At 44.2% G+C, this 144,179-nt stretch overlaps 2 long non-coding RNA genes across 2 annotated transcripts; one reads left to right on the plus strand and one right to left on the minus strand.

Moving 5' to 3' along the window:
• Nucleotides 1–6,654: 6,654 nt before the first annotated feature.
• Nucleotides 6,655–75,018, plus strand: LOC146867210 (uncharacterized). Its single transcript, XR_014961111.1, has 5 exons — nucleotides 6,655–6,830; nucleotides 24,337–24,408; nucleotides 68,901–68,992; nucleotides 69,091–69,147; nucleotides 74,326–75,018. It is a non-coding gene; the product is annotated as an uncharacterized LOC146867210 (long non-coding RNA).
• LOC146867211 (uncharacterized) lies at nucleotides 24,250–24,903 on the minus strand. The gene is made up of 2 exons (XR_014961109.1): nucleotides 24,691–24,903; nucleotides 24,250–24,386 (listed from the first exon to the last, which is right to left on the minus strand). It is a non-coding gene; the product is annotated as an uncharacterized LOC146867211 (long non-coding RNA).
• Nucleotides 75,019–144,179: the final 69,161 nt, after the last annotated feature.

The raw sequence follows: 144,179 nt of genomic DNA on the forward strand, positions 1-144,179 counted from the left end.
GCACTTTTAAGATGTGTTCTATTAAAACCGGCCTGAAATTACATGATTGCTACAAAAAATGCAAAACACAGAAAGGCTGTACATTTCATAGGTGTTAGCTATACAAATAGTGAAGGATGTGGCAGAAGAGAACCAGATGTTTTACAATTATTTTTAGCCGCTGACATTCGTTGAAAAATATCGCAGGTAAGTAACACGCGTCAGAATAATCTGCAGATCTGCTACCACACCGGCGCTACTGCTCAACAGCGAAAGCACATGTCGTATAGGGTGCTGAAAATAAGACACTCTGTGGTGTTTCGGGGAAGTAATACCACTGTACATACCACTGCAGAATTTTGCATTTTACATTTAAAACCTTAACTTCAGAAATAGATGATACAGCCGCAGGCAACTTTTTAATACTGTGCACATGTTAAGTGTACTTTATAAACGCATACACTGTCAGCATCTCCGCCAAGAGTGGATTATGAGTGGATCTCTCCAAGTGTATCCATCTCTGAGGTGGGCGGGTTAGAAGGGAGAAGCATCATTGGGCACACTCACCGTAAACCATGGCCCCTCCCTTCTCGTGCAAGAAGCGAAAGCGATGGTTTTTGAAGAGCCATATGGTGAGGATGGTTAGAAGCAGGCTCGGTTCTAGTGGGTGGGCCGGGTGGGCCAGGCCCACCCAAACATGAGCCTGGCCCACCCAAACATGATCCTTGGCCCACGCAGTGAGGACATGAAGGCCAATAGACAATGGGCACTATAATTAAAACGTTCCTTCGAACGTTATCTTTCTTCCTGTTCTGGGAGTTATGTGATTGGGGATGGCTGTGAGGAAAAGCCCAGACCCAATAACGTAACTCCTTTTAGAAAGGTGGGTTATGTCCTGCAGATACAATAGGGGCATGGCAAGGGGATCCATTCTTTATTTGGCACAGAGTAACGTTTGCCTAACATCCTGCTGTGTGGATATTTCCTTTTCTATTTCAACACTGGAGAAAAGAAGTTTGTTTATTCTGATTCACCTTTCCTGACCCCTGCAGCTGCTTGTCAGATCAGGATGTGACACAAAGTTTGACTATCAGAGTAAGTAAGAGAATGCATTACTATTTGGTCTTATTTTTCAACTCTGCACAGGCCCAGCAAGGGACATACTTTGGTATGCTTCTGTGAAATAGTTTTTATCAGGGATGCAAGACAACAATAAAAGTGTCCAGATAGCTGGTGATTAATGATCCTGCTGGATAGCAATCCTTTGTTGGTAGTTTTGAAATGCAGATAAACTGTATTTTATGTGGATAGCTCAGTGGGTTACTGCCTTTGTCACATAGATTCTTGTTACTTGCAGTCCAGAAGATATACTCCGAACATAGGACAGTGACCTATGAACTGTCATCAAAGAGCTGCGTACAAACATGATTGGTATAGTTAGAATTTCACTTTGTTTTGTGTTGCTATATAGTTAGTACTTCCCTGATCTTTTACTATTTTAATTTTGCTAAAAAGAGTTTGGGCAGATATACATTTGTATTAGTAAAGCCAACCCCCCAACCACTGGGGTATCCTTTAAATCCTGAGTTTGTGCTTCCCCAGCCCACACCCTCTTAAAATATACTGCCTACCATTATGGATGACGTGATTCCTACACCTTGTAATCCTCATTGGTTTATGTGTCATTCCCTATAGACTGATTTACATACTTGTATGATTCACTGTCTCTGTATAATGTGTCTGTGATGGAAAGTACTGTGACACCCTACACTGATATGGGTAGCGCTATACAAACAAGCATTTGCAATGCAATAGGTCTCGCATTTACGAGAGTTTGAGCTATTGGCATTGTAAATGACAATAGCTTAAATCCTCGCAAATGCGAGACCAATTGCATTGCAAATCTTTTTTGTTGTTTACAAGCGCCCCATGCCAATTTTTCATATTAATAGAGGCCATGCCCCCTTCTTTAGACGAACTGCGTCTAAAGAAATTGGCATGCCCACCATGAAAGTGAAAGTGCGGCATGAAGCGCTTTTACAAAAAAAGCATTTGCCAACTTAACAAACATTTTTTTTAAATTTTTTTTTTTTTAAAACCACCGCATGCGGCAGTTTCACTTTAATGGTGCCACACCCCTTTCTTCAGATGCGGCTCGTCTAAAGAAAGGGACGCAGTCCCTATTAATGTGAAAGCGTTGCATGGGGCACTTATAAACAACAACAACAAAAAATGCATTCTTTACAAACGCCATCAAAATGCTTTGGGTTTAAAACAACATTTTTTATCAAGTGTAATTTCCACTCGAAAACGTGGTCAGAATGATTATTTCCGTAGGTATGTGGGTTGCAGCTGGTGCTATTTCTTTGAAAACATAATAGTCTGCTTCTGTAATGTATTTTCTCTTTTCAGAAATGTGACTTCTTTCTTGTTTAAAGGATAAGATTTAATTGCACCTAAAGGAGTGAGACATGCATTTAGGTGTTAAGGGCCAGTTTTGTAGAGAACTTGTTTGTAATTGTACATATTTGCTGGATAAGGGAACAGAGGCATGGGTGATAAGGTAATGGAAGCTGTAGGTAAAATGCAGAGTTTCTGATTCTACGTATGCTCAAGAAAGAACATCGAGTTGACAGGGGACGATAAAATGAGAAAAGGCTGTGAGTGAGCAAGAGAACACACAGCTGAGGCGAGAAAGAGAAAAGTGTTGAGAAATTCCCCCGTGGAGTAGAAGAAGAGGGATGTTAGAGTGTGAGAGGTCCGATGAAAACAAGTCAGATGGAGAAAAACATGGTTTCCAAAAGACAAACGGATTATATGAAAGGGAGATGTGTGTGTAAGCGTGAGTGTTTTAGAGAAATTATGTATAAGGATCATGTGTGCAGTTGTGTATGGGAGGTGAGTGTCTTTAAACGGGATAAAGAGATAGGGAGAACTGTGCTTGTGTTTAAGAGCGGTGTACACCTAAGGGATGTGCACATGTAAGGGACATGTTTGCTGTTGAAGCAATGTGTGCTTGCTAGTGAAATGTGCATGCATGTGTATGTTTGTGTGTGTCTGTTGTGTAAGGATGTTATGTGGTAAGGAGATGCGTGTTTACTTGCGATCTGAGTGCAACGGGGATCTGTGCAAGTGAGTTATGTGTTTAAATGTATTGTGAGCCTCTAAGGGCTACACATCTTCATGGATACTATGTAAGAGAACATTGTGTCGAAAATAGATTTATGTGTATGTTTTGTGGATATACAATGTATGGTAGGAATGTGTAAAGAAAGTATGTGGCCGGGGAAGCTGTTTGTAAATGGAGTGGGGTAGAGGTGCCTATGGCGGAGTGACCCATAAGTGCATTTTAAGGGATGTGTTTCTTAGGGCAAGACTTGACATACACTTGTAAGGGAGATCTGTACGTGTGTTTAGGGGGCGTGTTGGTGTAGCTGTGATAGGTGGGTGTTTAAAGAGATGTACGAGCGTTAAAGAATGACGTAGGATAGAAGTTGAGGGGCGCCAGAGGGGAGGGGTGTATTTGTGAGATAGAGGAAAGTGACCAGAAGAAGAAGTTGTGAAGAATAAGCAAAGTGAAGCACATCAATGAAAATGGAAAGGAAGAGGAACAGAAATAGAGAGACGATAGAGTAAAGGGTAAATGTGAGGAAGACCGAAGATGTCAGCAAAAGGAGAACAAGAGCTGGCAGCCCCAGCCAGGGCCGTTGCTTCCAATTTAAATTCCCATTTCTTACTCTATTTTGAGGCACTCTCTGGGATTTCAGGAATGTTGAGACGTGCTGGCGGCGAAAGAGCCTTGAATGTAAAACGTTCACGCATGACTGAAAGGAGGCTCGCACTAATGGAAACAAATCGCTTGTCAACGAGGCGGCCTTCAAACATTTGTACAAAAGCACAAAAGGGTCATGGAAAAGGTGGGTTTGTTGACCGGAATTGGCTGGATCATTCGGTTCTTTCATCTAAACGTTCAACTACAGGAATAGTTCGCCTCAACAATGTTGAGTAGCATTTGTGGGAAGAAGCGCAATGTTTTTTTTGTTTTTTTTTTTTATAAGAGTAGGGACTTTTATGACGGCAGTAGAAGAAAATCGCTGTTCAAAGAAAGAAAATATAGGAGCTGGCGACAATTGCAGCATTTCGCTTTTTTAGTGAACATTTTAAGCTAGCAAATATCAGTATTACGCAATTCAACAGAGAGAATGTGGTGGGGGAGGGACAGTTGTGAGAGGCGCCATGAGGAAACAATCTCTCGGCATGCTGTGGCGGGGGCGGGGAAGCGCATGCCAGGCGGGGGAGCGGACCCTTTAAAGTATGATGCCGAGGCTGTGGCTACACGTGCACGCGCCAGTGGGCTGAAGCGCTTCCCCAAACGGATTGCATGGCGGCACGATGCACGTGATTGTGCACGTGCTCGCCATGCAATCCACTTTTGGGAACACTTTGAAATGCCCCTCTTACTAGAGTCTCGCATAGCGATTGCGTAAACGCAATAGCTAGGCGAGACCTAAAAATGAAATGGATATGAGAGAAGGGCTACGGAGAGATGAAGGGCACTGTTGGAGGGTGGTAGCAATGGTATCTGCGGAGAAAGAGGTAATTTGTGAGGCACCAAAAAAGACTTTCGTACTAGTGCTAAAGCCGGACCCGTCATGGCCTTTCTGTTTTTATTTAATTAGCAGTCAGGTAATTAGGGCAACTGTGGAATATATTTTACAGTGTGTGCTAATTATATTTACTGCTATATTCAATGTTTTAAGTTTGAAGGTGATATTACTAATGTTTTTTACGGGAATAATGAAAGTGGAGCTGGATGGTGGCTGATATGGAGCTGGGGCCCAAAGTCAGCTGTGAGACACGCAGAATCGACCTGTTGTATCATGGCATCTGTTTGCAAGTTTGATGTAATCTAGGGCTTGTAGGCTACCACAAGAAGCGAAAATTGGGCCTGCAGTGGCCCACTCAAATGCACCCTTGGCCCACCCAAATAAAAATTCCTGGAGCCGGGCCTGGTTAGAAGATACACAGTTGTACACTTGTATGCTGGGAAATGTAGTCCAGCCAACAAGCATGCCGGGACGTCGTTGTGACAGGGTATGCAGGCTCCTAGGGGCACCAGGCCTCGCAGGGTGGGTTCCCCTGCCCCAGGCTACACACCAGAACCTGCTCAGTGCCCAGCATAATTGGTGAAAAAATACAGCCATTTTGCAGTAAGCACACTGCATTTACCAGAATGCAATGTGGTAAATGTGCTGAGATGAGAGGCAGTGTGCTCCCTCCCCCCTTGTGTTTAAAAGGCTCCCTTGAGCCAACGAGTTCACCTGGGATGCACCTGTGGAGTGAGGACTTGGGCAGAGTGACTCCCCCTCCCCTTGTGTATAAAACTGTCCCAACATAATGCCTGCTCCCCTCAAAATAAAATTCATGGTTTAGATAAGAATTGATTTTATTATGACGAATTTGCAATGTTTTCAGGAAATTGGAATGACCTTTGCGACAGTGTTGTTTGTTTCTGTAAATGTGATTTTTATTTTACATTGTTGTAGTTCAGTAAAATGTCTGGAAATCTGATCTGGCATTTTTTTTTATATATCCTTGGGAGGTTGTCATCAAAACTGAATATAGATGAAGCGTGTGCACCGGATGTGCGTGGCAGAATCAGAACACCGTGAAGGTGCACTGAATTATAGAGCCATGAAGCTTCAGGATGCCTGGTGGGCACTGTGTCGATAACACCAACACGCCACACCTGCACCAAACCAGATGAACTATTACTGGACATGGAAGGATGAAAACTTTTTTAACAAGTTAGAATGGGTTCGGGTAGACGTCACTGTCCTGCAAAGGGCGTGGGCTCTGACCAGCGGTGGACAGACCCTTAAAAGAAGAGAACCACGGCTCAGGCATGTGGGGCACTGGCGCTTTAAACCATAACCCCCGACCCCGTATGGGCACAGGAGCGGCAGAAACATGCGCCCCAAATCCCGGAGTCTGCCACGCAATTCAACCCAGTGGGGATGCTGCCAGGCGCCCACTGGTCACCATGGCGGACTCCGTCATGCTCTGCCCTCCTGATGCAGTTTCATATGGCACTAATTCAACCCGAAGGTATCAGAGCGCTTTACATGAGCACCAGGTACATTCAAGAGAGACACGTTCATTTTTCAGGCAAAGGGGAGATTACGTGATTTGCCCAGAATTACAGGATGTTTGAGACTCCCGCCAAGACTCGGACCTGGTTCCCCAGCTTCAAAGTCAGTCACTCTGGCCGTTACGCCACATCCTCCCCCCAACAGCTGGCCCAATGCGGCCAATTTTTCCAATCTAGAGAGGGCAATTTTATAAATAACTAATCTAAGCTTCATTAGTTAAATCGGTTTGCCTTCAAGCAAATTAAAATTACGACTCCCACAATGCAGTAGGCTCTTAAGAAAGTCCAGAGCAGTGAAGCCAGCGTTTCTTTTAGAGGAAGTGAGGTGTGGGGCACAAGGTCACTGCTCTGAGACTTGATGCCAAACCTCTACGTCAAAGCTGCCTCCTCGCCGCCTGCTGGCAGCACCGAGGGGGCTTCCGTCCGTGAGCCGCGCGCCCACCCCGAGCTGGGCACCGTGCCCTCCCCTCCAATAGCATAAGAGAAAGGCTCTCATTTTGTTTTGCATAGGGGACAAGGAGCGGTGCAAGAAAAAAAAGATGTTTCAGGCAACTGAAACCCAGCCTCCTGGCCAACTCCCCCACACTAATCCTGCCCCCACCCCGCCCTAATCTCCCTCGTCCATGCCATCTACGGCCTCCGAGTTTAATGGACATCAAGAGGAGCACAAAGCGCGCAGCATCCGTGGGCGCATGGTGGGGTAAGAAGATGAGAAGAGGGAAAGGAGGGCAACAAAGAGGAGGAGCATGACCCGACATGAAAAGAGTAGAGGAAAGGAGTCGGCAACTATTAAAAGCGAGAATGAGGGCAGGAAAGCAGGAGGCAAAATAAAAACAAAGAAATAAACTTTTTTTAAAGTGCTTTGAGGAGACCGAAAGCGAAAGAGGATCGCGCCAGAGCATGGGGATCTCGTATCTTTATGGGGCCATGTGTTTAAACACCAATGGGAATGAGGGGCGGGGCTTAAAGCCCTCTTCTGAAAATCCTCTCCTACAAAATCTCTCGCGGAGGTGGAGCAGGGCTCTGCCCTGCAACGCACGCGAGACCTAAAAAAGGTACTCTGGCTTAAACATGCCCCCCTCCTCACTACCACCACCACCACCCGGTAGAAGAAAAATCTGGGTAGGGAAGGGGAAAGAGGCTTAGTTGCCGTTCCAGTCAAAGGCTCATGCAAATGTAAATATGTTTGATCACTTAAAATCTTTACAATAAAAAAAATGAAAGGGCAGCATTAATACTAATCGTTTAAAATGTCAACAAAAGTGTGTGATTAAAGTAATCAGCAATGAGCTCCTTTTTTTGTACATCAATAAGAAGACAAGATAGTAAAATTAGTTGGTCAAAAATGCATTGGAGAATGGCGAGGTGAACAAGGTGAAGGGCACTTTGTTGGCACTGTCCAAGGAGGTGTCTATTTCCTCAATCAGGAAGCGGTTGTCAGTCTGTTGTTAGGTCAGGTTGGGATATTAGCACCTGGCGATGTTTTTCTGCCTTATGAGTGCCTTTTCCGCACGATGAATGTACTTAACTGTTCTAGCAATGCTTAACTATTCCAGCAATGGAACTCACGTCTGATAAATTGAAGCAGGTTAGGATAGCTTCCCCGCAAGTGCGCACCCCTTGCTGCTCCCGATGGGGGCGCAAAAGTTTCCAGAAAATTCCTAGTGTGGTTGGACAGAGACAGATGGTGTGGACCAGGTTTTCGACTGCCAAGCCACATAGCCTGCACATCGTGTCTCTTTCTGCCCTCCTCTAGGGCTTGATAAATGATAGCGACGGGAATCCACTCAGTCGGCAAGGCAAGAATTGTATTTTGGGGGATTTAGTGCTTCTGCAAGGTACCTCTGAGGTCTCAGGGATGTGTAGCTGTCAGTACGACCCAGGCGTACTGGCGTTTCCCAAGAGTTGCACTATCCTCTAATGATGCTAATATTTTAGATGATTTTGATGACACCTTTTTGAATTGGTCTTGACTTGCTGAGCTCAGCCACAAATCCTTAAGGCCTCGCAGATCGATGGTATTGAAATATTTGTGAAACGGCGAGCATGTTTTTTTTGCAATTCCCTCCGAAACATAGTAATTGATGGAATTAGGCTCTGCGTTTTTTAGCCTATATTAGAGAGCAGCAATGGCTGCTCCTCTTGCGTGAGACTGCTTTACTAGCCCAAACTCAAGTTAGATTTGTGCTGGTGAAGTGCATTGGGGGAGATGAAAGATTCGCCTGTATATGGAATTAAGATTTTATCCAGGACCATGGTGTCTCTGCCTCTCAACGCTTCACACCCATGAGCTAGTGTTGCCATTATTTTTGCTTTGGTGGTTTCAGGAATCGGGGTATAGGAGGGCCCATTTAGGTGCCTGAATAGACCTGTCAGGCTTGCTGAGTGGTCCATTCCTTTCGATCTCCTCTTTACGAGACTTGAAAATGCTGTTGCTGTCAAAGTTGAGACCAATATATTTGTAACTGTCTGTTTCAGATATTCTGCTCCCCCTAAAGTACCTACTCATAGTATTAAATACGTTAGCTCAAAATCAAAAATATGAACAGTAAAAAAACAATACCCAAACAAATATTTATATCCTTCTATTTAAGTTTTAATAAACATTGTCAATTCCATTTTTAGCAAAAATAATAACCTCATTGGTCATAATTAATAGAAGGTTGCTCCAGACGGAACGTGCATAAGAAAAAGTGCTCAAGTGAAAAGAGAAGTGAAAAGCTACAAAGTAGTGACATAGGACAGATATATTTAATTAATTTGCGCAGTTGGATAGGTTGAAATTCACCTAATTATCCGGACTGACCATATATACAATGAAATACAAATGATTTGCGTTTTTTAAATTGCACAGAAGTATATTCTTGCGTAGCACGCTTCAAAATATTAACGTATGGTCCAGTCTAAATTATAGGGATGTCGACGTTTCGACCCGTCTTAGGGCCTCGAGGGAAATTCAAACCTCGGCCATGCGGATCTTCCTCAGGACAGACTAGGGCAACCAACTGTGGTATGGGGCTTATTCAAAAAATCCACTCCAATTTTGTACGATGTCAATAGTGTGAGCTCCAACGTCAATTCCTCAATAATTATACGTCAGATATTTACAGAATGCACGGCTGAATACTCATGAAAATTGTGAACTAAACCAACAATGATATTGATTTATGTCTCTACAAATAAGGTCTAGGACCATTGTTTTTTGTATTACGTTCACCCAGGTCCACGACCACATTAGGGTTACCCCATTTTTGCAATGGCCCCCTAAAGTACCAGCTGGTCTTCCCTTAGAGGACCTTTTTCCCTATATAATTTTTTTTTGTTTTTTTACCATCTATTTTCATCCCGTTGGTCTCAGCGAATTCCTCTGTGGCTTTCATAAGGAGGTGCATTCCGACTCGTGTTCTGCTTAGTATCACTAGATCATCGGCATAAAGTATGTCAGATAACTGAGCAGACCCTAGAAAGACTCATGTGATTTTACCAGCTGGAATTACTAGCTGGAAAAATTGTGTCTAGTCTTTCCACACCCAGAATAACCGGGTGTGAGAACACCAGCCCAGTCGGGATTAGGCAGAGTGGGAACCCATGACTGAGACCACCCGTCTTACTTGTAATAAGGTTCCAGATCATCAATGTAAGTGTATGTATGAAATAAAACATGTACTATTCTAACTCCATATCTACTCATCTTGATGATCTGTTGGTATTCACTACTGTGGATTTGATATATGTGCAGGTTGAGGTTACAATTTTGTGTCTTCTCACTGTTGTGGTTTTGTCATGAGTAGTTGAGAAGGGGTGTTGGTAAAATTTTAGATACTTGTTTAAGGGCTATTTTTTGTCAGATACACATATTAAAGCAGTTCTCACTCTGGTTAGGACTCTTGACCGCTGGGAGATTTGGTGTATTTCTAATACAAAAGGCATCATAATGTTCTTTAGTAGTATCCTGATCAAATGAACTACTATCTTCGGAAATCATACACTTCAGGCAAATAAATACAACAGTGCCAGCCAACCACCAACATTACAGCTTGTTGTCTGCTTGTAACCAAACTTATTTTTAGGTGTTGTCTACTTGCAAGATGTATAGTTAGTCTACAGTTGTTCGCCCATTGCTTACTATTGGTTGACTTCATTGTCCCTCTCCGCCCAATTCTTTCTATTAATTGGCTTAATTGTCCCTCTCGTTTGCTTGCTTCCTACTCATCAGATTGTTTGGGCATTCCTTCCTCTTCTTGTGATTGTCCATCTCCTGGAGCATGGGCATATTACTTGTGTCCTTCCACTGCTCAGGCACTATATTTTTATTTTTGTTTAAGCACTCTACGATAATGCATGTGTTTTCCAGATGTCTCCTTAGTGTGCTTTTCTTCCCCATCCACACTCCATGCTGCTCTGTTTCTTTGGTCCGTGTGCTTCTCCAACACCAGTTCCTGTTGTTCTTGCCTGCTTAATTTTGCTCCACACTTCACATTACTTTCCCTCACTTTGCTTCCCCTTCAATGCTGTTCATGCTGTTTCCCTCCACGTCCCCGTGTTGCATCAAACTCGCCTTCTCTGTAGCTCCCCCCTCTCTTCTGTTGCTTACCTCGGACCCGTCCTCCATAACGCCACTTTCTCTCCATATTGTATGCGCCCCCCAGTGTACTCCACATTGCTGTCTCACGGCTGTGTTTCCCTTTTTGTGCTTGCCCCCCAAACAACCTGAGGCTATTCGGATCAGGGACGAAAGTGAGCAAACAACCACCACAACTTTTGGATCAATTTTGCCAGGGAACAAATACTTCAGTTTCCATTCTTAAAGGGCGTAGTTTCACCAAGATACCTGTGATCTACAATCGCTGCCTGGGTTGTCACAATGAAGAGATCAGGCCCTCAGCTTTCTTTCACTGAAGTGCCTAACTCCCCTCTCTAAAGCCAAACACCACCACTCAGAGATGCTGCAGAGTGAGTACCACAGAGGACCAAAGTGCTGGCTCCCTCTCTCTACTCCACAAGTTTAAGTTTTGATTTTAACTACTTCACAATTTTACATCACAATTTGTAGGCCTCGCCTGTAAGACAGCTTTTGGTGCTTTAAGTGGGATGAAAACGATACAGGGGTTTTTAAAAGGGGTATGGCCTAAGTAATTAAGGATATAAATTAAAACATGTGGACTACAGTTCAGTTCTTTACACAACATCCCGTCCAACCAGCATTTAGGACCCTCTTTGTGAGTTTTCTGCTATTGGATCCAGACATAGCAACAACAAACATGCCTAAAATAAACTGGAACTATTGGCTTTGTGAGGGCCTGTTAGCAGTTTGATAGAAGTGATTAACAACATTGATTTATTTTGTAAATACTTAGTACTAGTAATTACAAATGGTACATATGTGAACCATCACTATGGGCGTTCTGGAGAGAGGCCAAGGATTGGATGAGCATGTAATATGAACACTGTAATGGCCCACTGACTCACACTACCTTCAGCCTCATCTCCAGAGCTCTCAATTGTGCTTCATTACCAAAACCCTATGGCAACCAGAACTCACTTGGACACTTTCATGTGTCTCAGCTCACATATACCATATAAGCATTGGAAAACCTTATAGGTCAGCTTTTTAGAACAAATACCTCTTGGCTTTCCAATACTTAGTAAAGTCAATTCCAATTCCAATAAAAATTGCACCCAAACAAAGACCGTTTTCAAATGTTAACAAATGTAAAGTCTTGACTTATGTAAATTATCCAATATATATATACAGTGCCATTTTGATAAAACAATTGGCAAAGCCAATAGGTCCAAAAGTCATGACCTAGCGTCGTACCCAATGCTTGTTCAACATTCACATTATGCAGTAGATGCAAGACAGTCTTAAAGATGGCTGAGAAACCAACACCTAAAACTCATCATCAAATGTCCTTTCTGGAAGGAAAATGATCAGTTGCATATTCCAGGCAGCCCATAGTTCTACCAGGATTAATAAAGGGAACTGGGTGATATAAACATACTTATACTCCAAGAGTAAAACACCCTCGAGGAAGCGTTATACTTGTGGGGATTGTGTTACATGTGCTACATGTTTATCTTTGAGATATAATTATAGTTTCACTGTATCCCGGGGTGATTCTAGAATGCCTCAAGAAATTGTGGTTCCAGTGGGCCAGCTTCCATGCAGACTTGTTGTGCTGAGCTGCAAGAATAAAGAAGATTTGTTCCATAGTTTTGCATCGGATCTTTACAAATGGCGGCAAGTTGAAGAGGTATCGGCTACATTCACAGCATAGGAGTGATACCATCTTCATTTGGACCCCAGAAATGCTCTGTATGTTTTTTCTGCTCCAGGATACTTTCATTAGAAGGTAATTTACTACAGAGCATTTACCTTCTTGTTCCTAAAGTTCTTGGATGCTGGATGCCCCTTTTGTGCAATTTGAAGGAATTTGCAAGATTTTGGAGGTTTAACGGTCGTCGGGGCGGGCTCCTCCTCGTGGGAGAGTGCGAGGGCCATGCCAGCAAAAATCATGCTTATGTCAGTGTTATGAGGAGCCAGAACATGCTATTGCTTCTGTGCCGCGCACCGCTAGGCTAGTGTTCCTAAGTAACAGTGAAGCCTGCAAGAGAGTGAGTGCATTCGTCAAACATGTCGAGGAGCGCATTCGCCAAACATGTCGATGAGCGCATTCGCCAAACATGTTGATGAGCGCATTCGCCAAACATGTTGATGAGCGCATTCGCCAAACATGTCGATGACCGCATTCGCCAAACATGTCGATGAGGGCATTCATCAACACGTCAAGTGACATGTGTTGCTGCGTGTGTTGAGTGGTTGCCAGTTCCCAGTATGTCGGTTTGGCTACGTGCAGCGTTACGCTCCCAATTCGTACTTTCACCATATTTTCAACAGTTTAAGACTTGGCCCTGTAGATATGCACCACGTTAGGATTACATTCAACCAGCGGTAAACGGTGCATAAGTACTGTTTTGTGGCATTTGCATAATTTCCCTACCGTTAGTAACACTTCTTCCTGTTAGTGTTAACAGTAGGGAGGTTGTTTTCTCTTAGCCACAGAACATTTTTCTGGTGTTTCGTTTTCTCAAAGGAAATACATAAATTAATAAATACATAAAAAAGAAGGAAAGTTCATCCCAGATGACCGGCTACTCTTGGGTAAAAGTGAAATTTATAAGCAACTTGTGGATTATGGTATCTCAAGGCCATAGATGGGGAAAGAATGGCTGCGGGGAGAAAGAAGAATGTTCTCCCACATTGTTTAGGTTCAGAGAGTCAAGTGGTCTTCAGGACTTTACCACCTATGGAAGACCATGTTAATGCTGAAAGTGTCCATGAGGAAAATCAGACCGTGGGGAACAACCTTTACAACGCAACTTTTACAACGCACTACCATTACAACGCATTTTTTACAACGCATAATCCATTACAACGCATGATATTACAACGCAAGACACTACAACGCATTTTTAAAAACTACCTTTACAACACATTCCATTACAACGCATACTACCATTACAACGCATACCATTACAACGCATAATATTACACTATACTATCCAACACTTACCCTACTGATGCACCCCCTGGAGTTAGAATAGTAATTTTTACCCCTATACTATCCAACACTTACCCTACTGATGCACCCCCTGGAGTTAGAATAGTAATTTTTACCCCTATACTATCCAACACTTACCCTACTGATGCACCCCCTGGAGTTAGAATAGTAATTTTTACCCCTATACTATCCAACACTTACCCTACTGATGCACCCCCTGGAGTTAGAATAGTAATTTTTACCCCTATACTATCCAACACTTACCCTACTGATGCACCCCCTGGAGTTAGAATAGTAATTTTTACCCCTATACTATCCAACACTTACCCTACTGATGCACCCCCTGGAGTTAGAATAGTAATTTTTACCCCTATACTATCCAACACTTACCCTACTGATGCACCCCCTGGAGTTAGAATAGTAATTTTTACCCCTATACTATCCAACACTTTCCCTACTGATGCACCCCCTGGAGTTAGAATAGTAATTTTTACCCCTATACTATCCAACACTTACCCTACTGATGCACCCCCTGGAGTTAGAATAGTAAATTTTACCCCTATACTATCCAACACTTACCCTACTATTGCACCCCCTGGAGTTAGAATAGTAATTTTTACCCCTACACTATCCAACACTTACCCTACTGTTGCACCCCCTGGAGTTAGAATAGTAATTTTTACCCCTACACTATCCAACACTTACCCTACTGTTGCACCCCCTGGAGTTAGAATAGTCATTTTTACCCCTATACTATCTAATACTTACCTTAAATGTAATTTAATATTATGCGTTGTAATGGTATGCGTTGTAAAGGTAGTATGCGTTGTAATGGTAGTGCGTTGTAAAGGTATTTTTTAAAAATGCGTTGTAGTGTCATGCGTTGTAATGTCATGCGTTGTAATGGATTATGCGTTGTAAAAAATGCGTTGTAAGTGCATGCGTTGTAATAGTGTGCGTTGTAACGTCATACATCCTCAGACCGTTAATGCTGGTGGTGCCCAAGGGAGTGGTCAGTTATACAAAAGAAACTACTGGAGTTTCCATTTTTTTTTTTAGGTGTGGAAGCACCAGTCAATCAATCAATCAAAGTAAGCTTAATTTGATTGTTAGAAAGCAATCATAAAAAGCACAATCAAATGCAATTACAGGAGCAATTCATAATTAAAACGAGTTCATAGCAGTACATTTACTCGGAATGTATACATTTTCCATAAAATAAAACTTTGCTAAAACTGACAGAACCCCCTTTTGCCAAAAAATACAAGCTAAAACAGATTCAAATCAGTTATAAAATAAATTCAAAAAACGATTGTGAATATAAAGAATTAATACCCATATCACATATCATAGGTCACCATTCACCCCCTCTGCTCCTTACTATCCCAACACATTGTTTTCCTGATTCGGAGCACTCTTTTAATGTATAAAACAATCCTCCAGGCAATATGTGCATTTTCTAGGCATTGCAAACGAAATAGCGCTATGCGACACTGTCTTAAACCATACGCATTTAAAACGGGTACAAGCAATGCTTTTCTTTGTGTCACATAAAATTTACATCACGTGTAATCTTGTCTGAGTTGATTGGGAGTCACACGGGCAAGCTGATAAATTATGCGACCAGTCATTCATTGTAGGAAATGACAAGAGTCTGTGAATGGATCCTAACCTCAATCTAAAAAGCAGCATTCTGTCAAACCCACTGGATACAAAGGACAGGTATGGCTCCATCCCTCCATTTGTAAGTGTTAACTGATGTTTCAACACACAGGGTTTCAAAAGCTCACCTAATGCTCTCTCTTCAGCTAGGTACACAAGGCCCCTAGATTTTAACACCTTTCTAGAGATACCAATCATTGAGCTGGGGTTTGAGTAAAACTCTGATTTGCCTAATAGTGATAAAAAGGACTCGACATACTTCATCCAGGGGATCATACGAACCCCAGCAAGTGTAATTTCATCTGACATAATAGTTTTGTTCAGTACCGTCTGTTCCTTTGTCCATATCCTGTGCCAGAGGAGTATGGGTTCTAATTTAATAAGATCCGATACATAAGCAAGACCCAATTCTTCGTGGCAGGCAAAGGTAGACGTGCTTTGTGCTACCGACAAAATAAAGCGCAGAAAGGCGTTTTCCACCAATTGTATCGGAAGAGTGTAGCACCAGTCATATAGTGTCATCTCCTCAATGCCTAGCTGGAGGTAAAGAATGTAGCAAGTGTGAGGCATTTTGCATGTGTGTGTAGGGATTTCAGGAAAGCAGGTTATGCCACCAACGCTAAAGGGAAAGTATTGTGTGCAAGTGATTAGGGCAATTATCATGAAGATGGTGACTGCCGCCTGGGAATGATAGTTCTCATTAATGGTACTGGTGAGGGCTTGAAGGAGGGAGAAATGAGCCCACCTAAGGGTGTTGTTTGCATATTACATTTTGAACTGGAGTTGATGGACAATTCCGGTTCCCCCAGGACTATCATTACGAAGGAATATTGTTTGCAAAGGTTCGGTGATAAAGGGTGTTTGGACTTTCTTATGGAGTCAGAGATTATTGCTGAGACTTTTGATGGCTCAAGGATAGATATTGAGGGGTACCAGGTGGTGGAGGTTGAATTCAAGGGGAGGGCTGCTCAGATCATGTTGTATGTGGCTACAAAAGGTGTCAATGTGTTGGGATGAAGGATCAATTGAAGTTAAGCATTTATCTCAACCTGAGATGTGGCGACCCAGTGTTGGTCGTTGAGGATGTGATGGATAAAGAGTGTGTGATCCTATGATTTCCCAAGGTTTTTGCTAAAAGATTGGGAAAGCTAAAATGCTTTAGTCATAAAATCAAAGTGAGATAAAATGTTATTCTTGTGAAGCAGAAATTAAGAGGTGTACCGGTGAATGTCAGGAAAGAATGAAAACCATGTTGGATGACATGGTTGAAGATAGAATAGTTAAAAGATGGAATTCTCTGAATGGGTATCCCCCATTGTTCTTACCCGCAAGGCTGACAAACATCTTAGGTTGTGTGTGGACTTGAAACCTCTGAATGCCAATCTGATGGTAGATTGTCATCCGCTGCCAAACATTAATAAAGTGGTATGTATGCTGGAAGGAGCCGCAGTGTTTCCTACTTTAGATCTTTGTTACGCATACCACTAGATTGCGTTAACAGAAGACTTGAGGCATTTTACTCAATTTCTTACTCCACAAGGCCTCTTCCAATTCATCAGTATGCCTTTTGGCCTGGCTTCTGCGGTATCTGTTTTTCAGAGAGCAATGTATCGTATTTTCAGAAACCTGGACAAGTTTGCAAATGTTCCAACCTTAACAACAAGGAGAATTTATGCTTAGCAGGGCTGTGTGAGTATTACATCAAATTTACAATGGTGTTAGCAACCAAAATGGAACTGCTCAGGAAACTAATGAGGAATAAAGGTGATTTCATTTGGATGGAAAGGCAACTGGCAGCTTTCCAGCTTATCAAGGAAGAAATTGTGCATGTTCCTACTCTTAAATAAAAGTCTGCATTGTTATGGTAGATGCCAGCTTTTATGGAATTGGTGGAGGTTTTGTTCAAAAGAGAGGTAAAATGAGTGGTGTGTAGCATTTGCTTCCAGGACGCTCAATGAAACCGAGAGAAGGTATGCAGTTATTGAAAAAGAAATGTTAGCTTGTGTGTAGGCCGTAGAACATTTCTGGAACTATGTGTTGGGTAGTAGGTTCATTTTGAGGACTGACCATAAGCCCCTGGTGGGAATTTTAGCACCAGGGATGGATGGAATGCCATTGCCTGCATGGCAAAGCTTACATTGAAATTACAGGAAAACAATTCCAGTGTTGAATATGTGACTGGAAAATGCAATGTCACTGTGGATTGTCTTTCCAGACAGCCGTGCCTGGATGACAGGAGTGAAAATCACAATGAGATGTAAATGGTTGCAGCAGTTAGTGATTTTGTGAGTGTGGAATTTAAGGGTTTGTCAGAGGAGGCATGGAAAAGAGAGACAGGTACGGATGTAGTGTGGCAGCTGATCAAGAAATATATGATGGAAGGATGGCCTAAGGAGAAAGGTATGAGTGTTTAGGTGCAGCCTTTCTTTAAAGTTTTGAGTGAGTTGGAAATAGAGGGTAATTTAATCTTTAAAGGAGGGAAGTATGCTCGTCCGCGGGCCATGCAAGGAAAGATTTTGGAGTTGCCACATGAAGGGCACCAAGGAATGTCATCCATGGAAAGGCTTGTCAGCGCTAATTTCTGGTGGCAAGGTATGGATGTTATGATGTCCGGGTGGTGAGGGAGTGTACAGTGTTAGTGTACAGTGACTTAAAGCTTAAAACATACCCTGCTCCTCTCAAACCCATGTTGTGGTCAAATTCACAGTGGGAGATAGTGGCTCTTGATGTTTCTGATCCGTTTAACTGTTTGCCCAGCAAGCCAGATTTGCATTGGTGATGATTGCCTATCACTCAAAGTGGCCTGAGTTCAATTTGTTGCACATGCCACGTCTTCTGTTGTGATTGAATTCTTTAGAGAAATGTTTGCTTTTGAAGGGTGTCCGGATGTCCATCATAAACTTGTCTAATAATACCCTCACTAAATCTGAAAAAAACATTTTTAGCAATGGGTCTTTCTTTCTTCCCGACAGCCCCCGAACACCTTCAATGTCAAAATGGAGTTACAGCAATTTTTCATAAAAATATGGCTCAAATATTTCTTTGTTAAGAATCCCTCGCCAGTATCACAAATGGCAGACACTAATTTTAGACCCCCTTCCACATGTACAGCATATCTAATGACACAAAAAATCTTGGCCTATGAACAATTAGTTCTTAAAGAAGTCATGGATTTGCTTGAAGACAGAAAATACATCAAGTACAATATCACCAAAATGGAGAGCCAAGGGTTGGAGACATTGAGAAACAACTGAGAGATTGTAGTAAAAGCTGCTGACAAGGGTGGAGCTGTGGTCGTACAGAACACCTTTGACTACGCAAAATTGATGAATAGACAACTAGAAGCCCAAGAGCGTTATTCTAATATCACTAAGGATCCAACACAAGATGTTGTGAAATTGATTCACACTCTAACTAAAAAGAGGCTGGATGAAGGTTACTTAACTGAACTTGAATTTAGTTTCCTCAATAAGAAAAACCCTTGTATACCAACCATATATACCCTCCCTATAGTTCACAAGGACCTTGAACATTCGCCAGTTAGACCAATTGCCTCTGGATGCAGTTCCATTTTGGAGCTATTAAATAAATGAATATATTGCACATTTTTTAGCCCATGGGTGGAAAAGACTAAATCATATCTTAGAGATACCATGAAAGTCATACAAGTAGTGGAGAACCAACCGTTTGACAGTAGGACGCAGTTTTTAGTCACTCTGAATGTGGCTTCTTTATACACTAGCATTCCCCATGATGAAGCCCTAGAGGTGGTCCACGAGGTTCTTAACAAAAGGGACAAACTATGCTGGGTCCACACAGACTTTATAGTACAACTGCTTGATAAAGCCATGAGTAGGAACTACTTAATTTTTTCAAAATGAATAATTTTTTCAATGTAAAGAAGCAGCCATGGGGGCTGGCTTTGCGCCAACTTGGCAAATTTGTTTGTGGTTAAATATGAAGAAAAACACATTTACAATATGGAGAATCTTTTCCTAGACAATGTCTCGATGTGGAAACGTTACATCAATGATGTTTTAATGATTTGTACCAGAGATTAATTGAGCCTGATTAACTTCACGTCGTGGTTGAACCGTAGATCTTCTGACATTAAGTTCACCATGGCGTATGACAGAGACTATTCGTTTTTTGAGTCTATCACTCAAGATAGAAGATTCTAAGATATACACCACTCTTTTCAGAAAGCCAACTGAACAAAACATACTTTTGAGATATAATACCCACCATCCCAGGAATCTTCACGATAATCTCCCTTATGGCCAATTCTTAAAGTTGAGACGTAATTGCACATATAGAGCAGATTTGAATTCAGGAAACTGATGTACTTATGACTCAACTGAGGGAAACAGCATACCCCGACGCTCTTCTCAAAAGGGCTAGAAAAAGAGCTTGGTACTGCCCATGCGATACCATGCTTGAGGTCAAAACTGAGGACACCATCACCAATACGCTAGTCTGTGTCACCACATTCAACACCAGGAGTAATGACATTAAGAAAGTGATCAATAAATATTGGAGCCTCATTGACACCAAGATTGACATGCCTGACAAACCACGGTTTGCCTTCAAAAGAGGCAAAAATGTAAGGGACTTCATAGTGAGTTGCTTTCTGAAAATGAACAACACCAAAAACATTAGATCTCAATTGAATCTTCCCCCACTGGTGGGTCACTTCAAATGGGGTCGCTGTTAAGCTTGGAGCCTTACAGCAGAGAGAAAGGAATTCATGCATAATGATCGCTTGTATACACTAAGACACCTCACCAACTGTTAAACCACTGGGGTGATATCTGCAATTGAATACTATGTGGCAAAATGTATGTTGGCCAAACTACACAGACGGCCAAGATGAGGATCCTACAATACTGCAGTAGGATTAGATGTAAGACATTAGGGGCTCCACTGGTAGAACACTTCGAAACTTCCGACCATGGTGTGGAAAGTCTGAAGTGGTTGATATTGGAAAAAAATAACACTCAATGCTAGAGGAGGTGACATCCAATCCAGGCTAAATATCTGTGAGTGCAGATGGATACACACACTTGATACAGTAGCTCGGGCCTCAATAAACCTGAGGATATCAATAGACAAATTGCTTTGCTGTAAGGTTTATCTTTCGCTTCCTGAATTTGATCAACTGTGTTATGTCATATAGACTAATGTATGTATACTGCTATTGGAATGACAGAGATATTGCCACTAAATATAAATTAACCAGGTTCTGTGTACAAATGCCAAATGTGTAATAATTATGTTCGGTGCACAGATGCTATTGTAATCCTATTAGAGGCAATGTGACTACCAAATTATTTGAAACAGGGTTCTTTGTAGCTGAATCTGATCAACTGTCTTATGTGATGATTCATTGTTTGCAGCATGTTGCATGTACCTCCAAGACTAATCTAACTGTCGCCCCCATTACCCGTACATTGTACAGACAGGCACGTCATAGACATGTTTTGTTGCAGACCTTCTGATGAGCCCAACAAGTTTCTTACATAAAGCCTTAAACTTTCACGTTACTATCATAATCACAGGTTGAACGTCAACGACGTCATCTGTCAGGCACTCCAAGGATTTTGTTGAGACACGGACGCCTACACGGCCGCCACCTCTTTGCCTCTTGAATTCTGACATGAACAGGCTGTACGTCATTGACGTTGCCTGTCAAGCATACCTGGGATTCCTCAGAGACATGCACACTTACGTGGTTGCCGTCTCTCCCTTTTTAAGACTGACTTGCCGGCAGCTCAGGCTCCGCCGGTTCATCTCCTGCATTCATTGTTCGACAGTGAGAGGGTGAGTTAGCTACCGATGCGCTGCTACTTTTATCTAGGACTGATAGTTGGTGTTAAGTACTCACTCTTGCATTCCTCATCAGTTTACTTGCATGCTAAATTAATTAACAACAGACGCTTTTCGTATTGAATACGGGTTCTGCAAACTTACATGCCCCATTATTGTCCACATTTGATTTTCTGCATGGGTGAGGTTTCTCCACAGTCCCCCTTTTTTAAAGATTCACTTGCCGCCAGCTCAGGCTATGCTGGTTCGTCGATTACATACAATACTAGACAGGAAAGAGTTAGATCTCCACGTGCTCCTGCTAATGGTCTGCAAAGATCACGCAATGGTTTAAATTTACCTATATCCATATCCCTCACTAGGCTACGTACATGCTAATTCATTTCGCATTGGACCCATTGCTGCTTGGAATTATTGCATTACATGGGTTCACTTCAGGTTAGTGCTTGCTGGAATTGACCTACTGGATGGGTGAGTTAACTCCTTCTGTTGGCTCCTCATAAGTGGTATCTTTAAGGTAATTTATGGTCTAACTAAAGCCTAAATTCAATATATTCCCTCAGATTTGTAAACTGAGAATAATCGTTTATGAATTCGTACTGACCAAGGACCCAACTGACTAATTGTTTTCGGACTCCATCATAGACCCAGAGGAGTTCCTTGTTTGCTTTGGTGAGTTGTCTCATTGGGCCATCCCAGTTACAAATTATTGGTTTTATACACCACACTTATTCACACTTGCCCCTCTTCTTTACGTTGGCAGTTTATATGGCTCAACGCAAGCCCTGAGCAAGACCCACTGTGATGTTTTCATGATAACACATGCATCCTAGGTCGAAAAATCGATGCAAAGTTATTTCACGTCTTGAGTCACTCCACCTTTTAAGCCAGTGCTCATAAAAATAATATAGAATTGAACTACATTGATTTGGAATAGGACAGAATTCCATACATTTTGTCTATATGGTGTTATATTTGTAAATCGTGATTTAATTTTTGTAAGTTCTGTGTTGAATATTGTTACAATTTATGTCATGTTGTCTGTTTGTTAACTTTCTTTTGTTAATTTGATTGCGTAGCAGCCATATATAACACGATACATTCAAATGATATATAAATGTGATATTAGGTACAGTATGTGTGTGGTGTTCTTTTAATTTATCCTTCAATTTTGAATTACTGATGGGATTTATTATGAATCCTTATCATTTAAACCAAGCAATTAAATGAGCCAACAGAACACATTGTAGTACTTATCATCATCTGTTTATATGCGTAAACTGTCAGTGTATATTTATATATAATGGGTCTTGGGATTGCGGAAAGCTTTACACAGAACTTCATTTAGATTTTTATTTACTTTGATATTCATGCACATACCATGAATAAGATCTGAAGAGACATTTGCACATAGGGCCTGCAGGGAAAAAGGAATGGCACTTTAAGATGGCACAAGTACCAAAATAGGTTTCAGTTTCTGCATATTAGCTAAGACAATTACTTTTCTCAAGTGGCATGCTTGTAGAATTTTTGTATTTGGCACTTTGAGTGGCACTTTATTACAACAGGAGCAAATGGCTTACTACTAATTTCAGAAATGACTCCGTTTGTTGTTTAATTTAATTACTGAATTCTGGGAGGCTGATTGCCTAGAACATGTCTGGTAGTAGCTTGTTTTAGAAATCCTACCAGTGCTTTGCACCACTCCTGCCACTCTCCGTGGTCTTGCTGTCTCTTCTCAGCGCCCACCTCATTGCAAGTCTCAGGGGCAACAGGGGTTCTTTGCTAAACGTTTTAAACTATGCACTTTAATTGATACACTTTCAATTCCGTATATCAAGCAAGCATGCATTCCTGAATCAGACTGCATAACCCCTGTATTGTAATTGTATAGCTATTCAATCCCTAGCGGCACAGCACCCAGGATAATGTGCTGCATGGCTAAACACTTATAAGGTCTCAAGGGCGAGACCTCTTGGCTATGCCAGTGCTTGTTTGATAGTTACCTTCACCACTGCATATTCTTTTTGGTCCTGGTGTACACATCTTATTTTAATTGCTTCTGCTGAAAGAACAGTATGCGAAGCCACATATTCTGGCTGAATAATCATTGCTTGCATCAAGTAATGCTCCAACTTTTGGTATATTTCATTTATGGGACAGTTACATTTAAAGGGTAGCTTTCCTGTACAAGAAATAGATTTCGGATGGCCTCAATCTGTCTAAATTCCTCTCCTCATTTTTTTGGACAAAATCACGCTATATGTTCCTGTCACCATAATCGAAATATTGTGGATCTTGCTACAACATTGGCTTCCCTTTAGCTATTGTCTTGGCCGTATTCTTCCACTTTTGTCACAGTGGGCCTTTTACCCATTTACAACGTGCCATCGATCTTTCCCTTTGAGAATGTTCTTCCATACAAACTGTCTGTACTTAAAGTGAGATTTCTATGTTGTTTCATCAATCTTTGCACCTGGGGCTAAGGGCCCCTCAGCTACATATTTCTTTGTAATATTTCCTCTTTTGAGGCAGTCTTTGGCTTTAGCCATTTGTATGCTTAATCTTTGATTCAGTAATATAAAGCACGTGTAGATTCCCCTGATCTCTCTCTTTCATGTCTAAATTTACCCCGAAATGTTTCATCATCAACACCTAACCCCCTCAAGAATGCTCTTCTTATCTTCTTCCTAAGGGATGGCTGGCTAAGCATGCCACTTGTAAATCCTCTATTAATAATGGAACACAATATTGTCCCCTTTTCTCTGGCAGCCATGCAACACTTTGGGCTAAATGTTCAAAATGTGTAAGAAGTAACCAGGGTCATCCCCTGCAGTATGTTTCTTTAGTACCACAGAAGGTAAAGCAGCCTGTCTTCTCTGTTGCCTGACTAGTTTGTGGAATTTGCCCTTGCAAGGTTTAGTCCATTGATTCTTTCTTCAACTGGGAGATGGAAATGGCCCATGCAAGTTTCTGCTGACCCTCCGCTAGTTTGTGAGTTATGACATTCATCATGTGTGATATATATTGCAATGGGCAGGGACCCAGAAAGAACTTCTACAGCGTGAATCAGTTGTTATGCTCCTTTATTTTAATAAAGAAAAAATATGTCAAACAGTCTTTCGTTTGTATTGATTTTTATCTCCTTCTTTTCAGGATCTTCTTGTAGCAGTTTCCTGGTTGACGTCTTCCTGGCCAACAGTCTCCTTCAAAGAAAGAAAGACCCAGGTAAGTAACGCTGAATTATTCTTATCGGCTAATAGGGGAGGGCGTGAGGGGACCACCAGTGCCAGCCCAAAAGAAAGAAAAAAAAATAACTAAATAGTCAAAGTGACAGGGGTGGGAGTAGTGAACGTATCCAGATTGGAGGGTGTCAGCACGTAGAAAAAGATAGGCACTCCTTTCATTAGCGTCTTCACTTCATAGCATACGTCTATACCCTTGTCCCCCTCATCCCTCCCGACCCTTATCTAATTCTCCCCGTAAATAGCCTCGAAGGCGCCCACGCACCTGTGAGAGCCACGGCCCTCCAGGGCCATGGCGGGGTTCTTCCATTCTGCTCGGGGATGGCTGGGCTCCTCTCTCCGCTTCACCCGCCGAAGCACTCGCTCTCCTCTCGCCGTCTTCTTCTTCTGTCGGAAACTCCTTCACTTCAGGAAACATCTCTCTGTAGTCTTTCCGACTCGTCGGCGTCCCTCTCTCCACCTCCCGGGCTCTCTCTCTTCTTTCTTCCACCAATGACGGCACTCCCATGTGACCTCCCACGTAGGTTGCATCAAGACCGGTTTTAAAGGGCCCACAGTCGTTTCCTCTTCCTTTGCACTAATGGCAGATAATGCATTCCAATCGGGCTGTAAGTAAAGGAGGGGGGAGATTTAAGATGGAATGTAGTCTTTATCTTCCGTCTCTGGTATTTGTTGGTTAGCGACTCCCTGACATCATGTCACAGCAATCCTACGTCTGACATAACTATGTGGAGGGATGGGATGTTAGACATATATTAGCAAGGTCATTTATGGTCATTAAGTCCTTGTTATATGACTTACAGTTATATGGAGTGAATAATTACTCAGGCAAACAAAATAAATCAAAGCAAACACAAGGAGATGATGGGCGGAGTGCTGAAACTTTTCAGACACTCACCCCCAGTCATAGATCTGAGTTGAATCCATCATCGTTCTTTAGCTCACTTCGCCACCCCAGTTTGGACCCAGACATATGCAAATCAGCCTTGACCCTGTGCCTCATGGGAACAGTCCCTCCTAAACTGCCAGGCCAGGTCCTCCCTGGACCCAACCCAGTTTGGACCCAGCCATATGCAAATCGGTCTTGACCCTGTGTCTCATGGGAACAGTCCAGCCCGAACTACCAGGCCAGGTCCTCCCTGGACCCGAAACAAGCATCCTGGGACCGGTTTCAGGGTGTTAACAAAAAAATCTTCAGAAATGTGTCTCTATCTTACTTTTCACAGGTGATAAGCAGTGTTTCTTCTCTCATTCCTCAACTTGGGTGTAATCATCCTGGAATGTGGTGGGCTTATCCAGTTCAACCGTACCTGGAGGCAATCGCTCCTCCTCGGGTCACACTTCAGGATCACCGCCTTCTTCTTCCTTGTCTAGTGACTCCTCCTGCCAAATCCATGTTGATGGTCTCTGTGATCAACTTTGGCTTCCTCATTCTTTCCGCCTTCGATTTCCTCTCAGCCTTGTTTCTAGCTCCTGTATCTTGCTCTGACTTACTCGCATCTTCGGGTTCTTTACCTCCTCCTCCTCCCATCACGACTTCTGCTCCCAGTTCGGCGTCTTCCCTTTCTGCCCAGCGAGAGCCCATTACTTTAGTCCATCCTCACTTTTATATCCATCTGCTTCACTCTTTCACTTTCACTTTTTCTTAGCTGCCTATCCTACTCTTACTGTGTTGTCCTTCTCTTTCTAGCCCCTCACGGGAACAGCACCAGAATCTTCTGGTCGTGGATCTATGGTATCAGATAAGTATCTCCTCTTGCAATGATCCATGGAAAGGCCCCATAAGTTGAATGGCTACCAAGTGAATTTTATAGCAATTACCTTAATTTATTCTAAACTATGTTGCATCAGATCGTGGGGGGGTGTATTTTTTAAAAGTTACTCAATTCCTTGGAAGGTGAGCTGGAAAGTTTGCATGGGCAGCTAAGTGTGTACCACCTAGTTCTTCAGAACCAGCATTCACAAACACTGCGCCCCTCTTCAACTGCAAATGCTACTGGGCACATTTTCAGCATCCATACCTAAATGAGGGTTTCCATATCATTACTTGTAGGATTACTACTAAACTGAAGTTCAATTTGAATGGCTCTTCAATAGTTTTAGCAGGGTGCACAATGAAAACTCAATAGGTAACTATTGGAAAACCTTTGGGTATACAAGCAATGGCTGAAGATCTAGTTGTAAGACTGATGTGAAATAAATCCTCTGACATTTGATGATTGTTAGAGACCCATTGGGACAACTTCCCTTTTGGTATTTATGATAGGAGGCCTCGGGGGGAGTAGACAGTGGTCAATAAATTCCCAGTTGACACAGGTGGCTATTGGTAGGTTAATAGTTTGAAGAGTGTCTCGTAAGTATGTCTTTGTTTCTTCCGCAATGGGTTTACGGAAATGATCGACATATTTACATAGGGTCTCTAGCATAGACCCACATCCTGACACAATGGGCCTACCGGGAGGGTTCGACATATTTTTATGTATCTTAGGCAATGTATATAGAGTTGGAAGCAGGGGATCTTTAATGAAATTCATGCTCGGTTAGGAAACCCTGTTCTAAGCCATCCTTTGTTATTGTCAACATTTCTAGTGCCAGGTCTTTTGAAGGATCTGCAATAACTAACACCATCTTGTAACTGATTCAAAATGTCCAATTTGTATTTGTCAAGATCCTGAACAACAATTGCCCCACCCTTGTCGACGGGTTTAATGACAATATCTTTATTGTCCCGTAATGACATCAAGGCCTCTTTCTCCATTCTGGTCACATTCACGGTGGTATGTTTGCATGTTGCCAGTATTTTAGAAACTTCTTTAAGCACAGTATTTTCATATGCCAATATATGGGTCATGGAGTTGGCTGGAGGTACAAAAGTCGAAGGGACACGTAGTCCTGTTGGGATGTTCTAAGTGGTGCATTTGAATGCTTGAATAAATATCACAGGCGGATTTTGCGAAAAAATCTCAGTAGTTCTGTCTTCAATGCAAAACGATTGGGGTATGTTGTTGGTACAAATGATAAGCCTTTACTAAGGATCTTCTCTTCACTGTCCTTCAAGGCATAGGATGAGATGTTCACAACAGGTCTCTGTTGTCTAGTTACCACCTGTAGACTTTCCGTCGGGTTGCTCTTTCCCCGTGGCCCTCTGGTGGAAAGCGTACCTGTTTCTGGGCTCTGCCTCTGCCTCTCTCCCAATTCGTGCCTGCTTGAAAATTGGCCCCTTGGAGGTCCTCCAAGGGGCCCGGTACGCCTCGAATTACCATATACCAGGTATAACACTGTCGGTGTTTTCCGTTTTCATTTGTACGATCCTTGTAGTTTTATTTGGTTTGTGACTCCGTTTTTAACCTTTTTCAGAATTGGAAACTGGATGGTTCCTAGCCGACGAATTTGGGCAGGAATTTGATTAATAATATGGTTAAGATTTGGAAGGGAGACGCTGGAAGCTTTCCGCGTTGTGCGTGAGTTCTTTCAATTTTTGAACTACTGCCCTTCTGCTAATTTAATTCAACTAATCTACTTGCCCATAACTGCGCATTTGGGCTTATACATCACACCTTATTTTTCCAGGTGTTGATGCCGCTCTCTAGCCTTTGGAGCCAGTGCGCCCGATTCCTTTACTTCATAGTCCTCATTGGAGGACTCATTATGGTAAATCAATGAACCATTCTTTGGCCTTTATATTAATTAGGATATTTTTTGCTTTTAAACTTGTTTCATAATTAGTGTCTCGTTTTAATTTTAGGTGCCCTTTCCCTTATTACAGTCCTGAGGAAGACCACCGTGTAAAGTGTTAAACGACCTACATTGTACCTTGGGGTCGAAACGTCGACACTTTTTCCCTTGCGCTAGCCTTTTGGAATAACAGAAACTCTGTGACTGTGTTTCCTTTGGATGGTCTAGCCACTGAATTATATGAACATTATATGTATTTTTGGCGAAATAATTAGGCCATAATTGATTATCTTGGTCACTTGAACTTGGCATTATTTGCGGACACGATTTCCTTTACACTCTTTTATCCTCACGAAAATTACCCACCTCCTTTCCTTTTCTTTTCCCTGTCCTTCTGGGCACGTAACATGTATGAAATTAAACATTATTAATGTATTTTTTGAATGAAGCAGTGTGATTAAATAACACTTGCTGTCTATCATTGTCATACATTGTTGTTAATTTTGTGTGGCTATAACGTTTTATGTGTTGTCTAAATATTGTTTGCTGGGACCACTCTATATTGTACTCTTATTAATAGCCAGCAGGACCCCATTAAAACTTTTCAAACCTGTCTAGTAAACATTGTACAATTAATGATCACAAATTCCTTTAAACTAAACAGGCATAAAACCAAACTTCTCTGTTGCTCTGCAAATAAAATCCCGATGCCACTACCCCCGAACTTCTGGCAATTATGGATGGAGTCTGATATGTGCCCCTCTGAGGCAGCACATAACCTTGGCGTCATCTTTGATGATCACCTCACTTTAGAGAAACTTGGCCAATAAAGTAGCAGGGGTTTGTTTCACACTTCTTCTGGACCTCTGAAAGCTGTTTCCAGTGCTACCTACAAGTGTTAAGGCTATAATCACAAAGAGTGTTATACTGAGTAGACTGGACTATTGTAATGCTCTCCTATTAGGGGCACCGGACTACCTGATTAAGAGACTGCACAGAATCCAGATTGCTGCAGCAAAAGTGACACTGAATAAATCACGTAGATCATCTGCATCCACTGCTCTTAGGGATCTCCATTGGCTCCTGGTGGAGCAGAGGATCCTGTTCAAATCAATGTGTATCATGTGTAAAGCACTTCACAAGAAGGGCCCTGTACTGCTGCAAGGGAAACTGAAAAGATATGCCCAGAGGAAGGCTCTTCGGTTAGCTGCTACTAATCTTGTACAGGAACACTAGTTTTGAAAGGTCCTACAAGACGGACGTGCCTATTCAGTTAAGGGTGCTCAGTATTGGAACAGGCTGCGGCCTAACCTAAGAGCACTGACAGACCTACTGAAATTTAGAAAGGCCTTGAAGACCTGGTTGTTCCCTAAATAATGGATGCCTGTAATTACGTACTGCCATTCTTCATCTTTTTCCCCTTAAGCAATTGCTGCTCCCAGCACTAGGATACCAGTCTGGTCACAGTGCGCTCTACAAATCACATAAATTATAAATAAATAAACATCCGGTGCTTGTACCTTAAGGATGTGAAACAGCCTGGTAGTGTCGCTTAGGGGAATTACACCAATGAAGGAGAGCTTCAGCAGTCAATCAATCAATACACTTTATTAAATCACTTAAAAGCAGTCATAAATGATACATATATAAAACACCAAAAATACAGTGAAAAACCCAGAAATACAGGAACTACCATAAAAGTTGTTTTCATTTAACTGCACATACCCCTCTTCGTGCTAGAATTGCCACTCCTGCCCCGTAGTGGTTGCCCGTGTTATATTAACTAACTCATAACCCAGAGTTTCAAGTAGACTCCTTATAGACCACTCAATGTGTATTTCTTGTATACACACAATGTCTGGACTTAGCCTTCTCAGCCCCACTGCTACTTTGACCCTTTTGGACCTATTGCTTAGTCCACAAACATTAACAGTACATATACAAATTTTCCTTAGGCATCCCATCATACGCAGAATACCATCATACTTCCCACGTTCATATGAGCCCTTCTCCTTTCGCCATAAGTCTTTAGTAGGGCATGCCCCATTAATAGGTATTCTTCCACCTTAACATGCTTTGCATCTTTCAAGTTGCTTCCTTTTTCTAGCTCTACCCCACCGCCTTGCCCCCCTTCCCCTTCCCCAACTCCAGACCTCTCACTGCAACTCCTCCTCCCCATACCCTGCCTCCCTCTACCCATCCTCCTGCCATTTGAAGGAATCAGACCAAAACTGGCCTGAATGATGGTTTGTGAGCTCCCATCCTGCCAGAGCCAATCTTGTCAAACCTAAGGCATCTCCTGAGAGGCAGGAAAAAAAAGAATATATGATTCCAAGTGAAGAAAAAATACCAAACAACTGAAAATCATTATAAAAAGATAGCAACCCCGATACCATAAATCTTGGCTTGCAATTGACACCATTGTATGTTTGTACTATGTGTTCCCCATACCCTGCTAGGGCACCATTACAGTAGGCCATTTAGTTCCGATCAGTTCATGTTCAGGTCAGGTCAGATACTGTCCAAATATTCTTTAGCCTTAATCTCTAGCCTTGCTGGGTTAATCAGATACACCTCTGTCCCTTCACCCTGACATGGCTTAATTAATAAATGTAGCCTCCATCGTCGCTCCACAGTCACATGACAAAAGTACGGTTTAGCAAAGACAGACTGACCTTCTAAACTTTATTTGAAGTCTGGATGCACCATCCCATATACTGCCTGTCTTAAAAGAAAGTTGTCAAAAAAGACCGATGTCGCCCTTGGTTTTGTACCACCGGTCGCTGCTTCCTAGTCTGTTAGTTTTAATCTTAGAAGAAAACTGTGGGCCTTCTTGATCTCATGGTCCCAATTCCACCCTTCTAATTCTGGAAAGGCTTTTTGAAACAGCCTTTCCATACTAGAATGTTCTGGTACTGTTGCCTTAAACACCCTCCTTGATCCCAGAATCTTCAGGTTATTATGCATATGCCAGTTCTCAAACTCCTCCAGCTTTAACTGTGTTTCCTGTGCTGCAGACTGAGATTTTACTGTGGCCAGCTCTGCTTCAAGAGCGGCAATTTGGTTTTCTACTGAAGTCATTCTTTCTACAATCTCAGACCATGTCTTAGATACTCTCCTGACTGGTCCTTGGAGTTCTCTAGTTCCCACTCTGGCTCGCTGATTATCAGATCATCTCTCCTGCCGGTGGAGCATAAGGCCACGATATATAGCCTCAATAGCCAGTGGCTTGTTCTGCTTCTGTTCTGCCAGCTCCGGTTTTTCACGAGAGAGACCTTCAAATACTGGTTGTGTGGCAGAATAGTCCCATGTTACTTCCACAGTGTCTGGTCTGGATGACCTCCTTTGTTGAGATGATTGTGCACAACCGACCATGCAAGCTGACCTCCCACTCCATCCTCATCCGCCCCACTACTCAGGGAGTTCTACTCCTCCTCTGGACCTGTATCTCTTGACTGTAGAGTCCGCCCAGGCTCTTCTGATAAGGGAGGAAGCCTTTGCCGAAAGGCCCAGGATCTCCCAACGTCCCCTGTAATCCTCCAACCCATGAGCTGGAGAGTCCCTCCTGAACCAGTTGGTGCAAGTTGCCATGCGAGTCCATCAGAAGATGAGGTGTCAGGGGAAGTTGGATTGGAAAACCCATAGAAAGTTCCAGAAGGACTGGATACCAAAACTTGTGACTTCCAAATCAGCATCACCAATATCACTACCACCTTCAGATGCTGGATCACTGCTGTTGGCTAACATGGAGAACGGGGGAAACATATAACCCTGAAGTCGACTGAAATCCTGCAGGAAGGCATCTATCACTTCCGAGAGGGAATCGGGGTGCCAGCTGAAAAAACTAGGAAGCTGGTGATTGAGGCGAGAAGCAAAAAGATTGACTTGACACAGACCCCAACGAACTATCTGGTTCTGAAATAGAGAGGGGTCTGACATCTAGGCACTGAGGTCCTGTAGGTGCCTAGATTGCCAATCCGCCATCTGATTGATATATCTCCCAGCGGAGATGTTGTCCATCTTCAGCAAGATGGCGCAGAAGACCTTCTTGGCCACCAGACTCCGAACCGTGAAGGATCGGGCCAGTAGTTCCAGGCAATTGATGTGTAGAGACTACTCTTGCTCTGACCACTGACAGCCTGTGGTAGAATCCGCTCAACGGGCGGCCCAATCCAGAGGACTGGTGTCTGATTAGGTCACCAGGTCTGGGGTTAATCCGAAGATGGCCCTCTCATTCTAGGCCCGCATGTGCTCGAGCCACTAGCAAAGCTCCGTGCGTGCTTCTGGGAAAAGAAAAATCTCCTGCATATACGACAGGCCTGCCAAAATGCTGCACCTTCAGGCATTGAAAGGCCCAGTAGTGTAATGGACCCGCACAGATTGCTTGGATCGAAGTTGTCACAATTGAAATGTATAATTGCCATATTACTCGTATTTTACTTGGTATTATGTTAGCATTTATTTAGCTATTTTATAATACATTCTTGCTTGATACATACGCAATTAACAAGGGTAAATGTTATGAAAGTTATGTTGATATCTGTGCCACTATTTTCTCTGCCTAGACGCCATTTTGTATTACAATCGAAACTGTTAATGTATCATTTACGAGAAATAGTCCTTGTTTATTTTCGTTTCTCAGCTGTTAAATTTTGCTCATTAACGCACGATTTTCTCTCTGTGTAGAGGCCCTCTCCCACCTGCCTAGTAGGGAGGATAAGCCAGACGACCTTGAGCAGTAGATAGCTTGTACCAGGCTGTGGAATCGAAACTTATGTTCTGCACCCCCATTGTATTACGACATCTACCAGTGTTTTGCCATAGTAGGCGGGTCTTTGTGGGCTCCGCAAGATTCATAATGTAACTTTATGCTTGTTAGAGTTAGTCCCTTCTTAGCCATCATAAGAGGCTGGTCAAAGTGGACTCAACTGCAGTGTACTTTGTGAATAAACTAGTTTTGCTTGCATTTCTCTACTGCGTCATAGACTCTTCATTTCTTGGAAGGCTAGAGGAGGTCGAGAGTGACCCGGGTGGCCCTAGTTGGGTCACTTCCTTCAGTTGGCACCCGAACAGGGACTCCACCAGGTGACCCATCCCGCCCGTAATCGGGCTGTGGGGTCGGGGTCGCATCCGGTTGGATAGGCGCATCAGGGATCCCCATATGATAGAGTCTGGTTCTCGCGGCTGCCCCGCCTGACTGATCAGGCGGCTCCTTGTCTAGTGGTCATCTCGGCTGGGGTCCTGAAAACGCAAAACCCTCGGAATTGACTGTTTGGTCTGAAGAGTCGGCAGTTGAGAATATTCTTGTTTGACCTGTGTGCACCAGGTGAGTTCATCTTGATTTGTGATATATGCGGCGCCATCTTGATTAACTTGGTGGGTCTGTGGACCCTTGTGATACAAAGAGCTTTCTGCCGGCTTATTCCTGAAAAGGCCTGGGGCGAGAGCCTATCTTGTCTTGGTGCAGTCTGAGGACTGACTTGTCTTGGCGCAGTCTGAGGACTGACTTGTCTGGGCGCAGTCTAAGGACTGCTTTTGAGAGCTCTTTGTGTGTGTGTGTCTTTATTGCGTGTGCGTGTGTGGGTTGATTGAGTGGATGTGAATGTGTTTTATGCTAGGATGCCTTGTTGGAGTAAAGTGTGGTGCCGTTGTTGTTCTGTTGAGGATCGGCTGGAGGAAAGGCAGCCTGCACCTCCAGAAGGCACTCTGAGTTTTGAGATGTATGTGAAGCATGGTATTGGCCCTATTATGTTTCGTACATTATGGCACAAGTATACGAGGGACAATATTGAGCTTCAGTGCCCACTGGATGGTACATTTGGCGAACAAAAATGGAATTATTTACAGGAACATTTTTTGGGAGAAGTTGGCAGTCAATGTTTGATACTTTACAGGTATGGCAGAAGGAAGCTAAGAAGAGGCCAATAAGAGCTGAGAAGGAGTCTAGGAAGAAGGCAATGCAGACAGTGGTCCAGAAAGCTGTAGCTTATGATAGAGAACAAACTGAAAAGGGAATTGAGTGTGCAGATAGGAAGTTTCAATTACAACGTAATAAGTCCTATGTTGTTCAGGAGGATGAGGATCCTTTTGTGGAGGATCTGCTGGAAACCCGTCCCCCACCTTCTCATGCCCCACAGAGAATATATCCTGCTGTTCCGTCGTCTCAGTCCTCCATTATTCCTCCGCCTTCCTCTGGTCTCTCTACAGACTCAACAGCTTCGGCTCCAGTCTTGTCTGTCTCCCCTCCGGTTTCGCAACCTGCGAGTGTGGTGACTGCAGGCACCCCTGCAGTGTCTGCTGTTTCCGCTTATGTTTCTCCTCCTTCTTTTACACCTACAACCCAGCCATTGCTGACCCTGTCACCTGCGTCTTTACCTCTTGTGTCTCCCCCAGACATTTCATCCTCAGTGTTGTGTAGTGTTGGGACACCGGTGCGTGGGTCGGATGGGGGGAATTGGGTGGCAGCACAGGAGCGAATGGAACAGGTATTGATTCGATCTGATGTGGGTAAAGAGGAGAAAAGGATGGTTGCAAATCAGCCAGTGCAATTGGCTTGGAGTCCGATTTATAGTGTGGAGGATAGATGGAGTGTGATGAAAAATTTCAATTCGTTTGTGCAACAGCATGCCCTTCAGTATATGTCAGCTACATTGATTGGTTTGTTTGAACAGTGTATTGGTGGTACAGCTCCTCAAATTATCTATGATATCCAAGACCGTGTACATGCAGCTGGCATGGCCCCTGCGGAAGTTCTCAATAATGTTGAGACACTTCTCGGTTATCGAAAAAGATTACATCACCAAACTCCGATTAATGTGTCTCAAATTCCGATGAGGGACGTACATCCTATTTTTCATCCTGAGATCCCAGAGCAGCTTAACCAGAAAGGTGAAGTGGTTCAACAACGAGTAGCGGCTCATTTTCAAGCGCAGTGGGTCTATACCCCATGGAAGAGAAGTGAGGTGCTAGTCCTTAAGAGTCAGTTACAGCATCCTAGGAAAAACCCTACGGCACATTATAAAGAGTTAACAGAGGCCGCCTCCTCATCAGTTATGACCTTAACAGATATTGAGATGTTTTTCGGGCTGTTGGTGCTGGTGGATATATGGAGGCAGGGGCATATGCAGGATCACAGGGTGGAATTGGGTGGCACATGGGACGAGATTAAGGCATGGGATAAAGAGCATAAGCCCAGTGAAAAACCTAGGGCTGAGACCTTGGCTTTGCCAAGTCGTGTCATCACCTATATGCATTCTCTTATCCCACCCCGATGAGTAGATTGGGAAAGCTGATGGCATGTGGTCAAAAGAAAGAGGAGAGAGTGTCTGATATTTTTAATCGGTTTGAAGGGGTGTTTTGGGATTTCAGTGGGCAGGATTTGTCAGTTGAAGGTGGTGTTCATTTGTTTGTCAACAGGTTTGTTACGAATTTGCTTCTGGAAATTGAGGCTCGGTTGCAAGCTTCGGAGAGCACTTGGACTACCTCCTCCCCTTTGGTGACACTGAATATGGCTCAGTACTATGAGCATAAAGAAAATGAGGAAAAGGACAATGTGAAAAAGAAGAGTAAGGATTTGAAGACGAGGGTGTTGATGCAGCAGGTTGCAAGATGGTCCGGAAGGGGACATGGCACTGGTCCGGCTCAGAGGCTGCGGGTGCCGGTAGAGGTGATGCACCCTCAGGGCTGAATCAGTGTGCTTATTGCAAAAAGGAGGGACATTGGCGAAGTGTGTGTACAGATTTTTACAGAAAATTGCAGTACCTAGAGGGTGGGGTTGAGGTGGAAGGGGTCATGGTGAGGTTGGTTGGGACGAGGTTCAAGCTGGTGCATCCTCATAGGGTCGTTTTGATCAGAACTATTTTGATGACCCCCGTGGAAGGCAGTACTATCATGATGATTATGATATGGATGAAGCTGCAGGGATGTCCTATGGCTAGGATAGCCAGGGACAGGGAAGGGGACCAGTCCGAATTCCTGTAGATCAGCGTGGTCCTTACGTCTCAGCAGATTTGCATGGTTTGGCGCAAACTTTTTGATGGATACAGGTGCAATGAATAGCTCTGTTTCTCGTACACTGGTCTCCGGGGCAGCCCTGTCTGGTCATAATAATGTTTTGGTAGGTTTTTCAGGCATACCCGTTGTGAGCCCCATTTCCCGACCTCTAGCCTTGACTGTTGGTCCTTTCACTGTGGACTCCTCATTTCTGTTGGCGTCGAATTGTGGGGAAAATTTATTAGGATTGGATTTATTGAAGAAGTTTCATGCTACCGTTTATTGTTTCCCACGATGTTGTATATATCACTCTTGGAACTAATGTGGTTAGTGCAAAACAGTGTTTGGCGAAAGATGAGCTGCTTCCTGTTGAATTTAAAGATGTGCCGTCCTCATTGTGGGCCACAGGGGACACAGATGTAGGGTTGTTGCAGATACCACCAGTTTCTATCAAACTTAAGGATCATGCTGCGCTCCCTCGTGTTCCCCAGTACAAAATATCACAGGCTGGGGAACAGGCTTTGATGCAGATTATAAAAGACCTGATCAAATCAGGGGTGGTTGAAGAGACAGTAGCGAATGTATGCAATAGTCCCATTCTTCCTATTCTTAAGAAGGCACCTTTAGATTCCCCTGATGCACATCCTGATGTCTATCGCTTTATGATTGATCTGCGGGAGGTCAATAAGATAGCTGTTCCCCAGTTTCTGGTAGCCCCGGATATCACTGTTCTCTTGATGATGATTCCTTCCACAGCCAAATTGTTTTCTGTGATTGATTAAAAAAAGGTTTTCTTTAGTATTTCTATTCATCCTGACAGTAGGTATCTTTTTGGATTTGCTCTGGCCGGTAGGAGGTTCCAATTCTGTCGAGCTCCTCAGGGGTATACTGAAAATCCCAGTATCTATAGCCGGGCTTTGAAAAGTCAATTGGACTCTCTCTCTCTTCCCACAGGTAATGTATTATTGCAGTATGTAGATGACATTTTTGATAGCATCCAATATTGAAGAGGGTTGTCAGGATGACACGGTTAAATTATTAAAGCATTGGCTAACAAAGGACATAAAGTGTCCCTTTCCAAATTCCAATATTGTCAACAGCAGGCCACCTATTTTGGTCACCTACTGTCGAAGGAGGGTCGGAGGCTCACACCTGAACGAGTTGATGCCATTGTTAAGATGCCTGTCCCTGTGACTCAGAGGGATGTGCATGCTTTCATAGGCATCACCTCATATTGTCGACACTGGATACCCGTTTACTCTTTATTAATACAGCCTTTGCTTCGTCTAATAACTAAAGATGTGCATGAACCCTTGCCTCGAATGTCAGCATGCTTTTGAGCAATTAAAAGTTGCGCTGTTCTCTGCATCTGTGCTTGGTACGCCTGATTATAAGAAGCCTTTCGTGCTGTACATACACGAAACAACTGGGTGTGCGCTTTCAGTGTTAACACAAGCTTTTGGAGGTAAGCAGAGGCCGTGTGCTTATTTTTCTGCTACGTTTGACCCTGTCGCCAGAGTCCTCCCGAGTTGTTTAAGGGCCGCGGTGGTTGCGGCGGTCTCTATTCGACAATCGGCAGGGCTCGTTCTTTATCATGATCTCACAGTAATGGTACCTCCTGCTGTGGATGTACTTTTAAACAAGACAAAGACGCAGCACCTCACAAGTGCTTGTCTGACTGGTTATGAATTGACACTATTTGCACCTCATATTACTATCAAAAGATGTGCCATTCTGAATCCAGTCATGTTACTACTCCTCCCTTCGGAAGATAAGGACACAGATGTTCATGATTGTTTGTTCCGCACAGAAGAAGAGCCAAAGGGACTGGTAGACTTGACTGATGTTACCTTATCGGACCCACAAGGGGAATTATATGTTGATGGCTCTTGTTTCAAATTGTTGGACAGCACTACTACAGCGGCATATGCTATTACCACGCTGCGCACTGTAGTTGAAGCGTTAGGTGTTCTTTACTAATCGGCGCAGGCTGCGAAGCTGATAGCTCTTTTGCGAGCATGTGAAGTAAGTGAAGGACTGACTGTCAATATTTATACTGACAGTCAGTATGCCTTTGGGGTGGCTCATAATTTTGGGCGCCTCTGGGCAGAGAGAGGATTCTTGACTTTACATGGGACTAAGATTCAGCATAGACCAAAAATAGAGAGGCTTTTGACAACTCTGACCCTTCCTAAACGATTGGCAATAGTGAAGTGTAGTGCTCATAAAGCACTTACAGATGATGCGGGGTGGGGAAATGCGTTTGCAGATCAGATAGTAAAAGAGACAGACCGGTCAAAAATGACGAAAATGTTTGTGGCAGGTCCTGCCAGATGGGTACCAGATGCTACTATGTTTGAAAATTTGTTACAAAGTGTTAGAGAGATACAGAGTGAGGCAACAGTTGAGGAGTTGGCAGTGTGGCAGGAGAGTACAGGACGTTTAGATGACGAAGGGTGCTGGACTGATAAATCCGAAAAGCAGAACTGGATGTTACCCGATGCATATGTATTTCCTGTAGTTACAATGGCACATGGTCCGGCTCATATTAGCGCAAGGGGAATTTGTAGGTTATTAGATCCTGTGTGGCAGAATGACAATATCCCAAAAGTCGCTGCACATTTGGTGAAACACAGTATGATTTGTTTGAAGCAGAATCCTGAGAAAGGTACCCCTACACCTTCTGGTAATTTTGAGCCACCTTCCCTCCCTTTTGAGGTACTCCAGATGGATTACATTGAGATGCAACGAGTTAATAATTTGAAATATGTGCTAGTGGTTGTTTGTGCATTCAGTAAATAGATTGAGGCCTACCCAATGAAAGAAAACACAGACACGGCGACGGCAAAGGCTCTTATTAAGGAATTTTTCCCTTGCTATGGTTTGCCCTGTTTGATTTGGAGTGACAACGGAAGTCACTTCAATGCAAAGGTGATCCAGTTGGTATGCGATGATCTGCACATCAAGCAAAAATTTCATTCAGCAAATCATCCTCAGTCAGCAGGTTTAGTTGAGAAGTACAATGGTACTCTCAAATTAAAATTGGCAAAGATTAAGGAAAGTACTGGGTTGCAGTGGCCAGAGGCATTACCCCTTGCTCTATTGTCCATCAGAATGACAGCCCATTCTAGAACAGGATTATCGCTCTATGAAGTGGTTTTTGGCCGTCCCGTAAATGTGTGGGGCGTCACTAGACCGAAAAAGTTTTCTGAAATTGATTATCCTCTGCTTGTCGATTATTTATATGATCTCACTAAAAGCTTACGTTCTGTTCATCAACAGATACATGAAGCTTTGCCTCCAGCACCCGAGGGGCCCGGTACAGCCTGGTGATTATATTGTAATCAAGAGACGAGGCGGTTTGGAGCCTTGATGGAAAGGACCATACTTGGTTCTCATCTTGACAAGAACGGCAATGAGAGTGGATGGTCGAAAGAACTGGATCCACTCGTCTCATTGTCGACGAATCCCGCTTCATCTCCCCTACGATAGCTGGGTTTGTGATGGAATAGGGGATCACGAGACGGAGAAGGTACCTTGTTTTGTCCCTTTTTCAGACGCTCAGCTGACTTGGGCGCAGATGGAGGAAGAGAATGAGGTTGCTCTGAATGCGGCAGTCTCCCCCGAAATAAGGGCTGCCCAGGTCTCCTCTTCATCTGATTCACAGGAGCCTGAGTCCCAGCCCCCAACCTCTCCTGAGTTTCAGATTCTTCTCCTTGACGAGACAGTGCCTGGAGTAGCAAGGTACAATTTGCATCCTCGACAGAAGGTTAGTGCTCCAAAAAAAAGGGAGTGTAGCAGGGATGGACTTCATGTATAACATTTGTGAAAATGCCCCTTGTTTCTGCTTCTTCCTATTAGACCAGGGATCAGAAATTAGTGCACTGCCTGTGGCGCAGGACAGGATACGCTGAGGGTATTTTCCCAAGGAGGGAGAGTGCCCTATCCTGGGAACAGGGAACATTGGCAGATGGGCCGCAACTTTGTGGCTCCACCATGAAAGTGCTCAATAGCACCACCGAGGATTGGACAATAGAAGCCTGTCAGGGAGGCTTGTGACGGACCCTGATCTTTTTGATGTTTTTTGTGTGCCCTTTCCATCGTTGGCTCCACCACATGACTTTTTTTCCCCTTTCTCTTCTCTGGTGGTTCTATTTGTAATTCCATAGTAAAAATGCATCTGTTTGGTCGTCCCATTGCAGAAGATGAAGAGCCCTTTGTTGCCCTGTGACCGGGGATAATCAGTCTTGGTTGGTTGTTTAGAAAGAAGGTGTTCTGTGCTGTTTTTATATTGCTGTTCCTATTGGTGGGAGGGGGAATGTTATGGATACTGGAGTGTTCCGGTGATATCTCATCATGTGTTTTATACCAGATTGTCTCTTCAGATCATAGTGAATGAGCTATGCAAAGTAATGTTTTCTTGGATACGCACAGGAAATGTTTTGGAGAGAACACAGCTTGTTATCCCACTGATTCTGTTACAAACTTATGGACTGCTTATCCATTATCACTGGTGAACTACACATATGTTCGTCCTCCCCACTTTGTAGAGGTAAAGAGTGAATTTAGTATTGGATATCCTGGCCTCTGTTTGTATTATAGAAAACCATGAGGAACAGGGTACCCAGGTTGTATTCCTGATATGTATAGTCATAACCTATATATGAATAAACCAAACATCACTCTGACAGGTTGGCATTATCAAGATTTGACAGTCACTAAAGAGGCAGGTTACTATCCTGCGTGCTGCCCAATAATAAATAGTACTGACGCTTACTTATATCTAAATTGTTCCGGATCAATATTGTACAAAATATATTCCGTTTAGGAAGAAAGGATGATTCCAGTATGAAGGGGATGAATACCAGATATGCTCCGGTAGATTATCAAGGTCCGCTTTATGCATATCCAGGTTTTTATTTCCTATCGAATGGTACATATTCCAATACATATAATGGCATAGAAGATGTAGCTTTGGGAATGGTGTTACCTCTTGGAGTACCTTGCAAGTATAGTAAAGCAAATACGAGATGGGTAAAAAGAACATTGACCAAGGAATTTTGTGAGGGTGTCACCGATTTGGAAGTCAACAATTACAGTAACAGTATTGCTTTTGTATATATAATTTTCTCTATTATTACATTTGGCGGTACTGCCATGGCCTGAGGTGAACAAGCTAGAGAGTATTTTGGGTGTAAACTGCAAATTATGTCTAGTTCTAAAGTGTCATCTTTACGTGACATCACTTCACAGTTGAAATGCATGTGCATAAACTCTGACCAAACGAGATATGCGGAGAGGTGTGGCTCACTGGTTAGAGGCGGCAGATCCGTAAGCAGCGAATCGGCCAGGGACCAGGGTTCAATTCCCGACGCGGCAGGGTCGTGGACCAGGGTCAAAACGGACTCGATAATTCTCGCCTCGGTACCTACTCTAACCAGGAACACACTCGGCAACTCTGGGCATTAGCTTGCCTCATCTCCACAACGGCCCCCCACATTCGCCGGGGATGCCTGGTTTCACCTTGGAGATACCCTGGAGGGACCATCTCACAGGGATAGCCAGGACACCTCAGGGCAGCAGTGCGCTTTACAAGACACATACATTTACATTTACATTTACATTTTATTTTAGCTAAAAGTGGTGGTGCATGCGCAATAATAGGAGAGCAGTGTGTAGTTGGTATCACAAATATGGAAAGGAATATCACTCAGCATATTGTAGACATCCTGGCAAATGTTCGAGGAATGGAGAGCGGTAACTTGAGCTGGTCTTTGTTCGGTAGCTGGGGTTGGATTTTTGAGAAAGGGATATATTTAATTGTTCTCTTAATTTGTTGCTGTTTCCTGATTCAGTGCCTTCCTTTCTGCTGCTCATATACTGCTTCTTATCTCTCTTCCAAAAGGATTTCAGTTCATGATGCTAATGCAACGATAATGGTTCAAAAGGAGCTCGATACTATTATGCAAATCCTTGAGGGTGTTTTTGGTTCAACTGCTTCTCTTGCAGGTTCTGTTCCTAATGTTACTTGTACTGCTAACGTTTAGTGTTATTTTCTTCCATGTGTTTGATATTTTGATATATATATATATATATATATATATATATTATCTACTGGCGGTCGCCAGTAGATAGTTATAGTTAGGACCGTGTTTCCATAGGAAATCCGCAACATTCTATTTGGAATAACTTTGGCGCCGGTTGACGAATCCTCGCGAAATTTTCAAAATAGGTGGGGCGCTCCGCTCCGCTCCTACCCTTTCCATAGGGACCTTTAGTCCAAGGTACAGCCCAAACGGCTGAACAGAATTACTTGAAATTTGGCAGAGAGGTAGTCCTCAGCTCAGGGAAGTGCCTTTTGCAGGTCTGGTGTCAATCTGTTCAGTAGTTCCTGAGAAAATCAAAAGTAAAATCATATATATATGTGGGCGGAGCCTAACCACATATCTCATCCTGAGATCTGAATCGCTGTCAGCACTTCATCCAAGAAGTGTTGGCAGCCATCTTGGGACCAATATACATGATAGCACCTCATTAAAAAGCATTGCAGTTAATAGAAGGTTTTAAGACTTTAGTTACATTATAAATCATTTGTTGATGGTACCATACTCATTTTAGGAATTGTGGTATGTTCTAAGGTGATTTCACCATGTGAAAAAGCTTTCTGCTGGGATATCATGATTGAGAGAAAAATATTTTCTCATGCTTTTCCCACAGAGGTTTGGAAGGTGATCTATAAGCTAAACTGAGAGCTTATTTTCTGTATATTCACATTATCTTTCTCAGTCATGTGAGAATGAAGTCTGACATTCTCAGTAAAACATGTACATCCAACAAGGGCAGAGACTGTCAGTTGATTCCTTTGTGTTCTACTGCAGCTTCCCAGAGTGTTCCAAAGAACAACTAGAGTGCTAACAGTCCTACTTCTGATAAACGTATGGCACACCTGAAGCCATCTTGCTTGGATTAAAGTGGTAACTCTTAAAACATTTAATTTAAAAAGGAACAAAATGAGGGGGTTCATTTTTCCATAAAAAGTATGATTAGTGCTGCAGAAAGAAAAATTAGGGCACATTTTGAGTGACTTCTCAAATCCTCTTCTATTTCATTAAAAAATTCTGACATGCAGACTGAAACATGCACTTTCAATACCAGCAGCAGTTTTCCCTGGTGAGCAGTAGCTTTACTACAGTGATCTAATGAGCAAAAAGAGTGCTAACATTCTGAATTTATGGCAAATGTGTGACACATCTGAATGCCTTCTTGATGGAATCAAAGTAAAAAACTGAAAGTATTTCCTACTGAGGAGACTGCAGTAAATGAGGAAATTAGGAAACTTCATAACAAATAAGTCTCCCAAGATGGCCACCAGAGACAAAAGAGCCCAAATGTAGCCCAAATATCACCCAGATGTAGCCCAAGTGTAGCCCAATGACAGAATGTCCCAGAGTGTTCTTAAAAACAACTAGAGCGCATTATGACAAAAGTATGGCACACCAGAAGCCATCTTGATTGGAATAAACTGGTAACACTTAAAACATTTAATTTAAAAAGGAACACAATGAGTGGGGGTCATTTTGCCATAGAAATTATGATTAATGCTGAAGAAAGAAAATGAGGGCACATTTTGAGTGACTTCTCAAATCCTCTTCTATTTCATTAAAAAATTCTGACATGCAGACTGAAACATGCACTTTTAATACCAGGAGCAGACTTCCATGGTGAACAGTAGTTTTACTACAGTGATCTAATGAGCAACTAGAGTGCTAACTTTCAGAATTTATGGCAAATGTGTGACATATCTGAATACCTTCATGATGGAATCAAAGTAAAAAACTGAAAGCATTTCCTACTGAGGAGACTGCAGTACATGAGGAAATTAGGAAACTTCATAACAAATAAATCTCCCAAGATGGCCACCGGAGACAAAAGAGCCCAAATGTAGCCCAAAATCACCCAGATGTAGCAGTGTTATATAGTGCAGACTTGTCAGGTATTGGAGTGCTTTACATGAGCATTGGTTACATCACACAAGAACAAATTCATTTTGGTTGTAGACATGGGGAGACTAAGTGATTTGACCAGAATCACAGAATGTCGAGCTGAAGCAGATACTCCAACCTGGTTCCCCAGTTGCAAAGTCTGCAGTTCTGAAAGTAACACCACATCCTCTCCCCTAAGTGCAACATTTAATCAAGTGGTCAACTGGATAAAAAAACATAAAGATAACAAATAATTTAAAAGTGCTTTGTTGCTATTTGAAAACTCAGAAAATATGTCCTTATTTTAGTCTTTTAGAGCACTAACCATAATTTTGATGCCAATAAGACCCTCTCATATATGTAATTTCTAAAGGAAATGCTCTAGGTATTACAGTTTTGATTACATCAAGATGACGTCTGGCGTTCCACACTTTTGTAATAAATATAGAATGTTAGCAATCTAGTTGTTCATTAGGATACTGTTGAGAGGCAGAGGCCAGGGGCACGGACTCTGAAAATTGAAGGCAGGTAGGAGGGTGCAAAGGCAACAATTTAACCACACTGAGCAGGCAGGAAGGGCCATGGCAGCACAACAGACTATGGAGGGCAGTGGAAAGGGGGGCAGGGGCAACAAACCAACAATACAGGACTTGCAAGAGAGGCTGTGGCAATGTAATAGACCATTGTGGGCAGAAGGAAGAGGCAATGGTAGTACAACCATACATGCCAACAGACCCGATTAAGCCAGGAAACGTCCAACGTTTTTAAGCTCAAATGGGCTTTATTTGATCTGTCTCCTGTCTACAATCTCCTCTTATTCAATGTAACTCAAAGGGGAAAATCAATACCCCAGTTTTTTTTTCAAAATCTCCCTCTTACCAAGCTCAAAATGTTCGCAAGTATGGTACATTGGCTCATGGAAGGAAATGGGGTAGGGACATGGACTTGGATAACAGAGGACAGGAGGGACATGGAGAGGTGCACCAAACTGACCCTGCAGGGTAGGCATCAGGGTTTGCAGCAGCACAATACACCACACAGGGCATGCAGGACGGGAGTGCAGCACAACAATCCATAGAAAGCAAGAGGGAGGGGACAGGACCATGCACATGGACAACAGAGAACAGAGGGGCAAGAGGCAATGGTAGCTAGCTGACCATAATGGACAGACAGGAGAGAAAGTTGCAGCATAACAGACCATAAAGGGCAGGAGGGACGGATCAGGGGCATTACAATGGAACAGACAAGCCAGGAGGGAGGGAGTAGGGGTCTGCACATGTAAACAGAGGGCTGGGGGAAAGGGGGCAGGGCAGGAGCAGCAAGATAGCCATGGAGGTCAGGCAGGATGGGCACTAGAAGCAAGACACACCATGAAGAGCAGCAGTGAGACTGTGATGGCATACACACAGACCATGGAGGGAAGGTGGGAGGGGGTCAGGGGCAGCTAACTGACCACACAGGGAAGGTGGGAGGGGCCATGGCAGCCCAGAAGACCATGCATGGCAAGTGGGAGGGTTAGTGGCAGCACAATGGCTATGATGGGCGGCAAGAAGGAGGGTGCAGGGGCATGCACAAAGGACGATGGAGGATAGAAGGGAGGGTCAGGACCTGTGCACAGACAAGAAAGTTCAGGGGAAGGGGCCTCACAACAGACCGCACGGGGCAGGCAGGAGGAGCAGTTGCATCACAACAGACCAGGGAGGGCAGAAGGGTGTGGCAGTACAATGGACCATGTAGGACAGGAGGAAGAGGATAGGGGCATGGCATGTGGACAGGCAGGGTGGAGGTGACAGGGACTGGTTACAGTCATCTGACAATGCTAGGCAGGTGGGAGGGGAGTGGCAGCTCAACAGAACACTCAGAGTAGATAGGAGTGCCAGGTCCATGGAACATGGTGGGCAAAAAGGATGGAGCAGGGGCATGCACAAAGACATCGGAGGGCAGGGGGAAGGAGAATAGGGGCAGCAAGCTAAGCACAGAGTTTAAGCAGGAGGTCAATGATGGGGCATAGAATTGGGCAATGGAGGGCAGGAGGAGTGGACTGGTACATCATACTAAATTGAGGGCAGTGGCAGCACATCAGACCATGCATGGCAGGAGGGAGGAGGCTAGTCCATGGATTCACACAACAGAGGATAGGGAGGAGGGGGATGGGGCAGCAAGCTAACTGTTCAGAGAAGGCGGGTATTAGGAACTTTATTGTTTTTAAAACGTGTGTCTGTGCGAACTACTTAAAATATGAACAAGTATGCAGCATAATCTCACTTTTATTCAGGAAGAAGAGGACGTTTGTGACTGTGACTCCGGGCTCACTTGGCAGAAACACCCCCTGACCCTCCACCCCCTATCGCAAAATGTAATGCCCGTGAAAAGGGTAGGTGAACACAGTGTTATATAGAACATAGTCCTGAGAGCACGATTGAAAATGAAAACTAGATATAGTGTATGGTATAAACTATGCACCAAAAAGTGTGATATAAGATGAACCGGGCGTGAAATATAATATGCAATACATTGTGCGCAATGACAGATTCATTGGAGAGCGCGAGATAGCACAGTCACTAGCGCGTGCTATGCGATATGCGCCTTGGAGTGTAATATGCACAGGGCAGTGTTGTGTAACCTAACTAGTCTCTAAAGTTGTAATATAAAATATGTGCTGGGGAGTGTAACGTTGCATATGCACTGTGACAAAGATATGGATCCCAGATTGTAATATGTATGGCATAGCACTGTGCGTTATAACATAGGCATCGAGGAAGGCACGTTAGATGGGGCAATATAACCCGTGCGAAGACAAGTGTTGCACGACATATTCACGGGGTGGTGTTACAGTGCACATGGGCTAGAGAGTGTCATAGCATATGCACTAGCTGGTGGAATACAACACAGAGGTGTGTGGCACTAGGCAGGCAATGGTGGGTGTAACACAGCATTGGGCTCTGCCAGGAGCGCGCTGTGACTCTCAAGTGATGTTCGTCCCCTTTCCAGAGAGTAAAATAAAAAGTATTACACATCCGGCAGTGGATGTGTGTTTTATTAACCGTGAGGGGGGTTTCTCGCATAGTTTTGGTCGAATTTTTGTCGAATCCCCTTTGAATGGCTTGGTGTGCATGTGTATTAAATGTGCCCGTCAATAGCTACCCATGTTTGTATAAATAAACAACAAGGGTGTCTACCGGGATTAGGCACGGTAGGGCATCAGACATGTCAGAGCTTCACTAGTGGTGTAAATGCATTCCACGTGGATTCATTGTATGCATAGTCACCTTTTAATGAATATCACGCAAATCGTCATGGTGATAGGTACGTACGGTTTGTCCAGCATGTCCTAGGTGTGTCTATAAATATATATTTTTTAAAAAATAATAAAAAACAGTGGCCGGCCCTGGGGATTGGGGTCAAAAAAATATAATTAGGAGACAGGCCCTGGGGGATGGGGTCATCAGGGCCAATAAATTAGAATAAGAAGGGGAACCACACAGCCCCCCTTCTTAAAAAATGAAAATAAATAAAAGACTGGCATCGTGCCGGAGGCCACGCCCCCTACTTGCAGCACTCTGCAAACGCACCCCCTGGCGAGTTGTAAGTTGGGGAATTAATTCCTCTTCAATACTGAGGGTCCCTGAGGGCCAACTAGCCCAACAGGCATCTCCAGTATGCGCCAGGGAGCTGCGCTGCAGACAGGTGTTCTGAGGCCAAGCCCCTTTTTACACCTCTCGGCAACGCAGCTCTGTGGCGCTTACTGGAGGTACCTAGTGGTCTAGTTTAACCCTAGGGACCCTTAGGATTCAAGGGGACTTAATCTCTTAACTTAGAACAGCCACAGGGCGCGTTTACACAGTGGTGAAGGGAGGGGACGGGGCCTGAGGTGACGTGTGCAAACACGCACTATGGCACGTTTTAAATTGGGGATATAATTTCCCTTCAATACTGAGGGCCCCTGGGGGCCAACTAGCCCACCAAGTGCTTCCAGTAAGCACCACTGAGCTGCATTGCAGAGAGGTGGTCCAGGCCGTGCCACTTTTTACACCTCTCTGCAACGCAGCTCTGTGGCACTTACTGGAGGTACCTAGTGGGCTAGTTGGACCCTAGGGACCCTCAGGATTCAAATGAACTTAATCTCCCAACTAAAAACGGACACAGGGCGTGTTTACACAGGGGTCAAGGGAGGGGACGGGGCCTGAGTTAACGTGTGCAAAAACGCCCTGTGGCCTGTTTTAAGAGGTAGTTTTAACCCCCCTGCCCTATTATATACTAGGGGCTTACAAAGGAGGTCATACTAATCACAGGGGGACCCCAACGCATAATGTTCCCTAGTGTATGTAGGTGTTTTCACTGTATTCTAAGTGTCTTTTAACATAGCACTGGCTCTAGGACTGGTTAGTCAGACTCAGTTACCACCAGTATCCGTCTGAAAAAGTTGAGGGTACAGGATGATTTTGCAACAAGGCTTCTTTCTGTTCTTCTTTTTGTTCTTTCTGCACGTTATCCTTCTTCCTGCACTTTTCTTCGTCTTTGAGGACTTCTGTTGCTTCTTTCTGCACTTCTTTTTCTTCTTTCTGTGCATTTTTTCTTCTTTCTTCACATGTCCTATCTCTGTAGGCATAGTTAGAAATTAGCATTTAAAAAACCTTTGAAATTCACGGAAAAAACCATAGGTTTCAGGCACGTTATAGTTAGGAATTAGCATTTAAAAAACCTCAGAAATTCACTGAAAAAACCATAGGTTTCAGGGGTGTTATAGTTTTTTTTTTTTTTTTAAGTTTTTATTGAAATTAGACAAATCAAATAATACAGATTTTGCGGCTGTGCGATACACAAATGACCAATCAGTAGCACCATTGTGACATTTCCGGTCCTGAAATAAACAATACCACATCATGAATGCAACCGACAACAAGACCCCATCTACCAATCCATCATCAACACCTGCCCGAACCTGAACCAGGGGGATCCCTGACCCGTGAGCTGTCTCCAGGGTACTAAAGACGTCCCCCTCCCCTGCCCTCATTTCTAACATGGGAAAACGCCACTCGGTGTACAGTACCCGACCCCAGGAGCTTAATATCCCCGCGTCGACACCCCGGCAGGACCCCTACATCTTCGTAATAGTGGGTTGGTACGACCTACCCCACTCCAGTGGGAGCTATTCCGGGATTCGGGGATGGCGGGGTCGAGCCAGGCAAGCCTGCAATGTATGTTTTATAAGGGCCCCAGATGTCCCTAGGACGCGCTATCATTGGGAGGAGACTAGAGTAGAGCTCGCTATTCGTGCTGCAGAAAGCCATGGCTGTAAGCCATGTCTTGGACGTGGGAGCTGTCATCCTCCCCCAGTGCTTTGCTATCTCCCGCTTGGCCAGAAGAAGCCCTAGAGAGGCCAGTTTACGGACATTCTTTGGGAAATTGACCGTATAACCCAACAGTGCGATCTCAGGAGTGGGAATGAGTGTAAGCCCTAGCATCTCTTCTAGGATCTTGTGAACCTGAGCCCAGAATGTCTGCAGTCTCGGACACGTCCAGGCCATGTGTGCAAAATCGGCATGTGGTGCAGCGCATTTCCAGCAGGCGTGCGGCCGCGCGGGATCAATGGCGTGGAGTCTAACCGGGGTCATATACCAACGGCGTAGGAATTTATAATGTAGGAGTTTGTGACGGCTATTCAATGACACTGTGTCGGTGACCTTGCAACATGCCGTCCATTGTTCGTCCGTGATAGGCCTACCAAGGTCTGTCCCCCACTCCTCCCGCGCACGATCATCCGCACAGGGGACCCGCGCCGCGCACGCCCTGTACAGCTTGGAAACAATATGTGCCCCCGTATCGGCGTCAATCAGGATGGTGAGAGGTTCAAGGGAGGCCGGCTCGAGGGGGAATCCCTGAATCTCCGCCCGGGCGGCGCAATAGAGCCGGCGAAGAACGAACCGGTCCATGAATGTAGCGTCACTTAATCGCGCGTCCTCTGACGCCGAGAAAATGTGCCCACCCGGGTACAAGTCCCCGATCCTGGTGAGGTCAAATTTCGTCAACGTTCGTCGCACTAGTGCTTCATCCGTGCCAGGTAACAGCCCAGGGTTGGGTATCGGGAGGGAAGACGAATACAGCAGAGGCTGAGCCAAATAGCGCGAGAGCCTGTTCCATGCCCAGCTGGTGGTAGATACGGTTTGAATGTCCTTTGGGTCCCTGGGGACACCTTTGGGCAACACCGTCGACAGGCGACCCGGGAGGACAAAGTCCGCCTCTGGGCGAAGGAATGGGATCCGAGCATCAGGGTGATACCAGGCATAGGCATGTGCACACTGAGCGACTAGATAGTATAAATATAAATCCGGCACTCCAAGGCCGCCACGATCTTGTGGGAGTGTGAGGGTCGCCCAGCGGATCCGGGGGTGTTTCCCGCCCCAGACCAGCCTAATCATGAGGGACCGCAGTGTGGAGAAGAAGGCCCGGGTCAGAGGGATAGGGATGTTATTGAAAAGATACAAGAATTTGGGGAGCACCATCATTTTAAGAATAGCTATCCTGTCGGACATAGAGAGCGGGAGCCGCAACCACCCATCCACCTGAGTCTCCAGCCGCGCAATCGCGCGGCCATAGTTGAGGCGGATGATTTCGTCCGTGTTCAAATGTATTTGTATGCCCAAGTATCGCACCGAGTCTGAGCACCACTCAAGAGGGAACTCACATTGCCATGGGGAGGTGCCGATAGTCAGTGGGAAGATGATGGACTTATGCCAGTTTATGCCCAGGCCCGAATGGCTACCGAAACGAAGGATCTCATGTATCAAGGGGGCCAGGTTGGCCTGCGGCTCCCTGACATACAGGATTGTGTCATCGGCATAAAGAGAGGCCAGCAATGGGCCCGTCCGAAACTGGAGACCCCTGTGGGGGTGCCGCTCTTGGAAATGCCGAATCAGGGGGTCCATAGCCAAAATGAACAGGAGCGGTGAAAGCGGGCAACCCTGCCGCGTACCGCGCGTGAGTGAGAATGGGCGAGATAGCGTGCCGTTGAGACGCAAACGGGCCGTAGGGCGACTATAAAGGAGTCTGACGGTCGCCAGGAAGTTCATGGGCATGCCCATGCGCTCCATGACGGAAAGAAAGAAAGGCCACTCCAAAGAATCGAACGCTTTTTCGGTGTCTAGGAGGATCGCTGCAGCCGGAGTGGTCGGGTTAATTCTGTGCAGAACCGTGAAGAGCGTTCGCAAATTAAGCGACGTAGAGCGGCGGGGGACAAAGCCGGACTGTGCGGGCGATATAATGAATTCCATCAGCTGGGAAAGCCTGTTGGCCACTATTTTGGCCAAGATCTTATAGTCAGTGTTTAAGAGGGAGAGGGGCCTGTACGACCCACACAATGTAGGGTCCTTATTCGGCTTCGGGAGCAGCACAATGACCGCCTCACTAAGAGTTGACGGGAGGGAGCCACGTTCCAAGGCCTCCGCATACACCTCTATTAGCTTGGGCGCCAGCAGATCCGAAAAGGCCTTGTAGAAGTCAGCGGAGAAGCCATCAAGGCCCGGGGCAGAAGAGCCCCGGAGCACTTTGATCGCCCCCCGCACCTCCGCAACCGTTATAGGTTCCGCCATAAACTCCTGCATGCCCTTATCCAGGAACACAAGAGCGATTTCCGATAAATAGGCCGCACGTGCGGCCGCGGAGTCACCCAACTTGGTGGTGTATAGATCTGTGTAGTAGGCCAGGAACTCGTCCCGGATCTCAGCGGGCGTTGTGCGGAGCTCCCCGTCCGTGCCCCGCACCTCGGCGATCAGGGACTTGCTGTATGGTGGTCGCAAGGCCTGCGCTAGCGTGCGCCCTGGTCTGTCCCCCTCTCCATACCTACGCGCAACCTGGTATTTCCCCAGATACAGGATCTCCCTGTCCGCGGCCTCCCGGAAGTCAGATAACAGTCGTAAGCGCCTGGTAAATACCTCGTCCGCGGGTGCCTGCTGCGCCTCAGTGTCTAGCGCGTCTAGCTGTGTCTCCAGTTGTGTTATTGTGGCGCGCAATACTTTCAGGACCCCCGCGTGCTTGGCAATGCAGACCCCTCTGATGTATGCCTTGAACCCATCCCAGAGCACTGCCCACGAGTCCACCGAGCCAGTATTTATGGTGAAGTAGTCCTCTATCGCCTCGGAAACCTCGTGCACAAAAAGGTCATCCAGCAGCGCCCTCCCAGGGAAGCGCCACTGCCGCTCAAACCCCTCAGGTCGAGGAACGTCTAAGCCAAGCAGGACTGGAGAGTGGTCCGAGTACGTTCTCGGGAACGTCCTCAACGCGCGGAACCAAGGGGACAGGCCCGGGGAGAGGAGCCAGTAGTCAATTCTGGTCCAAGTGTTGTGCTGCCCTGAAAAGTGTGTGTAGTCAGTAGTGTTTGGGTGTCGCCTGCGCCATATATCCGTCAACAAGAATCGACGGCAAAGGTCCTGGAATGCGCGCCTTGCCCTAGGCTTAGAGTCTGTGGCCCCAGAGGTGCTATCCAGCCCCACATCCAGCAACATGTTTAGGTCGCCGCCCAGCAAAACGCCAGCCGGAGCCAGGGTTACCAGTTGGGCCGCAAGCGCATTGAAAAAATCCGGGGAATCAGTGTTGGGGGCATACACACAGACAAGAGTAACAACATGGCCCATCAAGACCCCCCGCACAATACAGTAGCGCCCCTCCCTGTCCCCTAGAAACGTTTGCCATTGAAACGGGACCCTCTTATGGATCAGCACCGCAGTGCCTCTGGCGTAATTACTATAATTAGCGAAGTATCGGTGAGCGCCCCAGGAAGCCGCAAAGCGGGAGGGCATGGGGCCATGCAGATGAGTCTCCTGGAGAAAAGCAATGTCCACCTGATGCCGATTTAAGTAATGCAGTACTTGTTTGCATTTACTCCGGTTGTTCAGGCCCCGGACATTCCAAGTCATTAACGATAGATTGAGAGGAGCTTCATTCAAACCTATGTGAGCCATTGATGCCAGTCAGCAAGTGATGGGAGCAGCAAAATCGGAATGTCACTGTGTATCAATAAAGTTCGTTCACACATAGCCGTAGTAGTAGAATCAAAATTGCTTACCCCAACCCCCCTCCCCCCGCCCAGCCAAACCACGCAAACGTGAGGCAATCCCAATTCTGGAAAAAAAGAAGAACATAGCTCTAGGCAGGAATACCCAGTGTAACCAAACAACAAAAAGTAGAGCATCGTAACAGAAAATGATCCCAGCGGTTTCAACCAAAGGGGGGTGACAACGATCCGCAATCAACCCAGCGCTGCAGCACCTATATACTCCAAATGTTAATACGTCCTCAAATAACCAAAGTCAAAACAGTGCAAAGTTCAGTAACGGGCGCAGTCTCAGCCGACACCGGAGGATGAGAACAGGTCCTGGCTGCCCGCAGACCCACTACCAGGGGGAGACCGTCCACCCTCCTCTCCCCCCGGCGGGCCCCCGCGCGGCTTGTAGGTACGGCAAAACTCCTGCACCGCAGCGGGATTGTCAAATAGCCGAGCTCGGCCATCAACCTCGACCCGGAGCCGGGCCGGATAGAGCATGCCATATTTAAGGCCCAGGTTCCGGAGCGCCGCCTTCACCCCCGCATACTTACGCCTGGCCTCCTGGACCATGGCAGTGAAGTCTGGGTAGAATGAGAGTCTTGCACCTTGCCAAGTAATCTCGCCCTTCTCTCTGGCAAGCCGCAAGGCCGTGTCACGGTCTCGGAAGTTCATAATGCGGGCAATCAGGGGGCGAGGCGGGAGCCCCGGGTTAGGCCTCGGCCCCAGGGAGCGGTGGGCACGCTCCACCACGAAGCCAGGAGTGAAGGAGTCTCTCCCAAAGATATCAGCCAACAGTTGTTCCACGAAAACATCCAGCCGGCCCGTGGCCGTGGACTCCGGAACCCCAATAATCCGTACATTGTTTCGCCGACTGCGCGATTCCAAATCTTCGTTTTTGCTGGCCACTTCCTTCAGTATGCGCTCCAATCTGTCCACCCTTTTGATCTCCTGTACCGATTTATCCTCCACTGCCGAGATCCGGGCCTCAGCCTCTCCCAAACGCTTGTCATGGGCCTGGATTTTGGCCCCCATAGTTTCCAGCGTCTTATTGAGGGCGTCAAAGCGACCATCCAGGGCCCTGAAGCCGGCACGCATCTCCTGTAGCCAGTCCGGGGCCGGAGCCTGGGTCGTCGAGCCGCCGGTCGCCCCACCAGCCGGGTCCGGCATGTCAGGGGGGTTATCCGTGGGCTGCTCAGACAGTTTCTCGAATTGCAGCGTTTTCTGTTTGGGGTCCTTGCGGCCCATTCTCACAACCGCCAGACGTGTGGAGCGCAAGGGAGGCGATGGTGCGATGGAGCGTCCGGCTAATCCTTAGCCAATCTGGTCAGGAGCCCTGATGATGGTGGGCCCAGATCACGTCCTCACTGCGCAGCAGGCAAGAGCCACGACTCCGTGTAGCCAGCAGGGCCCCAATGGAACTTCAAGTGCGCCATCGCGATGTGTTCAGCAGCCACGATTCGGCGCCGCCGGGAGGGGCAAGGGAGGAACGCAACAACCAGCCGCGGAGCACATGGCAAAACCCGAGAGGGCCCAAGTGACGAGGCAGAGACAACCCGGGCGTCGGGCCCAGCGCAGGGCCCCAACCGCCCCCCCCCCCACCGCCAGCAGGCCGTCCCGCCACCCCTCCCAGGCTCCCCGACCGGATTAGTCCAGGGCCCCAGGGAGGAGACAACGAGCGAGGCCGCGGCCGGAGCGCAGGGCCAGAGCCGTGCGCCCGGTCGTCCTCCGGTGCGCAACGGCGTAGGGAGAAGGAAGCGGGTCCCCGCCAGCCAGCACCCCGGTGCTCAATGCCCCCCCCTCCGAGCCCCCCGGTTACCTGTCTCTCGGCCGGCCGCCCTCCTCGCACTCGAGTCCCCCGCTCCCGGAACAGCCCGCCATCTTGGGCCTCAGGATGGTGTGCTCATCTCCGGGCGCCCCCGTGGCCCGGGAGGTCCGCTCTGCATCCCAGCGCACTCCGGGGTCTTAGTTGGGTCAGCGGCAGCGTCTGGCGTCCCGCGCCCGCATCAGGAGGGCGAGGAAAGCAGGGTTTGTGCCGGGTCGATGGCGGAGCTTCAACGCCGTGCGGCCATCTTAGCCCGCGGCTTGGCCACGCCCCCCAGGGGTGTTATAGTTAGCTGGACTTTTCACTTGTACAAAACCATTGAAATTCCCCCGTTATAGTTAGTTCAGCTAACTATAACTCGCGCGCCCGCAATGCACTGCTGATGACGTCACATATTAAATCACTCATGACATGGTCAGTGACATCACTCATGACATCACTGATGACATCTCAAATGACATCACTCATGACATCACTGATGACATCATCCTTGTGATAGAGTGGCAGACCTCCTCTCACCCTAATATTACCTTTGATACACACATTCAAAAATAGAGACTAAAATTTTCAAAACAATGGACATACCAATACCAGTTACAACAACCTCTTCAGTAATTCTAAGATCCACATACACATCCAATCATTCACCAACAGTCCTATACAGTCACTCATACATGTACTCACTCATCATATGTACTCATACACCTATAAATCCTGTTACACAATGCCACTCATCCATAGAGTTACTCACACACATAGTCACTCATGCTAATAAAGAATCAAACATACATTTACTTGCATATACAGTTATACACACAGCACCACACTTACTTCTACGGAAACTTACACATACTTAGTCTTTTAAACAATCACTTATAGAAACACATACTTATTCATACAGGAACTCTTTCAATCTCTCACTCTCACATATACTCACTTATATACACCAATAGTCACATATACTAGTTTAAAACATATGTAGTTACTCATAAAGACACTATTGAGACAGTCATTCACTCAGTAACACACCCATACACACACTCATCCACCCATACAGTCCTGCACACATGCTGTCTTCAACACATACAAACAGTGAGTCACTCATTCATGCACCTATGCACTACGTAATACCCCTCACCGAACCATGCAGACACTCAGACTGATACTCAAAAAAACAAATAATAACCTATATAGACACCCATGTAGCTACTCACCAACCCATGCAGCCACTTATACACAAAGTGAGAGACTGATACAGATATTTACATATTTAAACATTACTCACTAAGCCTTGTATTCACTATGATACACTTAATCAGTCAGTTACACAATCAATTTTTCAAAAACAAATCATCCATTTAGACACTTATATACCCATTTATTCTTCCATCATTGTTTAGATATACATATATAAAACATATTTAATTTTCAGAAAAACAGACATTCACTGGATGATGTCATCAGTGATGTCATCAGTGATGTCATTTGAGATGTCATCAGTGATGTCACTGACCATGTCATGAGTGATGTAATATGTGACATCATCAGCAGTGCATTGCGGGCGCGCGAGTTATAGTTAGCTGAACTAACTATAACAGGGAATTTCAATGGTTTTGTACAAGTGAAAAGTCCAGCTAAATATAACACCCCTGAAACCTATGTTTTTTTCAGTGAATATATATATTCCGTCCTTCTCTGTTCGCCGTGAAAAGGAAGTACGAGAAGTTTTGGAGCATATATATATATATATATATATATCCGTACTTGACATGTTATTGCCTGCATTTCTAAATTGTCTCTTGTTCTAGAATTGTAAAGACCCTTACCTGATAGCAAGAATAAAGTCGTTTTAGCTAAACAATGCTAAAAGGAGGGTCTGTTAGAATTGAAACGTAAAATTGCCATATTACTCGTATTTTACTTGGTATTATGTTAGCATTCATTTAGCTATTTTATAATACATTCTTGCATGATGCATACGCAATTAACAAGGGTAAATATTATGAAAGTTAGGTTGACATCTGTGCCACCATTTTCTCTGCCTAGACTCCATTTTGTATTACAATCGAACCTGTTACTGTATCATTTACGAGAAATAGTTCTTGGTGAGTTTCGTTTCTCAGATGTTGAATCTTGCTCATTAACGTATGCCTTTCTCTCTGCGTTGAGGCCCTCTCCCACCTGCCTAGTAGGGAGGATGAGTCAGACAACCTTGGGCAGTAGATAGCTTGTACCAGGCTGTGGAATCAAAACTTATGTTCTGTACCCCCATAGTGTTACGACATCTACCTTTGTGGGCTCCGCAACATACATAATGTAACTTTATGCTTGTTAGAGTTAGTCCTCATCAGCGATCATAGGTGGCTGGTCAGACTGGACTTCACTGCTGTGTTCTTTGTGAATAAACTAGTTTTGCTTACATTTCTCTACTGCGTCATTGACTCTTCATTTCTTGGAAGGCTAGAAGAGGTTGAGAGTGACCCGGGTGGCCCTAGTTGGGTCCCTTCCTTCAAAGTCAATAGAAGGCCCACAATCCGAACCAAGTGTCATAGGGAAAATTTCTCCCTTGCCAAAGTTCTGCGCAACTCCCTGTAAATTAAAAGTATATTCTTTTGGGGTAACTTGAGGCATTGGTGTACCGTGATAACCTTGAACCCCAGAAAAGCCATTTGCTGTAACGGTACAAAGTCCGACTTCAGATCGTTCAGAAAAAAACCCTGGTCTTGTAGCAGGTCTTGAGTCATCTGTAGTTGTGAGAGTAAGATCAATTTCTCCTGGTGCATCAAAAGGATGTCATCCAGTTACACTATAAGTCGTACACCCCTTGCTCAGAGTCATTCCATGACGGGCTTCAGCACCTTGGTGAAGCACCAAGGCACTGAGGACAGCCCAAACGGTAGGCAAGCGAATTCATAGACCTGATCGTCCTACTGAAACTGAAGAAACCTCCTGTCGGCAGGGTATATCGGAACGGTGAGGTAGGTATCCTTTAGGTAGAGCAGTACCAACCAGTCATCGGGCAACAAGATGTCTCTTAGAAGGTGAATGCCTTTCATTATGAAATGGCGGTATACCACCGATTGATTGAAATCCTGCAGAATGTATTACTGGTCTGAACCCTTAGTCCTTTTCTTCGACAAGAAATATATTGCTCAGAAATCCCCCAGGGTGGAGAATCAATTGAATGATGGTCCCTTTCAGTAGTAGGTTCCCTGTGTACCATCTGTGTCCCTTCTCGTGAGAAGACTAACGAATGAGGTCAGGAAATTCGTCGTGGGTCCCATGGAATTCTATGTGAAACCCTTTCACTGTTTGGAACACCCATGTGTCCCCTGTAATGGACTCCCACTTGTGGCTGAACCATTGCAGTCTTCTCCCACCCCTGATGGGAAAAAATAGGTATTTGTTACAGGTGGTTCCACCTGGTGCATTACTGGCTCCGCTGAAGTTTCCTTTTCCACTGCATCCTCTGCCACACCCTCTCAAGGGGTGGAACCCTCCAAAGTTCTTATGATCTTGCCCCTGAAGAGAATTCTTCATCTGGAGCTTATAGAGATTGGAGTTGTATGAGCAACCAAAAAGTGCTACCTACCTCTTCCGGCCCCCCTCACAATTTTGCTGACTAAAGACCTTTTTGATGGATCGCGGCTGAGGGCAAACATCGATGCAGTTGCTACCCTGACCATGCGCACCTCTAGGAGGACTGGACATTCGGTGCCTTAATTCAATGAATCTCTGAGAGCCAGCAAATGCAAATGCAAATGCCTGGAAAGAAAGTGGTGTAGGCAATTTCTTTCAGAGGACAGGAAAATGTATAAGACAGCTCCCAAATCACACTACAAATCGGCAAAAATGGCCAAAATGAACCATCTGGAGAGTAGGATTACAAAAACCAACAACAGGAGCAAGGAAATTTTCAATATCATAAAATAGTTTACGGATCCTAAGGCAGTGAACAAAGAAGCACCGATATCAGCAGATTGGACGAACCAGGTGGCCCGTTCCTTTCATGAAAAGATAATGATGATCCAGCAGTCATTCTCCACGGAGGCAGGGGAGGATATCCCCTCTCCTCACACCCAAGTGAGTAGCATCACTCAACTCCTCTTCTCCACGGCACTCTAACATTGGCCACCACTGTTACAGATCCCTGCCATCGAACTTGAGGACTCACTCACATTTCTCTCGGTCCTCAAGTCGGGCTCACTAACAGATGCGTGCCCAGCTAAACTGATACCGGCTCTTGCAGCCACATTAAACGCACCTTTCAATAAGGTACTCCACTAATCGCTTGAAATTGGCATTGTGCCACCACTCTGGAAGCAGGCTAAAATTCTTCCTCTCCTGAAAAAAACAAATGCGTACCCCAACATTCCCACGAACTACAGACGCAGCTCCCTCCTCCCAGCCTTCTCCTAATTATTGGAGAAACATGTTAACAAAGTGCTCATGGAGTATTCGGAGAATCATACTCTCCTGCACCCCACACAAACCAGCTTCAGGGCCCATTACAGCACAGAGTCGACCCTGCTGGAAGTGATGGAGCATCTTAGTGACAAGCTGGACCATGAGGGCAGAGCGATGCTTATTTTACTCGATCTATTGATGGCATTTGACACGGTGCCCCACGGGATGCTCCTAAACAGATTGAGGAATTCGGGCATTGAAGGGAGTGCATTAGCCTGGATTACATCCTTCTTGGAGGACAGAGAACAGGTCATCTGGACCCCCCCGTTTTCAGACTCTATACCCAGCATGCAGGTTGGAGTCCCGCAGGGCTCCTCATTAAGTCCAACTCTGTTTAATCTGTACTTCTCACCTCTAGCATCATTGGCAGAGGCACAGGGTGCCAAAATAATCGTCTATGCTGATGGTACAGAGCAGAATTTTACATGGAACAAAGGCGCAGACTTCAATGGGGATGTAATTAGATCCTGCCTCACTAAGGTTTATAGATGGCTGAAGGAGAACCAGTTTAAATGCAATCCCAACAAAACTGAGATTGTCTTTCTCGGCCAATCCGCTGAGAGCAATTGGAGCCAGTGGTGGCCCGCAGATCTCTCCCCTCCAAGTATTGCCCAATCTAAAGTCAAAAACCTGGGTATCTACATCGATAATAAGCTCTTGATCCGGTCCCAGGTTTAGGCTCTAGTGGGAACCTGTTTTGGCTTACTGCGAATGCTGAATAAATTCCTGCAGCATCTCCCCCTGGATTCCAGGAAGACAGTGGTGCAGGCGCTGATCACGTCCAGATTGGACTATGCCAATGTCCTCTATCTGGAACTACCAGACTACCTTCTCCAACTCCTTCAGGTAGTGCAACATTCAGCAGCAAGGGCGATTCTTAAGCTGAAACCTCAGGTCGCATATGACTTCCCCCATCTTACACTGGCTCCCAGTGAGGGAACTGATACAATTCAAGGCCTTGGATATTTTCTTCAAAGCCTTCCGCGGCATGGGCACCACCTGCCTTAGAAAAAGAGCTAGCCGATACACACCTACTAGAGCACTCGTCCTCCGCCAATCTGGCCTGCATCCCCAAAACAGGTCTGGTACGCAGAGGTGGTATGTCCTTCGGCTTCTTAGGAGTCCACGCTTGGAACAAACTGCCGGCAGCTCTGAGAGCGTCAACAGTTCACTGCCACTTCAAAAAACAGTTGAAAACATGGCTTTTTAAGAACTAAGCCCCTTAGTAGGGCAGCCATATGTGAAGTGTTAGCGGCGGGACACTCCAGCTGGAGTAGCTGTGCGCTCTATAAGTACTGGTCATTCATTCATTGTTGGGCCTTGTCCAGCAATGAGAGTGTGTTAACGAAACGTGACAACTCCTTTATGTATGACTCACCAATGAGACCCCCGTTTGCCATGAGACCAGCTTCGCTGGTGGCCAGTTTCCCTAGTCTGGGCTCTATTTTAATCAACAAGGAATGCCTATGTTCTTTTGACAATGTGCAGTTCGTATTCCCTAGGAAACATAGGGCCACCTGAGCCCATCCCAACAGTACTGTGGGATCAATCATGTGGCCTGACTCTCTGGCATCTTCCACCATGTCTATGATTTTGGTCAGTGGGCCAAGAACATCCAAGACTTTATCTTGGCAGGACCACCAAGAGCCTTCCAAACCCTTCTTAGGGTCTTTAATGAATTTGGCTATGAATGTCACCATTCATGCATTAATTTCTGGAGGGCCGGGGATATTCCGCTTTCAGGCGACCTTGAACCTCCTGGTCACTGGGTTTCCTGATACGGCTGGCCACATAGCGCACCACATTTGGCGCCAGAATCCAGTCCACAGAGCTGAGATGATAAATATCCTCCGGACTGAGCATGCCCAATCTATCTGTGGAGTCTTGGTCTTGAGGAACTTCAAGCTGGGGTTTTTTGGCACCACCTTCCAGTTTGCAAATGTCGGACACACCTGACGCACGCCAAGGAATGCCAAGAATGCAAGGGAGGGGTGAGGGCCGGAGTGCGCTATAAACATAGGTATCAACCCTCTCCGTGCCTCTTGGCCACACAGTGCCTAACCCTACAATGCAAGGAACAGTACATGTATTATGTACAGTCTAAGCACCACACAACGGCCAAATACAGCACTATTGCTATGATTGCCACAAAGGCCTATATAGACAACATTAAAGAAAAGCACTTATCTGGCTGCTGAGCAGTGAAGAAAGAGGAAGTGCTGTTCCTTGATGTTGTTTATATGGGACTGACTCTATGCTTATTTGTTATTGTCACAAAGACTCATGGCATATGTAGTCTTTTCCATAAAAATATGTAGTTTACATCCCCAAGGTGTATCATAGTACCTCCAAGCGCCAATCAGCGTACAAATTGATTACACGATGGTACAATACCCCACTCGCTTACATCGGATGTTTCCGAACTCTCCTTTGCTTTGCTGGAGATGCCAGAATGCCGAGGGGGACTTCCTACACATCTGGTGGTCCTGCCCGGTCCTTGCACTGTTTTGGAAGGAGGTCCTCAGCCACATTAAAGATGTAGTGGGGTTCCCGATCCCTTCTGTCCCGTAATTAACAATATTGAGCATTAAACCAGGCATGCTTAAGGCCATGGCCACAAAGGAATGGCACCTGATCCTCCACTTATTGGGGGCAGCGAGACAGTTCATTGCAGCCAGCTGGAAGAAGCCCCACCCCCTTCCATAGCGGCCTGGTTCTTGCGATTGTGGGATGTCCTAGCTCTTGAACTACTCACGGCACGTCTTAACCACACAGACATCCGATTTGACCGTATTTGGCAACCACTTGTACGACACTTCACCAAAACGGAGCACTCCCGCCTGATTCCCCCCAGGTTTCGAGCCCTACAGCTCTTTGAGGACTCCCTGGAACCCTTTTCTCGGGGTCGGAGGCCGGAACCTCCGAGCTGTGCTACCTAACTCAATGGATGGATTCCCCTACTCTTGAGCCCACTGCCCCCACTCTGGTTACCGTCTCCCCTTAATGCACCTGGCAGTGACTCCCTTCTCCCCCTAGCCCTCTCCCCTCCCCCCTTGACAAGGGGGCTCTTCTCTCCCTCTGTTGAATCCTTTTTCTTTTCTATTTTTATCCGTCTCTTCTTCTCTTTACTGTCTCTGTCTTCCTTTGGTTGGTTATCTTTGTTTGTATTATATGAAGGACAGATTGTCTTTTTTAATGCTGCAATGTAATGTAGCTACTCTCTGAATGGGGATAACACCCAGGATGTAGGAGTTCTAGTCACTTCACCTTTATTGCATGCTCAGTCACGTTTCTGTGTCACCTTTTTACTGGTCGTTCAGACTCTGTATGGGCAGCCTTACTTGGATCCTACTCACAAGCCCTCCTCAGACTCAGGCTCTTCTGCCTTGTGGCTTATGCCCTGGGAGGACTCTATATCATGCTCTAAGTTAACCCATCCTGTTTGATGGGAGGGGACTGTTTCGCTGGGTAGAGCTATGCTCCTCTAGTATGTTTTCCACCCTAATCTGTGATGTTTCTTTATTGTTATCATTGCAGCGATATGTAAGTACGCTTTGCTTGACTTCAAAAAACAGAATTTCAATAAAACAATATGTTATTTAAGGCTGCTGAGCGGAAACAAATGGAAGAGATAAGCATAATCTGAGCCTCCGATCCTGACATAGAATCGTGTGATTTGACCAATATGTTTTACAATATGTTGCAAAATAATTTGATACTCACTCTAGTGGTAAGTCTTGTTGCCCGTATTTAGATGATCTTTATAATAGTTACTATTCATATTGAATAGACTAGGATAGGATTTTGATTATAAAAATAAATCTTTGAAATAAATCCCTTCTTTTCAAGTGTTCTTGAGGGTTTCCTTCCATGATGAAAGAGGGTTTGAGTTTCATTATTTGTTCCAGTGACATCTCAAAGGATTTGTCACTACCTAAACCACATCTCACTCAAATAGAGCTCAGTGGGTTGTGGGGATGGGCGCAGAGCAACTGGATTTCTGTCTTGGGTTGACACATTAGAAAAGTCCTTAGTGCCAGGTGGTCTAGAAAGCTTATATTTGGGTCATGTTCTGGCGGATCCATACAAAGTATCAACTTCATTCTATCTTTTTTGTCCGATATGGATGTCACACATCAATACATACTGTTATACTTCTTTATTTAACTCTTCCACTAAAAACGACTTAAAAAAATTCCTCGGTTTTACTCATACCAAATGACCAGCAAAATAGGTAATCATAGGTTTAACCTGTTATGGTTATTCACCAGTATCATCAAGGTACATATATGTAGAGTTAAGTATAGGAAAACTTTGAATAACCATAGAAACGTACCTTCACGATATTCTTGTCCTCGATATTCTTGACACAATATTTTGTTCACACAATAATTTTGACTTGATATTTTGGCCAAACACCGAGTTGATTCGTTAATGATGCATCTGTTTTTCCAGTTTGACATCCCAGTGTAAAGGTACTGACAAAATGTACTCTGCAAAAATATAAAAACCAACTCAATTGTTGTGCAGGTATAAATACATTAGCAGACTTGAGGAAGTAAGATTTTGAGATGTGGTTATTAAAAGATAATGCGCTCATTCCTCAAATCATGTTTCAATAGCTAAGAGTTTTTTTATCTGAAACTATGTAATTTATTTCTGCAGGTGTTAGGTTTCTTGAATAATTGGCAACAGAATGTAACTGACTTCTCTCCCGGATGCATTTGGGACCGAATTACTCCATGGGTGACATTTAAGGACTCTGCTTCTAAATATTATGTTGATGGAAATCTGGATGATGCAGTATGGGTGCTCTAGTGAAATGCATCTTAAATGTTTAAACAGCTTTGTTTCTTCTTCAGACCATTGGAAAAGAATCCCCTTATTTGGCAGTCTGGTGAAAAGAGTGATTATCTTGGAAAACAAAGACATGAAGTGACAGTAGAAATGAGCAAATCCTAAGCATTTAATATCTCGCACCTCTTGAGAAGTTTACCATTCCTGGATTACCTTAACTTTATTGTTGTCCATTTGGAGCCTTTTGAAAAAATGATATTCCTAAAAATTCCACAGTTGTACAATGGAAGGAACAATTTTCTGTTCTGGCATACAATTGGTTCTCTCTCAATCTTTGTTGTGCTAGAAAACATGATAGCTGTGATCTGGTTAATTTTTAGAGAAGAGATTTGGATGTCATTAATGGTCAGAATTGTAAAAAATATATGTGCACTCATGAAGGATCTCATAAATGAAACATTGCAATGCAGCTGGAGCATTGCACAATCTGATTTGTATAACTTGACACTCAAATGGCCCAAGTTTAGTATGGAAAGTTGTCTTCCATTTGCCTCCTTACCTTATACAAATAAGAAGGCACACACCTCTGAGGAGGGTACGATCTTAAAAAGACAGGTTTTAAGTTGTTTTTGAAAGCACAGTTCATTGTCCGTGGATCGGATGGCCAATAGGAGGGAATTCCAGATTTTGGCCGCATTAAGGCAAAAAGCCTGTCCTCCACTTCTGGCTCTCTTGATGGTAGGGACGGTAGCCAGGTGGGAGTTGGTGGATCTAAGTTGCCTTTTGGGGATGTAGGGATAATAAGCTGGCATAGGATAGGAGGACCACATGTAGGGCTTAATGTGTGATGCACAAGGCTTGGAATTTAATTCTTTAGGCAACTAAGCCATGGAGATCCACCAGACCATGTCTTGCTGACTCAGATCTTGAGATCCCTAACAGCATGCATGCAGCAGCATTCTGTATGACCTATAATTTTCGAATGACTGCCTGGAGGGCCCCTACGTAGTGTGAGGTGCTGTAGTCCAGGTGAGAAAGAATCAATACCTGGATTACCAGCCTCTTCGAGGACAGGGGAAGAGGAGGCAGAATCTGGTGCAACATGCACAAGATTCCAAAGAAGCAGGTCAATAGTATGGTAGCCTGGATTTCTATGGACAAGGATTTATACAACCTAACCCCCAAACTTTTTATTGCTGTTTTGGGGGCAGGGAGGAGGCTGAGACATACTAGCCAGCTAGGGGTCCGTTGAGGAGAGGGATAGTTCCTGAGAATCATAGACTCAGTTTTAGCTCCGTTCAGGTTAAGACAGGATTTATTCATCCAGCTGACTACTAGCTCCAGACATGGTCCCAGGGTGAGAGCTAAGGGGTCTATGCCAGGAATGAGTGAGAAAACCAGCTGGGTGTCATCCACATAGAAGACTATGGAAATCCCAAATGGATTTACGATATCGACCAGGGGTTGCAGATAAGTGTTAAACAATGTGGGGGTAAGGAATGAACCTTGCGGAACTCCAAAAGTAACAGGAAAAATCTCAGAAGAGCAGGCACTGTCAAAAACATGAAAGGATCTATCCTTCAGGAAAGAGCTTAGCAGCTCAGGGCTTTCCCTTCAACAGTGGCCTTACAGATCTTATACAGAGAATAGTATGGTCAATGGTATCAAAGGCCATACTGCGATCCAGAAGTATAATAGCAACTGTACCTCCTTGATCAAGACTCCTATTAGCATCCTCCACTGCTGATAAAAGAGTGGTTTTGGTACTGTGTTTGGGCCGAAAACTAGTTTGAGTGTGGTGCAGGAAGGAGTTGGCCTCAATAAATTCAGAGAGCTCTTTATTGACATATGGTTCTGCTACTCTACTTATGTCTGGAAGCAGGGAATTGAGCAAAAATTCCCCAAGCATGATATGTCAAGATTAGGCTTTTTAAGGCTGGCTTTAACCATGACGTGTTTCCATAGCTGAGGAACCAATCCTTTCTCCAAAGAGAGGTTGACCGTCTTGAGCATGGTGGAGAAAATGATTTCTGCTCCTAGTGCAAGACTTCTGGTGGGGGCAGGATCGAGTGGGGATCTGGATTTGATTTTGCTAGAAAGTGCAGTAAAAGTTTCCAAGGTAAGGGGGAATTCTGAGAGGGGGATAGGGTAGTCTCCGTACTGTTGCTAAAAGGAGTGGAATTGGGTGTTTCCTCCACCTTTTAAAAGGAGAGGCATATTTCTGATATTTTGTCTTCAAAATAGGTGGCCAGGACATTACACTTGTCGTTAGAGGGTTTAGAGGGTGATCTGTTGGGAGTGGGTTCCAGCAGTGCTTCAGTAATTTTAAACATCTCCTTAAGGGAGTTAACAGTGTCATTATTTTTTGTCTCATAATAAGTGGCTTGGGCAAATCTAATTCCAATATAGTAGGCCCTGACTATTTCCCAAAGTGTAACCATATTCTTTGGGATAATTTTATCTAGGAAGTGGTCTATCCATTCCAAGAATTTACTATTCACAGCTTGTGGATCAAAGCCCAGAGAGGGTGTAAAATTACTGTGAGTGTGTATCCAATGTACACGGTTTAAGTGAGACCAGTTCTGGTCTTTGCGGACAGATGGTGTGGGGGGTATATTCAGACCGGGCATTATAAGGACGATAGGAATCAAAAAGTGGCCAGTCCTTAAGATGGCTAAAGGATCAAGGACCTGTAGCAAGCGATTATTAGTAAAAGTGGCATCTAGCAGATGCCCGTTTGCATGGGTGGGACCCTGTACTTTTTTACCCAATTGACATAAAGCCGGTAGCTACAATATCAGTGGACTCGTCAAAGTGTAGATTTAGGTCTCCCAGAACCGTAAAGTGGGTTTTCTTGATTGTCAAAATGGCAAGGTCCTCTGGTACTGTCTGGGAGTATGAGCCTGCCGGGCCGGGGGATGGTAAATTAGGACTCCAGATAATTTATGTGTATGGGACAGGGAAATGGAAATGTAAGACTTTCACAATTAGCGAGTGAAGGGTATTGGTTAGGCAAGTAAGAGTTGACTTTAATATAATAGTGAGCCCACCACTCCTCCTGTATTCTCTATCTCTACATACAATGTAATAGTCAGGGGTAGGGCATGGACAATATCTGGTCTTGACTCCTCCGGGAGCCAGGTTTCCATAAGGAAGACCACATCAGGTTTTACTTCTACCAAAAATGGAAATAAATCCAACTTATGGCATGAGAAGGATCTTCAAATTAGGAGGAACATTGCCCAACCAGCCTTATCCGGGGACACATTTCTCGGAGGAAGGGGAAGTGGAGGGGTATAAGCGCAGTACTTACATTTCAAGTTGCCTCTAGTTAAGTAAATAAAACGGGAGCACTTATCGTTGTGGGTCCCTCTTAGCCCAAGCAATTGCTATCTGGAATAAACCTCGGTATGAGGGTAAAGAGGGGGAGGGTTCCTGGCTTCTGCATATATTTGCATATATTTAGTACAGCTGCTCCTTGTTTCAAATCATTTGATAATTGAGGGGGAAGATAAAGTAGTTGTGTTTCCACCTTCTTTATACGAAACACATCTGAATATTTAGATGTAGAAATGCTGGTGGTTCAATATTTTCGTTAGATGCTGCAGCTAGAACTAAACACCTCTCCAGGGCAGCCAGTTCTTCATCATTCTTTCGCAACATTGCACAACATTGAGAATGATATTCTGAGGAAATCAATTGTACAGTACAGGGTCCCCAGTGAATGAATGGGGTATGTGTGGTGAGTCAAGGAAAATCAGTTAGATGTGCGGGGCATCAAACAAATATGTATTTTTTCTTGTGAGATTGGAACCAGATTATGATTAAATCTGTGTTTCAATATATGATGGGTCCTGATGTGAGCCTGTTACTTCAGGCCTGTTACTTCAGGTTCTATTTTCTGATGTATAGGCACACCTAACATTTAGCATACTTCCAATCAATTCAATTCCCTTTGTTTCCCACTTCAACTAAGGCACATCATCAATGTGTATACTTTGATGACCCTGCAAAATTACATCTAATATAGGGTGAATTAATTGTACTCAATACCAACTCGTCTGGGGTCAAGGGTAGAAAGATACTCAGAGGTAAGACCCTCAGCACTTCAAAGATGTGTTGTTTCACTGGTCCTGCCACTTGCTTTTCTGGGTACAACTCTTTATAAAATGTGTGTCGGACACATATTACAGAGAAATGTAGACCTGCAATGTTCTTTTTTTCTTTTGATGATTGTTGGCATATTGTTCCAATCTGCATGGGCTCTGGGGATAAACCTTTATTTTCTCTCATGGCAAATGAAGAAGAGGACTATTCCAAATTCTATGCCTCAATTCATGTCTCCCTTTTTCACTTTTATGTTCAGTCAATCTGTGATCCATTTGGAATGCTAAATCCACTAATTTATCACAGTTGTTAGGTTTATTCGATACCTGAGCTAGCATATGCTGCAAATCATCACTAATGGCCTAATTAATATAGCGGATTTATATTCTCCAAACCCCGCAGCGCTGTCCATACTTACCCTTGGTGTCCCCTCACGGTGACTCCTTTTTAGATATTTTTAGATACATTTGCCGCCAATTTTTTTGTGTTTTCTCTTCACTTGTGTGGGTCCTTTGATGTTTGTACCTTAATTGGTTTAGGTACATCTCCAAACTAGGTTGTGGGAATTGTAATTTATTTTTTTACCCCCCCAGCTTTGGTTACGTTTGAACCACTGCCCATTGTGATTCATCATATACCGATAAGAATATTGCCATCAATAGCACCGGTTTTTCAAGATTGAATGGTGAGTAATACACCATCTTGCTTTGACCAGTAGGCCCCAATTGAGACCCCATACAGATGTGCAATCTCCTCTTGTTCCGTCTTTCTGTTTTGTTTTAGGAGCCGTTCGGGCCCACTCCACAAATAGTCCAGCATGAGTTTTCCTTGCTGTTGCTGGTAAATATTGTCTTATTTCTACCTAATGATAATTAATGATCCCATAGACACACCGTATTAATACTACTCCTTATCCCTAGGTGTAAGTCCATCTTCCCTACCCCCCGCTGGTCCTGAATAAGACCCCGCTTCCAAGATTTCCTAATTGCTGGTTCGATTAGGGGTCGAAACGTCGACGAATTTTCCCTTTGTTCAATACACGAGACTGACAGTGATTTTACAACTGCTTTTCTTGCTAATGTTATTGCATTTGTGTTATTGCCATTCAAGTGGCAGGTTAGGTCTTCAAATTCATTTTGGATGTTCTTAAACACACGACCTTCCCCTTCACTTCGTCTGCATTTATCCCGATTTATGTTGCACTTTTCACTTCACTTACACCCTTAGTAATTGAAAATGATGATTTTGACATGCATTTGTCTATTTAATAGGTTGACATGTTGACCTTTTTCTATGCTCAATACGATTAAATGAAGTCATTTGTGTATCTCAATAAGGTGTTGTCATAACTCAATTTAAGTTTATATTCACATACTTGTGTTTTAATTAAGATAAATTGTTCCACTGTGACTGTTTTTTCATATACTAATTTATACACCCGAGTCCAGTGGTCTATCGGGTCACCCCATTGAAACATAACATATCCTAGTGCAGGTTTTTCCTGCGAGGGTCTTTGCTTTTAGCCCATTTAATTTACTTTCTCACATTATGACGGCAAGTGAAACTTTATCATATACTGAGGAGTACATCGCCAATCTCATTCAGGACCCCACTAACCTCTTCATAACCTCCAACACTCCCAACATAGATGTGTCTCTCAACGAAAAGATAAACAAATTGGAAAGACTGGAGAAAAAGCTAATCCGTACAAGATTACACGGACACGTCCTGACCAAATACCTACAGGCCAATGTCATCCCGGTAGGATTACAAGTTAAGAACGAACCTGCGATCTTTGTGGACCAGCCCAAGTTCAAGGAGGGCTTCAGTTTTGTTGCCAACAACTGCTCGCGGCACTGGATGGTGCTGGGGGTAGAAACAGCCCTTGAACAGGTCGAGAAACTTATGAAAGAAATCGCAGATCTTAAATGCGATATCTCTACTGACAACGCTTTAACGAACGCCAAAGAAGCCTTGGAACGCCTTGAGAAAACAATCAAAGAATTTGACATTAATACTCAAGCAAAGAAGCTTGACAAACTCTCCAAAGACGTGCGTGTCTATGACAAGAAGTTGACCTACCCATATTTACACGACGACTACTACAAACAGGATCAGCAAGGTCGTTTTTTCAATAGAGGAAGGGGTGGATTCAGAGGTACCCGTAGATTCACAACCTTTTCTGAATCAACAGGATCCACTGGAAGCGACAGTGAACAAGCAGGTAGTAGTCTTAACTACCAAGGCCAGGACACGGCATATTACCCACCATCTGGTCCTTCTTTTTTAGAGGACAGACAATGGCGACCACCAAGAGGAAGGAATACGAACTGGAACTGGAACAGAGGCCGGGGACGCGGCCACCTTCAACAAGGATGGGGCCGAGGCCAACCCCAGGGCATGACCCCTGCCCAGAAGCAAGTACATTTCCCCCAGGAACAGCATGGGGAAATTCAAACGAGACGCCGGGTCTATCGCTGGTGAGCACCATCAAGGACCCTATTATGAATTTGTCCAATCATGTATTGACTAATGATGAACATAAGGTTCTCAGTAAAGGGCTATCGTACGTCCCCACCGCATACCCTAATAAATTTAATCTGCAAACTGAATTACACCGTTTCTTTCGCAAGATGAGGTTACGCTATTTCTTCCGTCAGTCCCCAAGTCAATCTACGACATCTTGTACTGGACTCCGGACTCCATCCTCCTTTACTCCAACCTCACAAATGGTTTCACATCGGCTGCTAACTTATGAGAGTATTGTGCTCAAGGAGGCCCTCAACACGTGTTCCATCAAGAAATATGTAACTCATAACGTTACTAGTGGCGAAAGGAAAGCCCTTGAGAACCTAAAAAACAATCGCTCCATTGTCATCAAACCTGCGGATAAGGGTGGTGCCATTGTGCTTCAGAATGTGGAGGATTACAAGGACGAGATTTACTCTCAACTGAATGACGGTGTTAGTTACACCAGATTAAATTCCAATCCCTCCAAGAAAATCAGCAGCATGATTTTGCGGACAACTCAAGATGGCCTTGCCCAAGGTTTCCTTTCGAATTTGGAATTTGCCTACCTGAACCAGACTCATCCACGCATTCCAACGATTTACACCTTACCTAAAGTTCATAAGAATCAACAACGACCGCCTGGGCGCCCCATAGTTTCTGGATGTGGGTCTATTCTTGAACCATTGTGTAAATACGTGGACTTCTTTCTAAAACCTTTGGCTGAACAAACCAGGTCATATGTACGAGACACGATGCAGGTCATCAATTTAATTGATGGTATGTCTTTCAATCCAGATACCCAGATTCTTGTCACGCTGGATATTGTGTCACTGTATACCAGCATACCACAGCAACATGCTCTAGATGTGATGTCAAAATATTTGGACACAAGAACACAACCCACACATGTTCCATCCGAGTTCATAATTCAGTTGCTCACTATAGCGATGACACAAAACTTTTTCCTCTTCCAGAATGAGTATTTTATGCAGACTAAAGGTGTTGCGATGGGGGCCAGCTTTGCACCGGACCTGGCGATCCTGTACATGGACGATTTTGAGCAGACCTTTGTGAACAACATTACAAATCCATTTAATAGGCAAGTTGCGTACTGGAAGCGGTACATCGATGATGTCCTCATGATTTGGACAGGCAGTGATTCAGAACTCAACAATTTTTTCAAATGGCTCAATGAGAGAACAGGCGACATCCAGTTTACAATTCACAAAGACAAGTCCACCATTGACTTTCTGGACATCTCTATCAAAACTGCGGACGAGTGCCTATATACGACCCTTTATCGAAAGCCTACTGAGAGAAACACGCTACTCAGATATGGGAGTCACCACCCAAGAGGCCTGCGGGATAATCTACCCTTTGGCCAGTTCCTGAGGATCAGGAGAAATTGTACACGGAAGGAGGATTTCTTCAATGAATCTGATGATCTGATTGTTAGACTAATTGAATGTGGCTACCCCAGACGGTTGGTTAAGAGAGCCCGCAAGAGAGCGTGGTTCAACCATAGGGACATGCTTTTAACTCCAAAGAATCGTACTGAGGACCTCAACAGGCTAATATGCGTTACCACCTTCAGCACCAGGAGCAACGAAATTCGGCAGATCATAAACAAACACTGGCATTTGGTATCATCGGAACTACATCTTCCCGAACCACCCATGCACTCCTTCAAGAAAGGCAGAAATGTCCGTGATCAAGTGGTAAAGTCCTTTTTGGACACACCTCCTAAGCCAACAATCGAATCAATGTGGCAACTACCGGCACCAGTAGGCCATGTCAAATGTGGACAATGTAAAGCTTGCAGTCTCACTATTGAAACTAAAGTGTTTCAATTCAACAATTGCACGGTGCCCCTAAAAACATTGACAAACTGTAACACTAAAAATGTCATTTACGCCATTGTCTGTCCCTGCAACAAGATATACGTGGGTCAGACCACTCAGAGGATCAAGTGCCGTATCCTACAACATTGTAGCAGAATAAGATGCAATACCACGGGGGCCCCCATGGTTGAACATTTTTCAGCATTTAACCACCCCCCTGAATCGATGAAATGGCTAGTTCTTGAGGCCATCACTTTGGGTATCAGGGGAGGCGACCTGGGAGCAATCCTCAACACCCGTGAATGTAAATGGATGGACAGGTTTGATTCTGTCCTTAATGGCCTTAACGAACTTGACGCTACATATGCACAACTATCCTTGTTGAATAACACCTAGCCTTTAAATTTGGGGTAATCTTGACCATTTATAACCATTTGCTGCATGACACACTATCTCCGCCCTTTGGCCTACTATTGCCTTGATTCCCTTTCAAAATCTGAACTACACTCTATCTAGATATTTATTGTTAACTCGTTGAGGGCAGTTTATCTCTGCTTCAGAATGTAAGCTGCGTTTGCAGTCAGGTCATTACCTCTGTGCATATATTTTAAACAGGATACTTTAAAGCTTGCCTCCATTTTATATGCTGCACTATGATTTGGTTCTCATGTTTATGGTTTTCAAGCTGACGTATATTTGACTAAGTGGCTTTACCTATTTTTGCATTCACGCACATTGCTGAAATTATTATGCCTCAATGTTGTAAACAAGAAACTTAGAGTGTAAGCTGTTATACAGCAGTTTCAATTGACACATTCAAGTGCCCTTCGCGCGCCACAGAACGTTGTCTGCCGCTCGTGGGATAACACTTTCAGTTTTGCAGCATCTGAGTTTTCAGCTGCGTTGATACAGACACACCCCCTGCCCCTGTCCAATGAGCGCGTCACGTGCCTTTCGCTGACGTACTTGCTTTCGTCAGCTACTTAACGAGCGACTTGACACTTCCCAGGGTTAGCTGTCAGATTTTGTCGACGCTGCCTGGGAGGTATGTCACACCGCGGAGCAAGCGCGCGTTTTCCAAGAGATTGCATCTCACCGCGCTTCTCACTTTCTTTTTGCTCCACCAAGAGATTAAATGCTGCCCCTCTTCACCTCTCCATTTGGTAATCTCCCGTTGCTAGCCACATCTGGGTTGGGTTTAGTTATAATAACCGCCATATTTAACTAGATTCCATGCTATAGAGCCGTTAGGCGGTTTTATATTTTGATTTTGTAAAACGCTGCGAGACAAATCTCCTATCTTTGGGTTCTTGATGTTAACGCCGCCTCATGGGTTCTCGCCCGTCTCATGGGCTTTCGCCTGCCTCATATTAACTGTCCGGGCTTTTAGAGGCTGAGGCTTGTTACTTGTTAAGTCTGTAACACGCTGGGTGTTTTTCTTAATATAGCGGATTTATATTCTCCAAACCCCGCAGCGCTGTCCATACTTACCCTTGGTGTCCCCTCACGGTGACTCCTTTTTAGATATTTTTAGATACATTTGCCGCCAATTTTTTTGTGTTTTCTCTTCACTTGTGTGGGTCCTTTGATGTTTGTACCTTAATTGGTTTAGGTACATCTCCAAACTAGGTTGTGGGAATTGTAATTTATTTTTTTACCCCCCCAGCTTTGGTTACGTTTGAACCACTGCCCATTGTGATTCATCATATACCGATAAGAATATTGCCATCAATAGCACCGGTTTTTCAAGATTGAATGGTGAGTAATACACCATCTTGCTTTGACCAGTAGGCCCCAATTGAGACCCCATACAGATGTGCAATCTCCTCTTGTTCCGTCTTTCTGTTTTGTTTTAGGAGCCGTTCGGGCCCACTCCACAAATAGTCCAGCATGAGTTTTCCTTGCTGTTGCTGGTAAATATTGTCTTATTTCTACCTAATGATAATTAATGATCCCATAGACACACCGTATTAATACTACTCCTTATCCCTAGGTGTAAGTCCATCTTCCCTACCCCCCGCTGGTCCTGAAGAAGACCCCGCTTCCAAGATTTCCTAATTGCTGGTTCGATTAGGGGTCGAAACGTCGACGACTTTTCCCTTTGTTCAATACACGAGACTGACAGTGATTTTACAACTGCTTTTCTTGCTAATGTTATTGCATTTGTGTTATTGCCATTCAAGTGGCAGGTTAGGTCTTCAAATTCATTTTGGATGTTCTTAAACACACGACCTTCCCCTTCACTTCGTCTGCACTTATCCCGATTTATGTTGCACTTTTCACTTCACTTACACCCTTAGTAATTGAAAATGATGATTTTGACATGCATTTGTCTATTTAATAGGTTGACATGTTGACCTTTTTCTATGCTCAATACGATTAAATGAAGTCATTTGTGTATCTCAATAAGGTGTTGTCATAACTCAATTTAAGTTTATATTCACATACTTGTGTTTTAATTAAGTTAAATTGTTCCACTGTGACTGTTTTTTCATATACTAACTAATTAGGATGGCGGTCTGTCTGCCACCGACAGGCTGCCGGTGGTGGTCTGACCACCGTCCAGCATAGAGGTCCTCATTAGGATTCGGTTGGTTTGACCGCTGCATCCAGAGGGACCAACCAACTCCTCCAACAGGCTCAAGGAGCCCGTCGGGTCATTGGTCAGATCATAATCCCTACAATAGGGGCAATGCCTGCGCAGACACCTTCGTGGGACTACAATGTGCCTTCCATGGCAGTCCGACGGACATGGAAAGGTTGTTGAAAAGGGACTTTGGGGCCAAACATCCATGCCCCGTGTGCCAGGCCCACAGGGCATGGATGTTTCAAACATCCCCTTGTCCACTGTGGCTTGTGCTGCAGTACCTTTCCAGGTCGCAGCATAAGCCGCAATGGAATAGGGGATGTTTCCGACTGCCTACACGGCAGTCACAACTTAATTTGGCAGGTGGAACTGCTGACTATATGTCGGTTAATTTTCAACCCTCTGCAATGGAAGTCAGATGCACATTCGACCGCCATCATAATTAGGCCCGAAATCCTTTGTAAAAAAAATATAGCTTTTTTTTTAAAGCATTTAAAATGTGCTAAATAACTAAGAAAACCTTTTTTACCCTGTTTTATTTCAACTATTCTAAATCTATGGACTGGACTGCCAACCGCCTACCAAAAATGTTGTGAAGTTGCGCCTTAAAACATTACACATCATATAGTAAAGACCTTTAAATAAACCGTACTTAATGACTAAGCCTCTATGCCGCTTTTGTGGACTTGAGAGCTGCCTTCGATCTAGTGCCTCGCCTTTGGCTGTGGGCAGTGTTAGAAAAACTCGGTCTCCCCATAGAAATTCTGACCCTGGTAATGAGGCTACACAAGTCTAATTTTGCCAGGATTCAGTGGGGTGGGCCTGGCGACGTCACTCCCGAGTTCCCGGTGGAGCGTGGTGTGCGCCAAGGTTGTACCATGGCACCCACGCTCTTTTCACTGTATATTAATGGGATAGTTGACCATATGCTTTGTGTTAACACTGATGCCCCAAGGTTGGCTGGAGTCACCATCCCAATATTGATGTTTGCAGATGACACGCTTATTGTATCTAAAACTCTGAGCGGCTTGCAAAGAGCTCTGCGTGTGTTCGATGACTTTTGTTTTGGCCATGGCCTGGAGGTAAATGTGGCTAAAACGAAATTTATGGCTTTCAACCCTCACCCTAGCTATCGAGGGAAAAAGCTACTTATGAATGGCCAGCCACTAGAGATGGTTAACAAGTTTACGTACCAAATGATAACAAATGGCACAAGCATATAGAAATGGCTACCCTGAGATTTAAGCAACTATCAGGAGCCCTAAGTAGGGAGCACAAAAAATCTTTCACAAAACCAATACATCCTGTGCTCCAAGTTTATGAGGCCAAGGCCTTAAGCTCCGTGCTTTATGGGGCAGAGCTATGGGGCTTTGACCAGCTAGCTTCTCTAACCAGTGTGGAAAATAAGTTTTTTCGAAGTATAACTGGCCATCCCCAGAGTACTCCTTTGGTACCTTTAAGATATGAACTAGGTAGGAAGGCCATTTCGGATATAGCAAAACTTCGACCGGTTCTATACTGGCGGAGACTTTGGACCACTCCTGAGCTTTCCCATTATGCTAAAGGTCTCATGGACATCATAAAACTAGATGTGTATCACAAAATTGGATGGTTGAAGAACCTCCACGAGGCATTGAAAGATATGGGCATGGAGGGGTTATGGAGCGACCGGGGGGCTGCCCTGTTCCCCACAAAGAGATCCCTTAAAATGGCATACTGGGAAAGAGTTGAGTACCAGGTATGGAGTAGAGCATCTGGGATGTCTGTTTGTTATCTGGAGGCAAAAATCACACCCGCTCTAGAACCATATTGGGATCTGGTTGCCAAACCTGGAGACAGGAAACTCTATTTCCAGTTCAGAGCTGGTTCTTTGCCTCTTAGGTCTTTGACTGGAAGGTGGACCAGGACGCACGAGGAACTATGCCCTGCTTGTGGGGTACAAGTAGAAACAATTGCCCATTTTTTGTTTGCTTGTCCGGCATTTGCTATTCCAAGGCGAGTTTGGCTGTCCCCTATGTGTAAGACTCTAGGTACTAGGAGTAGTGCTGTGGCATTAAGAATCTTGCTTACAAGCACCTTACCAATTATTTCTATAGCCTTAGCCAAATACCTGGGGTGGGCGTGGTCTTTACGGTATAAAGCCATTAAGCAAACCCTAGAAGTCCCTTAATAAAAAAATCGGGGCTCGGGTTTCTTTTTCTGCATCACGATATGTTTCTTTCTCTTTTAATCATTATAGTAACTTATACATTGTAGTAGTCCATGTTGTCTTTTTTAACTATGTATATTTATTCTCCAGTCCTTTGATCTGTTTAATGCCTTTTTAAAAATGTATTTATTGATGGTTTCTCTTCTGGACACAAAATGTCAAGTTCTTTGTTTCATGTTTGTGTCTTTTATGATTTTTTTAAATCGAATAAAGACTAATGATGGACTAAGTCATAGCATCCACAGTTAAGTAGGATAAAATAAACAGCACTCTGGATACTGGGATAAGCACTGCCAGCCAGCACAAAAGATGCAAACTGCATTGAGTTATAAATTACCTTAGGCGTTTAGTTTACCCAGTAAAGCTTTAAGGAGTTGCTGATTGTATTTAGGTTGGATACAACTCTGTTGATGTAACTCTGGTGTTCATATGAGAAATCTGAAAGAAATTAGTCGACACTGAAGTAGAGGTCTCAGACTGTGACAAAAATGTATTGGGAAAACTAACTTCCTCTTTTGGTAAAGGAATCTTAACTGCTTGTAATCTATGTAATTGGTGAAAAAGTCTGTATCCCCTGACATATAGTTTGATTTTCAGTTCACACCTAAGTCATATTGTTTTGTAGGGCACTGATAGCTAGCCCTATTTCACTCAAGGGGTAAGCATTGGGATCCATGCCACCCAGACAGTGAGTTAACATGTGCTGCTCAATCTGTTGGACTCACAGTTCTACTGTGAGAATGTCAGGACATCGATGCTGCTCAGTCTCACCCTCCCTGTTTTCCAAGATGGCTAAAAAGCCACTTTGCAGAACACAGGGACATAGGAGAATTGGGTAGCAAACCCACTTCAAATACGCCCATTCATAAGCAAGGTTCTTCAGGGTAAGCCCCTTGATATACTAGAGTTCCCAGATGGCCACCACTTTATAGTTCAGGTTTGTTCTTTTTTTAAATGGGAAAGATACACCAGACACTCACCATTTCACCTTACATTTTAGAAGAAGAATATGTCACTTAAATCTGTTTTCAATATGAAATATGTAAAATCAGTTTCACAATATTGTGTTCTAAATGGCTAAATGTAGGAAACCATAAAAGGCAGTAATGCCTAGGTCCATCTGCATTGATTGGCCCTTGTGACACATCCTCTCCTGCTCTGACCAAATGTGGGGCACACAGTGTTGTTCCTGGGATCAATACCAAATGAATTTACGCCTCCTTTGTGCAATTAGTTTATGGTTACTTTCTGCGAGATAGAGTGATTATTATAACCATTTGACAATAAAACCTAGACAAAAGAAAAGCACATCTTATTTGCAGTTCATTTCTTGTTGCACTCAGTATAACCCTATGAATGTTACCTCATGGTCCACAGACGTAGTTCAATATGACATGAGTTCTGATAATAAAAAAATATTAATGTATTTTTGCACTAAGTACAATAGTTACAAAAATTAATATAATAATTCTCCAGCATTCATCCCCTTGTAGTCAAACTTCAACCACCAAAACAGAACCCACAACTAGCATCCCGGATTCCAATTGACTTATACATTCTTTTTGAGTTTACAAGTTCAAAATATAATTATTTTTATTGCGTTATCTTGAGATTGCAAAGTATGCAATAATGAACTTGAACTTTTCATCATGGGCAAAAAAGGAAAACTCAGATTAGGAGGTTTTGTTTCAGCCAGTTTAGCGTCCCCAGGATTTACTAAGTGCAGTTAAGACCTCACCCCCTATTCGGGCCATTCATAGTCAGAGCCTCACTGACACTATGACAAACTCCTTCATCACATTTGTTAATACACAGATACCTCTGCAATATCATTTTCATGAGAATGGAAGCAATACACTGAGGTCACAAACATTACATCGCACTATATTTACAACGCAGTTATCACATCGCAACATCCTTTACAAAGCATGTCACTACAACGCATCCATTACATTGCATGTCACTACAATGCATGACACTACAACGCATGTCACTACAACGCATACCATTACAATGCATAGTACCCCTACACTATCCAACACTTACCCTACTGTTGCACCTCCTGGAATTGGAATAGTAATTTTTACCCCTACATTATCCAACACTTACCCTACTGTTGCACCCCCTGGAGTTAGAATAGTAATTTTTACCCCTACACTATCCAGCACTTACCTTACTGTTGCACCCCCTGGAGTTAGAATAGTAATTTTTACCCCTACACTATCCAACACTTACTCTAAATGCAATGTAATGATATGCGTTGTAAAGGTATGATGCGATGTAATGGAATGCATTGTAAATGTAGTTTATAAAAATTCATTGTAGTGGTATGCGATGTAAATGTATGCATTGTAAAGGATATTACAATGTAAAAACTGCGTTGCAAAGGCATGCGTTGTAAATGTATGTGGTGTAACATCATACATTCGGTCAATGGGAGTACATCAGGGCCAACTTACTGAAATCCTTCAGAAATAAATAGAACATATGATATATAGCAAGTAGACTAGCCCACTGTTGCAGATATGTACACTGATCAAAGATAACTCTTAAAAATAAATCTTGTGTACAGTATGTCTTTATGCAATTGGAGGCAGTTTTGATGGGGTGGACAACTAGTGAGGGACAGAAAGTACACGATATGCTTGCTTGAAACAGCAGATGCGGCAAAAAGCATAGTCAATGATAAAATGAAGCTAAAAGAGTTTCCTATTCCTTATTTTATCAGAACTATGTTGTATTTCTGAGGACTAATTAGTATTTTACATTTATTCAACCATCTTCATTGTAGTAAGGCGTGCCATTAGAGATGCACACAGCGCTGGTTTCACTTAGCAAGACAAATTGCTCTTCAGCAGTCTGATAAATCTAAATAATGAACACTTCAAAATTATATGAGACATGATCTAGCAAAGGGAGGTTTTGAAATACTGTGGCTGCAACGTATAAACGTCATAATCAGAAAAGCCAGAGAAGTTACTGGATGTTGGGCCATATGTATCAAGCCTTTTTCCCATTCGCAAACGGGCGGATTCTCAGAATCTGCCTGTTTGCGATTGGGAAAAAGCCTTTTGGGATATATCATCCGAAAAGGCCATTGCAAAATAGAGAATCGCAAAATTTAAGGAATTTCAAATTGCGATTCCTTAAATGCAATTCTGGAAGCGCCAGAAATGTGCTATTTGGTCTTAGGGATTCACAAATTACCACCAACTTCAAGTTGGTGGCAATTTGCAATTTTCTTTAAAAAAGCTCTTGTTTGCTTTTTTCAAAGTGCCATTTGGCGCACATACATGCCTTAAGGGCATGTATGTGCGCCAAATGGCACTTGGAAAAAAGCAAACAAGTGCTTTTTTACAGAAAATGTGCACACATGCATATTTCAGGTGTGCAACAGGGTGTCCTTTTGGCACCCTTGCAAGCTTTAAATTGCATTCTCAATTTGTGATTCTCTAATTGGTAATTGCAAATTGAGAATGTCTTCCCATTCATTCCCAAGGGCCTCCTAACTCATAGGAATGAATAGGAAGATATTCCTTATTAGCGAATCTCAATTTGCGATTCACAAATAAGGAATATGTAGGATTCGCAAAATTTATATCAAATCCTACATACATTGCATTTTGCGATTCTCTAATTCCGATTCGCTAAAAATAGCAATTTTCGAATCGCAAAACTCTGTTTTGATACATATGGCCAGTTGTCACTTATAAGTCTACTGGGCAAAGAGGCACACGGTTGTGAAAACTAAGTAGGCACTTTGTGATGATAAAGGTACAGATAAAGGTGATTAATTGAATTTTATGCCAGAGGAAATAGAAAATAGTACTTGTTTTCATTAATAGTCACTATAGTCAGTGACGCTTACTGCGATCAACAAACTTATGTATCACCCACCAACCCTTGAAAAGGCCCCGGGAGGAGCGCCCTGGGTCTGTAAAAATGGAAGAGAAGTCTGAAAGCTCTGGTGCCTTTAGTAGCCACTGTCTAACTTGCACACAGAGCTGAGATCGGAGATTTAAAACAAAAAATGTGTGTCTTTATTTAGCTAGCTGCACATTAGACCATTATCCGCAGTGCCCCACAACTAGACCTGGGAGAAATTTTATGAAGCTCAGGATTCCATGAAATTCAGAATTCTCCAAGTACTGCATAGTGCTATGAGCACGAACACAGACCTGCCATTGTTGCCCAATAGTGATCTTCTCCAAAATCTTTCCCCAAGTCCTCGGGAACAGCAGTTCCAACCTCCTGGTCCAGCCCATGAGGAGCAGTGGGCATGGGAGTCTCTCAGGGTCATCCATCAGATGCTTCTTGTGAGATACTTTTGTAAGACTGGAGGCAACATTTTGAATTAGTCTCCAAATCCAATGAAATTCAGAAAAGAATAAGTCCTTTCTATAATCTTAATGACATTTCAAATGGAAGGCACCTTTTTCCCTCCTCCAGTCTATATACTTCACAATGGTCCTCCTTGCCTATCATTCACCTCCTCTTCATACAACATTTAAATGTATTTCTTGAAGGTGCGCTCCATAGCGTTATATTCATAATTAGGAGTTAAGAGTGATGACATGACCTTATTCCTACTTACAGTCAGAGAACTCCTTGGTGGCTGCAATATCTTCATAATTGAGCTTCAGAAACACATCTTTGGAGGCCTCAGGTAAATTTCGACATACCATCTCCTTCAGTACGGGGATAGGTTGGACCCCAAATTTCACTTTAGTACAATGCCTCTCTCCAAGGTTTTTGCCTCATAAATGGTTCACATGTGGGCAATTATCTTTCTCAAAAAAAGGCACCATACCTAACAATTGAATCCTTATTTTGTGTCATGTGCAGACACATTGTGTTATTGCTTGTGTCCCACCTCAGATCCTGCGTATATATAAAACCTTGATGAGGAAAACTTTATGTTCATTGACACAGCTTTTCCCCAGTAGTAATATGCCTGACAAACTGTGGCCACAACCCTTATTACAATTGAATACCATGCCATGATGTGTGATTCCCTGTTAATCTAGAAAGAGTTACAAAATTGACTAGGGTCTGTTTTCAGATAACTTGCCAGAAGACTGGCAGGTTATCAAAAACCTGCTGAGAGAAAGTGTTAGAAGAGGGCACATGAACATTTAGATTTTGTTGCAAATTGAAAAGAAATCTTGGGTCATCTCGCCATAGATGTCGTATGTATAGGCAACAGTAGGCCCACATTGAATCCTTCTTGTAATCATTAGAAGCAATCGACCAACACCAATTATTACCACAATTATGGAAATCTACGCTTTAAGAGGCACTATGTAAATCCATAATGGCCAAGCAGAGTGCCTGGCTTTACCATTACATATTGTGCTGCATTTAGGTTAAAGTTTGAACATTGCTCATGGTGACAACGCCCAAGGTTAGTCCCAATTGTATAAGTGACAGGACAACAACTAAACCTGTTTCAGGCCTCGATATAGTCAATGGGAGAAATACATTGTCCCATTAGTTTTCTAAAATCTCCCAATTTCCTCTTTTAAAATGTTGGCGTGTATGAACCTAGAAACAGAGGCTGGGTTTGCACAATGGGCCACTTCCATGGTTCTGCCCATCTCATGAGCAGCACTGGACTATCTTAACATAAGAAATGTTGATACAGACTGCGGTCTTATTTTTCTCTTTCTTCTCTCTAATCATTTTATCAAGATGTGCATGGAATTTGCTTGCTCTAGGAACAATAAACAATGTGTCATGGTAGTATTTTATTAAAATTAGCATTATATTGGTCAAATGGCTGTGAGGGTGTGACGTAGGAATAATGATAACTTTTCCTTGATTTATGGTAGCTGATGTTCAAATTCTCTATAAGAGCGTAGAAGTTTGTATCAGCCATGGCATAAATACTTTTGTTTGTATGTTTTAAATTTGTATGGTGTCAAGTCATTTATCAAACGATATGTGTATATCTCGAACTCCTAATGTAGAAGAAAATATAGGCATACAAATGTAAAATGTGCATTAAGAAATAGGTATTGCACTCATTTATTAGGTAATGCAATTGTGTTAAGATTTGTACAGCCCTGAAGTAGAAGCAACACATGGTGAAACAATGTTGGCTGTGAGGACAGTGATTTATGAATGAATACAGCCCTGGAATAAGAAGGTTCCATTAAAACTAATATCACGGCTTGTGTCTGATGATTTCAGATTTTTTAATCAATTTATGGATTGAGCATTTATAATTACCTAAGCAAGGAGACCAAATTGACAATTGCAATGTGGAAGGTCTTAAACTCCATTTTGTTTAGTTGGAGGGTGTGCTGCAACAACAGATATCTGAAAAACTGGGATCGGTGAAGCAGAAATTCCTCTGCAAGTTCCTCTCATGACTGAACATATCTACCCACTAAAATATCATCTAGTGTTGAAATGCCAAAAGGGTCCTAGGTTCTGAATCCCAGTAGGTCACTAGAAGACTCCACCATCCATATGCCATTCCATAGGGGTGTCATTGGAGTCAATGTGCCATCTCAGACACCCAACGCAAGGTCTTACACCAGCAATATAGAGTAGCCCTTGTGATGGGGATAAGGAAGCTGGGATCGGGGAGCAATGCATTAGTGCCATTAGGGGAGAGTCTGCAAACATGTTGATCTCTAGACAATGAGCAGGATCTTCCCTGGAGCATCAAAGCCAATCTTTCACCATTTGCAGCTGGGTAGCACAAATATATAAACAAATATCTACCATATAGAGACCGCTCTCTTATACCAGTGAGTGTATTTGATCCTGGAAATCATGTATTGTTTACCTTCCCACAAGAACTTTTGGGAAAGGACCCTCGCCATGCTGAAGAGGCTCTCTTGAAGTCTGAGGTAGCCTTGAGGAACGTAAAGGAGAGTGGTCAATGCAAACATTGTGTACAAAACTACTCTCCTCCCTATGTGGAAATGTGGATTTTCCTGATCAGTTATGTCCCCTATCTTGGACCCCAACGATTCTATGTGCATGTCACAAGTACATGTATGTTCCCTCCAGTTCCAGTTTCCAAGACGCAAACATATGTGTGTCTACCGTCGACATGTTCTCTGTCAGATCCGCCATCAATGGGCTGGATATTCAATTCCTAAGTATGAAAAGCCACCGACTTTATATGGCTAAGGTACTCCATTTTTACAGTTCAGGCAAGTAGGCCCGATTCTTTCCTCAAAGCCTTTCCCTGCTCTCTGTCTCTGACAGTTTCAGCTTGAGCTCGCATCTGTATCCATGAACTTTGTCCTACTCCCTGTGCAGCTAACGGTGCCTGCCTCGGCCAGTTTTCGCCTGCCTGCCAAGAAGCTGTATTTCACCTTCGAATTATCTATTTTGCTCTTCAGCCGATGCATTCCTGTCTAGTGATTTAGGTAAACATTTCCTTTAGCTCACAAGCAAAGGACTCAGCCTTTCCGTCCTCCTGCAAGTGATTCATAGCCCTGTTGCCATGGAAAGTTTTCTGCCCCTCGCTTCTCATATAGACACTTAGACGCTTGTACACGCACATACAGTTAGTATAGAATAGATTCTGTCCGAGAGTCCTTCCTTGTGGATAACATAGTTCTCTAAACATAGGATGTTAGATATGATTTGGGATTAGGTTGACATGACCCCCTAGACTTCTCGTCTCCACATGTAGAGCTAAATGTCAAGTCCCCTTCACCCCCTAGTTGCACGTCAATCACACGTCATGCTGCTGCGCACGCATCCATGTTAAGTATTATCGTATAGATCCACCTATGTAAGATAATGAGAGCCAATCATGTTTCTTTTTGCTCCTTATTACGCCTAGTTTCAATTACGTATCACTATGTTAATTTATCTTATCAATTGTTACGCCTTTTTGCACTTGTTTCATTGTAAATGTATGACCTATAAAAGTTACTTCTTGTCAATAAAGTATTGTACTTCACTTCCTGAACCCTCGTGGTGACGGAACCTGAAGGCCGCGACTCGAGTCGGCCATTTTGGATGGAATAAAGCCCATTTAGAAACCTCTTATACCACGGATTTCTGCCTCTTGTTATTCTGAGCTATTTTACTTTATTTTAAGGATTCCGTATGAAATTCAGTTTCGGTAAAAAGAATATTTACCACATAATGGCGCCCGAACAGGGACACTTTCTCATCTCACGCGCCGGCGGTGCGTTGCAGGCCCGGTCTCCTGCCACAGCTGGACGGACCATAAACGCGTACCAGCAGGATTTCCTGTAAGCTCCCTCCGGTCAAGCGGGGGCGACTGAGGCTGCGATCAACCCAGACGAGGCGGTGAGAAGTGCGAAGTATCCCGACCAGAGCCTAGCTGAGAGAGCAAGATCCGAGGTATACAGAAGCCCACCAGGTTTTTCGAAATCCCGATGTCCAGAGGGTCCGCTATCCGCAGTTATCGAGTCCTGTCCATTCTCTGAGGCCTTCCGTTTCAAGGAGCTACTCGGTGAGTACCATCGCCGAGGAGGCGTGTTGACGCGCACATAGGTTGTGCCGGTCAAGACGGATTTGGGTACACAAATCCGGTCGGCACTGTTTAGCAGTGTATATGTACTGTTTAGCAGTATATCAAGTATTCCGAAGTATTCAGTTATTGTCAAGAATTCAGCGTGGTGATTAGTTAGGCAGACTGTCATCATTGTCGGTTATTGTTAAAATGTTTAATGTTTAATGTTTAAAGTGTTCAAATGTCTTGCATATTGTGGTATGAATGATTGTTCTTTGTTCGCTGTTCATTATTGTGTTTTTCGTATTAAGTGAATTCAAGAGTAAGTATCAGATCAGTTGTCAATATGCCGCTCTTCTCGAAGTTAAGACAGATTACTACCAGAAAAGGGGTGCTTGAAGAAGCAGTTCCTATTCCTCCTAGGGACACTCCAGGGCATTTTATGTACCACAAGCATGGCTTAGATGCCATATTGTTTCTTGATCTATGGGTAGATTATACCAAGGGATTGCCGGAAAGTCAAAGGTGGCCCGCAGCGGGAACCTGGGATGCAGAGTGCATCATGAAAGTGGAGGAAGAGTTATGGAAAAGAAAGGTCAGACAGTCACAGAAAGACGCTGTTGAGTTATGGCGTAAAGAATCTCATAGACGTACAGAAAAAGCACGTAGACAAGAAGAGAGGAGTAAAGAAAGTTCAAATAAAGTTCAAGAAGATCTATTAATTGAGGAAGGTATCCGAGTGAAGTCAGAACAAGTAAATAGACAAAGAAATGCTCTTATGAATGGTATGTATCCCCTTCTAACCGAAGGACTACCAAAGGCTGTTCCAGGGATGCCAAAAGACTTGCCACCCCCGTTATTTCCAATTAAGGTACATCAAAAAGGGCATCCCAGAACCGCAGAAGATGTTTTTCTTTCCTCATATCTAGACGACACAGCTCCCGAGTATACTAACGCCACACTACATAGACCGTCTGGCGGAGGGGTTCAACGTCAGGATCAGGTATCCGACCCCGTGCAACAGCAAGTCCCGATACAAGCTTCGGCAAGCACATCTGTCCCCGCAGTCGATTCTACAGTGGTATCGACACCCATAGTTGCTGTGTCACGTTCAACGAACCCATTCACACCCGATGCCCCAGATGGGGCCACGGGAGGTGCTAGCAATACCTTTACACCACCCAGAATAAATAAACTTGTCTTTCAAGAATCAGCGCATTCACGTACACCTAAATTCGTAAGTGAACGTACGCTTAAGGAACTCCTTGTAAATTGTAGATATGACCCGGTGGTTGGTAAAGAGGACGAAATGGTCCTGGCATCATTACGCATCAGGCGAGCCGCAGAGTATTTAGCAAGGTTACCAGGAATGACTACGCATCTAGATAACATATACCATTTTGTTCAAACAGGACGAGATCCAGGATGTATTAACAGAGCTATGGAATTCCAGAAAGTAGAGATACAGGGGGAACTGTTACGTTTCCTCATAAACTGTGTGATCAGAAATCAAGACCGTCCGGGGGTAGACCCGAATGCAATGCTTATTCTTACAAGATGGAGCCAGAATATATCAGAAGGGAGACACGATAAGCAAAATTGTATAATAGCCATGTGCCGAAAAATCCGTAGAGAAATAGAGCGTATTCATGAAGAAAGATTGGGAACAGACGAGTTCGAGCAAGATGAAGTGTCCGAATCAGGGAATTCCGCAAGACAGTCAGAGACCATAGCCTATGTAGGCAGAGGAAGATCCTGTGATAATGCTAGATGTTTTTCTGATCCCATACACTCTGTATGCCCAAATAATAGCAGAACGTATCCGACGCCTGTAATAAATCTGAAGTCTCCTGAACATTTGTTTCAAGCCGCAGATAAAATACTACGAGAACGAAGGGGTTACCACCTCCTCGATTCCATGGATGAGCAAGAATTAGCCAGATCAGCTGTTCACTGGATTGACAGTCCTGAAATATACGGTGATGAGACCGTAGCACACACGTTTTTTAATCTCAGTGCAGATGAACAACGTTTAGCTGGAATCTATATGATTCAGCAACTCCTTATATTATATAAGAGCCAACATGCTGACCCTGGTCCTTTACCTGATATATTAACGGAACTACTCACGAACAGATGGAGAGGTTCTGGTAACAAGCTAATTAAAGAGATATTAGTGTCACGTAAACAGTATGTCCTTTTTGTAAATCCGGATTCTCTCTCGCTGCCCCACAGAGAAAGAACGCCGTACTATATGGATAGACAAAATCCTTTACGAGAAGTGCACCCAATAAAAGGCGAAGACAATGAGTTTCACCGTGTATTTGTTTACACACCCATATCAAAAATGGAATTATTAGAAATGAAGAAAGTAGTACCTAGTCATGACAAAGACCCAGCGGGTTTCCACCGAGAAATTAAAGACATGTTACTAATGGGAGAGTACACCTTTCCTGATATTATGACGATATTAAAGGTGCTTTTGCCTGCTGGCATCTATGAAAAACTGAAAGAAAAAGAGTGGGAAGTGGGAGACCAAAAGATAGACTGGACAGCATTAGCAGAGGAAGAAAGGGCCCGAACTGCAGGTTCAGGGCTCGGGGATAAAGTTAAACTGTTACCAGGTTTACTAGTACAGGTACTGCCACGTCTATTAACTACAAAAAAGGAAGATTGGGGTGCAATCACAGCCTGCAAACAAAAGCAAGATGAAGACACAAGCGATTATTATGCTCGATTTGAAAAATGTTTTGGTATAAACAGTGGTATAAAAGCAAGTAGTGACTCATATCCACATTTATTTGGGACAAAATTAGTGGAAAATGCATTGCCTCCAGTGAAGAATAGAATATTGAAATTCGAGAGTACCTGGCAAAGTAACACTCCGTCACAAATGCTACAAATGTTACAGTATCATCACAATAGAATTAGGGATGAACAAGAACACGAGCATAGACGCATGAAGGATACAAAAATGAAAATGCTAGTTTCTCAGACAGTACCAGCAGAGGGTCACAAAAAGGGTGTGACACATTCTGGTGATTCTGCAGCTCCTGTAAAAGGAACCTGCAATTACTGTAAGCAACTAGGCCATTATGTACATGATTGTCCAGTCCTGAAACGTAATATAGCTACAGGTATTGCAAAAGAGAGACCACGATTAGTTAGACAAGATCAGAATGAACAAGGAGCTATGCAGCATGGACAGTCCATGCCAGTTCAGCAACAGTCCATGCCAGCCTCACAGCAGCCCATACAGTTTGTGCCAGCTGCACCACCGTTGCCTGCTACTGCCACACAAACCACAACACGACAAATGTATCAGACTGCACAATATGAATATCCTGAGTATCAGCGTTACGCATGAACAAGCCTAGAGAGGGAAGTTGACTTACCGCTCATCGAGATTCCTGTAGATCAAGAAGGACCGTATGTACATAGTGAATTGTTAGGTCAAGATAGAAAATTCTTACTCGATACAGGGGCAAGTCGAACAACTATAAAACGTAGTGAAGTTCCAGGGGCACCCCTCTCAGGCTCTCAAAATGTTTCCCTTGGTTTTTCAGGAAAACCTATTGTTAATGAAGTATCACAGCCTCTCCCACTTACGATAGGACCTTTGACACGAACTACAGATTTATTGCTTACTAAATCATGCCCAGAAAATCTGTTAGGAATTAAAACTCTGAAAGCACTAGGAGCCATAATATGTTGTTCTCCGGAAGGAGTAAGGTTGTTTCTACGTGATTTTAAAGGTCACTATGTGTCTAGGGACATGGATCCCCGACTACAGACTTTACCAGTACATCTATGGGCACAAGGCCCTACGGATGTTGGCTGCATGAACATTACACCATACCGAGTCACATTGAAAGCAGGAGTGGTACTACCACGAATGCGACAATACAAGTTACCACATGATGCTGTAGTGGCTTTGCTGAAAATCATTGATGAGCTAATTGCCCAGGGAGTAGTTGTAGAAACAGACTCCAATGTATGTAATTCACCGATAATTCCGATTCTTAAACGAACTGATCCTACTGCCCCACCAGTATACCGATTGGTTATTGATTTGCGTGAACTAAACAAGTGCATTGTACCACAATTTCCTGTGGTCCCTGATATATCATCATTATTGACAGCAATTGATTCCGAAGCAACATTCTTTACTGTAATTGATCTCAAGAATGCCTTTTTCAGCGTCCCAATAGATCCGGAAAGCCAATATTTGTTCGGATTCAGTTTAAATGGGCGCAGCTTTAAATTCTCACGCGCTCCCCAAGGATTCACAGAAAGCCCCAGCATCTACAGCCAAGCACTGAAACGAGAACTTGACAGTATCCACATGCCAGTCAATACTGCACTGCTTCAATATGTCGACGATCTGCTGATCACCGCGAGAAGCGAACCTGAATGTGAAAAGGCTTCTCTGACAGTTTTACATTTTCTAGCCGACAAGGGGCACAAGGTGTCTCCTTCTAAGCTGCAATTCTGTGTCCAGCGAGTTATTTATCTTGGTCACTCGCTGTCCAAGGAGGGAAGGCAGCTTACACCAGATCGCATCCAGTTAATTGCTAACATGTCAATACCCCAGACACAAAAGGAAGTGCGGGCTTTTATAGGCCTCACTTCATATTGTAGGCAGTGGATCCCTCAGTACGCATTTCTAGCAAAACCACTCATTCAGCTAACCACACAGGAGGCAGCCACATCGACTGTTCTCCCTTGGACTCAGGAACATACACAAGCTTTTGAAAGCCTAAAGGAAGCTTTATGTCAAGCACCTGTTTTAGCAACACCATGTTATAGCAAACATTTTACACTTTTTGTTACAGAACGTGAAGGTACTGCCTTGTCAGTACTCACTCAGGATCAAGCAGGATCACGCAAGCCATGTGCTTATTTTTCCAGTACATTAGATCCCGTAGCTCAGGCTTTGCCTGCATGCCTGAAATCAGTGGCGGCGACAGCTTTAGCAATCAGACAAAGCGATGCCATAGTATTAGGACATCCATTGACAGTACAAGTACCACATGCAGTAGAGGTTCTTGTGAACCGAACACAAACACAACACTTGACCATAGCAAGACTTACCGGTTATGAACTGACATTGTTTCAACCACACATAGAGATCCGACGGTGTAATACATTGAATCCTGCTACACTATTACCTGTAATTGGAACAGACCCACTAGCTCATGATTGTGTTGAAATCATTGAAATAAAGACGAAACCTAGACAAGACTTGACAGACGTTCCATTGTTAGATCCAGACCTGACGTTGTATGTAGACGGATCGTGCATGAGAACAAGTACAGGAGATTTAGTGGCCGCGTATGCAGTCACAACAGACACTGAAGTTATTGAGACAAATTGTATAGATACTTTGTCAGCCCAAGCAGCAGAACTTATTGCTCTAACACAAGCCTGTATTCAAGCCACAAATAAGAAAGTTAATGTATACACTGACTCACGTTATGCATTCGGAGTTGTACACGACTTCGGCGTACTGTGGCGAGAGAGAGGTTATTTAACCTCCCATGGTGCCCACATTCAGCACGGACCCCTCATTCATGCCTTGTTAGACGCAATACATCTACCCACTGCTATATCGATTATGAAATGTAAAGCACACACGAAGGTTACTGATATCATTTCTCAAGGCAATGATTTAGCTGACAGAACAGCTAAACAGACTGCTCAGAATCGCACATTAGACATGACAAAGCCAATAGTTCAGACACCAACACAGTGTATGACAATTAAGGATCCCGCACTTGACGTAATTGACATACAGACACATGCTACTGCAGAAGAATTAAAGAAATGGACTGAACTAGGAGGGATCCAGACAGATCAGGGATGGATGACGAAGGAGAAATCTGTATGGTTTCTTCCTGACTCTATGGTCCAAGCCATTATAGCTACAATTCACAGCCCGGCGCATTTAGGAGAAAAAGCTATGCTAGATAGCATTCAACACATTTGGTTCAATAAACATTTACGAGCAGCAGCTAAACAAAAGGTCCGTACCTGTATGATATGTTGTCAGTTCAACCCGGGAAAAAGTGTTCCCGTAGAACAGGGTGGATTCCAGACTCCTGATCATCCTTTTGAAGTGCTCCAAATGGATTATATCCAGATGGAACGATGTCGAGGATTCAAATATGTTCTTGTAGTTGTCTGCGCTCTCTCCCGATGGACTGAGGCGTACCCAGTATCAGATTACACGGCCCCGACTACTGCCAAACAGTTAGTTCGAGAATTCTTCCCACGGTACGGGCTACCACGTGTTGTATATTCAGATAACGGCCAGCCTTTCTCATCCGAATTAATGAAACATGTCTCACTTTTGTTGGGATATCAGTGGAAGTTCCACTGTGTCCGACACCCCGAGGCAGCAGGTCTCGTGGAACGACATAATCAAATTTTGAAAATCAGATTGTCTAAAATATGTAAGGAGAAAGGTGTTGACTGGATAGTAGCCTTACCAGTTGCACTATTTTACATAAGAATGGTAGCACACTCTCGAACAGGGCTATCCCCGTATGAGGTGATCTTCGGAAGGCCACCAAATATGTGGGGGACGCCTGTACCACGTAAAATAACTGATGTTAATTGTAATATGCTGACAGATTACCTGGCTTCCTTGATGTCTGCACTACAATCTTGTCGTTCACAGGTAGCTGCAGCTTTTCCTGACAACACTGAGGTGAAACCCCATGACGTTGCTCCGGGGGATCTGGTGTTTGTGAGGAATTTCGATCGGAAAACCCAATTGGAGCCCAGGTGGAAAACACCGAAGCTAGTCCTGCTGACCACAAGAACAGCCGTGAAAGTGGAGGGCCGCAAAGGATGGATACATTCCAGTCACGTTAAGAAATTTCATGGACTATCCTCGGATATAGACACTGTGCCCTGCACTCCCTCACAGACTGATTCAAAACTTCCCTTTGTTGAAAGGAATGACTCTCAGAACTATAAATTAAAACTTAGGCCCAAACAGTCGAGCAATTTGATTGTTTAAGTCCTCTCCAAGGTGAAGCGGTTGAATTGTCTCTGACATGTATCCCTTGGACCTGAGTAGAGAAAATACCAGAGAAATGTTGAAACGACAGGCGTATTGTAAATCACTGCGTAGCTACTGTGTGAGGACATTATTAATTCTGTTTTTATTGAGTGTTTTAATAATCATTACGAGTGTGATTTTGCACATATATCATCCTATTTCTAGACATGTTTATAATATTACTGCTGAACATTCTTTTAGTGACCTACCGCCACATGAATTATCTTATAGACTTGCGCTGCGCAATAACACCTTCATTAGTATGTTACATCATTCCCATCAGACTAGTAATGCCACCAATTGTTGGGTGTGTGGCCGACTCCCTCCCTATCAGAATAACAAAGGAGTTCTGCCTTTCTTTCCACATCCGTTCACACACAATGGCTCCTGTGGAGCATGGTTTAGTTTACTAAATTCCATAGACCCAGACACAGCAGTTTATCAACAACATTGGATATGGGGAAATCTGAATCTAGTTTTATTCAAAGTCTGTCACCCTAATAAGGAGGGTCACCCCAGTAGAACAGGAACTGATTTAGAAAATGAAGTGTATAAATTAGGTAATTTTACGCCTAACCTCATGATTTTGAACGTCAAATGCGAAGTTGAATTAATTCTGCCCACTATGTCAGTATTTCCAGTTAAGGGTGAATTATGTGTGAGAAAAGTTGGTTCCATACACATGGGCCATAGCAAATGCGTTACTACAGTAGAATATAGTGATCAAGGGAAATCTTCATTTAGAGCTTCTCGCCATTCTTACTTTATATGTGGTCAGACGGCATATATGCGTCTGCCTCTAGATTGGGATGGTACCTGTTACATAGCATTCCTTTTGCCACCTGTTTTCCTAGCTCCCCCTGATTATTATCGAAATGTTCATTTAGTACACAAAAGAGAGCGTAGAGATCTCCCAGTTGTCGATTATACTGAGACGGCATGGGACAAGTATGTAGATTTCAATAAAGGTATCTTTCCCTATATAGGTACAATATCAAATAGTAAGCTGATACGCAGACTCACCAAGACTCTTGAAGCTGTAGTAAACGAGACTATAACCGCCCTAGGCAATCTGACAGAGGAACAATCAGTGATGAGAATTGTTGTTCTCCAGAATCGTCTTGTCCTTGACGTCATCCTGGCCGATAGGGGCGGAGCTTGCAGGGTCATCGGATCCAGCTGCTGCATATTCATACCAGAAAATTCGCCATCTGTATATAAAGCTATAACACGCCTTCATAAGATTGTAAGCCAGATACACGAGAATCCAGGCACTTGGACGTGGTCCGGGTGGTTTTGGAGTGTGATATCAGCCTGGGGATGGAGAGTTCTATCCTTCCTAGGTATTGGCCTTCTTATGCTCTTCAGTTGTTGTTTATGCCTGCAATGTGGACCAGCGATTTGTGGTCTGTGTGCCACATCATGCATTCCATATCAAAGTTCTCGTTCAAAAAGAAGGAAGAAGAAATGATGCTCCATGAGCAAATCGATGGAATAATGAAGATTGATATCTCTTGAAGGGCAAGTAGGGGACAAGGAGGGAATGTGGAAATGTGGATTTTCCTGATCAGTTATGTCCCCTATCTTGGACCCCAACGATTCTATGTGCATGTCACAAGTACATGTATGTTCCCTCCAGTTCCAGTTTCCAAGACGCAAACATATGTGTGTCTACCGTCGACATGTTCTCTGTCAGATCCGCCATCAATGGGCTGGATATTCAATTCCTAAGTATGAAAAGCCACCGACTTTATATGGCTAAGGTACTCCATTTTTACAGTTCAGGCAAGTAGGCCCGATTCTTTCCTCAAAGCCTTTCCCTGCTCTCTGTCTCTGACAGTTTCAGCTTGAGCTCGCATCTGTATCCATGAGCTTTGTCCTACTCCCTGTGCAGCTAACGGTGCCTGCCTCGGCCAGTTTTCGCCTGCCTGCCAAGAAGCTGTATTTCACCTTCGAATTATCTATTTTGCTCTTCAGCCGATGCATTCCTGTCTAGTGATTTAGGTAAACATTTCCTTTAGCTCACAAGCAAAGGACTCAGCCTTTCCGTCCTCCTGCAAGTGATTCATAGCCCTGTTGCCATGGAAAGTTTTCTGCCCCTCGCTTCTCATATAGACACTTAGACGCTTGTACACGCACATACAGTTAGTATAGAATAGATTCTGTCCGAGAGTCCTTCCTTGTGGATAACATAGTTCTCTAAACATAGGATGTTAGATATGATTTGGGATTAGGTTGACATGACCCCCTAGACTTCTCGTCTCCACATGTAGAGCTAAATGTCAAGTCCCCTTCACCCCCTAGTTGCACGTCAATCACACGTCATGCTGCTGCGCACGCATCCATGTTAAGTATTATCGTATAGATCCACCTATGTAAGATAATGAGAGCCAATCATGTTTCTTTTTGCTCCTTATTACGCCTAGTTTCAATTACGTATCACTATGTTAATTTATCTTATCAATTGTTACGCCTTTTTGCACTTGTTTCATTGTAAATGTATGACCTATAAAAGTTACTTCTTGTCAATAAAGTATTGTACTTCACTTCCTGAACCCTCGTGGTGACGGAACCTGAAGGCCGCGACTCGAGTCGGCCATTTTGGATGGAATAAAGCCCATTTAGAAACCTCTTATACCACGGATTTCTGCCTCTTGTTATTCTGAGCTATTTTACTTTATTTTAAGGATTCCGTATGAAATTCAGTTTCGGTAAAAAGAATATTTACCACACCTATACAAAAGGAGGGGCTGTCCCAGCCCTGGAGTTCCCTACAAAAGGCATCCAGAAGAGATATTCATTCCTAGGTACCCAAGACTATGGTGTTGCACATTCAACTGGTACTGCGACTTTGCAGCAGAATCCCCTCCCTACGCAGAAAGAATCACAGGTAACCACTACACCAGGCCTCACCGTATAATTCAGTAGCTGCTTCAGTCTCTGGCTTGTCTATCTGGGATAATGGCAACATAGAGGCATGTCATCCACTTTGATGGTACTGGAGCACCTGCACCAGGCCATCTTACATTATCCAAGAAGCTAAATGTTCAATTGCTAGAGTGAAAATTAGTTGGTAGAGAAAGCATCTGTATATGTTTCGTATTTCAGGGAGGCAATTTCTCTGAAAAGGTAACTGAATAGGACCTGCGCCCAAGGATTCCTGTATAGGATCCTGGACATGGGCTTAACCTGTCCACCGGGATACAAAGCATTCCACAAGCCTAGATCTAGTGGCAGAGGTGGGGGGGGGGGGGGTTGGGATTATTTTCAAGGAGATATGGGATATCTCACCAATGGACATTGATGAGGTGGCAGGCATTGAATTGCTGGGCTTTTCTCTAAAAGACCATAATGGACATACGTTGACTGGTATGGTGTGTTACAGGCCCCCTGGGGCAGTAAGTCTTCAACATCAGCAGGATTTGGCTGATGTATTTAGTAACATGACACTTACCCATGCTAGATTGATTATCTTAGGAGATTTTAACTGTGGGCCAATGGAAGCCTGGATTCTGGGGATAATAACTTCATACAATCTTGTGAGAACCTGAATTTACCACAATGGGTCACAGAATCTACTCATAAGAGGGGGGCATGTACTGGATTTGATTTTTGCCGGTAAAGACTCCACCGGAGTAGAAAATATCCTACCGATGGGCTGGTCTGATCACCACCTGGTTAAGTTTCAGGTGGTTAACCCCAGGCTGAGCGTAGCCACCACCAAGGTGGGAAAGAGTTTTCTAGGCAGGGACTGGAATCGACTCGTGAAGAGGGCAAAATTGTCCTCTGTTTTCCATGCTAATGAGTCTTTTGATCCCAGGAAACAGGTGGAAGAGAACTATACAGCTTTCTGTGGACATGTAATTGGAACCGTCTGCCCCTTGGTACAATGAGAAACTGAGGAACTTAAAAAAGGGATGCAGACTGGCACAGCGGCAGTGGAGGAAGGCGTATGTTGAAATAGATAAAGCTATTTGGAAAGAGAAAATAACTAGCTATAAATAGGACATTGTGACTGCTAAAGCAGAATACTATGCAAAAGTTATTTTGAAGGCACCCAATAGTACCAAGAGTATTTTCAAAATTGTGAAGGATATTGCTAGTCCGGACTGTACAAAAAATAAGATTCTTCCCACACAGGATTTATGTGACAGCTTAGCTACCTTTTTCGAGGATATAATAAACAAAATCATTGAAGGGCTGAAAGTGGATGACTCGGTCATCTCCGGTGGGATAGATGGTAGGTCATCACCAAGCAAGCAAGAAGGTTGGATCGGTGGGGCTAAGCGAGTAGATCAAGTGGCCTTCTTAGATAATTTTGAGTTACCCTCAGAAAAGGAGTTTAATAGAGCAGCCTTAGGTATCTCCTCTGGCTCCCCTATGGACCCCCTCCCTCATAAAATCTGGAAGGAGCTAGGACCTGAACTCTTCCCGATACTCCGACAGCTGTGTAGTCAATCCTTGAGCAGTGGGTTGGTACCGCTATGCTGGAAACAAGCAATAATAACCTTCTTTTGAAAAAACCCACACTTGACCCAGCTTGCCCTAAGAGCTGTAGGTCTATCCACCTCCTACCTTATCCAGTGAAGATCATAGAGCGCCTGGTAAGTAGGGCACTCTCTCAGTTTCTGGAGGTCAATAACAAGCTGGAGGACGTGCAATTTGGTTTCCGCCCAGGACACGGGATGGAGACTGCTTTGGTGACCGTTTTGGATGATCTTCGAATGCGGGAAGACAGGGGACAATCAGCTATACTGATTTTATTGGACCTGTTTGCCTCTTTTGACACGGTCAACCATGCAGTCCTTCTTGAAAGAATGGAGAGAGCAGGGGTAGTGGGCGTAGCCCTGAAATGGTTGCAATCTTACCTTGCAAATAGATGAGAGGCAGTGGCTCTCCCCCCTTAACAATCGGATTTTGCTGATATTAGGCATGGGGTACCCCAGGGTTCTGCGATCAGCCCAATATTATTTAATGCCTATATAAGTCCTCTGATCGCTGTCATCAAGTCACATAATGTCAGCCTTGTGAATTATGCTGATAACACACAACTTATTCTATCACTGGAGGGAGATCATGCGGTCTCACTAGGACATTTTCATACTTGCGTGTAAGATATGGTACACTGGTTGAGAAATAACTCCTTGCAATTCAACGGCGATAAAACTGAGATATTATGCTGTGCTTCAGGTAAAGTGCCATTCTCACTTCCAACGGGCTTTTGGCCAATCCCCACGGATACGCCTTTGTTACCCGTTGAAATGGTATGTAATCTATGAATAAGCTTCAATGATAAGCTGAACCTAGAAACCCAAGTCAACAAGATTGTGGAGAGCAGCTTCTCTCTCATTAGAGTACTTCAAAAGGTTATGCCGATGTTACCAATCCAGGCCCGAGGACAAGTAGTAAGGAGCGTTATTCTGAGTCGTCTGGACTATTGTAATGCACTGCTGCTGGAGTCCCCAAGGTATCTGATTGGGAGACTCCAGAGAATCCAGACTGTGGTGGCAAAGCTCGCCTTAATGAGACCACGACCGTCATCAACATCTCTGGCGCTGGCGGAGCTTCACTGGCTCCCTGATTACAGAGGATACCATTTAAATCACTCTGTATTGTTTTTAAGGCACTTCAAGGGATTGGGCCTAAACCGTTGCAGAACAAATTTGGTTGGTATGCTCCCACTCGTAGTCTTCGCTCCTCCTCGGCTAGCCTGGTAAAAGTACCCAGGATTCAAAGAGTAAAATCGGGCGGAAGAGCTTTCAGTTTTGCAGCAGTGCGGCTCTGGAATGGTCGTCGTACTGATCTGAGACAGATGCAGGATCTGCTGATGTTCCATAGGAAAATAAAAACCTGGCTACTCCCAAGAGCATAAGCTTTTTGCAGTAACATGGTCCCCGGCATGGTCCTATGGTGGCAGTGTACATGTACCTCAGCGCCAGGATGCCCGTAGGGTTACAGTGCACTTTACAAGTCTGGATAACAATAACATGTAATAGAAACCTTGGGCAAAAACCAAGCTTTTCCAGAAACTGTTGGAGGAACACCAATCTCAAAGAGTCAAAAGCTCTCTCAAAATCAACCAAAATTATGGTGCTGGGCCTAGGAAGTTGTAGGCAGGAGCAAAGGCACTGTTCTGAGGCAGTGCCGTGCATTGCAGTCCAGCATGAACTTATTTTCATCTGTGTGTATCAGTGAGGATATCCCTTACAACAGCCTGTTTGCCAGTACTTTTGCCAAAACCTTAGCCTTGGGATTGATAAGTTAGGTAGGGCACCATGAGGCACAAAGATTGGGAGGTTGCCCAAATTCCAATATGAGTGACACTGTGGTGCATGTAAGTTTCTCATAGGGTTTCTGTCTGCATGTCTTCATTGTACAAGTTCAGGAGGTGAGGAGCAAGGAAATCAGCTTGTTTCTTGAAAAAATGTAATGCGAGGAGGAGGTTGTTGATGTTTGATACTCTGATAAGATATTAGATAACGCGCCTTCACCAGATTGATGGTGGTGTTATCCCCAAAACCATATGAGTAAATGTGCACCTAAGAAAATCAGATTATTAGAAAATCACATAACAATCAATGAAATAAGCTTTCTCAAAACAGGGTACATGTTAGAAACTATGAAGGTTTATTAAAGTTTTGAAGGTTCATTACAGAAGGCAAAATGTGGTTAATCAATCAATACAGGTAATTAGTATAAATGTTAGACAAATGCAACATTAAGTCTTCATCCTGGTCACCACTCCCTATGCCTGGGATGACTCCTGGTGGCCCGCAGAGCTCAGAAGACCCTACACCCACCGACCACCCACGCAACCTTGACATCATCCTCGAATCCTCGCTCTCATTGAACCACCAAATCAATGTCGTCTCATCCTCCTGCTTCCACACGCCCTGCCTGCTTCGGAAGATTTTCAAGTGGATCCCCAACGAGTCCAGGAGAATGGTCACCCAGATGGCTGTCAGCAGCAAGCTCGACTATGGCAACGCACTCTACGCCGGCACCACCCACAAACTCCAAAAGAAATTGCAAAGCATTCAGAACACCTCCACCAGACTTATCCGGGACATCCCTTGCTGCAGCCACATCTCCAGTCACCTAAGAGACATTCGCTGGCTCCCGATCAACCAAAGAATCACCTTCAAGTGTGTCACGCTTGCCTACAAAGCCCTCCACAACACCGGACCTGCGTACCTCAACCACCGCCTCTCCTTCTACACACCCACCAGACATCTCCGCTCTGCCAAACTGGCCCAGGACACTATCCCACGGATCCGGAAGACCCCAGCCAGAGGAAAATCCTTCTCCTACCTTGCTGCGAAAACCTGGAACTCACTACTTCTACATCTCAGGCGTTCACCTTAACTGCCTCAATTCAGATGGTCCCGACCTGGCTCTTGGACTGAACTGCAGCACCGTGAGACCCTAACGGGTGATTAGCCACACTCTACAAGAACACTGATTGATTGATTGACAAAATATTTTAAGTCCTATGCATGAGACAGATTGACATGGATCTGTTCTCCAAGAATCTTGAGATTGACTCTGGCTCACCTCCAGACTGAGCCCTTTTACAAGAAAATGTATAGTTAAAATCACACAGTCAGCACCAGGTGATCAAAATGTTACATAGGTTCAGCAAATTACAGTGTGGAATATAAAGCTACATTATCTAAGACCATTCTAAGCAATATCTTTTAATAAATAGTAATACATTTCCTTTTGACCAAATGTCTTCGGATGTGAAAATACAAATCTAGTCACACTCAAAACAATGACAAACTCATATAGTGAATAGACCCACTGAGAACAGGAATGTAAGACTTTGAACTGTTACCCTTTGACACAAGACTTCCTCAAGAATTCACCAAGAACAACGCATGAACAAAGTATTTTGAGTGCGAAAACAGAGTGAGATGAGACCATAGACGCATAGAAAAACAACACAGAGTTAGGCCTAGTTGAGGCCTTGTTTGACCAATGCTAACAAAAACATGACTCTGTAAAGTCCTGCATTTTTATTTTTGTTACGGAAAACATTGATGTTACTAAGCAATGTATTTTATTAATCAGATTTTTTTTAACGGAAAACATTCATGTTACTAAGCATTGTATTTTATTAATCAGAACATTTCTTTCAAAGTCATTAGTATCACACGTATTGCCCATTCGCATGGAGCTCAACGCCACTACAATCTCCCATTTAAGCAATCTGAAGGCAAGTGATTCCTAATCAGTGGAGGTTGGCAGCTTTACAGATACCTATGAGCATAAATATTTTAATAATAGTCTGCAAAGGCATAAGCAATATCATAAGCCTCTGATCCCTGGGAGTCACCTCTCTGTTGGTGAGCCCTTAAAGAAGCCTGTACCATCTATCACCAGTATTGTATATAGCTCGTTGTGAAGCCATCCTAATCAGCTGGACAATGTGAAGAGCCAAATTATTATGTTGTAGTTTAGCCGACCGAATTCAATGGAGCAGTTATGGCTCCTTTAAAGGTGGTAAATTCCCTTGTCAAGACCCTTGTCTCTAGCAATTCTACGGTCCACTCTTTCTCTCATTCCCTGCCTTTACATATATCATGGCCATCTTCAAAGCACATCATTAAAATTCTCCCATACCGTGCGGGGGAGGAGCCCACATGTAGACTGAAGTTTGTGTTGGGGTGTTCCCAAAGGAGGAGACCAACACAAAGGCCAAGAATGCATTGTCCATTAACAACCTTACATTTGGGCACCAGAGACATAGTGCAAATGTGTGTAATTGTCTGTTCACCAGATGTATTACATTCTATGTGGAGGAGATGGCCAACAGTGCATGGAAACTGGAAACAGGCATGACAAATACTTCCATGATATTAAAGGATATTAAAGTTCAGTACGCTACACCAGTCAATATAGGGCCGGCCATAGTTAAGAGCATTTCCAGGTCAATTTAAGTAGAGTTACAAAATAAAGTTCCCATGGGCTAAGACAAGTACCTAGCAACAGCGGCTGTTGAGACTTCTTCATTGACGCTTTCACCACTTCACCTTTGCTGTTTTTCCCCTCCTAGGTTCCCTTGGTCTCTACCCCTTTGGACTTTGAGATTCGGTTGCATTGTTGCTGCTTGGTTTCACTGGTTATAGACTTCTCCTTAGCTGTGCAGAGCCCTTCCTTTTTATGCAGTTCTAGGGCAAGATTCCTGGTTTGCCTGGGGACCTGACACCGTCTCCACTGGATGAGTCAGACTCCTGATTTTTCTGATTTATTCAATGGGTATCTATATTGGATCATGCCTGCTCATGGTGAGTCCTACATTTTCATACGATAAACAGCAGTCCCTTAAAACCTTTTCAAGATGCTATGTCAGTACCATGGTCGGCTACTCCAGTGCAGGTTTTCCAACCACCTATTTGCTCCCAAATCCTATTTTTTTCCCTTACACATAGGTTCCTTTCACTATTCTGAAGTCCCACAGGGAAGGTGGGTGGACCTGCACGAGGAGAAGGAGGCATTGACATCAATATCCTGCACTTGCTAGTATTCAGGTTGTGATAGTGTCCAATAGACAGTTCCACTGGGGACTGATGGTAAGTACGTAACTACGTTTATTATTGCTTGGGTAATTAAAACCATTGCAAACATTTAAAAAACATTTAGACCAATGACCCAGAAATATAATGTTAGTTAAAAGAGCAGGATATCACAATGCCCTCTAGACCCCCTGGTATACCTATACGTCCTTAGAAAGTACTAGTTAGTGCCCATGAGATTTTCTTTTTGCAGTTGCAAGTGTCTCCTGGCAAACTACGTCAATGCTTATCGTTTGATCCTATCCTTGAGCTGTTGTCACTCCCGGATCGAATGTGTAGCATCCTGTTCGCAGTGGTGTGAGTCCGAGCATCATCTGGAGTTAAGTAACAGTGGGAGACAGCAGGATGTACATGTTCAACTGTGGGGGCATGCTTACACTAGACTATTCTACTGCACATATTGAGTACTGCACGTCCTCTCTATGGGCCCAGGGCCACAACAATAAATTCAACTTCTGAACAAAATGTTTCCTTATCCCCAGCATTCCCCCTCCCCATACTTCCACCCCAGATGTATCTATCACCCTTGTTATGTCAGCAGAATTTATAAAGCGCAAACAATTACCCAAAGGTGTCAAGACGCTAACACTGTGGAAAAAAGGAAACAGAAAGAAAGCCCAGGAAGACGACTTATTTTGGGAAAAGTCAGGTTTTTAAGGCTTTCCTGAAACTGAGCAATTTGGAGATGGATCTGATATCGGGCGGAAGACTGTTCCATGCCTTAGCAGTTGTACTGTTGAAAGTTCAGCTGCCCCAGGTGGACGTTCTGAACCTCTGGACCACCAGTGGTGCAGAGCCAGTGGGCCTGAGGTTTCTCCCTGGAAGGTGCCACATGAAGGCCTTTGTCAAGTAATCTGGGCCATCGCCATGAAGTGCCTTGTGCACTAGGCAAAAGGCTTTAAATTTGATTCTCTGCTTGACAGGTAGCCACTGAAGCTGTCTGATGGCCAAGGCAACAGATTTATGCCTTAAAAGTATTTAAATAAATAAACACTCGGAAAAACATATGTGAAGCACCCTTTGCTATCCCTTGTACCCCCTAGCCACAAGGAACAAAATAAAGAGAAAAACCAATTCTTATAAATACTAGGTGGTCATCATGGGATGTCCATCTCACTACAAGGACCAGAGAAGCCTGGGCCCATGCCCATCTTCAAGGTACCATGATGGATAGACATGGGCCAGGACCATTCGGGCTTCTCAATAGAAATACAGTTGTGGGAGAAAAAAGGATAGCAGAGAGGCAAGTGTGACCAACATTTGAGAAGAGGAAAGCGGTGCCCCAAAGCATTCAAGTAGCTTTTTTCAGCAATTATATTCAGTGGCAGCAGGTTGCTTGTACTCCAAGGGTACTTCTCCCCATTTGGGATCTCTCAGGCTACTCTGATCATTTACAATACTATTCCAAGAGGTAGAAGAGAAGGCACTTCTTGGGCATGCTTTTTTCCACAGGGGTGGCCTTAGATATCCCTAATGAAATGGATGGGGGGGGGGGGAATATATCTCTCTCTTCCATGCAGTCCAATGTGGCCTCTAGGGTTTCAATGAAAAATGACTTCACCTCCGAAGTTGATTTTCAGTCTTGCAAAAATACATCACCATGTAGTCTAGCTATGTGTCATGCTTGTGTTTTTGGTTGCTAGAAACAAGCACCTGTATTGCTAGAGAGGAGTTTTTAGCATTACCATGGTGGATTTGACCCAGCGGGCCGTGTTGAGAATCCCCACACTGTCCATATAGATAAACAGCCTTGCAATCTTGGGATGGGGTTTTACTCCCAGTAGGGCCTCAGCAAACGCACTCAGTGTGCGCTTTCAATAGTAAAATATGCTGAAAAGTCCTCAGGAGGCATCCATATTTTGAGCCATTTGGTGACGAATGGTTTAGGGCATGCCCCGTCTGCACCCTGTGAAAAGCCCCACTAATTTGAGATTATTTCAGCGGGTCCCTTTGCATCTTCAACTCTGTCCTCTGTTTGACAGTCTGAGTCTGTCAAGAGACTGTGGTCTGGAGAGTTTGGTGCGTGTCTTCTGCCACTGTCACAACACTCTGCCTCAGTGAAATGGTCTACCATATTTCAAAGGTCCTGGTAAAGCAGGGACTTGTCCAGATGGACCTCACTCATTATCCCCTCGAGAGAGAGAGAGAGAGGTTTTTGTCTCTTTAAAGGACTGTAGACTCATATCTGTGGGAGACAATTTATGACCGTCAGTGGGAGTAACTTTCTAAGACTCTGGACTATGGGTGGGCTTGGTGTATTTGTCTAATTTTGCTTGTTGTGGCAACTGTGTCAAGGTGGGCCCATTACCCCTAACCATTTTCTAGGAGCATCATTGGCGTGCTGCAATCTCTGCCCCAGTCTAGTCTGTGGGCACTGTCCCGCTAAATCTGCAGGGTCTCACCTCCCTGTGGCTTGTGCCAGGCTTGCAGATCTGTTGACTAACTCCACACTCACTAACTCAGGGGGCCAGGCCACCATCTGGCATGTCCACCCACCTTTTGCAACATGTACAAGGTAGTTAGCCTGTGTTTGCCACCTGGGAAACAGGAATGATGAATTGGTATTTCAAGAGTATAATCCAGTCATGAACACAGAAGAGGAGCTGATCACCGGCCAAAACCCCTTTACTGACAGGTGTCAGGCAGGCCCCAGAGCTTCCAGCCTGTCATGATATATCTACCACAAAGTTTAAGTGCCATCCCCAAACAAGTTTCTGCATCCCCCACCGGTAAGTTGTTGTGAATCCAGGACCACTGGTTAGCTTTTGACCCACCAGTTCGCAGTAGGAGGAGATGCCATAGCCCCAGTCACCAAAAAACCATGATCTGGTGGGGTCGATGTTGGGAACTCACTACTGTTAGGGTTCCCCAATTATCAAACCTAGGCCTGCCACTCGCTGCCTCATGCAATGAACCAAAACTGTCCTATGCCCAGAGTATCTTGATTCCGGCACCCCTGGTCAATGCCATACCTCTCGATGCACAGGTAACCTCCCCCTCCTCAGTGTCCTTCAAACCTCTTGGCTGCAACCACAAACCAACAAGGCTGAGGAACTGACGGCCCAGCTTCACCAACTACAGCAGTCTCCAGGGAATCTCCTCCTTAGCAATCAATACTGTCACTTCACCACCGATGAAGCTCTTTATCACTCATTCAGCTGGACAGCAGTGGAGTATCTGTGCTTGGGTGCCGATCAGCCCATCTGTTTAGGACATGACCATGGCTGGCTGGGGCAGGGAAGTAAGACCGGTCTCTGCCCTCTTCCAGCAATCTGACTATGCGTTAATTAATAGGAGGACCCCCGTTTAGTGTAGTGATGCTTAACTTTGTGTAGCCATTATTTGTATCTCTGGAAATGAGTATGGATAGTTGAGAATTGTCAGGTCTAGGGGTAGAATCCTGCTTCAGCACGACTGCCATGTTGGACCTGCAAGCCACCTCCCACACCCTTTTTAACTTTCTTGACATAAGGTCCTTCTGTAGGACCATCCCTGACCATCAACAAATCGAACAGCTTCACTGACTACAACTAGTACAATAATCTGTTCATTAATGAGAGTGTATTGTCTGCCACCTCCATGAAAAGACCTGAAAAATCCATCTTAATCAAAGTGTAAAGGGCAGGCTAATGAGTAGGCTCAGGATTCTGCCGCTTCATTGATCAACCATATGTTGTGTTTATGCTGCAACTAAATTGCTGAATGGGAATCTGTTATTTTTTTCCTGCCTTCTATCCACTGACTAGATTTGTAATACTGCTGTCTGCAGAACATTACGATAAACAGTGGAAAAGGCAAGGTGTCTTGGTCCCTTAGAAGCAGGTATTTAATTTATTTTAATAACTTGTAACACGTCATTGTTTTGACGCTCTAAAATGCAAGTCTTGTCACCACATTGCTCTTTTTACTGAACTCGTATAGTTGGTTAACAAACTGTGATAATTTAGGTTGTTGCAAAAGATATATGGTTTCATTGAAGTCCCATTTGGAATACTTTGTGTAGCAAGAGGGTTCTTGAGTTGTGGGCAGTCAAGATTCCAATGGTTACTCACTAAGGCATGATAATGATGGGTTAAATGATGGGATCCTTCTTACCGCCCCCTGCAATGGAAGTTTGTAAGTGCCTGAGAAATAAAGGCATTTAGGATCAATTACAAATTCTTAATTATGGTGTAACCATTTGACCACACAATGGAAATCTGAGTCAGATGATGGATTAAGCATGGATTACTTTCAAATTCAAAACCAAGCTGATATAAGTCAGTCTCAGAAACAGAGCATAAATATACAGAATCACTAATGGATATCCAAAACATCGGACAAAATGTATCCTCAATAACAGAAAGCAAATGAAGAATTCCGTAGCCGCAATACAAAGAATAAGAAACAAAGTCTGGTGAGTAGATTGAAAGTTTTGACGCTCTTGCCCGTACATGAGGTTGTCTACGAAATCTGTTAAACCCCATTCTAAACTAGGGATTAAAGAAACCCGATTTAAGTCAGTGAAGCAAGAAAGTTGTCAGCATAACAGAACCTCTGTAGAAGTTCTCTGAAGTGAAAAATATTGTATAGCTTGATGATACACAACCGAGATGTGGAAAAGAGGTCTGTACCTCTCAAAGTCTAACTAGGAATCTTAATAAAGCTGATGTGTGTTCACCAATTCTATCCACAAAAGAACCTTTGAGAATATTATGCCACATGTCTCATTATTTACCATCTTCAAACAATAAAACTTGGCAACTATACTCAAGATTTCTTTCCTTTGGTCCACACATTAGAACATCCTTGAATTCCTCCTGTCTCCCAATTCGGTAGAAACAGTAGTCCTCCCTGCGTTCTTTAAGGTTTCCAATCCTTGCCAAAAGCACTCTTCCCAAACCTCACTATCTCTCTCACACAATGTGCCTTCACCATTCATTAGATCACAATACTGAACCTGCAGAGCAGAGAAAAAAACATTGCATTCAAAGCAAACATTGCCATTGAAGGTTAAACATTAGGAAATCCAAATGCTTAAGGCCTTTGGTCAAGTTAGTGTGGCAAGCATTTCAGTACACATCTAAATGCATGATTACAATCCTGTTCTACGATCAGGTATGATACAGACACTCATCAACACAAGTGGCAAAGCACTAGGCCATCTCAAAAACGTAGAAGCACACACACACACCTTTGCAAGCCTGGATTTCAAAGTCCCATTGACCTGCTCCACCAGACTTAAAGGCTCAGGTCTGTAGATACAATGCAGTCTTTGTTCAACTTGTAAAGCAGCGCACAGCCTCCTCTGGATTTTATTGTTGAAATGCGTAACTCAGTCAGATTCCAAAGACGTCAGGAAGCTAACTCTGGGTATACTCCCTCAACAACAACTTTGCTACTGTGAGACTGTAATTCTTTCTTGTGGGATATGCCTCAACCCATCATGAGGAGATACACACAACAACCAACATGTCCCTCAATCCATTGCATTCAGGCATCTCAATGAAATCCAACTTCATCTGTTGAAAGATTCAGGTTCAGGTTCAAAAACAAGTTTATTTAGACGATTGTCCAGAAAACTTTCTAAAAGCACACTTAACAATTAAAACCTTTAAATGAGCCCCCCTCCTCGCTGCCCCACCCACCCCATTACATTTCATTTTTAAAATTCTGTTTAACAGATCGTGAAAAACGAGCAATCCCAACTGCCACATCTAAATATCGCATCTCAGACAATAACTCCACCGCTTTGTTCCTATGAACAGCGTCATATTTAAAGAACAAAGGTCTTAAAAACTTGATCCGATTTGTGAGATAAAAAACACAATCCATAAGAATATGCGTAAGAGTACATTTGACTTTCAGAGGGCAGGGACAAAGACCACTATTATTCTACACCCCAGTCCTATGTGGGTGGGATGAATAGATTGGATTACATCCCACCCGAACCCTTAAAATTTATTTTCTCAAACCTGGGTCTGGTAACCGTGATAGATAAGGGAAGACACTATCCTGGCCAAATGAAGCAAATGAGAAACTAATCGATGATTTCTTCTTTAAATATAATAAATCAATTTGTTCTGACGCCATAACAGCAGATTCTCTCAGTACTCGTTTGCCTGGAAAAGTGAGCCAGGATGTCACTGTGCCACTATTTAAATGGAGGTTCTTAATTGCAGTTATTCTGGTTCTAACGGCCTTTGCCCACATCCTTTCACTACTTTGGATCTCTTCCCAAGACAGTTTGGAGACTTTGACCACCTCATCATCCTCCAACAGAGTGTTAAAGTATCTTAGAGCCCGAGTAGCGGCCGCCATGTTCCAGGAAACCAGACTGCACTCTCTCCTTATAGCCTGGACCATGGTACCTTGGGGGGGTGATAGAAGTCTTTTAAGCACTACCCCTCTCAGTCTGTACCATTCATAGGTTGGATCAAGAGAAAAGACCTATCCCCCATAAAGGCCTAACGGTGGGATCTTCCCTTCATAGACCTTTAGTAATGGAATATGGGATAGCCCCCCAAATCTACATTAAATCCCGATAGACAGCTTGCCTGTAATAGGGCTTTCTGTTTAATGGCATCCCAATGCGCACCCCAATTCAGATTTCTCTTAAAAGTTAAACCCAGGTATTTATATTGATCCACTTGTTCCACCACCTGTGAATCTAAATACCAGGAAAAACTCAGCACTTTTTTCCCGAAAATCATAATTTTAGTCTTTTCCAGATTAATGCAGAGCTGGTTCTACTTACTATAAGATGCCAGGGCATTACGTTTCGTCTGCAGACCAATAGGAGTATAGTCCAATAATACCAAATCATCGGCATAGAGCAGACAAGCGATATGCTGGTCCCCAATTTTAGGCGAGAAAGACTTTGATTGGGAAATAACTGTTGGGAGGTCGGCCAAAAATAGACTAGAAAGTAAGGGTGCTAAAACGCACCCCTGGCGTAGGCCGTTATCGATAGAGATTCTTTGGGACAACCGTCCCGACTTGTCTAGCTCTACCTGAGCCCAATTGCCGGAGTGCAAGGATTGAAGAGCCCCAAGAAGGCATGGTGGTAGGTTCCAAGCAGCAAGTTTTCCCCACAAAATATCCCTGTCAACAGAATCTAAGGCTGTCCGGAAATCTACAAAACAACTGCACAATCTATGATTTTCCTCCAGAGCCATCTGTTGAAAGAACCACCTGACCTCCCTCTGTAACTCAGTGTTACTGCAGTCCTTTCTCCCCACATTATTATGTTGTCACACAACGCACCTATGGCACAAGGCTTCAACCATCAACCTGAACGTTGGATTGATCTAAATCTGCCTAAACAGCCGGACCATCGCATCCCTTCCCACATGAGTAGGACCATGACAATGCCTGGCCATCGGGGCTAAAAGACCGTTAGGAGACACTGGTCTCCCATCTCCTTAAACCCAAATCTCATCCTTATCTCTCTTGACACAACCTTCTTTGGCCTACTCTGCTGTTCTGCCTCTGGCACTTCTTCTTGCAATCTCTTAACTTCCTTCCAAGTATCAACTGAAGTTAACAAAAGGTTGTAATTGGTCTTGTCTGTTCCCTCATTTGCATATTTTCAATTAAAGGTACAAGCACTGTAAGCATGGTATCTGGCAACTTTGTTGGCATATCTGTTGCCAATGGTCACATAATCATCCCCCTTACAATGTGCCACACTCTTAACAACAGCAATTAGTGCAGGCATGTGCCAGGCTTCTAGGAGTTTTCAGACATGCTCCCCTTTCCGAATGTGTGAGCCCGAAGAGGTCATAAACCCCCTCTGGGACCATAACTGTCTGCATCCAACCAGTCATGACCAGCACCAAAGCTGTACTATCAGTGAAAATGGTCACTCTATGCTGGTCTGAGACACAGCACGCTCTAGTAGGAGCTATAAATTCAGCCACTTGTGCTGAAAACACTGCCAGGAGCAACAAAGCTTCTACTACTCCCAAAACTGTACAGATTGCATAAGCAGCTCATAAACTTCCATCATGGTCTCCCAAACACGAGTCATCCACAAACAATGCAAAATCAGATTCAGGCAGTGGCTCATCTTGTATATCTTGTCTTGGTGCAAGATTTAGTGACATTGAGCCAGTCATGCTCCACTTCATTTTCAACATTATCAATTTCAGGACGAGGCAACAGGGTGGCAGTATTCAAAACAGAATATCTTTAAGGTGACATTTTCAGTTGCCAGTATGATCAGCTCATCCTGGGTCAGGAGGCTGTCAGTCAAATGCTGTGTGCGAGTATGCGTCAGCAGTAGTTCCACAGAGTAAGGCACATACACCATTAAAAGATAACACATGACTGCCTTCACAGCTCTCTATACTGACACCCGTGGCAGCTGCAGATTTAACTCATCTGGGAAAAGCTGCCACTACTGGATCTAAGGTAGCTTAAAGGTAAGCCACCTTCTCCACTCCTTCGAAGAAGCCTCAGGCTTTAAAATCAACTTATCCAAGTCCCATGCCCTGAATCTTACCCTGTCGCCCTTGGAGACTCAGGGACTACAGAATCTGCTCCCTTTGCAATGGTCTGAGATTTCGATAAGATATCTAGGACTTGACCTGACTACCTCCCTATCTTCCTGGACCCATGCTAATTTGCTGACTTATAGACGCGCCATACGGGAAGATATACATAGGTGGAGGAATCTCCCTCTCTCCTGGCTGGGACAAATCAACACAGTTAAGATATCTCTCCTTCCAAAAGTGCTATACTTATTTCAAGCCCTTCCTACCCCAATCCCACAAGCAGATATTTAAACCCTCCAATGAGATTTACCCACTTTCATATGGGGCAAGGGTCGCCCGCGCGTCTCCAATAATGCCCTGATGCTACCCCGTGACTGGGGTGGATTAGCATGTCCTAATCTTCTTGAGTACTATTGCTCCTGTCATCTCCACCATATCTCGGAATGGGTTGTCCACGAAAGCGAAAAAAACTGGTTCCACATGGATCAAGCTGTTTCATGTAGGCCTTTATGGGACTTAGCTCGGTTTCCCGAATGTCTCACCCCTGTTGTGCATACATAGCCACTCCCACAAAAATGATCCTGGACATGTGGGACAAACTTGCAACATCCCGGGCCTGACCTCGTTCCCATCTCCTAATACCCCGATAGAACGTTACCCCATCTTCCCGCCTGCATTAAAGCCTCACGCCTTCACGCCCTGTACGAAGGGAGACTGTTGCACAATCCAAGACTTACTTCATGGGGACACATTCATTACCTTTGAGCAGTGCAAAAAATCATTTCACTTCACAGACGCCTCAAGGATGCAGTTCTATCAACTTCATACATGCAAGGAGCGACTAGGTCGCTTACCCCCTTCGAGGCCCTTGTCCGGGCTTTTGAGTGCTCGAGGGGTCTTATCTCTCGCACATACAAAGTGTTACAACACTCTCGTCAGCTCCAACCCCACACATACCAAAGACAATGGAAATTAGATGCTAGCGGGAAGTCTCTCCAGAGAGCTGGGATTGGCTCTGGCGTGAAATTCCCCAAATTTATCAAAGCATCCCCCAACGTGAGTCGGCCTACAAACTCTTGACACAATGATACTTTACTCCCGCTCGCATCCAGAAGATGGTACCAGACTTCCCCCCAACATGTTGGAGATGCCAAGGCGGAATTGGTGACTTCATCCATATCTGGTGGTCTTGTCCCAAATTGACGCTTTTCTGGAAGGAAGTCCTTAGCCATATTAAACACACTGTGGGATTCCCTATACCAAGCTCTCCAACGTTGACCTTGTTAGGCATTAGACCCTCACAGTTAGTAGCCATGACTCATTCAGACTGGTGCCTAGTTGCACAGATGCAAGACAATCCATAGCCCTTTACTTGAAAAAATGTATGCTTCCACCTGTCGCAAAATGGTTTCTTCGCCTTTGGTATGTCCTGGCCCTGGAGTTACTCTCGGCCCGCGTAAACCATGCAAACACCAAATTCAACCACACCTGGCAGCCGTTTATTCAACACCTATCTCAGATAGAGAACTCTTGCTTTGCTCCACTGCACCTTGGAGCTCTGCACCTCTTTGAGGACTCTCTCTTGCCTTTCTCAAGAGGAACACACCAACAAGCTCCCCCGCCACAAGATCCTGAAGAGGTCTCTTCCCCTCTTAATATGCTCCAACACTACCCCCTACCAACTCTCTGAGCGCATCTCATCCTCTCCGCTCCCCTTGCCCGGTTTCTTCCCCTCTACCCCCAGATACCTGGTTTGGTTAAGTGTTCTATAACCTCAACTCTCCTTAGCGACGCCTCACAAATCCTAGCATACATTCAACTTGCCACACTGGTATATACACAAACTCTTTACACAATACACTACCCGGATTTTTCTACTCAAGATCCCCATACATTTTGTCCCTCACCTGCGGTGGAGCTCTCCCAATAGGGTGCCTAGTAGACCTTCACATCCATCCATAACCCCATCCTCCCCTGTCTTTTGCTGTAAAGTATAACTTTTGCAAGTTCTTACCAGTATACTATGCTATTGTAGTGAATATTGTTCTTTGTCAATCTACTTTCAATAAACAGATTTGAAATTATTATTATTATTATTTTTTATTAAGTAAGCCACAGGTGTACAGGCTCTTCCATGTGTTTGTGTAAGCAATGAGAAAATGCAGCCCTCCCTCTCCCTGAAAAAAAGAGAAAACACTTTATTGTAATCAGGCATTCCTAGTGAATGGGTGCGGCAGAGGCTTTCTCTTAGCTCTAGAAAGGCAACCAAACAATCACTGTCCCAGGGTACCGGATCTGACACATCCCTGTGTGTCAGCCTCTAAGGAAAAAGTGTCTCCACTGGCAACAGTAGCCTACGATTCCCAAGAACATCCTGACCTCTTTTTGGGTTCTTGGAGGTTTCATCTGCAAAATCGCCTAGATTGTATCCTGAGACCGCTTTCTGACTCCTTTCTCAATATAGTGACCAAGATACAGGACTTCTTTCAAACAGTACTGCAGCTTGCTGGTGGACACTTTATGACCATTCTCAGCCAGGTGGGTCAACAATGCAATAGTGTCCGTTTTGCAAGCTTCTCAAGTATTTGATGCAACCAGCAGGTTATCAATATACTGTACCCGGTCAGAGTTACAGGGGATAACCAAAGAATTCAAATTCTATTTAAGAATCTGGTTAAAAATGGAGGGGCTGTCCATATACCCTTGTGGGACTCTGCACCATGCCAAAATATGACTGCCGAGTCTAAATGTAAAGAGGAACTGACTGTCCTCTTGCAAGGGTATAAAAAAGAAAGCTTGTCACAAATCGATAACAGAAAACCACTCAGCCTCACATGGAATCTGAAACAATATCGTAGCAGGATTCCGTATCATGGGACAACATTGAATTACAATACTGTTTATCTTGCAAAAGTCCCAGAATTGCAATACTGTTTATCTTGCAAAGGTCCCGCACTATACGGTACTTACAGCAAGGCTTCCTCAGGCTCATTATATGTGAGTGATATGGACTCCCCATAATGTCTTTCAAACTACCTTGTTGGAACATTGTCTCAGTTACTGGAGTTATTCCAGCAGTCCTTTCAGGGGTCAAATTACACTGTGGTGTTGTGGGATATTTTGCATTTGGCTTTATCTGTATATGGACAGTCTCACCCACTTTAATGAGTCCAATTTCTTTCCCTGAAAAATCCCAAACCTCAGAGCTCACGGTTTCTCTAAGATCCAAGGGTAATTCTTCACTTGTCATCATAGGGTACAGTGCAACAACCGGATTTTGATCAACCATTTTAAAGGCAACATCCTCATTGTGGGTCTAAAACCTCACATTTTTCGGTGAGCAGTAAATGGTGCAATTAAGCTTGCACAACAAGTCATGTCCTAACAATCTCACAGGGCTTAAATCACAAACCGCACACTGAGGATTATCCTCAAAGTTTCCTATTCTTTCAGTCACATCCACAGTAATCAGATTCCTCATCTGTTGATTAGCAACTCCAGCGACTTGGATACTTCTTCCCAAGAGGGGTAGGTTTGGCACTTTCACTGTTGTTCTCACAGTAGAACAGGTAGCACCTCTATCAACCAAAAATGATACGGTGTGGTCATATACCTCAACATCTACAAATGGGACACTCTGGCCTATCTCCAAGACTGCACCAAGCATGCAATCTTCCTCCGTCTCAAGCAACATTAGGAGGACCGATTGGAGCCAAATTTCCTAATGGTCTCAAACATAGCATATTGGTGGTAGGGAATGTTACCCTGAAAGGAATTCTGGTTCACATTTGAAACCTGATTCTAAACAAATCTGGGACCATTGGCAGCATGCTGTGCCATCAGGGTTGTGGAATTTGCATCACTGGGGCTTGTGGCCCAGTAAAAGTTTGAGACCTCAGTCTGGGCAGATTCTGTGGATGCACAGAGTTACTGTTCTGAGACTGTGTAAACTATGGATTCTGACCTTGATTTGAAGGATTAAGGCAAGATGTCCACCTCCAATGCCCCAATCTATTACAGTAGTGGCATGGGTTAGAATTTTTCAATGTGGTTACATTCATTTCGGTACTTGGATCAATAGGGATACCCAGACCCCTACCTTGTGACTGAAAAACACCTCCAACTTGCATGGTAGGAGCTCCCTGCGAGTACACTCCATGCATAGGAGGTGCATTCCCAACACAGAGCAGACCTTAACTTTTCCTATGAGCAGCCTTCATTTGTGCTACGATGAGTTTCTCCTTCAATTTCTTCTGCCTCATGTCAGTCTCATCATTGCAATACTTAGCATATTGCAAGCTCTCATCAACTGACTTATTCTGCCAATAAATCAAATGCTGTTGAATCATCATGCTAATCTCAGGCCTCAATCCGGCCACAAACCTAGACACAAAATATTCCATGTCCTTAGGCTCCAATGTTTCAATTCCACTGTACTATTTAAATGACTGTAACCATCTCTCATATTAACAATTTCTCAATGGGTCATATGGTCAATCTTGACCCAGTCAATATCTTAGGGCGACATTTTGGAGTTCAACCATGTCATCACCTGATTGTACTTTCCCATTACTATGGGTAACAGACCATTAGTCAAAGGTTCCCTCGCTGGTTCACTCTCAAGCCACTCTGTAGCTATCTTACATTCTATTGACAAATCACTTGGAATCACAATATCAAATAGAGTATTCAAATCAGTCCACAAATCCTTTGAAATTTTTACAAACTGCTCAACTTGTTTGTACCCTTCCACGGGGTTGTCTCTTAACCTAGGGATACCATTAGTGAGTGACGCAAGATCACTCCTGCTCCAAGGTACATAAATCTACCCTCCACTGAGTACCTCTTGTAAAGGAAAAATGTTAGTTTCCACCCCTCACTCTCTAGAGGGAAGCTATTTCCCCATTGATCTTTTGGGACGTTTCTTTTTTGACCATTTTACTTCCCACTTATCCAACACACTCCAAATCTGGATGCTGTGAATGAATTCCCGAATTTGCATTTTGAGCCCTGGTATTATATTTTTTAAATCTTGATCGCAAAAGCAGAGCCAGTAGGTCTTCATCATGAGCTTTTCTTGCTCTCCTAATAACATCCTTGCTCAAAAACAGAAGCTTGTTTTGTTGATAAGGGTCTATTTGAACCAATTCAAGACTTCCACTTATCATCTTGTTCAATTGAATATTTTTTACATCCATCAAATTCATTCTCAATGATGATTTGATCGTTCCTTGACTTAATCCTGTACCTCCACTTTCATTCGAGGTGGCACAGAGAACCTTCAGCCATTCGTATAGCTCCTGAGTATCAAGTCTTTGCAGGACCTCAAAAGTTTTAGGTACTGGCCCTTCTCTGAGAGTATTACAGCACAATCAGGGGTCGCTCCAAGGTGAGGGATTTCAAATCTGGTAACCCCTGAAATACCCTCAAAGTTCCAAATCTGATCTGATTCACATTTGGATCTGCACTCACACCACGAGGGGAATTTGCATTTGTTTAAACCTAGGGAATAAACCTTGCATTCAAGCAAGAAGAGGTGTGGTGCAGCGGCCAGAGCGGCTGACTCCGGAACACGGAGGCGCACGGTTCGATCCCCGATGCCTGCGGCAGGTTAGCCCAGCACCTTGTGACTCTGGGCAATAGCTCGCTTAATCTTCCTGACGACCCCCAGCGCCGGGACACCTCTCCAGAGGTAGCTGTGCTCTTTACAAATGCTGGTATTTTACTTCTCATAAGAACTTTCTCTGGGGCTCTCGACTCAGTTGGAGCAGCCAAATTATGGGTAACATTTCCTGTGGAGATGGGATTATATATAGGAACTACAGGGCCAATGGTGACCGGGACAGTGAGAGCATCGGGAACATTCAGAGCTGTGGGGTTACCAGGGACACAAATCTCCAACCCACCCCCCATCTGATTTTGATTCAAATTCACAGGGGTGGCCCCCATTGCATTAGGATTCACATTTACTTGTGCAGTAGCAATTCCATAATTTCCACTAGCATTAACTCTTCCATCTCATCCCCTTGTTTGTCTCTCATTGTATGGAGGTGGATCCTCTGGCAACAACACATCTAGAACACTATAACTCAGTTTTCACCTCTCTCAGTTGATTCCCTTGCCTCATTTCCTCTCTCTTTTTCTTTTCTTGTCTGCCCCTATCAAACTCATCACCGGTCAACACCAGGTACAATTTAGCTCCCTCTATCATGTCTATTCTCCACTTCGTCTGTTCTACATCTCAACTTGCATCAACATATGTACGCACTGCCTTTCTAGCTATCCCTGATACTTTTCCTTCTCTCTGGCATGAGCTCCATGCTCCTAGGCATTGAGCACTTCAAACTGTGGAGGTCTAGGCTGTGGTTTCATCTCATATGGAATCCTCCTCAAATTTTCAATGATTCTCACATTAAATGTACCATAGCATGGAAACGTCTGGGCTCCTTCTTTCTCAGTGGCCTTGGCTATCGTTTAAGCTAAATAGAAGTGGAAGCCCTACATTTATCGGCATATAATGACCTACGGTATCTTGGGTGGTGCTTCTTCTCCCTCCCTAACAGGTATTGTCACATCTCCCCTTATTAAATCTTGTATAACCTGAAAACATTTCATTTTTCAGGTAAAATGTCAATAATTACAGTTAGAATTCCTCGTTTCAAAACTGGAAATAGCAATCTTTTACACAATAGGTGTTTAACATCAGCAACCATTACCAATGTAACACCCTATGACGTGGTCAACCAATAACAGCACAGCTTTACACCCACCAACCAATTGCAGCTCTGCACACTGTGACTGCAATCTCACTCCTTGTAGCGGTTCACCCTCTTTTACAATTTTCACAAACAGAATCTCTTCAGTAATACACATGCAAACAAATAAAATGCAATGGCAACAAATAACAATTTGCCTGCTTTACTAAAGAAATCAACAGAATTCAATCACACAAGAAATAATTTGGAACAGTGCTTTCTGATCTACTTTAATACACATTGGAATGAAACCTCAACCTGTGGGAAATTTCCATTGATCAGTATAGTTTCCCTCTGCACAAAAGGTCTACCATACTATCTCAAAACCATATTATAAAAATACAGAATCACTAATGGATATCCAAAACGTAAATAAAAATGTATCCTCAATAACAGAAAGCGAATGAGGAATTAAGTAGCTGCAATACAGGGAATGAGAAACAAAGCTGGTGAGTAGATTGAAAGCTTCGATCCTTCTGCCTATATGTGAGGTTGCCTATGAAATCTTTTAAACCATATTCTAAACTAGGGATTAGGGAAACCAGGGATCAGGGAAACACTAATTAAGTCAGGAAAGCAAGAAAGTTGTCAGCATACCAGATCCTCTGTAGGAGTTCTCTAAAGGGACAAATATTATATAACATGAAGCCACACAACAGAGGTGTAGCAAAGAGGTCTGTATCTCTCAAAGTCTAAAGGGAGCCTGAATAAATCTGGTGTGTTCACCAATTCTAACCACAAAAGAACCTTTGAGAATATTCTGCCATGTCTCATTATTTTCCATCTTCAAACAATAAAACTTGGCAACCACACTCAAGATTTATTTCCCTTGGTCCACACATTAGAACATCCTTGAATTCCTTCTGTCTCCCAATTCTGTACAAACAGTAGCCCTCCCTTCGTTTCATTAAGGCTTCTCATCCTTGCCAAAAGTATGCCTCCTGAACCTCACTATAACCTTCACAAAATGTGTATTTTCTATTCATTAGATCACACAAATGCACCTGAAGGGAAGAGGAAAACTTTGCATCCAAAGCAAATGTTCATATTGAAGGTTAAACATTAAGAAATCCAAACACTTAAGGCCTTCGGTCAAGATAGTGCGGCAAGCATTTCACTACTCATCTAAATGCATGATTACAAATACAAATACATATGGTTACAATTTAGATTTAGAGTACTATTCAACTGTATACATTTTCAGATATAAATATATTTATTAAAAAATGCAAAATGTTATTCAAATGAGTATGCAAATATATGAGTTAACAATATTATTTAAACCACACAAATGCACAAATATGTGAGAGCTGCAATTTGTTGTCACTATAAAGAAAACTTAATGTGCAAACTGACATAAATGTTGAGATTACACAGTAAATGCCCTTTCTATAACTGTTCAAGTGCATTGTATTATGTTAATAATGTGAAGTCACACGAATACATGAGGTCATACGTACACATATATGTGGCCTAGTCAAACAGGAAAGGGTGGGGTAAATATTATGCAGCTCCAATGACTTTTTGTAAGATTAAGTATCAAAAGAGAATACTTAAAGAGGTCCATTTGTTGATTTGTACTAAGAGACATGAGTAGCCTTAGGTTATGTTTTAATGAATTAATGGACTTTCCCAGAGGCTTGGACTTTTGCAGTTCTTTACTTTTATTTCTGATTTTTTCCATTTTGGATTATGTATAAAACATCAGAAGTTTATTTATTGTGTATTAATATTGAATAAAAAGAATAAAAACAAATTCTGAATCAGCCATCTTGAAGATTACTTTTCCACCCATAAGTAACTAACTAGAAAGTACACATTGGCTATTTCCATTCACCAAACTCCTCATCCTCCTTATTGACTTTGTTGTACATTCAGTCACATCCCTGGCCCAACCTTTTCCTTATACAGTCTGGAGGGACTTCCCTTGCTTTTGCCTTTGTTAAACACTCGTTAGAAGGTAGGACCAGCGCTGTCAGTAGCATATGCCCTTTAAGTCCACAAATGTTACAGTCGATAACTCTGTTCGCACACCAACTTTTGAGAGCTTGCCCATTTTCATTCCTCGAACATATCTTTAACACTTGCACCCTGCCAATTGCTCCTCTAGGATACTCATTTTATTTTAATACCTGGACGTATGTCCTACTCACAGTCTCTATAGTTAGCCCCTTGGTGAATAATATCTACTCATGATTCCCGCAGTGCTTGTATTAATTTTTTGAACCAACTGATCGCTTATCTTCTTATTATGAAACTTTAATTAGTAACAAGTTGCATCTAATGCCTAGAAAGCAGCATCAGAATGCGCTATTTATTAATCGAGCACCTGCCCCCTAGGAATAAAATGTGCCTGTACACTGCCTTAATTCTTGTGGTACACTAGTTTTCATCCAACACGTGCGTAGCTATGGTGAGTGCATTAAAACTGTCTCTCTCCTATGCGTAACTGCTCCTAAGAAAGATGGTAACGCCTGCTGCATCGGTGTGCCGACAGAACATTCTTCATCATCACCACTGATCATGTCTCAACGTAAACATTAGTCTAAAAAACAAGAGTGTCCCTACTAAAAGGCACAGCTTAACCAAAAATATATCATAAACCACATTGGAAATAAACTCATCAGCAGTATCAAAAATAATACAAAGGGAATAATACGAAAAATACTATAATAGTAAGGTACGTCAGGCAAACACAATAAAAATTCATTCAAAATTTATTATATACATTATTACAATCAAAAATTTAAAAACAATTTTTATACATAAACAAACATATCGTCATCATATTTTTAGAAAACACAGTTGACGCAGCGTTTCGGTGAGTAGACAGATGTTCACCTTCTTCAGGACAGTTTTCTAAATAATAGAAACAATTTATTATTTATACATTTTATGTTTTGCTGACGTACCTAATAAAGATGTTTAAAAATCATAATTATCCCTATTCACTCTCTATTTACAATTTTCTAATAAATTTTTTATAAAAACAAAGACTCAATATAACTTAATATTTGTTATGCAGTATCCAATTAGTATTTTGACATACAGCATTACCTTAGCAGAATACTCATAATTCATCTCTTTTCATTCTGCACTATATATCAGATAGATTATTATTAAAACATCACGATTGATATAAGTAATCCCTACCTCTAGTGTAGGGAGGTCTGTTAGTCTTCCTTATTGATAATTATTTAGACCGGGAAAAAGGGAAATTGATGATGTCCCAAACTTTAAAACCTATACATCATCCAAAAAGAAAACAGGAAACATGGAGGTAGAAAAGTTATTTGAAACTGCCTAGTTCTATCCAAAGAATATTGTTTTAATTTTAAGAGGCTGTATAGTATTCACATACTGTAGGTAAATGCCCATAGGGTATAGAAAATGTTCGTTGGAGCCACCGTCTAGTTTGTTTTGTAAAACATGAATTCTCTAAATACAATAAACAAAGGATTATTCCTGTGTCATGAAACCAATCCCCCAATTAGGCGTATTTTATATGATATAATCACAAAAAACATTTTTTATTCTTACTATTCTGTGGTTAAAATTATTAAAAATGGCCTGTCGTGGATCCTATACAAGCCAGAACGATGAGTCGTGACTGGATGCAGACCCAAAGGTATTATAGGTGACCCTGATGTAGGTTTTCACACTGTACAAAAAAACATATATATAGATTATATTCAACTTCAATTGACAGTTGTTTGCTTTATATCAATATAATGTTGTTTTAAAAAATTACCTGAAAATGATTTGTCTTTTGGGCAAATCTAAAAGCACATGGCAAACCTATAAAGGTAAAACTTAGGTTTATATTAGCCTGACCGTTATTACCATTTCTATCTTTGATTTTTCTTTTTTTGTTGGCCATTTTGCCCCAAATATCTCCCTCCTCTAATAAAATTATAAATGAGATGTTATTATATCAAGGACATAGCGTGTATAACAAAGGGAACCAATATACGCTGGACTAAAATTCTATTGTTTCTCTCCCTGTTTTGATAAATTCAAGGTCACTACGTGCTCTATTTGGTAACCTGTTTGCGTGTTACCTAAATACTAGGTCGTGCCTTGTGCGATACAAAGTAAAGGGGCCGCCTTTTATGTTAAAAAACCCTTGTTTTTGCGTATTTCAACAACTTAATCACGGCAGTGTTGTTTAAGGGATAAACATTGTGTAATTTATGCAACGCCCCATCTTTTAATTTCTATGTGCCTCCGACAATCTGGGTTGTTAGATTAATCAAAGTAAAGCAGAGAGACGCTCGTTATCGCCAGACCGCTTCAGCATATTGCTTTCTTTTCAAAAACGTCCAACGCATTGTTATAGTGCATATTTTCTAGTCCTAATTTAATAATTTTAAATCCTCGTTTCATAATTTTATAATTTTGAATCCTCATATCATTCTTCATTTGTTTAACTGAATGATAGGGAAAATATCCGAGTAAATAAGCTTTCCCTTCCCCGGGATAGCATCCCGCTCACCTGATATTTAAAAAGCGATCTCCCTGCATCCAACGAACAACAATTGCGGATTCCAAATTACCTTGTTGTTGTAATCGTGTCTATTTCAATGTATTACGTGCGGTTCAAAAGTCAAGATCTACGTCTAGTTACGGGACATTCATTGAATGAAAATAAAAACTAGAATGAATATCTATCTATTGTGTCTATCGTAATGAAGTTCTCTGTATTTGTCCACGAACAAATAATGACAATTATCATAAAACGCCACCACTAATCATTGGGGGCAAAATACGATAACATTCCCTTTGGACAATTTTTGAGACTACAACATAACTGTACCAGCATTAGAGACTATGATAAACATGCGGATATTCTGAATCAACATTTTTTGATTGTAATAATTTATATAATAAATTTCGAATGAATTTTTATTGTGTTTGCCTGACGTACCTTACTATTAGAGTATTTTTCGTATTATCCCCTTTGTATTATTTTGATACTGTTGATGAGTTTATTTCCGATGTGGTTTATGATATATTTTTGGTTAAGCTGTGCCTTTTAGCAGGGACACTCTCGTTTTTAGACTATATTCAACCTGTCCCTATTTTGAAGTAGGGTGTCTCCTTTTGTTGTTGACTACTTTATGTACAGCTTGTTAGCTGGGGAGTAACCATATACCTTCCACCTACTATTTGAAAGGTCAATGGAAGGTTTAAAAACATATGGGTTTTCCGAGGACCAATTTAAAAAAATTATAAATGGGACCTCAAAAAACATATCTACTTTAACCTTAGAGAATAGCAATGAAGAGCAATGGAGAATATTGTGGAATATGAAAAAGAAAGTTATAAGAACTGAACTCCATGCAGACTTCCTCATAGAGTATTGTAAAAAGGGAATTATTCCCAAAGGGTTACTAATGAGCCTGGCGTTTTTTATCAAAAATCAAAAATGTATTGAGAATTGGACCTTTATTGCCAATAGATGCAGCCGTGACTGGATGCTTTTGATTATTGAAACGGCCCAGGAAGTCCTCATAATAAAAAGAGGAGAAATAGAAGAAATGGAACTTAAACTAAGAGAAATGGATGCATTAGAGGAAGCCAAAAAAAAGCTGGATGAAATCCAGAGTGATATCTCAGGATGTAGGGAATATATGGTGAATAAGAAATCCAGCAAACTTAGAAAAGATATCTCCAATTATAACCTAGAATTTGTGTATCCATATCTTCAAAAAGATTTTTATGACAGACCAAGAGAAGAAAACACGACTAGAAGACCATGGATACAACCAACTAGGAATTTTCCTAGAACAAATGTGAGGTTTTTTGATACCTCATACACGAGTTCCGACTCTGAGAATGAAACACATCAAGATAATCGCAACAACAAAGAAAGAGAGTCAGGCCCGAGTATCAATAGAGAGTCTTTATCTTTTTTAGAACAACGACAAAAGAACTTTGGACCCACAAGGGGAAGAGGGAGGGGGAGAGGGAATTTCAACCCCCAGAATCAATTCCAACAACGTCCCTATATGAATACAAGAAGCCAGAAAAAATGGGATTATGGGATAAAGCCCCTATCATTAACCTTTCACATAGAGCTCTATCACAGGATGAATTGGGTGTTTTAGAAAAAGGTGTTGGTTATGCTATCGCCTCCCCCATTGATAAATATAACTTGGAGAGGGATTTACAGAGTTTTTTTAGAAAAATCATATTGAATGCTTTTTTTTGAGGGCAAAGAGAGGAACCCAGCGAATAATAAGTCGGGTCTTAAACCCAAATCAACATGGACTCCACAGATTAGTCTGGTGAATAAAGATATTGAAGTATTCGAACGCGTCGTTGAAAAAAGCATTGATGATTTGTTCAATAAAAAAATTTGGGTAAACAACAATTTAAGTAAACGGGAACAATGAGGGATGGGGTGGCTATGGGCCCTGGGTGTGGATTGTTGATGTCAGTTTCATCTGTTTCAATTTAGACAAGTATTGATGGGGGATTGATCAAGGGGGTTCTGATGTCGGATGCCGTCCATAAGTTATACATCTTGTCAGGGAGCTGGAAGTGTTATGATGTACCTCCATACTTTGTCATTGGTGAACGCACAGCTAACATTTGTGTATCGTTTGATTTTGCAAATCTAAATAAAGCTTTAAAAAAAAAAAAAAAAAAAAAGTAAACGGGAACAACTGGCCCTTAAATCTTTAGAACAAGACAACAATCTGACCATTAAACCGGCAGATAAATGGGGTAGTATTGTGGTGATAGAGACCACAGACTATAATAACAGATTGTGTTCTCTGTTAAATAATGACTAACATTATCTTAGGTCAAATAGAGAAGAGTGGAACACTCTGACTCTTAAGATCAAAGATATACTAAATTTTGCTAAAGAGGATGGTATCATTTGCATTGAAGAATTCAACTTTATGCATAATGATAATCCTGTCATTCTGGCACTGTATGGACTCCCTAAAGTTCATAAAATTACGAAAGATCCCCCTATGAGACCTATTGTCTCTAGTATCAATTCATTAACGGAACCTCTCAGCAAATATGTTGATGTCTTTCTGCAGCCCATGGTAGTGCAACAAAAAGCATATATTAAAGACACCACCACTATGATTCAGAAAATAGAAAGGCTAGATTTTCGCTCGGAGACACAATTTCTTGTGACCTTGGATATCGAGGCACTGTACACAAACATCCCTCAAGACAGTACCATCGATATGATCAAGAAGATGCTTTTAGTGAAGGAAGATCTTTCTCCACATGCAACTTTTATTATCGAGTGTGTCTCCATTATATTAAAAAACAATATCATTTTATTTGAAAAGGATTTTTATAGACAGGTCAAAGGTACCAGCATGGGAGAAACCTGTGCTCCTAGTCTGGCCTGTCTATATGTAGCTCAATTTGAGGAAACACATATTTTTAACACATTGGCACCATTCTATGAGAATATATCGCAGTGGTGCCGATATATAGATCATGTGTTTTTTATATGGACTGGCACTGAAGAATATTTGAGAGATTTTATTGAATGGCTTAATCTTGGTGATATCAATCTTAAATTCACATCAACTGCAAACAGAGAAAAATGTGAATTTTTAGACATCATAAAAAAAATGTAGACGGTATATAAATGTTGAATTGTTTACGAAACCCACCAATAGGAACATAATGTTACATTATAATAGCAATCATCCAGCGTGCCAAAGGGATAACATTCCCTTTGGACAATTTTTGAGAATAAAACGTAACAGTACCAGCATTAGAGACTATGATAAACATGCGGATATTCGGACTCAAAATTTTTTAATCAGAGGTTACCCTAAAAGACTGATTAGGCATGCATATAAGAGAGAGTAATATTTCAATAGATTCTTTTTTTGAGATTAAACCAAATAAAGGTACCAATGAGAATTTACCTCTAATATTTGTTACTAATTACAGTAATATTAGTAATAAAATCAAAAATATTGTTACCAGAAATAGGCACCTCATTACTAATCAGAGAAAGGAGACATTGCCGAAACCAATGTTCTCCTTCAGACGTAACCGCACTATTAGAAATTGTCTGGCGCATACATATAGAGATGTCAAAGTAAACACACAACTGTGTATTTCCAATGCTCCATTACCAATGGGTACTTTTGCTTGCTGCGGCTGCAGCATTTGCATAAACATCATTAAAGGACCTTCAATAAAACTAAATGGAAAAAGTCACAAATTCCTCAATTTCATTAATTGCCGCACAAAAAACCTGATATACCTCATCATGTGTCCCTGTCATTTTGGTTACATAGGGGAAACTTCAAGAGAAATTTTGAACTAGGATTCTGGAACACAAGTCAGCTATCAGAACAAATAAAAGAACTGCGCCCCTGGTTGAACATTGGATTAAAGAGAAACATGTTCTGGATGATTTAAAATGGTGTGGGATCGCGGTGATACACATGAACTATAGAGGAGGTAATCTCACTGTAAAAAGAAAGAAACTGGAAAAAAAATGTATGCCCCATTTTAATACCTTCCGGAAAGGATTAAACAGCAGAGAAGATTGGGAAAAGCTTATTTAGGAAATCTTACGCAATGTAAATAGCCTTTTTTCTTATGTCATTTGATGCCCGTTTTAGTAGAATATGCAGATTTTGTTTTAATCTTTACATTTTTTTAGATCTTAGTGATGTTGAGCATGAGTTTGAACATTGCTTCTGTGCTTGACATTGTTAATACCTAGATTTAATTTAATTTTATTTTATCAAAATGCCGATCCCATCATGATCCTCCATTTCAAAATGGCCACCGCGGTAATTATGATCCCATTCCAAGATGGCCATCACATTTATGAGATCGTATTTTGCCCCCAATGATTAGTGGTGGCGTTTTATGATAATTGTCATTATTTGTTCGTGGACAAATACAGAGAACTTCATTACGATAGACACAATAGTTAGATATTCATTCTAGTTTTTATTTTCATTCAACGAATGTCCCGTAACTAGACGTAGATGTTGACCTTTAAACCGCACGTAACACATTGAAATAGACGCGATGACAACAACAAGGTAATTTGGAATCCGGAAGTGTTGTTCGTTGGATGCAGGGAGGCCGCTTTTTAAATATCAGGTGAGTGGGATGCTATCCTGGGGAAGGGAGAGCTTATCTACTCGGCTATTTTCCCTCTAATTTGGTAAAAACAAATGAAGAATGATACAAGGATTCAAAATTATAAAATTATGAAACGAGGATTTAAAATTATTAAATTAGGACTAGATAATATGCACAATAACAATGCGTTGGAAGTTTTTGAAAAGAAAGCAATATGCTGAAACGGTCTGGCGATAACAAGAGTCTCTCTGCTGTACTTTGATTAATCTAACAACCCAGACTGTCGGAGGCACATAGAAATTACAAGATGGGGCGTTGCATAAATTGCACAATATTTATCCCATAAACAACACTGCCGTGATTAAGTTGTTGAAATATGCAAAAACAAGGTTTTTTTTAAATAAAAGGCGGCCCCTTCACTTTGTATCACACAAGGCACGACCTAGTATTTAGGTAACACGCAAACAGGTTACCGAATAGAGCACGTATTGACCTTGAATTTATCAAAACAGGGAGAGAAACAATAGAATTTTAGTCCAGCGTATATTGGTTCCCTTTGTTATACACGCTATGTCCTTGATATAATAACATCTCATTTATAATTTTATTAGAGGAGGGAGATATTTGGGGCAAAATGGCCAACAAAAAAAGAAAAATCAAAGATAGAAATGGTAATAACGGTCAGGCTAATATAAACCTAAGTTTTACCTTTATAGGTTTGCCATGTGCTTTTAGATTTGCCCAAAAGACAAATCATTTTCAGGTAATTTTTTAAAACAACATTATATTGATATAAAGCAAACAACTGTAAATTGAAGTTGAATATAATCTATATATATGTTTTTTTGTACAGTGTGAAAACCTACATTAGGGTCACCTATAATACCTTTGGGTATGCATCCAGTCACGACTCATCAGTCTGGCTTGTATAGGATCCTCGACAGCCCATTTTTAATAATTTTAACCACAGAATAGTAAGAATAAAAAATGTTTTTTGTGATTATATCATATAAAATACGCCTAATTGGGGGATTGGTTTCATGACACGGGAATAATCCTTTGTTTATTGTATTTAGAGAATCCATGTTTTACAAAACAAACTAGACGATGGTTCCAACGAACATTTTCTATACCCTATGAGCATTTACCTAGCGGTATGTGAATACTATACAGCCTCTTAAAATTAAAACAATATTCTATGGATAGAAGTAGGCAGTTTCAAATAACGTTTCTACCTCTATGTTTCCTGTTTTCTTTTTGGATGATGTATAGGTTTTAAAGTTTGGGACATCATCACGATCCCTTTTTCCTGGTCTAAATAATTATCAATAAGGAAGACTAACAGTCCTTTCTACACTAGAGGTAGGGATTACTTATATCAATCGTGATGTTTTAATAATAATCTATGTGATATATAGTGCAGAATGAAAAGAGATGAATTATGAGTATTCTGCTAAGGTAATGCTGTATGTCAAAATACTAATTGGATACTGCATAACAAATATTAAGTTATATTGAGTCTTTGTTTTTATAAAAACTGTATTAGAAAATTGTAAATATAGAGTGAATAGGGATAATTATGATTTTTAAACATCTTTATTAGGTACGTCAGCAAAACATAAAATGTATGAATAATAAATTGTTTCTATTATTTAGAAAACTGTCCTGAAGAAGGTGAACATCTGTCTACTCACCGAAACGCTGCGTCAACTGTGTTTTCTAAAAATAAGATGATGATATGTTTCTTTATGTATAAAAATTGTTTTTACATTTTGATTGGAATAATTTCTATAATAAATTTTGAATGAATTTTTATTGTGTTTGCCTGACGTACCTTTCTATTATAGTATTTTTCGTATTATCCCCTTTGTATTATTTTTGACACTGTTGATGAGTTTATTTCCAATGTGGTTTATCATATATTTTTGGTTAAGGTGTGCCTTTTAGGAGGGACACTCTTGTTTTTTAAACTATATTCACCCTGTCCCTATTTTGAACTAGGGTGTCTCCTTTTGTTGTTGACTACTCAACGTAAACATTGCCCACTATAATATCAAGATATGCTTCAAATACTTCCGTCCATTGTTGCAACTCAGCGAAAGTTCTCTGGATTTCACAGAAATATGGTGGCCTGTTACCGTCCATGGTTCATCGTTGCAGACAGTAACTTCAACAATTATGTGTCAGCCAGTGCGCGCGTTCATGATGGGATGGATTTGCCTTAAGACATATATCCATCCACTAAGGCAGTCCCGAAATCGTTTTCATTGTGGATTTGTTTAGTACCCTAAAGTCTATCACTAACATAACAGAAACAACGTGCCTAGTAGACAGTCTCAAGATGTAGGTGAATGACTTCTCTCAATGCACAGTCACAGCAAAGAGTAAAAGTCTGCTTGAGTCTAGTACTTGGGAAAGATGATCGCCAGAGTTGAAGTGTAATAAATCTTCCAACAGTACCCACAAGCAGGAAGACCTATTACTCTTGCAGCTTTGAAAGGAACACACTCGATGGACATTGTTATCTCCAAGGCTTTAAGTGGGATAAAAAAACGGGGGGGGGGGATCTCTTTAAGGGGCGTGGCCAGTGTAATTAAGGGCGTGGCTTAAAATCACGTAAGCTAAAAATCTGTGCTTAGCATAGGGCGCCGCCTGACATGTATTTTGCTGTTTCTGTCATTGCATCCAGATATATGATACTACAAGTAACATCACACCTACAACAAGTCAGGATTATTGGCTTTGTCAATGGTTGTGAGTTACATAAGATAAATAAGCAGCAACTATGGCTTGTTAAATATAATATTGAAAAAGCTTCCACTCAAAGCCCTCGTGACACCACGACTATGTTGCTGCTCCCGAATTTCAAAAAGAGGAGGGAAATCCAGAGAGAAAACCCTTCCCCTACAACTGTCAACTGGCATGACGTCATGCCGTAACTTCTCCACTAGTAAGAAGTGAGCAGTGTGAGCACGCACACATCCATGTGCCTGCTGTCACTGCAGTCTGGAGAAAAACGGACCACCTGTGCCAGGGCACAAAACAGAGCCCGATAGAGACCCGTTTCGAGGCCCCCTTTAAAAAACTGCCGGTGCTCAGACCCATTGAGAACCGGCCCACTTAAAGCCCTGGTTACCTCCGTTTCTTGTTTTGCGTTGTGTCTTCTGGTTCGAGACACAGCATCTGGATCTTGTTACATGCGGATGTAATGCAATGCCAGGCTTAGAGTATAAGACAATGTATTTTTAGAACATGTCCTATCTTGCCTTGTTATAAACTTTTAATAAAAGATTTCAAGTTTAAAAAAAAAGAAACACACTCCATGCGGGACTTTTAGGCCCTCACCTTATAATCACCTCTTTGCTGTAGCTGCTTGTTCTTCAACTTCTGTTCAGCTCTGCTGTGTGCAGTGCCAACTTACCCTTCAGCAGCGTCTGCAGTTCTGCTCTGATCCCCTGTGACTGCACTCTAACTAATTTCTTGCCCAATGTGCATCTGATGGATCAGGAGTGATGTAATCCTGATACGGATTTTGGAGCTCTCCTCTGGACCTGTCTCAGTTATAATGTTCTAGATTACAATTGCAACAGATTTCAACAGATATGTACAACCCATTTGGTCCTACAAGAATGCCAGACATGGAAGTCTTAACCTTAAAGGTTGTATTTTTAGATATTTATTCATACTGGAATCAATTTAGCATAGTCAATTAGTCAATAAATCAGAGTGCAAATATCAAGTAAGAGTGCGGAAACAATTAAGGACTCAGTAAACTTTAAATCATCCAAATGCAAAGTATAGAAAGTGAGAGTGTGATTCGACATAGATTCCTCTCCTAAGGTACTTGAGAAGAGGTCTCCTTTTTCAGCAAGAAAACACACTCTTTTAGAGGGTTCTGAACAATGGATTTCATACATTTACTACAGTTGTGCATGGTTAACTCAGCCTGAAACCAATCAAAACTAAGAAAGAGAAAACATTTGCAACTAAATACTTTCAACAAGACTCTCATAATTCTACATCATAGAGCTTCTCACAGTCATCGCCTACACATGGTACAAAAGTGGTGACATTGTGAGCAATTCTCTTTGGAACCGCCATGTTCAACCTTGAATAAACAGACTTTATTCAGAACAGCTTGTGAAGGGCACTGTCCTTCCCTGTGGAACACATTACATGTTTATTCTATGCAGACATGAAAATACGAGTTTATTCACGTGGTATAGTGAAACTTCACAGACAAGCAGGACTCTGAGGCCTAAATTCACCAAGTTAGCCAGAGTTTGAGTTATCACTAATGCAAAGCGTTACATTTCAGAAAAAAAGCTATATTACCTGCAAGCCCCCAGCATGCATTGTCAAGGAACCACTGGTTCAGAGATATGATCCATGGCATGGCTGCCATAGCACCATCATGGCAACAGACCCCCCGCCCCACAATCAGAATGCCCGCAAATGAAACACACCACTCAAGATATATTGGGAAAAAACTTCTGCAGGTTTATTACATACAACGTTATGTAATCTGGTGGGTTAGCTTACGGGCGATCCAAGGACAGGCAGCCTTCTCGCCACCTGCCCGCCGGATGAGCCTAGCAGCACCGTGGCGAACCACTTAGTACTGCCCTATTGGCGATCCCCTTCCCGATCACCTGACCACCCTAGGTCCGTTATGCTCAACCCCTTCTGGGCGGAGCGTAGCTAGGCAAGCCCCCGGTTGCTCAGGCCCACAACCGCCCGAAGGACTACGGGGCGCCAACATAGAATCCGTGAACCTCCCATGAAGCTCCTGGGGTTCGGCTCTGGCACCACCGTGTGCTGTGCAGCGGTACCATTCTGTACCCTTATGCATCCAGATCGCCCTGTAACTCCGCCTGCAACGAAAAAGTACAACATTACAAAGTTCAAATGTGCTCCCACCGCCAACACGCCGGGAAAGCGGCAGGGTGGGTGAGCGTGTTGGAGGCGAGGTGTCCACGGCGCGTCCGGTGTGGGAAAGAGGCAGAGGAGGGGATGGGGGAAACCTATGTACCCCTCACCCCGCCTCACGCACCGGACGTGACGCGGGACACCCGCGACCAAGGGGGGACTCCTCCCTAGGCCAAGCTCCCCCCCAAGGAAAAGGGGGGGAAGACAGAAGAGGGGGGTGGATGCCCGATGCCACTAGAGGGTCGCCCTCCTGAGTGGCACCCTGTGGTGGCCTCGGGCAGCCGCATAGCACCATCATGGCAACAGACCCCCCCCCACAATCAGAATGCCCGCAAATGAAACACACCACACAAGATATATTGGGAAAAAACTGCTGCAGGTTTATTACATACAACGTTATGTAATCTGGTGGGTTAGCTTATGGGCGATCCAAGGACAGGCAGCCTTCTCGCCACCTGCCCGCCTGATGAGCCTAGCAGCACCGTGGCGAACCACTTAGTACTGCCCTATTGGCGATCCCCTTCCCGGATCACCTGACCACCCTAGGTCTATTATACTCACGCCCTTTTGGGCGGAGCGTAGCTAGGCAAGCCCCCGGTTGCTCAGGCCCACAACCGCCCGAAGGACTACGGGGCGCCGACATAGAATCCGTGAACCTCCCATGAGGCTCCTGGGGTTCGGCTCTGGCACCACCGTGTGTCGTGCAGTGGTACCATTCTGTACCCTTATGCATCCAGATCACCCTGAAACTCCGCCACAGCCCCGGAGGTGGCCAACCGTCGCCGCTGGGGCCCCCCACCAACTGCTCTAGTCTATCCCCTGCAACCATTGTGTGCTAGTGCTTCCTCCAAGTCTAGCAGGAACAGGTCCATTCCTACCGGAGTGAGGTGTACCCCGTCCGCCTCAAAGTAACCTTTGACCCTTTCCTGAATCATTTCGTGTCTGATAAATCCCAGACCCCTCTGCAGAGTGAACTTGCGCATGGAGCTGTTCACCCGTTTCCTGGACCGCTCCACTGCCTCGCCAGACTTAGCACCCTGCCACACCCTCCGCGGCAGAATCTCTGACCACCAAAGCTCGCACTGACCCAGGCGTTTGCTCAGTTCCCCCAGGTCAGTCTTCATGGAATGCAGGAGCAGGGTCCTCCCCGAATCAGTCAAGTCATTACCCCCCAGGTGGATCACCCAAAAATTGGGCGGGGCATCCAGCGTGGCTAACGAATGCTCCAGTCTGTTCATGAGGCTGCACCATCTCATCCCTGGGAAACCCAACCACTCAAACTTAGTCTAAGAGAAGCGCCGCATCCAGTTCTGGATCGATACCCAACGGGCCAACCGTGAGATGGCAGAGTGCCCAATGACCCACACACGTGACCCTGAAGAAACAAAGGACACGATTCAACTCAAAAGTTTATTACAAAACAGTAAACATAGCACTACAACCACCAAACCATAACAAGTGGCACACCACACTGCAAGATACAGTCCTAAAAAAAAAGCAGAACCCCTCAAGGGCGGATATATCGCTTATAACACTTGGACTTCCAGCGCCCAACTTTCATGACCTGTGCCGGTTCCAGGCCTGCTGCGGATGCAGTGGTGGCCACCCCAATCCGGAAGGAGTGGCTAGAATAGTTTTTATCATCCCGGAGAAGGCCGGCCTTAGACAGGAAAGCAACCATTACCCTGTCTACCTGGAAGATGGTCAGGGGGACAAGGTTGGCGTGAATCAATAGGTACCCCGGTGCATCTGGGCGGAGAGAAACGAACTCCCGGACCCTGGCGACCGGGCAGTATTTGGGTTCTCCCAGCGGCAGTAGCACCACTCCTATCCCCTTTCCGTTCTGATCTCTCTTAGACCTTCTGAGGTGGATCGTCCAACAACTGTATGTCCGCTATGCCCAGGGCGTCCCCTGACCTGTCAGATTTGGACCGGGCCACTAACTCGCTGATCCTGAAAGCCCCAAAGAATGCTAAGCAAAAGGAAGCAGCAAAGAGGGACGCCTCATAAGGAGAGTGGGTGACCCCTCCCAGGACATCTAGCATAGCCTGCAGGATGGTAAAGGTGATGGGGGACCTGTTGTCTGGTACCCGGGGCTCTTCCCTAGCCCACCCCTTTAATGCCGCCCTGATGGCAAAGGACTTGGTGGGGTCCTCTACTCCTCTAAGCTTTGCGTCGTGGCTGACCGCCGCTAGGTGACCACAGACCCAGGAGCGACTCTTTCCCTGTCTCTTAGCCCACACCACGAAGGCCTGAACCTTGCCCTCAATGGGTACCCCGGCCAGGCCCAAGACAGCAGCCACGTTGCTGAAGCAGGTAAGGCTCGCCAGGTACCGCTTCCTGGTGCCCGGGGCCAGGGCCCGTTGCCCCATAGCCCTTAGCTGTTTTTCAACTCCAAGATCCTCCAGAGGGTTGCGGGGAAGGGGGTCATCTCCTCTCTCGCCTGCGGCCAGGCCTCTCGAAATCGGAGCCACTGAAAACGAGAGAGAGCGTCAGCCGCAACATTCTTAACCCCCTCGATATGTCTAGCCCTAAACTCCAAGTTGCCGTGCAGGCTCCCTCTGGCGAGCTCCCTGAGCAGGCAGAGCACCAGCGGGCACTTGGCGGTCTGCCCGTTGATTGCCTGCACGACCGACATATTGTCCGACCAGAAAAGGACCTTCCTATTGGACAAGATGGCCGGCCACAGGTGGAGAGATCTGATGATAAGGAATAGCTCTAGAACTGTGATTTTGGAAGTAATGCCGTGCTTGTGCCACGTGTTGGGCCATTCCTGTGCGCACCATTCCTCGCCCAGGAATGCCCCAAAGCCCTCCCTTCCCGAGGCGTCCGTGAACAAGCTGAGCTCGGGACTATCAACCCAGGGGGCCCTCCAGATGACCGTCCCATTGGAGTGCAGCAGGAAATCTCCCCACATGGCCAAGTCCTTCTTCAGGCCTGCACTCAACCTGACCAAGTGGTGTTTCTTAGACACGTTACCTGTGGACCTGGCTAATCTCCTGGGGAACACCCGCCCCACTGGGATGACTGTCGCTGCAAAGTTTAACTTGCCTAAGAGGCTTTGAATGACACCCAGGGGAGCATTGTCTTTCCCCAGCAGTGACCGGATGTCCTGCCGCAAAGCCTGTACCTTCTCCGCAGGGAGCCTAGACACGCCCGTAACAGTATCAAGCTCGATGCCCAAAAAGGTGAGGACCTGCGCAGGACCCTCCGTCTTACCAGGTGCTAGCGGCACCCCTAGGTGTCTGGCCTGGTCCTGGAAACATTGAAGCCCCCTGCTACACTCCTGTGTTCCCGCACCCTCAAGGAACAAAAAGTCATCCAGGTAGTGGGTCACCCCTTCAACGCTATACCTAGCCGAGAGTGCCCACTGCAGGAATGAGCTAAAGGCTTCAAAGTAGGCACACGAGACCGCACACCCTATCGGCATGCACCTGTCGTAGAAGAATTCACCTTGCTACTTGAACCCAAGGAGGTGCTGGCTATCCGGGTGGACCGGTAGTAGGCGGAAAGCGGACTCAATATCAGCCTTTGCTAGCCACGCTCCCCAGCCCGCCCTCCTGACCATGTCTACTGCCATGTCAAGTGAACAGTAGGAGACCGAGCACGAACCCTCCTCTAGCCAGTGGTTCACTGAATCCCCATCTGGGTAGGACAAGTGCTGGATCAGCCTGAAAGCCCCTGGCTCCTTCTTCAGGACCACACCCAGGGGAGAGACAACAAAGTTCGGAAGGGGGGGGGGTCCGGAAAGGCCCCGCCACCCTCCCCAGAGCCGCTTCCTTTCTGATCTTAGCCCCTACTACATCGGGGTGGTCCCTGGCTGACCTAAGGTTCTCTGCATCTCTGTTGACCAGGGGGCCCCTGTAGGGGATACTGAAGCCCTCCACGAACCCCTGGACCAGAGCCAGTCTGTCCTTTGCATTGGGGTATTCCCTAAGTAGTGGTAGCAGGTTGGCAGTGACCACGGGGGACAGACCCTTGGCCAGGGCCACACCCAGGGAGGGAACAGGGGGGGTTCAAGGGGGCCTGATCTGAGGGGGGGAGGGGGCAAGGGGGCGCGGCAGGAAGACCCCGGACCCCGGGCCTACTTGTCTTGTCTGGCGGGCATGGAGGCGTGTTCGCGCTTGTCGCAGGAGGTGGTAGAGTGGGGGGAACCGCACTTGCTGCAGGTGTGAGAGAACCGACAGGCCTTGCCCCAGGAGCAAGAGCCAGCGTTAAAAAGCCTACACGTGCCATTGAAGGCTCTCCTGGGTCCCTGCTTCTGTCCACCACCCTGGCCTCCTAGAAAGGGCTGCTTGAACTGCCCCTTCCTGTCCTGCCTCTGGCCCTTGCTCGACTCACCCTTCCTCATGGCGGAACTAGGCTTATCCTCAGCCTCAACCCTGCCCTTGCCCATGTGCTGGACCCAGAGTCGCACCTCCAGCTGGTCCCACCCTAGTTCGGGACAGATGGCCATCTTCTTCCTAAACTCACAATCGTACCTGTACCAGCCCATCCCCCCGTTCGTCTCCGCCTCATTGGTGATGATGCCAGCGTATTGGAACAGCCCCGGTCCCTGGTCTGGGTACCGTTCCAAGACAACAGCTGCCAGGATGGCAAAGGCCTGTCCCCACCTTTTGATATTTTTCTCTGGCCAAGCTTGGAAGCGAACCTTCTTGTCCTCCTCTTTACCGCTCATCAACCCCTTCCGCCCCGTGCATAAGTAGTGTGAAGATGTCAATGAACTCCTCCAAATCCCCTCTTTGGCCGCCAGGGGCACCTCCCACGTTAATGAGCATCGGCCGGACATCAGGGGGGCCACCGTGACTAGCGTTGCGGGGGCAAGCAGTGCAGGAGGTGGACCCGTGGGGAGAAGGGTGTTGCATGGTGCCGGGGACGCAGGCGGAGGGGTGGCATTGAGAACAGGGATCGCGGGGGGAGCGCAAGGTGCTGCAGGCGGGATGGCTGGCTCAGCTCGTATCTCGCCGCCTAACACGCAGGAGGTTCCCCCAAGAGGGATGGGGAGAGTACTTGATGGCCCCGGGCTCACGGGCGGGCCCTGGGACTTACTGCATGCTGCTCTGCGGCAGCACTGGCCAACGGCTGCCCCCCCACAACCACCCCAAACATTCGTGACTGTAGGGGCACCTGGTGCATGCCCCGGGGGCGCTGGGCTAGCTACCCCAACTCCACTGGTCGCTGTATTGCTGTTGTTGAACTTCTGGACCAGCTCTGACCTCTGACATAAAGTTTGCTAGCGTGTCCGTGAGCTTACCCAGGTCGTCGCGGGTGGCAAAGTTCGTGGGTGGTGCTGCGTTGGCCAAGGGGCCCGCTGGTTCGGCTGCAGGGGGCAGGGGGGTGTCGGCCAGTGGCATGGCCACAGTCCGCACTGTGCTCGTGGTGCGGCTCCTGGCTACCAGCGGTTCGGCGGGGAAGTCCTTAACTGTGGGCCTGCGGGCTCTCTTGGATCTGGTAGGACCGTTCTCCTCGGTGGCTTCCTGACCAGTGCATGGGGCAGGCATGGCGATGCCCGAATCGTCTGGGCTGTGCGCCATCAGCAGCTCAGTGGCCCAAGCCACACCCTTGGCCCTGACCATCTCCATGACAGCCGACATTTGCTCATTTTGGGAGGTTCCTGGCTGGGAATCCTCCACCTGAGACATCATCGAGAAAAGCGGGGGGGGGGGGGAACCCTGGCTATTCATCGGAAGGGTCTGTGACTGCCAGCCTGGAAAAGAAAATGAGCTGTGACCCAAGGCCTGACTGCTGCTGACAGCTCCGCATCCTAGTTTACCACTATGCCGCTCGGTCCCCCACCCTCTCTCGGTACCTACTTATTGTGTTCGCTACTCTCGTCCTGCCGATGCTCGTGACGTCGCGTGGTCTTGGATGGGACTTGCTGAACCCTGTGAGGTGAGGATGGTAGAATTGTTAAATAATGGCCAAGGAGGACTGACGGCCGCTGGCACGGCGCCGTCCCTGCCTGCCCATCATGACTCTCACCCCCTAGGAGATGGTGCTGCGGTCCCCGTCCCATGGGAGCCCCCCCACCGTGCCACCTGGTGGCAAGCTCCGCCATGCGTTACCTCGAGAGCACCTCCGCCGGCGACTGGTGCTATCCCTGATCCTCTGCGAGACGTCTGCGAAGTGTGGGGCGAGGCTGCAAAACAAAGCAAGAGGCGTGAGGGGGGTGGAGTGGCTGTCACCGCCTGCCATGGCCACTAGGGGGGGGGGGTGGTTGACCCAGGTAAACATGGCCATGTGACGCGCAGCCCCTGGCCAGATGGAGACACCCTCGCCGCGGACTGCTGTGGTCTGCCCCTTCGTGTTCCCTGCCTTGGGCAGCTCTTACCCTTTTCCTGTGTAGTCCAGGCGGGTCCTGGTCGGGGCAAAAAGGGGGGGGGGCAGGCATCCGCTCTACTCCTGGCAAGAAAACACAGATAGATTAGTACCTTCCCACATGCCGCTGACCCAGGGGCGGCTGGGTGTCGTTTGCCGTGACCAGAACAGCCAGCATCGCCACCACCCCTACCTAACGCCCGCTCTACCCTAGGGCATGTGAACCCCGGAGCTCCCCTGATCCTGTATCAGCGACGAAGGTAGGCATGTGGTGGGCATGGTTCCCGTGAGTCCTTGGTTCCACCTCTTTTGACCCATAGGAGGTGCGCTCTCGCGGTGTTGGACCCCCATGGCTCAATTGCGTGGCACTGCAGGTAGGTGGTGACCAGACACCAAGCGCACTCCCCGGAATGCATGGCATCATAAGTTAATGCATGGGGGGCATTGGAGCAGGGCCGGTCTTGAAAGCTGCTGTCCCCATCATGGTTAGCAGGGCAAGCCGACCCTACCCCACCTAAGAACCAAAAGCCCAACCACACTTCCCCTCGCCTGACCCCCTCCCACCCGGCCCCAGGCCCCTTATGGGCAGGCCGGGCACGCAAAGGCCTGGCATCCCCCGTTGCACCCCGCCACCGCCAGCGCGCGTTCACCGCACTTCAGGCACAAAACACATTTTTATTTTTTATTTTTAATCTTAGGGATCGCGAGACGCGACCCGATAGTGGAGGAGCGCAGCACCGGAGTACCGCGTAGCACCTGCTCGGGCTCAGGGAGGATAGCGATATGCCCCGAGTCACAGGAAGTGGACGCGACCTCGCAGCTCGAGCCCTGGATGCCTTGACAAGGAGCAGCGCAGCGCAAGCCAAGGGAGGAGGCGCTGACCCCCGACAGCCCCAACCTCTGAAATAAAAGCAACCCAGGGGAGCAGGGTGCAGGGACGTGCGTGCCCTAGCCGGAGTCCACCGGGAACGAAGCGCGGTGGGCGGTGCACCACTCGGGGGGCGGGGCCAGGGGGAAAGCAGAAGGGCTGCCGCGGCGAGCCCGAAGCGACGGCCGCTAAGCAGTGCGCCGGGGTCTGGCATGGAAAATTCTTCGAGCCGGATAATGCTGGCCGCACTGGGACTCGACCCATGCCTCCGGAGAGACAGGAGCCTCAATCCTGCGGCATAGACCGCTAGGCCACCCTCCTTTCCAAAGCGATCTAAGTATGATAGACACTCCACTTCCTACGCTTTACCAACTGAGCTACGGAAGGTACAAGAAGGACACGCACACAGACTCGGCCAGGGCAGCAGCGGACGCATCCGCCGGAAGCCACGGTGCGGAGCCGCCTCCCGGTGTGCGGCGCCACGCTCTGGAGGTGCAGTGGGGCAGTGCTGGGCTGCCGCTGGCATGCCAGGACAAAGGCCGGCGAGGCAGCGCGGAGGGGCTCTGTCCTAATTTGGCGTACTGCCCAGGCTCGGCGCGTGCAGCAGCGCAGCGCCCCCCATCTGGGCCGGAACAGCCCCCGGGCGCCGCGACTCCAGGGTGGCGGGACGGAACCAACCGCCCACGCAGCTTGGCTGCTGCTACCCGCGGCCCAAGCGGAGAGACCAGGTGAGCTGTCCCCACTTCGCCCCGGCCTCCCTCCCAACCCCTAGTCGGGCCGGACCCAGGTCACACCGTGCGGGGGGTTGACGATGGAGCCGGGACCGAAGCACGAGCGGCAAGGTCCCTGCCCACCACGCGGCGCGTAACAGGGGAGCACCCCTCAGGCGGTGCCCGCCCCAGGCCCCAGCCCCGACCCCCCAGAGCAGAAGCCTGCTACCTCCCTTGCCCCCGGCAGCCAACCAGCATACGCTGGGCTGCCCCGCCGTGCTGCACCCCAGATGGGGTGCTCAGGCATGGGGGGGGAGCAACAGTCACTCACCGCAGGGAAATTCTGGCGTGAGCGTGTTGGAGGCGAGGTGTCCGCGGCGCGTCCGGTGTGGGAAAGAGGCAGAGGAGGGGGTGGGGGATACCTACGTACACCTCACCCCGCCTCGTGCACCGGACGTGACGCGGGACACCCGCGACCAAGGCGGGACTCCTCCCTAGGCCAAGCTCCCCCCCCAAGGAAAAGGGGGGGAGGACAGAAGAGGGGGGTGGATGCCCGATGCCACTACAGGGCCGCCCTCCTGAGTGGCCCCCTGTGGTGGCCTCGGGCAGCCACACACTCCTCTGTTCCTTTGTGGCTCAGAGCATGCATTGCAATAGAAACCGCCTACAAGAAACACCCTCCGTCGCACCTGCAGGTGCCTAGCAGTAGTATTAATGCAAATCAGAGACACAGAAAAAGCACACTTACTCAAGTGGAGCCTATGGTGAAACTAAAAATAGACACTCCAGGTGCCCCTCATCTGACGGTACAGATGTGTGGAACAATCGCCAAGAGTGGGGATGTCTGGGTGTCCAGGGAAATTAAAATATTTGACCAACTAAAGGCAGAGTTTGAAATACATACATCACAATTCTTCCGTTATTTCCAAATTTACATGCATTGGAGTGATATGACAAGACTTCATCCAGTACCCAAGAATAGCCCTGAAGAGTCTAAAATAGTTGTAGACCAACAGGCAGGCAGCCAACTTCCTATTGGTTCAACTACACCCCCTTTCTAGCAAATTGACCGACTGGAATCACTTTTCATTTTATGGTCCCCTTAATCAGTGGAGCATTTATTAACCCACCTACCCCGTCCCTCCAGGGCCAGACTGGGAACACAAACCCACCCTGGCAATACAGCTGGACCAGCCCTGGGGGTGTGTGGGGGAGGGGGGTGTCTCTGCTAGTCCGAAGACTGCTGCTGGCCGCTTCACACTGCTGTCGCTTTTGTTATTGCACCACTGCTGCAAAACCAGTCCCCAGTAACAAAACTGCCCCCCATCGCTCGAATACCAGCCCCCACCCTTCCCAACCTCTGGGAAAACGCCAGGTGCCTGCTACGGCCAGTCCTGCCACGCGTCCCTCAGTATATTTTATGTATAATCACATCCCTTGCAGAGGTACACAGACTAAAGAGATTCAGAATCTAGTAACTACAACAACATCACAACCTAACAATACCTAATCTCCTGGAGCTCATCTATTAATACTGTCAGCCATTTGCATGCATTCACATGCCACACCTGCCACTAAATATCACACTTAATTCCCATTAATTTAATATACCATTTAGAAAACTGGAGCGAATGCGTGGAATGGTTTTCTCTAATGTACATGACTAATTCCTATAACCAATGTATTGACTGAAAAAAATACTAATGATGGGTTCCAGAACAGCGTGATGCCTGCTGTAAAGTTCCTCAACATGTCGTCAGGGCTAGTAAGCGCTGTATAAATGCGATACAATTACAAACTGCAATAGCTCTTGGGCAAAACATTATCATGGAAAGGCATACCATTGCTGTGCATTTCGCATAAATAATCAACATATTTACTGCTATTACAAAGGACAGTCAGTTCCTAGACACTTGCAGGTTCATTTCTCACTTCCTGGCTATGGTTTCCTGTTATTGATTAATCCTGAACATCATTGTCCATGTATTATTTCGTTCCAGCTCCACTGTCACCAACGGCGTAGCTATCAAGAGTGCAGAAGGTGCAGTTGCACCAGGGCCCAGGGATGTTAGAGGCCCAGTGTACCCAAAATATGGCTGTATTTTACCCAATATATGGTTGTGTTTTACAGTCCAGCCAAGGGACAAGGTGCCCATTTACCTTGCTTGCACCAGGGCCTGTGGCACCATTGCTACTCACCACATTCCCACTTTTGCTAGGTGCCTGCTTCATTGCATGTGTCAATGAGGGTGTGGTGCGTGACAGGGAAAGGAATTCTGTTTTTAGATGAACACGCATAGTAAACAGGTCAAAGAGTGGTGCATAGAAACCAGGTACTCACAGCTGAAAAGCCACTGCCATTTCCACAGTAACCTTTGGGGAATCGCAATCATGCACGTAGATTACTGTAAAAGCCAGTCCCATTCCAGGAGTTTGGAACGTGACAGAAAAGTGCAAAAATCCAGTCCAAAGTGAACTAGCTACACAACCTATGGGATTTATGTATGACACACTGGTCGCAAAATACTGGTTGCAAATTGCAACCAGCATTTTTGCGACCAGTGTTGAATTTTGTGAAAAGTACATAAGGCAGTTTGCACATTTCCCATTTGGAGTGGGTCACAATCCAACCTCCCTAATGAATATTAATGAGGCATGTCACAAATTGTGACTTACTATGATTGAATGCCGTCAATGGGTAAAACATTTTTTGTATTGAAGCCTGTTTTCCTAAGAGGAAAAAAAGGGCTTCATTTAAAAAAAAATGTTTTAAAAAAATAAAAGTTTGAGTTGGCAGTGGTCCTATTGAACACTGCCTGCCCCAAAAGAAACTTTTTTAAAATTTCACAAATGGTGAATGGATACGGTCGCAACCATTTTCAGTATCCATTGGCAATCCCATTTTAAGAGTTTGTAAAAGTGTATCCACTTCTAAAATGGGATTCGTCCATAACAGGGCTCTCCAACCTTTTCTGTAACACGAGCTACATATGTTCAATGACAATCATCCAGAGCTACTAATTCTAGTGATGTAAACGTGAACACCCCATCCAAGAGTGTAAGCAGTGATCATATCAGTGCATGAGGCAGGGTTTTCAGCAGTAATGTAAAAGAGGCTTTGACAATTTGAAATGAAATATTACGTGGGGTAGTGCTTTCAACACCCCATTAGGGGTAACAAGCGCTATATAAATGCAAACCTTTTTTCCCCTCTTCTATCCCTCCGCTATCGTTCTCAATCCAAATAACTGACTAATATCCACCACTCAAACTACTTTCATATTTCACTATGCTAATTCAACACTAATCCTTCTTGGGTTCCGGAGTAGCGTGCTACTCACCGAAAAAAGCGCTTCAACGCCCCATCAGGGGTTACAAGCACTATATAAATGCAAACCTTTTCCCCTCTTCTATCCCTCCGCTATCATTCTCAATCCAAATAACTGACTAATATCCACCACTCAAACTACTTTCATATTTCACTATGCTAATTCAACACTAATCCTTCTTGGGTTCCGGAGTAGCGTGCTACTCACTGAAAAAAACGCCTCAACGCCCCATCAGGGGTAACAACCGCTATATAAATGCAAACCTTTTCCCCTCTTGTATTCCTTCGCTATCATTCTCAATCCAAATAACTGACTAATATCCACCACTCAAACTACTTTCATATTTCACTGTGCTAATTCAACACTAATCCTTCTTGGGTTCCGGAGTAGCATGCTACTCACCGAAAAAAGCGCTTCAACGCCCCATCAGGGGTAACAAGCACTATATAAATGCAAACCTTTTTCCCCCCTTCTATCCCTCTGTTATCCTTCTGAACCCAAATAACTGACTAACCTATCGACCACTCAATTTTTTTTACATATTTCACTTTACTAATTCAACACTAATCCTTTATGGGTTCCGGAGTAGCGTGCTACTCGCCGAAAAAGTGCTTTGACGCCTCGTCAGGGGTAGTAAGCACTATATAAATGCAATTACAATACAATACAATACATACAAACCACAGCTGCACTCCCCCTGGCACCAAGGTATAAATCGGAGTAATAAATCTCTCCAGCTCAAATACTAGCTTCAGGCACATTTTGGAAATTCAACTATTTTTCTACAGACATCAGCTTAGGTTTTATGAAAATGCACACATTTTTGTCTTGAATACATGCTTTTTAATTTTGGTATACATATAATAATTCAACAAAGCAAAAGCTTCGACAGTCGTAGGCTGGGCTGCACACAGGAGAGGTACTCACAGGTAGCTGGAGAGCTACTGGTAGTTCACGAGCTACTCGTTGGAGACACCTGGTCCATAGTAAACACCGATTTTGCGGTCGTAAACACGCCTGATGTGCAAACTGCAAAATAGGTTTCTACATGAGGCCTATTATGTTTTAATGTGCACATGTGCAAACATACAAATGTATTTAGACCGTTTATGGGGGTGAGGTATTACATTCATAGCAGGTAAA

The sequence above is a fragment of the Triturus cristatus genome, chromosome 1_2, assembly GCF_964204655.1.
Source record: "Triturus cristatus chromosome 1_2, aTriCri1.1, whole genome shotgun sequence".
In the NCBI taxonomy this organism is placed as follows: Eukaryota; Metazoa; Chordata; class Amphibia; order Caudata; family Salamandridae; genus Triturus; species Triturus cristatus.